This window comes from Taudactylus pleione, unplaced genomic scaffold, assembly GCF_031769625.1.
Source record: "Taudactylus pleione unplaced genomic scaffold, aTauple2 ptg000777l, whole genome shotgun sequence".
Lineage (NCBI taxonomy): Eukaryota > Metazoa > Chordata > Amphibia > Anura > Myobatrachidae > Taudactylus > Taudactylus pleione.
The window spans coordinates 664,444-808,622 of record NW_028285179.1 but is presented as its reverse complement, the minus strand read 5'-3'; the positions used below and the strand labels follow the sequence as shown (position 1 = coordinate 808,622).

The following is a 144,179-nucleotide window of genomic DNA, read 5'->3' as shown; positions in this document are numbered from 1 at the left end:
GGTTCATTTCCTCCTCAATCAGCTCAACATGCAACAGTGGCTAGCACAATTTAATTCCAGCCACTCGCAGCAGCAGCGGGTGTCGTGGCCATCGGGTGCGCGCTCCCAGGTTTGGGGACCGCCGACCCTGTATCACTACTGCGTGGCTCCAAGCATCTTTAGGATGCTTGGAGTGGCTGTACAGCCTGCAGGTTGTGCGGTGGTGGACCCCCTAGACTTTGTGGGCCCCTGGACATTTGCCAGTCTAGCCACCCTGTTGTTATGCCACTGCCCTATGCAAACAGCATTACAAAGGTTGTTTTCATTTTTTTTATAAATGCACCTACTTTTAGTGACATTCCCTATTTTTATGAGGCTGCAAAGTATTTTTCTCCCCCATAAAACTACTTGAATTATTGGTGTCCTTTGCAATGGTGGAGTTAGGCACTTGTAGCGGTTCATAAATTACTGTTTTGTCATTTGCTTATTGTAGAAACCAATGTTAAACAATTGTTGGTAGTGATTCCAGCCTAATGCTATTTTTTTACATAGCTCCCAAGCCATTGTAATTGGGCCAAACAGCACATGGGGCCTATTGCCAAAGAAAAACATGCGTCTGTCGTCTGAAGGTTTCCTGAGATTATACTTGTTTAGGTAGCAATTGAAATTGCCAACAACTGAAGACAAAATAAATTTTAATAATTCTGCCAAATGAGTCAGGTTGATAAAAATGTAATTTGTGTGTTACTGTGTATTGCTCCAGAGCAGATATTGATTTGGGAATATAATTGTGGCATTGGGTTAAAACCAGAGACTGCTTTAAAAGGGAAGACCAACTGTGGTGCCCAGAATTTACCAACTGTGAATTTTCGCCCATGGATAAAATTATGCTAGAAAGTCCTTCTGTTCATTGTACTACTGCTGCTTTGGAATCAGTGACATCATTTTCCATTCATTTGATGTGTGCTAATAACACTTAAATAAATGCTGTAAATGCAGACACTGTGGCTGATTCTGAGTTGGCAGCAAACCAAAAAGTAATTTTGCACCTGGGCACACCATGTTGCAATACAAATATAATGATTGTTTTTTGCATGCAGGGTAAATACTGGCTGCTTTTGTATGCAGACCAGCTGTATTATCACAATGCTCGTCAGCTGTATTATCACACTGCAATTTACATTTGAGTTTGCACACGCACGTCTCAAATCTAAGGGGTTTATTTACTAATAATTGGGTTCTATAACCTGGCACTTCCAATCGTGTATATGCCTGAAATTTGAAAGGGTAATGATTTTACTAGTAAAACATGGCTAGTAAAAGCAGTGCCCTTTTAAATTTTGTCCATAAACACGATCGATAGAGCCAGGATTTAGAACCCAATGCTTAGTAAATAGGGCCTGATTCAGACCCGTGCGCATGCAGCCTGTCAATGTTTCCAATCTGCACATGCATACAAGAACAGTGCGCGTGCACAAACCAGTCACTGTGATCGCACCCAGTACACAGACGCTCCACAAGCATGAGTAACAGGACGTGCCGTTTGTGGGTGGTGATAGGGGGTGGTCGGTGGTAACGGGGGTGTGGTGGTGCGAATGCAGGCGTGTCTGTGCATTGGAACGCCATTTCAGGGGCGTGCATAATTAAGACGCAGCATCAGCATACACGTCACATGGCTGAATAACACACAGGAGCACTCGCAGTGCTTGCAGTAGGGTATGGTCAGCCACAAGTGCTGTGTATGGGTCCGATGTCAGCTGAAGTTACCGATTGTTTCATACACTTCCTGGAGATGACATATGTTACTAAGGAAAAGTGGGCGTCTTGTGTCAGGCTGGTGGGCGTCTAATATCATAATGCGATCGCACGGCAAGACATAGTGGGCGTGCTAATGTCTTGCTAGTGATCGCAGGATTTGTATACTTTGGCTGCTGATGGCTGCGTGCGAATGCAGCCTTCCGACTGGGTCTGAATCAGGCCCATAGACCCCTAGATCTGAACATTTTACATGTGCCCCACCTGCAGTGCAATATGGTTATTGTTTTACTCCCAACTCAGAATGAGCTTCACTACATTGATTTGTTTCATATAACATTGCTTTCTAAAAAGGGATACAACATGACAAAATATGACGTATTACCCAGATTAACGGGACACTCTTTGTTCCACACTGCTTTGCAATATATTGGACAACCGCCCTGTTTTATTTTTACTGCATTCCCTATAACTTGACCTTTGAAATGATCCAGATCCTGAAATACAGCTTCTAGTTCAGACTGTTTACCAGATACCATCAAACGAATGCTAATTTTCTGGGCATGTTTGAACTTATATTTTTTCTGCATATAAGACCTGTCTGGCTTGTAACTACATTAGAGTATAACATAAGCAGGAGACATTTGTGAACTTCCGAGTACAGTTTGGCTTTCTTCCTACCACGGACATTAATTCCTAATATTATTGTAACCCCCTGTTTGCCTGGTGGGTGGTGGTTGTCCATTTCTCCATTAGAATTATCTCTATAGATCCATTGGGTCAGCTGAAGCTCAGTCTCTCTCACAACTGGTTTCTGTGGGTGAACAGCAAACTCTAAAAAGCAAATACATATGGCGCCTCACTTATGATAGGCTGTTATAGTGTAGGCAAAATGTATATGTAATTATTCAGCAGCAAAACAGTAGAATAACATATATTTTGAGTTGCACATACCGTAAGATATGAGCAACTAAAATTACAAATTCATAATTGATGCAGCCACAATAAATATAAGCTTTTTAAAGTGGTAATTAAGAGAGATATTAAATAAAAATGAAAAACTCCCTGTCACCTAATTATGTTGCCAGCACCAGCACTTATAAAATGGGCAAGTTACCGTAAATGCTGGGTGTGAAGTTCTTATGCAAAACCACAACTAGCATTAGTCTACGCTAAGATGGGCTGGTTATACCATACTTCCCAACATTCTTGATTGCAGAATAGGGAACCCTGCGCGATGAAGGCATGTGCTTCCAAAAAGATGGCATGGCCTTGCAGTGAAGGAGCATTGCCTTTGGTCATGTGCCCAGCACTCCCGGAGACGCTGGGCTGCTCACAGGCTCTCCCTGCACAGTGAATAGATGTCGCTTGCTACAATGGGAGTGATGTCCTTCAACACCCCCAACTTTTCCCTCCCATGGGACATTGCTGCTCATGGGTGGGACAGTCCCTGAAAAGCGGGACTGTCTCGCTTAAAGTGAAACATTTGGGAGCATGGTTATATTGTACTGGAAGACCCACAACCTGGATTCATCCAATCATAGTGAGAACCAGACCTGGCCTGGGGATTTGGATCTACATAAAATTGCTTACTTTTACCTATAGAAAACTATATATATACTGCTGCATCAGTGAGTTTTGTGATATGAGTTTCTGAGTGCTGTCCTGTTACCTGGTGTTATTTCAGTGTGTTACTTTGTTGTTTTTTTTTATACCCATTTGCAGTGCTTAATGTGGTCCTCGAGAAGTGGGAGAACTCACTCCCTTCTGCGCTTTTTTTAGATCTGTGTCGAAAAAGGGGCATGGTCTCAAAAGAAAGGGGCGTGGTCACACAATAGTATTCCCAATTCAAATGATGCCACACAGAAGCACAATCTTGATTCACCCCTGATTCACATTACACCACATAATAGTGGGCCTAATTCAGACCCTCTCGCGAGCGCTGAGTGCTTGCAAGGGGGTCGATGTTGGCTAAGTGCGCATGCGCACGACGGAGGCAGCTCCATCGTGCGCATGCACGAGACCCGAATAACGATGGCCAAGCCATCGTTATGGGTCTCGCACCAAAGGGGGCGTGCTGCCGATGGTGAGTAACAGCACGCTCCCTTTGGTGGGTGTGCAGGGGGTGTGGCTGCCCAGACGGAGGCGTTCCCATGGGAACGCCTACCGTCTGGGGCTGGCCCACTGACATCACTAGTGATGTCAGTGGGAGTACTTTTGGCTCTGATAGAGCCAAAAGCACTCCTGGGCTTGTGGCAATGAGACCCTACCGCAAGGGTCTCGTCGCAAGCCCGATGGTCGCGATGGTCTTGACCATCGCGACCATCATTTTGGCCACTCGCTATAGCTGTGGGTGGTCACCCACAGCTATGCGAGCGGCCAGGAGGCCGCTCTTAAATTCAGAGTGACGGCCCTGATTCAAAGCGAGCGCTCTGTCAGAGCGTCCGGCTCTGAATCAGGGCCAGTGTCCCTTATTCATGTATGACACACAGCAGTGCCCCTTTTACATAATGCCCATTTTTGCTCCTTTTGCACAATCCCCACAGTAGTCAGGGGCAAATGCAGGAGTTTTAGAGGGGGGTCTCCAAATGCTTAATTGTACAGTGAGTGTGTCCTGTCCATAAAGAGGGCATAATTAGCACTTTAACAACTATAATATGTGTCATACAAATTGCAGTGCATGTCATAATTTCGACCTATACAGGACCAGCGAGCACAGTAAGCCATTAGATACAGCAGCAGGGCCATCCTGTCTGAGCTGAATGTTCTTATTTCAACTGTGGGCACCATTCCAGAGCATGGGAACAAGTCCAGGAGTTTGGGGGAGTGGCAAATAACCTAGCACTACCCTGGCCATATATGAATGTGTGGATAGTGGCCCTGATTCAGAGCCGGACGCTCTCACAGAGCGCTCTGTATCAGGGCCGGCCCTCTGAATTTTGGAGCGGCCTCCTGGCTGCTCGCATAGCTGTGGGTGACCACCCACAGCTATAGCGAGCGGCCAAAATGATGACCATTGGGCTTGCGACGAGACCCTTGCGGTAGGGCCACCCACAGCTATATCGAGCGGCCAAAATGATGGTCAAGATGGTCAAGACCATCGCGACCATCGGGCTTGCAATGAGACCCTGCGGTAGGGTTTCGCTGCTGCAAGCCCTGTAGTGCTTTTGGCTCTATCAGAGCCAAAAGCACTCCCACTGACATCACTATTGATGTCAGTGGGGCCGGCCCCAGACGGTAGGCGTTCCCATGGGAACGCCTCCGTCTGGGCAGCCACGCCCCCGGCACACCCACCAAAGGGGGCGTGCTGTCAATCAACATTTGGCCATCGTTATTCAGGTCTCGCGCATGCGCACGACGGAGCCGCCTCCGTCGTGCGCATGCGCATTTGGGCAACATCGACCCGCTTGCGAGTGCGTCTGAATCAGGCCCAGAGTACGATGAAGACATACAGCATAGTCAACAAGCCGGTCAAACCAAACGGACTTGACGGTAATAGGGAGCAGACATTTGCAGGTCATGGAGGATAGCCAAGGGTCAAACCGGAATCAAGGGCAGTACCAGGGAACAGACGAAGACGGGTCAGGAACGATCAGTAGAATCACATATAGGAATGCTGGAGTAAGGTTGGAAGCCTATACTCTGGCACCAGAGTGTCCTCAGTAACTTCCTTATATAGGAGGAGACTAGATTTGGCGTCCCAGTGATGTCACTCCCCCAGCGTGCCTAGCCCTTTAAGAGCAATACTGAGCAACCCGCACGGCCCTATGGGAATTGCAGCCGCTCGCTGGTGGAATAGGAACCCTGCTGCCAAGACCGAACACAGCGTGTCCCGGGCGGCTGCAGCACAGAGAAGCTGGCTGGATGTTGACGCAGCAGGTGTCGGGAACCACTCGCCCGCTGTCCTGTAGACCACCAGCACTGCTAGACCCGGTAAGTAGATGCCGGGATCTGGCACGCCGTGACAGTATTGTGCAGTAGTGGATGATGTGCTAGCCCTATTTGAAGAAGTTAGTGGCTATACAACTTTATGTGCCCTTCAGCAAAAACAATTAAAAATGCAATAGAAGAAGCGGACAGCTCAAAAAGTAATGTAATAAATCTGCTTGTGATGTATTACACTGCAAACAGGTATGTGATATGGACAGTCCTGCAAAAATTGTCTATTAGGAGAAAAATAGCTTTTATTGAATATGTTGAGAAACATTTCCTGAAAATGTTAGATGAGAAGGTTTTAAAGTCTTAACCAACACCTCACATAAGAGTGTAGGGAAAGACTGCATCCACTGGCTCATTCCAGAGCATGTTTTGCAGTGATCAATAACCTTTTGTAAAGCTACATAATGTAAAGACATGATTCAGACCCGGACGCTATTTGCGGACTGTCATTCCAAAAAATGGGCTGGCTATTTAAATTGAGCGCTCGCTCTTTGCAGTTTGTTGACGCCTCTATGTCTGAGCGAGCGAACGAAAAATGCGCTCGCTGTTTTGTAAAGACGCCCCTTTGCCGTTCGCATCACACGTCATCTCCGGTATTTATTAGATTAATCGGGTACATCGAAAGGCATCTGAACTGCTCGCAGTGCTTGTGGTAGGTTTTTCTTTCCCCTAATACTGCGAGCAGTTACTAATTATGCACTCCCATTAAACGCCATTTTGACCGTTAGGCACGCCGGCGTTCGGATCTCCACTCCCCCATTTTCAAGCACCTTCCCCTGTTACCACCCACAAACGGTACATTCTGTCAATCAAATTAGCAGCCCCTCGCTGTTTTGCGAGCGCACGATTTCCGACCGCAATGACTGGTTTGTGCATGTGCATTACGACCCATACGCATGCTCAGTTGTGCGAACATCGCTCAGAGCGAACGAGCGGCTGCTTACGAGCGGCTCTGAATCAGGCCCATAGCCCGTTGAGAAACAGGAGAAGATCTAAGCAATGCAAACACATTTTTCCAATCCTAGTCCGAGAACTATTTAATAGAGAAACTAACATAATGTTGTACTTAAAAAAACACAAGAGGGAAATGTCGAAAAATTGGAAACTTATCTCTCTGAGATTTGATATATTTCCCCCTATATCTCAGAATATGCCATAGTCTATGCGTTGACCATAATAATGAGTCGTGTTGATGGATGAAGCTGACAAGACTACCATGCATCAGGAAATGTTTCTCAAGGGTAGAGTATATATAACCCAACCATGTATCCAAAAAGGCAGATATCTCAGGAAAGCAGCATGGTTATAATGAAGTACCTGTGGAAAATTGATAACACCATTGGATTTAGATGGTTGCATTTTCACCAAGGCAAGACGCGGATGCAGGGGCGTTTTAAGAGAGGAGAGGGCCCGTGTGCATTCTCTGTGCAGGGCCCCCTCCTCTCTTCCCGGCGGCCGGCAGATGACTGACGTGGCTGTCCAGCCACCGCAGAAGCAGTAGACTCTGGGCACCAGAGTCTGCTGCACTTGCGCAGAACGCCAGAAAAATGGCAACGGCGGCCATTTTCCGGTGTTCTGTGCAGTGCTGACACCCGACGCTGGACCACGGACAGGTGAGCTTTAAATTATATGGGTGCAGGTTGTGTGGTGCGGGGCCCCCCTGGATCCGGGGACCCGTGTGCCCCGCACACCCTACACCCATTATAGATACGCCCCTGCGCGGATGCTTGCCCTTCCAAATGCATTTCAGAAAAAGGACATTATGATTGAGCAGAAGAGAACATTTTTGCACAGGGCCAGATTAAGGGGCGGGGAGCGACAGGGGTGGTCATACCGGGGCCCCCACACACAGAGGGGCCCCCACATTAGAGCACACAGGGGGTTTTCTGTGTACCTAGAAACCCCCCCTGATGGACCAATTCCCCCCTTCACTGGCCATAATGGGGGCGAAGCCAATACTATATGCCCTGCCCCAATATCATCCGCGAATCATGGCATTACGATGTGATGGGCGGAGCCTAATGATGTGAGGTGCCTGCCCCCATTAGCAACCTGCAGCTGCTGCATACAAATGTAAGTGTGTCTGTGTACTATTTTATTGTGTAAATATGTGTTTGTGTGTATATATATATATGTTATTATTATTATTATTATTATTATCATTTATTTATATGGCGCCATAAGTGTTCCACAGCACCTTACAAAGTACATAAACAAATAGGTTAACCAGTGACTTACAGTACAATACAATACAGCACATGGATAATATACATTGCTACATTCGTGACCATAACACCCAGATAAGCAACAAAGCAAAGCAACCAAGTGTTAGGTGCCCTTGTGGGGAGTAAGAAGTAGATGAAAGTAGAGAACGGAGAAGCACAAGAGGGTAGAGGACCCTGCCAGTAAGAGTTTACATTCTAAAGGGGAGGGGCAGACAAACAGGAGTGACACAGATGGGGTAGGCAGGGAGGAAGAAGTAAGTAGCAGCAAGTAAAGATGAGAGCTGGAAGGCTTTGATGAAATAGTGGGTCTTGAGTTCCCATTTGAAGGACTGTAGAGAGGTGGAGAGTCTGATGGGAAGAGGGAGAGAGTTCCAAAGGTGGGGAGCAGGGCAGGCAAAATCTTGGAGGCAGGAGTGGGAGGAAGTAATCAATTGGCATGAGAGGTGGTGTGCATTTGTTGAAGGAAGAGGGCGGACAGGAGAGTGAAGGGAGATAAGGTCAGAGATGTAAATGGGAGAGGAATGGGTGAGGGCTTTGTAAGTGAGTGTGAGAACCTTAAATTGGTTTCTGAAAGGGAAGGAGAGCCAGTGGAGAGCTTGTAAGAGAGGGGAGACAGATGCAGAGCATTTTGAGAGGAAGATGAGCTGAGCAGCAGCATTGAGGACAGACTGGAGAAGGGAGAGAAGGGAGTTGGGGAGACCACATAGGAGGAGGTTACAGTAGTCCAATCTGGAGATGACCAATGAGTGTATGAGAGTTTTAGTGGCATCCTGAGTGAGAAAGGGTCTAATCTTGGAAATATTTTTAAGATGAAAATGAAAGGACTGTGAGATATTCTGGATACGTGGTTTGAAGGAGATGGAGGAGTCCAGGATAACTCCAAGACAGCGCACTTTGGGGCTAAAGGAGATAGTTGTGCCATCAATTGATAATGAAATGGTGGGAAGTGTGGTTATGTTGGGGGTGGGAAAATGATCAGCTCAGTCTTAGACATATTAAGTTTAAGAAATCACTGGGACATCCAGGAAATTATGGAAGAGAGATAGTTGGAGATATGAGTGAGTAGAGAGGGGGAGAGGCCAGGGGAGGAAAGGTAGATCTGAGTATCATCAGCATAGAGATGATATTGGAGGTGAAAAGAGCTGATGAGTTCACCTAGTGAGGACGTATAAAGTGAGAAAAGGAGAGGTCCAAGAACAGGCCCTTGGGGAACACCTACTGTAAGAGGCTGTGGGGGGAATAGGAGTCATATGAGGAGACAGAGAGGTAGGAGGATAACTAGGAGAGGGCAGTGTCACGTAGACCAAGGGAGTGAAGGATTTGCAGAAGCAGAGGGTGGTCCACAAGTGTCAAAAGCAGCAGAGAGGTCAAGGAGAATGAGTAGAGTGTAGTGGCCCTTGGATTTAGCAGCAAGGAGGTCATTGCTGACTTTTGTGAGGGCAGTTTCAGTGGAGTGGAGAGAATGGAAGCCAGACTGAAAAGGGTCAAGGAGGGAGTGGGAGGAAAGAAAGGTGGTAAGGTGGTTGTAAACAACACGCTTAAGGAGCTTGGAGGCAAAAGGGAGGAGAGAGATGGGGCAGTAGTTGGAAAGAGTGTTAGGATCAAGGGTAGGTTTCTTAAGAATGGGGGAGACAAGCATGTTTGAATGCAGAAGGCACAGTGCCTGATGATAGGGAGAGATTAAGGAGGTGGGCAAGATGGGAGCAGGCAGAAGGAGAGAGGTAGCGGAGGAGACGTGAAGGCATATGGTCAATGGGGGAGGTGGAAGGGGGGAATTACCGGATAAGGGACATGACTTCCTCTCCAGGTACAGGGGAGAAGAATGTTAGAGTTGGTAAAATGGATGGGGAGGGGAGATCCGGGAAAGGAGGAGGTGGAGAGCAGGGGGACTGGTGGGATCTGATGTCCTGACGTATATGGAGTCAATTTTAGATGTAAAATAGGTAGCAAAGAAAAGGGCAGAGAGTGAGGAGGGGAGGCGAGGAGGGGGTGGGCGGAGGAGGGATTTGAAGGTGGTGAAGAGACGCTGGGGATTTGAGGACGAAGAGGAGATAAGGTTCTTGAAATATGACTGTTTAGAGAGGGAAAAGGCATCACTGTAGGATGAGATGTGTACTGTATGTGCTATTGTTACACACATACGCTGTATGTGTTAGTGTGTATATATATTCATATATGTGTTAGTGTGTGTATACTGTCTATGTATATGTGTTAGTGTATTTGTATGTGTTTATGTGTGTGTGTATACTGAATATATGTGTTGGTATGTTATATATAATATATACGTTTGCTACATATATATTATATATATGTGCGTGTTTAACACATGTGGGGGGTAGGCTCTGTGTGATTCGTGGGATGGGGGAGTAGGCTCCTTGTAGCTTGGTGGGAGCCCCCAAAACTTAGTTGCCCCATGGACCCCACAAGCCTTAATCCGGCCCTGCTTTTGCAATAGTTACATAAAGCATGGAAAATATAACTATTTTAATCAAGTTGGTCCTACCAAGATATCATAAAAAAGATGGCCTCAATTCTCTAGCTCTGTCAAGATGTCAGATATAGCTTTAGTTGTTTTAACACATAATATATTTCCAATGGACATTTTGAGAGTTGAATACCCAAATAAGTGATATGAGTCTCCGCCCAGTTCAAGGCTAAATGACTGCTCCATGCAGGCTTATCAATCCCTGGATGCAGATATAGATCTGAGAATTTAGCCATCTTCACCACAAATTCTATTAGACACTGCCCTGGTCTTTGTAATATCAATGATAGAGACTCTTTAGGATTTGCAAATTGTAATAAAACATCAATGCTGAGAGTTTTAATTCAGCAGAGCACACAGGTATGCCCTGAAGCCAAGGACAAGTTTGTAAAAGTCTAAACAGAGGATAAATTAAAGAGAAGGGGGTGACAGTGGGCAAACCTTCCTCATTCCCCATTACATTATGACTGGGTCTTCCCTGACTCCATTTGCCAACAACGTTGTGGAGAGCTGAAAGTAGAAATAGTGAATAAGTATGACAAAAGAAGGGTCAAAATAATCTCTTAAACCTTAAATAAAAGAGACCAATCCATAGTATTGAGGGCTTTATAAGTGTCCAAACTTAATAACATTGTCTTAAAGCTTGAACGTTGAGACGCCGCTACTACTACACCATGGACAAAACACATTTCATGAAACGTCAGTAAAACTGGGAGAATAGCCTGAAGTCTGTTGGCTATTATCTTTGAGAGAATTAAAATCCATTTTAAGGAGAGAGATTGGTTTGTAACGGGTAAATTTACTAAAGTGAGAGTTTTTAGAAGTGAGTTTTAGGAGAGATGTTGCCCATAGCAACCAATTAGATTCTACTTAACATTTAACTAGCACCTTCTAGAAGATAATAGCTAGAATCTGATTGGTTGCTATGGGCAACATCTCTTCTAAAACTCACTTCTAAAAACTCTCACTTTAGTAAATTTACCCCTAAGAATCTACTAGTAAATGGTAAATCTGCTTTTGGAATGAGAGTTGTGAGCACAGCATTAATGGAGAAGTATGTGAGAATGACTTTATGAATTTTTCTATACAATTCTAATAATGTCGGTGTGATCTCACGATGAAACATCTTAAAATATAATCCTGTAAAGCCAAATGCGCTGTTGCGAGATGCACTGTATCAGTAGTGTTGTGGAAAAGTAACGGGTCTTCCTGGATGCTGGAATGTAGAGCGTGCATTCTATGGGAGTGTCACTGCGTGTCAGGAAAAGTGGCTGCATACACAGATGCACACCCGCAGTCCTAGTAGGCCATAGTCAGACAGAGAAACTGCACCTGCCATAGGGCAGGTGCAAGTTTTGAAGGTGCGGAGGTTGGTGACATCTAGAGATGCACTAAATGGTATTACTGTGTGTACAGGTGCTAATAGTAGGCATCTCTGTCCTTGCACATTCGGCGGCACAGATGTACACAAGATACGGTGTTTGTTCAGCATTTACGTAAAGTCGCAGTTTGGCAATAACAAATAGATGCTATTGTGTGTGCTGCTGTATCCACCTCTGAATTAGAACCACTGTGTCATGTAACTTAAGTTGCACTGGGTTGGGGATCATATAGAGGGTTAAGACAGACAGTAGTGTCCAACTGTTTAAATGTAGGACTATTCAATTAGGACAACCAGCAACTTCCACAAAATGTGACCAGTGGCCCCAAGAACAGATGCATCCTTGCTCATCTTGCCTTTATATGGTGTGTGGTGTGAAAACCTAGTTGAATTACAAATGCCTGCAGGTGGTCACAGGGTGGTGTATTCAGTCGCAGCTTCATGTACTGAGATGGCGGTGAGTGCAATACTCTCAGTACATTGAGTGCGTGCAATACTGCTATTCATCCACCAGGTGTCGCTTTTAAAAAAAAACGTTGTTGCTTGAAGTCTCCAAAGTTTTCAAATGATGCTTGCTGTACAAAAACTACTGTTTTTGGATGCTTTTTTATTCCTGTCTCCAATGTATACTACGTACTGTACAATACAGTACTGTATACTGTACAGCATCTTGTATTATTGTGGATATGTTTTTTACATCTGCAAGTCTCAGCATAATAAACACATAATTTTATTAAACACTGCCCATGCGGCAGTGATGTGCGGCACTCACACAGTGATGACATTCCTTACAAATGAACGCTGATGTTAGTGGGGTTGAGGAGCGATCTATGAAATTACCACTCAAATACAAGTCTTAGCATAGAAAAAGGTCTGTTCAGATTAAACACTGCTTGTGCAACTTTTGCATAACTGCAGTTATCCAATTTGCACACACAGAGTAATTGACGCAGAAAAGAAAATGCAAGGTTGGGAAACACACCAAATAAAAAATAAAATATTCACTAAAATCACTGACATTCAATAAAAGGTTCTACCACTTATAGTGTTGTATTTCCCCTGCCTGTTAAACTGCTAATACAGGCAGTGAAGAGCAAGTTATAGACAACAGGTGTAAGGCATCTTGCCAGTAGCCTCCGTAGGTCAGTGGTTAAGTTGAATGCTAAACAGAGCTGTCATCTTGAGTTTGATTCCCATTAAGGCCAGGGGCATTGAGCAATGTGTTTTTGTATTCAATATCCGTATATATTTTGTAAATGTAACCTTTGCTACACACCAATCAATGTCATCAATGGGAGCTGCTCCAGACTATGGGCCTGATTCATTACGAATCACAACTGCGATTATGCATGCAGACGGCCGATTGTTGCGTTCTACGCATGCGTATGCAACGAAGTGCACCTGTGCTAAGGTCTTACTGCGATTACACTCCGGTTGCAGACACTACGCAGACCCATCGCAGAGTGATTGACAGGAAGTGAGCGCTTGGAGGTGGTGACGGGAGGGTGGTCGGCAAAACTCAGGCATATCAGTGCGTTTACTGTTACCGATGGTGTCGGTGTTTTGCTAAGTATTACGGATGTGAGTAAGGGGAAGTGGACATCCTTATGTTAGGCTGCGACGGCATTGCGATTGCAAACATTAGCATATTCTCGCAGTGGGTCTGATTGTGTAATCACCGCTGCGATCGCAGTTGCAATCTGTAATGATTCGGGCCAAATGTGGCTACATTGGGCTAGTGGTATGGTCAGTGCATAACACATCCTCAAAATGGGGTTTACTTCCTGTTAAGGACAGATACTGGAGAAAAATTTTAACATCTGCAAGATTCATCAAAATACTGTAACACCTCATGTTATTAAACACATTATTATTATTATTTTTCTCCAGAATTGACAACCAGGTGGAATTACAAGTCCCAGCATGAAACGCACTAATTGTATGACACACTGAAGGTGCGACTATAGCGGCTTCAACTATAGCTTCAGTGTTCAGTGTGTGCAGCTTGCTCTACAGTACAGTATATCATATGGTGAATATGATTGTAAGGGGACACCTACAGTAGAGTACTGTGACAGGGGGGTAGTAATATATTTTTTTTGCTCCTGAATTGACAACCAGGTGGAACTACAAGTCCCAGCATGAAAAGCCCATTATTGTATGACACACTGAAGGTTTGACATTACAATGCTAAAGGTGCAACATTACAGCACTAAGGTGCATAGCATGAATATACAGTAGCATCATTAGTGTGTGCATGGCTTGCACTATAACATAGAGTATACTGCTTATCTTTTACAATGCCCAAATACGTAGACGCACATTCATGTGCTTAGTCAAATAGACCAGCAACATATTTCTGCAATGCATGCCGCTGGCATATCCGTGGGCCTCGGCTGCCTTATGGTGGGACTTGTATTCTATATACAATAAACACTGACATACAGTACTGTATCCTCTAACAGCTAGTAACTCTATACCATGGGGAATGGGTGCATTTCCCTGTTGTAATCAATATTATATTATCTACAGTATATTTTTTTAAATTTAACCTTTGCTAACATACTGTATCTGCACATTGATATATACACAAAAAGAAATACAAGTGCACGACTCCAAATTAACTGTGTATTTATAAATAAACAAATTTTTGCAGTAAATAGAGGTTTTTGGTATAATCTTGGTCAAGATTATGGGCCTACCCACCACATCCGGGTAACCTCTGTAGGGTAGGTCCCTAACATACTGGGATTCAAATCCAGAGCGCAGAACACCCCAAACTAGCCCAGCTAAGCCACCCCAAGGCACCGCTATAATAAGAAAAGTGAAGTGTAAAGGAAATAGTTAAGAGCAGCCGCAGCTGCATATACAGAATAAAAATAAAAAAGTGAAATACATATATAAAAAACAGACAGAGAAGCGTTAAAATGTGTTGTAAAGGAAAAATGTGTTATAATGCGGTGCCCTGAAGCAGATCAACCAAAGCAATCCAGGGGGACCCCAAAAATGAACCAAAGCTGTACTACACAGTCTAAATATTTGCAGGACTTACCTATATTGTGCCTCTGACTGGTGTGCTTATTACAATGCCAGACTCTATGCTCTAAACCAATGTGGTAGGGGTGCTAGTCTGAGTGGAAAGTGTCTCAAGCTTTCAGGTGTGCAAAGCAATGCACTAACTGGGCTAGTTTGGGGATGTCCTTTGCTCTAGATTTGAACCCTAGTATGTTAGGGACTTACCCTACAGAGGTTACCCGGATGTGGTGGGTAGGCCCATAACCTTGGCCAAGATTATGCCAAAAACCTCTATTTACTGCAAAATGTATTTATTTATATATAAACAGTTAATTTGGAGTTGTGCACTTGTGTTTCTTTTTGTGTATATATCAATGGTCTCCACAGGTAGCACCTCCAATTATATATATATATATATTGTGATAGGATCACTGGTAAAGTGGTCTGTGGCAGGTACATTTGTCCCAGATTCCTGTCTTTTGTGTTTTAAACCCCCAGGAGAAAGTCTGCAGTGTAGCAGGCTTGAGTTTCGGCTTTTTGAAAAGCCGGTTTGGGACCTGGGGGTTGTGGGTGAGAGGAGAGGGAGGGCTCCACCCACGGCCACTTCAGGTTTTGGTTCTCGCAGCCTGGTAACAGGCTTGATTGGGTTCCCACCTGAGGGTGGCCAATATAAGCCTAGTGTGTTGAGGGCTGATTGTCTCACCTGGGAGAGCAGGCAGGGAGTTTGCTCAGAGACACTTGAAAAACCTATCTGTGAGTACTGTGCTGTGCTTTGTTGCTGGCGAGGGCATTAGGCCCTGCCAGGTTCTGGTAGTGAGGGAACTACCTGTGAAGTTAGTGCCCCGACAGGGCTAGGATTTATATTTATGTTTTCTTTATATTTCTGTCATTGTACAATAAAGACTGGCGCCGACCAGCTTGTACTTGCATCCTGACTGGTGTGCTGCTTCCCTGCTGCTGTGTGTGTGTGTAAGGAAGGAGTCCTCTACCCAGGAGAGGGACCCCCCTAACCTAACTGTGTCACAATATGGTGGAGAATTCGGGCACCCACACACACTGAAGTTGCAACAAGAGGAAAACTTTCCATTTAAAAATTAAAGGGACAGACACCCAATTTGTGAGTGTGGAAATAACGCTGTGTCCTTGGAGTCCCATAGAGGAGGCATCAGCCCATGCTCAGAGAGGCAAGGTTCAGCTTCCAACCTACACCCCAGGACAAAATGGAGGACATTATTAAAGCCCTGCTCCAAGCTACAGCAGCTCAGCAGGAATCTAGCAGAGCTCAGCCGGAATCTACCAGGGCTCTGCAGGAATCCACCAGGGTGCAACTGTTGGCCTTGGAGACAGCCCTGGGGCAACAACAGGTTGCCATCAAGGAAACCCGCCGGGCCTTAGCGGAAAACAGCCAGGCCATAAAAGAGGTGGTACAGCACCTGATCGCCCTGCCCAGAGATGTTGGTACTGGTCCTCCCACCACCACTCACTCCGTATGAGCCAGTCACTTCCTCCAGAAGATGACTTCGGGCGATGATGTGGAGGCCTATCTCACCGCATTTGAAAGAACGGCCGAAAGGGAGAGTTGGCCCAAGGAGCAGTGGGCAAGTCTGGTGGCACCTTTTTTGTCTGGGGAGCCACAAAAGGCCTATTTTGACTTATGCCTGGCTGATGCCAAGGACTATAAAAAACTAAAACAGGAGATCCTAACTCGCTTGGGAGTCACCACCTTTGTTCGTGCCCAACAGGTCCACCGCTGGGAGTTCCATATGGACAAGCCTCCACGTTCACAGATGCATGACCTCGTCCATCTGTCCTCAAAATGGCTACAGCCCGAGACGCTGACGGGACCACAGATCGTGGAAAGGGTCGTGATGGACCGGTATCTGCGATCATTACCTGTGACTCTGCGCAAGTGGGTGAGCCATGCAGACCCTAAGTCCGCGGACCAGTTGGTCGAGCTGGTGGAGAGGTACGTGGCGGCTGAGGAGCTGATGAGTATGCCCCACCGAGCCCCGATGGTGCACCGGCGAACTCCCACAGACACTGGTAAGACTGTTCCAGGGGAGAAGGGTGCTGGGCGGTGGAATGTACCTAAGACTGAGGGTGTAGAACCTGGAGACAGGCCTGCCAGGCCAGGAAGGTTCTTGCCCCGTAAACGAATAGACATTAATATGACTCAGTGTTTCCGATGTGGTGGCTTCGGCCATATTGCCGCTAATTGTGCACTTACAACTGAACCTATGCAATGTGATACTGCTCATGTCTACCGCAGGGGGTCTTTCTTTGCACAGATAGCCTGTACGGCTGACCGGCAGGCTGTGACTGATAAGCACATGTGTGTACTCACTGTAGATGGCAACCGAGTAGAGGCACTGTTAGACTCTGGTAGCTTGGTGACACTTATAAAAGCTGAGCTGGTGAACCCCTTGCGGCGTGAGGGGAAAACTGTTGGTGTGACCTGCATACATGGGGATACTCGATATTATGTTACTGCCGAGGTGAACATCGAGACACCATGTGGTTCTGCTATAGTTTCTGTAGGTTTGGTACATGGTCTGATGTACGATGCAATATTGGGGAGAGACTTTGCTCACTTCTGGAAGTTGTGGGAAAGCCGTTTTGTTCCAGAGGTGAACAACCCCAATCCATTTGAGAAGGTTGTCGATGTAGTGGAGGAGGGAGTTTCTTCTGAGTCAGAGTTATTCCCTTTTTCTACTATGATAGGCGAACTAGAGAATGCGGAGCGTGACGGTGGCCCGCCAACTGATGTGCCACCCATTGAGGTGGGAAGTGTTGTTGGGCCAGGTGATCGTCTGCCTGATTTAGAGGTCAGAAGAGAGGTCTTTGCCATGGAGCAGTTGAATGACCCTACTTTGGTAAAAGCCAGGGAGAATGTAAAAGTAGTTGATGGTAAACCCGTAGACCCTAATAGTCCTTTGTCCTATCCCCACATGGCAATGTAGCAGGATTTGTTATATCAGGTGACTAAGAAGGGGGAAGATGTTGTGGAACAACTAATAGTTCCCAAAGCCTACAGAAGAACAGTGTTGGATCTGGCCCATGATCATATAATGACAGGCCATCTAGGGGTAGAGAAAACCACTGAGCAAATAATGCAGAGGTTTTTCTGGCCTGGGCTTCATAAAGAGGTATCTGACTTTTGCGCATCCTGCCCTGAGTGTCAGTATCATGCTCCCAGGCCACATTTTAAGGGTCCACTAGTTCCATTGCCTATCATAGAGGTGCCGTTTGAAAGAATAGCGATGGATTTGGTTGGACCCTTAATGAAGTCTGCCAGGGGACACCAGTATATTATGATCATAATGGATTACGCTACCAGGTACCCGGAAGCGATCCCGTTGCGCAATACATCAACCGAGACCATTGCCAGAGAGCTAGTTCATGTCTTTAGCAGGCTGGGTATACCTAAGGAGATACTAACTGACCAGGGTACACCGTTTATGTCCAAAGTCATGAAAGAGTTATGCCGCCTGTTTAAAATCGAACAGTTAAGAACTTTGGTTTATCACCCCCAAACCGATGGGCTGGTCGAGAGGTTTAACGAGACGTTAAAACACATGCTTAGGAAAGTCGTCGACAAGGATGGTAGGGATTGGGACTACTTATTGCCGTATTTATTGTTGGCCATAAGAGAAGTTCCCCAGTCCTCCACCGGGTTTTCACCCTTCGACTTGTTGTATGGGAGACACCCAAGGGGGTTACTAGACATTGCCAAAGAGACATGGGAGGGGCAGTCTAGTCCTTACAAAATGGTGATTGAGTATGTTTCTCAAATGCAGGAGAGAATTGCTGCGGTAGTGCCGATAGTGAGAGAGCACCTGGAACAGGCTCAACAGGCACAGCAGAGGGTATACAACCGCAATGCTCGGTTACGCAGCTTTGCTCCTGGGGACAGAGTGTTAGTATTGGTTCCCACTGTGGAAAATAAACTTTTGGCTAAATGGCAAGGGCCCTTTGAAATCTTAGAAAGAGTGGGGCAGGTCAATTACAAAGTTTACCAGCCGGGTAAAAGAAAGCTGGAACAGATATACCATATAAATCTGTTAAAGCCCTGGAAAGATAGAACGGTACTGTCGGCCGTCCGAGACCCTCCAGTAAGTCCAGGGCCCTTAGTTCCCAAAGTGACAGTGGCAAAAACCCTGTCGGCAATTCAACAACAAGAGGTCAAGGAGTTTCTGATTAGAAATAGGGTGCTGTTCTCTGACGTACCTGGGAAAACCTTGGTCATTAAACATGACATCATCACTGACCCAGGGGTTAAAGTTAATCTAAAGCCCTATAGGTTACCAGAAGCACAAAGAGAATCGGTGTCGAAAGAAATTAAAAATATGCTAGAGTTAGGGGTTATTGAAGAATCACATAGTGAATGGTCAAGTCCCATTGTGTTGATTCCAAAGCCCGACAGGAGTGTGCGTTTCTGCAATGACTTCCGAAAGTTGAACAGTGTTTCAAAATTCGATGCCTACCCGATGCCAAGAGTGGATGAACTGATTGAGAGACTAGGGATGGCAAGGTATTTAACCACTCTTGACCTAACCAAAGGGTATTGGCAAGTACCGTTAACCGAGAGCGCCAAACAAAAAACAGCTTTTTCAGCACCAGTGGGCTTGTTTCAGTACAAGATGTTGCCCTTCGGGCTACATGGGGAACCTGCTACCTTCCAAAGAATGATGGACAGGATTCTAAGGCCCCATAGACGGAATGCGGCTGCTTATCTGGATGACGTGGTCGTTCATAGTCCTGATTGGCAGTCTCACTTACCCAGGGTACAAGCAGTGTTGGACTCCATCTATAAGGCAGGTTTGACAGCCAACCCAAAAAAGTGTTATCTAGGCATGGAGGAAGTAAAATATCTGGGATACACCATTGGCAGAGGCCTGATAAAGCCTCAGCTCAATAAAGTTGATGCCATACAAAACTGGCCACGGCCTCTGAATAAGAAGCAGGTGAGAGCCTTCTTGGGAATTACGGGGTACTACAGGAGGTTTATACCCAACTTTGCCACCATGGCAGTCCCACTGACTGACCTGACCAAAGGCAAACAAAAAGTCATGGTAGAATGGAGTCCTGAGGCAGAGAAAGCTTTTCAGGAGTTGAAAGTAGCGTTGTGTTCCCAACCAGTCCTGATGACTCCTAATTTTGAAAGGGAATTTATAGTACAAACCGATGCATCAGAAGTAGGTATAGGAGCGGTCCTGTCCCAGAACAAGGAGGGTGAGGAACACCCTATTTTCTATCTTAGCAGAAAGTTGAATGTACATGAGAGAAACTATGCCACAGTGGAGAAGGAGGCGTTGGCCATAAAGTGGGCGTTAGAGGCTCTCAGGTACTACTTGGTCGGAAGAAAGTTCAAATTGATCACTGACCATGCCCCTCTGAAGTGGATGTCTGAAAATAAGGACAGTAATGCGAGAATTAGAAGATGGTTCTTGGCGTTACAAACTTTTAAATTTTCAGTGGAACACAGGCCAGGAAGCCAGCTGGCCAATGCTGACGCGTTGTCACGCGTTCATTGTTTGGGGGCTTCAGTTGTTCCGCCCCACAGGTCGAAACAAAGAGGGGGGATATGTGATAGGATCACTGGTAAAGTGGTCTGTGGCAGTTACATTTGTCCCAGATTCCTGTCTTTTGTGTTTTAAACCCCCAGGAGAAAGTCTGCAGTGTAGCAGGCTTGAGTTTCGTCTTTTTGAAAAGCCGGTTTGGGACCTGGGGGTTGTGGGTGAGAGGAGAGGGAGGGCTCCACCCACGGCCACTCCAGGTTTTGGTTCTCGCAGCCTGGTAACAGGCTTGATTGGGTTCCCACCTGAGGGTGGCCAATATAAGCCTAGTGTGTTGAGGGCTGATTGTCTCACCTGGGAGAGCAGGCAGGGAGTTTGCTCAGAGACACTTGAAAAACCTATCTGTGAGTACTGTGCTGTGCTTTGTTGCTGGCGAGGGCATTAGGCCCTGCCAGGTTCTGGTAGTGAGGGAACTACCTGTGAAGTTAGTGCCCCGACAGGGCTAGGATTTATATTTATGTTTTCTTTATATTTCTGTCATTGTACAATAAAGACTGGCGCTGACCAGCTTGTACTTGCATCCAGACTGGTGTGCTGCTTCCCTGCTGCTGTGTGTGTGTGTAAGGAAGGAGTCCTCTACCCAGGAGAGGGACCCCCCTAACCTAACTGTGTCACAATATATATATATATATATAGACAGGGTGTGCAGTCTGAGGCCCATTTTCTATGTATCTGCACATTGTTTTGCAAGCGCCTAGTGGAAATTTCAGCAATGATGTGCGCCACTCACACAGTAATGACATGCCTTACAAATGTATGGTGGGGTTGAGGGGTGCTCTATGAAATCAGCACTCAACTACAAGTGTCAGCACAGATGAAGGTCTGTTTAGATTACGCACTTGTGAGACTTTTGCAGCAAACTACTGTAGCAGCAATATCTAACTGCAAACACTTATACTCATGCACACAGATTAAGTGATGCAGAAAAGTAAATGTAGGGTTTGAGAAACACAACAAAATAAAAAAAAATCACTACAATTAGTGACATCACTATGTAGTAATAATATTTTTTTTTAATTCTTATTAATTATTGTAGCACAAAAAATTCCAAAATAAAAAAATTATAGTTTATGTAATACGGTGTAATACGCTACTGCTACTAAGCCAATGAGCAGTTCCCCCATAGACTTAAATGGTGGGAACAGCAGGGTTATTAAAGTTAATTTTGTCATCATGTTTTAAAGAATGGTCAGTAGGTCAAGGCCACCTTTATACTATCTACGCAATGTGGGCAGTTTGATTTTTTTTGCTAAAAATTTTTTTTAGACATTGATCAATGAACAGAACAGCAGGAGCAGCAACCAAGCACTAGTGCTGCGACACCAGACATAATTGTGATACCGCTTCAAAGTCATCTACTAAATCTGATGCTCAAGGGCATAGAGGCTTTCAGTCAGGGCATTTAAAATCTAAAGAAACATATTTTACTAGATTGCTGAAGAAAAATAACACCTTTAATGAAAGGAAAATTTCCAGCAGAAATACATAAAATTACCAACATGTCATACACCACACACAGTGGCAAAGAAAGGCTCAGGGCTTGTCCTTTATTACTGAGTTGTGGTTTTGCAACTGCTGTCAGACAGGCATCTTCTTCTGCCTCACATGACGATGCAAGAGCGTATTACTCTGAGTCTAGAAGAAGTGTCAAAAACATGAAGACTGTAATATCAGTGGTGAAAAAAAACACTAAGGCAGTAGAACATCCTGTGTGTTGTTCAGAAATGTCACAAATCACCGAGGAGAGTCTAAGTGTGTCTGGAAGTGCTATATGTAAGCCTGACATTTCTGATACTGTACTCATAAAGAAGCCTCCTTCCACAATTTCTGCACCCTTTGCCAATGTGGGGATGAGCAGCACAAGTCAAGAAGATGCTGACCTAGGAATTGAGGATGCTACAGTGGAAGTGCAACTGGATGAGTAGGATATTTGTGTAGCTGATGCCAGCATTAATGAGGATGTTGATGATGAGGATGTTGTTTGTGTAAGTGAGGCACCAGTGGAAGCAGTTCTTGCCCTTGGTAGGAAAAGGCTACTGTCATGCCTGGGCATAAGACAAAAAAAATACAACTCTTATGTGTGGAATTATTTTTACCCAAATCCGGACAACAATTGTCTTGCCATTTGTAGCATTTGTGAAGGCACAGTAAGTAGAGTTAGGGACTTTAATCATCTAGGAACCTCCTCCCTGTTACTTCATTTTCAACACGTTCATGAAAAGTTTTTGGCAAAATCAGAAACTTCCAGTATGTTAAAAAAGTAACAACAAGCAGTCCAGCATCCGCTAGCTCTCTTCTCACTACTAGATCTAAGCACCTGCAATCTCCACCACTAACACCTTCATCATCAATAATGATCGGAAGTAGTCCTGCTTCCAACAGAAACCTCCCCTATCCAGGATTCCTCAGAAGTATCCTTGAGCATTAGGCCTGCTGCTGCTGCTGCTGGGGGTGGTTCTTCATCCCAGAAGGGGACCAAGGAGACTACTAGTAGTAGTTTTAAAAAAACAATTGACTATTAAACAATCCTTTGCTAGAGGAAAAATGACAGAGGCGTGCATGAGATGCAGTCTGTGGCCCAAAACATTTTGGGACATTTTCGGCATTCAGCAGCTGCATGTAGAAGATTTTATCACCTGCAAGAACAGTTTTCCCTGCCATCAGCTGAAGCAAGAGGAAGTATCAAGGTGGTATTCCACCATTTATATGCTTTAGTGGATGGAGGAACAGCAAAAAGCCATCCAAAGCTACACAATAAGCCATAACATAGGGAGACTCCAGCTGAGTGGAGAATACTTTCCATGTTGTGCAAGTTGCTGAAACCCTTCAAAGTAGTCACCTGTGAAGTGAGTTCAGACACTGCCAGCTGGAGTTCTGTGATTCAGCTTGAGAAATTGAAGGAGATGAAAATAAGCGATTCCGCTAAGACTTGAAAATCAAGTTCTTTATTTACTTCACCAGGATCCAAGGGTTGTCAGCTCAAGTGGCATGTGACATGACAATGTGAAAAAACTCAACTTTCCTTAGAGACTCACTGATGAAGCAGATGAGTCAACACAACATATTGACATCTGGTCGGGTCTAAAAGAATGACCTAATATTAGTGACACCTCTACCGCGACTCCATCTGATATGGTCACCAGCCAAAGAATGGTGGAGGATTATTTTAATGACAGCATCCAAATAGACATGTCAGACAGTCCCTTTAACTACTGGCAGGGAAAAAGGCAAAAACCTGGCTTTGCTTTACTTAAGCTGCCCACCCTCCAGTGTGTACACAGAAAGAGTTTTCAGCACAGCCAGGAATCTTGTCATCAATCGGCATAGGAGGCTTCGGGCCTGATTCAGCAAGGAACGCAGTTGCTTATACACATGCAATCAGTCCATTGTTGCTTACTGCACATGCATATGCATCGCAGTGTGCATTTGCGAACTAGCAATTGCATTCGGAACTGCAATTGCAGTGGCTACGCAGACCCAGAGCAGAGTGATTGACAGGAACTGTCTTTTGTGGGCAGCGACGGGGGTTGGTCGGTGAACGCAGGTGTGCCAGTGCGTTGCAGTGCCGTTGCAGGGGCATGCATAAAGTTATCCACTGCGTGGCCATAAGCAGCCATAGCACTGATAGCGTGCATGGCTGTTAGAAATTTCTGAGTAAGGTCAGGGCTTGTGCAAGTGTGCCTATGGGTCCGATGTTACCGATTGTTTCTCTATGTTACCATAGTGTACGGATGTGAGTAAGGGAAAGTGGGTATCCTTATGTCTACCTGCGATCGCAATGTGAATGCAAACATTTAAATAGCACCACTGATATTAGCAACTGCGGTGCGTGCATATAAGTAGAATTGCGATCCATAGTGAATCAGGCCCAATGTGTCCTCAAAATTTGGAAAAGATGATGTTAATCAAAATGAACTTCAAATTCCACAAGGAAGACCCTTACCAGCAATTACGTGAAAGTGCAGAGACACCTGTAATGGATTCCAGCGGCGATGAATTAATATTGAGTGAAGATGATGTACACACTGATGAGGGGGAGGGTGATAATGGTGATGACATGTTGCCTCTGTAAAGTCAGTCTGTAAGTAGAGATTGCCAGCAATGTCAGCTGCCCATTGGTAGCTTGTTTTGTAGAGGCCCAAACAAACCAATTACTTCAGCTACAAATGTAGTTCTTGTGGCTGAAGTGATTGGTTTGTTAAACTGTGTATGTCCTGTTTAATATACAACATGAGGGTTGGTGGGAGATCAATTCCAGCGTTGTTTGGGGCATTGCTGACTGTCTTTTTGCATAGTCAACAAACATTTTTATAGTTTATTGAACTGCTATCCTGTCTGCCACTGCTATGTGGCAATGTTTCAAAGATGTCCTATATTCTTTTAAACTGCTGTGCATTTGTGCCGCTGCTCTACTGCTCTAAGTTTAGCCAGCCAGCTCGCTGCAGCCTTTGGCCTATATTGGTGAAAAGTGAAAACAATATTGTGAGCTATGAGGTGGTCAAAATTGACTGAGAATGACTGGAAATTAATGTTATTGAGGTTGATAATACTGTAGGAACAGAACCAGGCCCAAATCATGTCATTTTATCAATTAAAAAATAAAATACAGATAGAAAACGAAAACACGCGAGGGCGGTTTTGGCAAAACCAGACAACGAAAAAACCAAAGCACGGGGGTCGGTACATATTTCTACTCTAAGGTGACCTTTTTCTTTGCTGACACTTGTAGTTGACTGGTGATTACATAGAGCACCCCTCAACTCCACCATTTGTAAGGCATATCAGAACTGTGTGAGTGCCTGATATCATTGCTCAAATTGCTGCTAAGCGCTTGCTGAACAATGTGCACGGCACAAGTAATTGCATGGGCAGTCTTTAATAAAATAGCTTGCAGTGCAGTATTACTAAAGTATATTAAAAAAAACTGTTTACAGTGTGCAGTACTGTACAGTACGTGATTGGTCCGTCTGTCAGGGCTTACCGTAGTATTCTGTAGTGCCATATCCATCCACTGCTATTTTATTCAGCACTGTACAGTTTTCATTAGTGGAGAAATCACCACCCAGAGGTGAAGCTGTGTATTTTATGCTGTGGATCCTCTTGCGCCTTAACACACCTTACCACTCCAACCCACACTATTTTCATGCCACAACTAGGACGTCTGTTTGCTGTGGCTACAGCAAGGATGAGCATGGACAGATCTGTACATCCTGACAATGAGCAATCCCATAGAGGTCCCACAATGTTAAAGGGCACTGAGAGTATAGATGAAGGAGCCTGCAGTATATCTGATGGCTTCTACTTCAGTACACAATGACCCCTTCATTAACTGGAACAATGCGGATCCAAACAATGAGTCTATGAGCAGATCAAACATATATGTAGAGAGGTGGGAGTCCATATATGTTTCTAGTAAATGAGGACCAATATTACCAACCTTGAATAACCAGCAAGCACAGGGGACGGTGAGAAGGGAACGTCTGCAGATCTCACAGGTCAGACACTCTTTCACCAAGTGTTGTGGGGAAACACATGAGACTATGGGCCAAATTGCAGCCAAAATCTCTAACCTATTAATTCCCAGTCATCAGCTGCCGAATGAAGATTAAACTAAAAGACATTGATAATGAGCCACATCAATTGGTGGTTCTAGAGATGTAGGGAAAGTGTGGCAGCAATATGATGGACACATGAAAGTGATGCTATTTACAGCACCAATTTATATACAGTGGCAGATGGGGAGTTTAACTGGGGTGGTACATTTGTCAAACTGTAACATCGGTGTCCATAGGCGAGCTCAGGTAAGACAGAAACCTATTACCAATCACAAAGAAATAGTTACAACTGACACCAATATAAAAAATAATTTTACTTCCAAGATAATATTCACCTCAAGAAGACTGTGGCATGCTGTCTCTTTACCTAACAAAAAGATTCTAAGAAATTTCCTCTTCCTGCATCCTCTAATATTCCAATAACATAGAAATAATTAACACTATACAGTAGATGTCACTATTACTCAAAAGGGGAGATTAAATTCTCTACAATTTGCCACTGATATTCGGCTATAGACATCACAATGGAATACATTACCCGAACATTGGACATTTTCTTGCACATCTCTATGAAGTGCAAGTGGAAACTAGCAATGTTACTGCTCACCAAGCACTTCCATCTGACCATTCTGAGGCATTGTGTGTCCTTCACTCAGAATCGAATCTCCCTATAAGTATAAAAAAAATGTGATTATATATAACAGTAAGGGCCAAATTCAATTAACTGTGCTAAGCCGCTTTCGGCGAAAAACAGCTTATCGAGCGCATCTGTGAATTTTCCATAGCCAAAAGCAGCAAAAAGTTTTTCTCTAACCACCAGAGCAGGCGATAAGTTGTGCAAAACCCCTATTTTAAGGTACAAATGTAGGAATGGTGCAGAACCCCTTGGACACCCCCTTAATGTCCAATTAGGGAAAAATGTTTTTAATTAACGTAATTTGGCCAATAATGACACATCATTTTTAGGGTAAAAAAAAATTCTGGAAACTGGGTTTAAAGTAGTGGGTCAGGTATTTTGGGGGGCTGTATAGATGAGACGTGTTTTAAACATTGCTGGTGCTGCACCAGGTATATTTTTAAAAAATTTTAAAGGTGCCCTAAAATGACACAAATATATACTTGCACCCATTCTAATGTACCCCTGATTTAACAGCAGTAATTATTTTGTCCCCTAAAATTGCTTTGTATAATTTTTCCACTGTTATAGCATAATGCATATAACAGCCATTTGATCCAATTTAAGAACCCCAAATAATTTTATTAGGGCCACTAATACACACACTTCTATATTGTTTTCCTATTTAAGTTTGCCTTTTTCCCCATTTTCTGCAGATTTCCCCATTTTCTGCAGATTTCTCCATTTTCCGCTGAACTTTTCGCCGATTACACCACGGTTTTCGGGAAAATGCTGTATCGCGCTTTTGTAATTGGATTGTGGAATTGGAAGTGGGCATAGGCAAAACACGCAAAATTATCGCACAAAAAGTCCCGAAGTGTGCGAAAACTTAGTTTTCACATTATTGTGGCTAATTGAATTCGGCCCTAAGTGGCACTAATGTGGTAGCCTGAATAAATTAATTTGCTGATTTTATGACTTGTTGGATACAGGGTGCAGCTATTGCTTCTGGCCCCCTCTTTTCCCTGCCTTTCACACCACAGCAGGAAGGCAAGGATATTTCCCCCAGATATAGCCACTAAATCAGATCAGACATTCAAGGATTGTGTATACATTACTGAAATTATAAATTGGTACAGGTATTTGTCATGACATATAGCAAAGACCCAAATATCAAATATACACAATTAAGTGGTCTATGGCTAAAAAAATAAACACAATATGAAGTAGAATAGGCACTACTGATTTATATAGACCTATTAAATAGTTATAATATTACCAACAGACCTAATAAATGTACTGAACTAATTACTAATTTCAGACAATACATTGAATTAAATCAAATATAAAAGAAATATCAAACAATACAATGGCAATACGTTCACAGTATCAAATAGTGTAAAAATAAATAAATTCACACAATGCAAAATATAAACTATTAAATGAAAATCAAATTTAAAAAGTCCCATTAAAATCTTCTATGCATTTCACAGTGCCAGTCCACTTCTTCAGACACACAAAGTCTATATAAGTTAAAGTCTTGTGCTTAATATAACTTTTATTATTTTCAATATAACAAATTGTGAATGACTAATTATATCACTCCTGTCTAAAGACTGATGTATCTTAGCTGCAAATTGCGAGCAACGATTTACATAGTTGCTCACATAATATACCAAGTTTAGCAAATGTACAGTAGTCTGTGTAGCAATATGTATTCAAGGACAATGCGGGATCCATTAAAACTTTCTCTAGATGTATGCTGTATGTGGTTGGCAAAAGTTACATGACGCCATCCACCCTGTGTTCAGGAAGTGTCCTGTCGGCCATGTTGGTTATGTGTTCATCAAATAAGGACACATTTCTGCAGTGCTCCGGCATTCTGTCTGGCTTCATGCACAGACAACTTTACACTTTGCACCAATTCATATGGCCAACTTCAATACAGTTCAATTCTGTACACAATATATGTTTGCACAAATTTTGGACATTGTTTAAGATATTAATAAAGAATATTAGATTACTAATAATTATGGAAACATTCAAAAATGGTGTTGACGGGGGTGGTGGTCTAAAAATGCAGGCGTTCCTCACCGTTTTCAGGGCGTTTTAGGGGCGTACATAAATTTCCTGCTACGACCGACATAGAAGGCCGGAAGTAGTAAAACGTCAGTCTGCGAGCAGGTTAGAGGCCTGGTTGATCGTACAGCTTGAGGTTGGGTACGTGCTCTCTCAAGCCCCAGAGTACAATCGATACTATCGAATGTTATTGATGTTAGGAGTGATGTTTCTATTTTGAGACACACAATGCAAGCAGCTAATAATTGTTTGTTGTAGCTAATAACACTGCTAATTGGCATGTAATTGATTCAGCTGCATTTGCACTAGCGAATAATTAGAATAAATATATTTCTTGGGGATGGCTTACTCTATGCGTTTTTTTGTTAATTTTTGGTGTAATTTGCACACAACACAAGCGGCTGCAACCATCAGAAGAAAATTAACATACAGCGACTGACAAGGACTGACAACGATTGACTCGATCGCTAGCTGCTATCACTCGCTAGCTAGAGGAGGTGCATTGTTCACGTATGGGCGTCACTTTGGTTGCGACCGACCGGCCGTGCAATCGCTTCCTTTTTCAGTTTTGCGGTCATTAGGCGTACAACCGAGCGGCCGCATACGACCGACTCTGAATGAGGGCCTGAATCCTCAGCACCTTCTCTTAACCTGTGCTACATCCAAGCTCATGACTATTATATAAATGTAAAATCAAATTGTGTGTTTAAGCATACAAATGCTGCAATAATATGGCTCCCATAAAATGCCACAGGATATTCCAGGTATCAAGAAATAATCTATAATTCTAAAACGTTATTGACAAAATTACAAAATTTAAATTTTGTTCATTGAAGCCACAGAATTTCATCAGTTTTGCCCTCAAGATTTAAAATAGGCAATAATATTAAATGCACAACCATTGCAATTAATATTATTTTAATCCTGGCGCAGAGGTTTGGCTGGAGGCGGGTCCTAGCAACATTCTGTAAATATTAGCTATATAAATGTACATAATTAAACTTTAATCTTCATGATGGTTTCCCATAATGTTATATATGATATAATTATATTGTACAGAATAAATTTCTGTTCTCATTCTCACTTTTAGCATCGGAATGTAAACCATGTTCAGAATTCTCTGCTATCCCTGATTCGCGAAGCGTGACTCCTGATGCAGAGCCAAGCCCACCCTCAATGGCCAATGAGGGAATGTTTTTCATGGCAGAAGAAAAGGTAAAAAAAAGGTTTTTCATTTCAAGCTAAACTAAACTTTATGTAGCATGTGTTCTCAACACCTCCTAGTTTGTAAACTCATTTGAACAGAACTATTATATTTAATAGATATTTTTCGTTATATCTATATTTTTTTGTTTATTTATTTTACTTTAAATTATAGTAAATAGTTTTATTTTAAGCTGGCTCTCCAGTGTCCTTTTCTTCAAAAAAATCACCAACGGAAACTTTACCATGTTGTTTTGATATGAGAGATGTGCGCCAAACCTTTTTTGCTGGTCTTGGTTTTAATTTGTCGTCTGGTTTTGGTTTTGCCAAAATGCCATGACTGATTTTGGTTTGGGATTTTTTCCAAATAATGGCAAAAAAAGCTAATATCAAATAATTTGGGCTTTTTTAGTTTCTACAGTTTTATTAACCTCAGTAACATTAATTTTCAGTAAATTCCACTCAATTTTGACAACTTCACAGCTCACTGTTCACCAATATAGGCCAAAGAGTGGCTGGCTAAACTAAGCAACAGAGCAGTGGCACAAATACACAGCAGTTATTTCTGTTTAAAAATGTTTTGCAAATTAGTAATGTATATGCAATAACCAATCAAACCAACTCACAAGTACTTTCAATAGAAAACAATCCAAGACAGAAATTTACTAAGAATATCATTGCTCTAAAGTAGTAGTAGTTAACAAACAGCAAAGAAAAACATACCATCCCTTCTTGGGGCCCTGGGCAACTGATGACTGGCACTCTATGCCCATGGAAAGCACCAATCAATCAGCCTTTTTGTTGAGTAGTTCCCCAAAATCCACCCAAACATAAAAACAGCGTTCCGTACTGTTGGGGTGACGAGGCTTCCTACCCCTGGATCACGGTATGCAAAACACTACTCCTGTGCTTTATCAATTTTCCTTACAGCTGGCTGGGAAGATAAGGAAACTCAACACAATCTGTGATGAATTGCACTTAGCTCTCACAGGTACATCCCCTTTGAGCTGTCTTTTATAAGTTCAGAAAACTGCTGTCACAAACATTTGCCAAAAATGGTTTGACATAAAAGAATACATATGATTGATTTAACAAGTACATAGTATGTGTCAATGCATCTTCAGTTTGTCTTTTTTTCACAGTGTCCAGGCTTAGTATCCTATTCTGGGATCATTCAGCTGCTGCTGTCTTGTAATATGCTTGCTCAGTATGGATCAATCTCATGATATTTGTGTAAAGGAAAATGGCTTTTTCTGATAAATCATACAGTATGTTTTAAATAAACACTATAAATTATTATAGACTCTCACAATCCCCTCTTTTTATTAAAACATACTATCTTTCCCTTACTGGAGTCATGGCTTTCATAGTAACTATATTACTTCCATAGGCACCCTATGCAAGTAGATGCAAGCATCATTCATCACTAGAATACCAAGAATCCCGGCGCATCTTTCCCTAGAAAGAGGGGTTTCTTCCAACATCAGTACTACAGAAAACACATTTCTTCTCAGGCGTGATCAGTGTAATTCTTTCACACGCTGAACACTTTTCCCACTCGGAGGCACTCTTCTTATGTGTGACAAAGAGAGTCCCTACCGGTGCAGATGCCTTATTTACCATTTTCCTAAAATTGTACGATAGATAGCAATTCCACAAAATGAGCAAAATTAATACAATGTTTGTAACTATTACTGGGTGATGAGACCACTAAACATCCTTTTGACTGAAGGTGAGTTACCTGTGAACACTCCCACCAATGGTGCTGTAAATTATCTTTTAATTGTGTGGCTACTTCCACTAATTTCTCTGCTTCTACAATTGTCTGCATTTGTGCATGATGGGCAGAATAGTTACTTTCTGTAAGTGGTGAGCAAGTTTTTCTGTATTATTAATGGCATTAATGATACTTTGGAGATTAACTGTAAGGTCATGGGGAGGTATCTCAGTCACCTGAAATTCAAACTGTACATCTTCTTTCCCTGAACTTGTATCCATAACAAAGAAGATGTATTAAACATCCTTCTGTATACTTATTCGTTACCTGTCATTAACTGTGTTTGTGCTTTAGCCTTTTGCATATTTTGATGCATGGTTCTGGAAGAACAATCAGTCCAATTAAACAGTTCAGAAACATTTGTTGACAGGTAAAGTGTGTTAAACAATGTGCTATTGAACACCTGTAAATATTCATTATCCCAAGATATACTGGCCTATAATGGGGTAAATACTGTAGGCATCCATATAGCTTGCATTGTAACTAATCTTTTCATATCTTCTCCTGCATTACTCATTTTGCTGGCTAAAGTTTCTATATCTATACTATTAAGTAACCCTATACCTGTACCTGATGCTCCTAACAATGTATCATACCATTCTCTCTTTTGTCTGCTATAGCATTTTGGATCTGGGGGAAAAGAAATATTAAATCTTAATATAGTGGTTTGTCTTTGGGTACCCACATTTACACAAGTGAAGGGAACTTTAACTAGTAAGTCATTCCTTATAGTGGGCTTGCTACTTAGGACGTACATCCTTGTCATTATTACTGAATTGTTTGGTAATTGCGTGGTATTAGTGCAAACTAGCACTACACCTCTTTCTATAGTTGTTGGGCTTCCTATGGGTATACCAGGGTCCATACTATTGACACACTGAATACCCTATGCCCATGTTTTTTTAAATTCTTTATAACCCGTAAACTTATCAGTACAACACTTAATTTTTATTCCACTTATGATAGTAATATTATCATGCTCCCTTGGTGCCCAGTAGAGATGCCTTATATTATATTGTCCCAAACTTTTTACATATATCAAACCTCCTGACCAGGATACATTAAATCTGTGTAACTGGTAAGTCTGGTTACCATAGACTACCCTAGAGTACTCTATTTGTCCTCCTGTTGTCCCCTGGTGTGTACGCAATACCCTTAGACTAAGTATAGCCAACATTATCACACAAAAAGGATTCATGATGGTGGTTCAATCTTGACCATCAACTTCTTGCAATGTGAGGTGTGTATCCACGTGCTCTTTCCTCCAATTTTCACTGAAGTTGATGTAGTCAACAGAACCTGATATGGACCATCAAATCTTGGCTCCAGAGACTTTCTGATGTGTCTCTTAGTGTATACCCAATCGCCCGGTTCCAAAGAATGTACACCAGGTACCGCTTCTTGGTCTGGAAGGGAGGAGAAAACTAAAAGAAATGGATGTTATTCACTTGATTACAAAGAGTAGCTACATAGTCTGTTAAATCTGCATGATTGTGCTGCAACTGTTGGGGGAACTAACACCCTGTCTTAGGAGGTCTTAAGAATAGTATCTCATAAGGTGAGAACTTATATTTCTTACTGGGGGTGGTTCTTACTGAATATTAAGCTATGGACAGACAGTCCACCCATGTCTTGCCTGCCTGTGCCATAATCTTTTGTATCTTTAGTTTGAGGGTACCATTTAGTATCTACATGCCCACTGGCCAGTTAGAGAAAAGGTCTGTACAAATGAGGGCGTACTCATATGTCCCCACCCTAGGCAACTGAATATAGTCTATCTGCAGTCTCTGAAATGGGTATAATGGCTTTGGTGTATGCCTTTGTTGTACATATACTGTCTGTCCTGGATTGTGTTTCCCACACACCTGGCATGATGCTACGTATACTGTAGCTGCTGCATTAAAGCCTGGTGCTATCCAGTGCTGGAGCACCGTGTTTACCTCCTTTGAAATATGCACTGGACCGTGGGCCAGCTGGGTCATCAGGGGATATAAGGCCCTTGGGAGGCACCACCTGGTGGCTTTAGCCCAATGCATATTAACACAAGTGGCTCCCTCTTTCTCCCAGCCTCTCTTTTTGCCTTCTATGGCTTGTTCTTGAAACTGGTGTAAAGCCTGTATGTCCAAGGGGTCTTTCTTTGTGTCTGTTTCTATACCATAGAGAGCTGGGATAGGTAACAGGGCAGTTTACTTAGCCGCAGCATCTGCTTTGGCATTCCCCTTGGCCTCACTTGTTTTCTCCTTGGTGTGTGCTTGCACCTTTAAAATGGCTACTCTTACTTGGAAGCTGTAAGGCTGCAAACAACAATCTAATGAGCTCAGCATGCTTAATGGTTTTACCAGCCGAGCCCATAAAATCCCTACTCTTTCAAATAGGCCCGAAATCATGGACCACACCCCAGGCATACCTGGAGTCAGTGTAAATGTTTGCTGTCTGATTTTCAGCCATTATACATGCCTCAGTGAGTGCCCTCAACTCTGCTTCCTGTGCTGAGCAGGAAGGTGGGAGTGGTTGCTGAATCAATACCTCATCTAAGGTGGTGACTGCATACCCTGTTCTTGGGGATCCTTCATGATAATATATAGAGCCATCTACAAACAATTCCCAGTCTGGATTAGATAAGGGAACATCTGTTACATTTTCTAGTTCCTTCATTTCCATTTTCATAAGTTCAAGACAATCATGGTCAGAAAAATTTTGATTTGTATTTTAATGTGACCGTATTTGCAGTACATTATCCCCCTCATCATCCTCACTGTTGTGTTCCTTATTGCCCTTACCTGGTATGTTATCAACAGGTGTATGTATTGCTCCCTCACTATTCCCCTCTTTTGAATCCTGCGTTGGAAACAACTTAGCAGGATTCAACACTGTGCACCTCTTAATGGTCACATTGGTAGGGCTTAGTAGGGCTACCTCAATACTTAATTAACTGGGCTGCAGAAAGATGCTTAGTTCTGGCCTGGTTAAGTATTTCTGTTACTGAGTGGGGAACCTGTATGATCAATGGGTGGTCCAGCACTAAATCTGCTGCCTTGTCTTTATGCATAGCTGCTACTGCTCTTATACAAGAGGGTGCTCCTTTGATTATACTATCAAGCTGCAATGAATAATGTGCAAGGGGCCGTTGTTTACCCCCATGTTCCTGCACTAATACCCCTTGAGCATGTCCTTGTGTTTCATGACAGAATAGCATAAAAGGCCTGTCATATCTGGGTAATCCTAGTGCTGGTGCTTGGGTAACTGCAGTTTTTATCTGCATAAAAGCTTTCTTCTGTTCTGATGTTAATATTACTGTTTTGTCTTTTGTATCTGTTAATGCATCATAGAGGGGCTGCATTATGAGGGATGCGTTGGCAATCCATTCCATCAATACTCTATTAGAACTAGAAATGCTCTGAGTTGCCTGGTGGTAGTGGGCTCTGGCTCTTTCTGTATAGCTGATATCCTATCTTGTGTCAAATGTCTTGTACCTTGAAAAATACAATGTCCTAAAAAGGTAACTTGTGCTTGAGCTGTTTGCACTTTTTCTTTTGACACTCTGCAATGTTGTTCACACAGAAAAATAAGTAATGATTTGATTTCGATTTAACATTGTCCCTCTATATCTGCACACAGGAGCAACTCATCCACATACTACAACAACTGGGTGGTCTCAAACTGTGGTCTCCACCCTTGCAGTATGATGGACATTGCCTCTGTAAATGCAGATGGAGAGGTTTTCCCTCCTTAGGGTTATCTAGTCCAGCAATACTGTTTGCCCATACTTGTAAAAGCTAAATAAAGCTGACACTCTGATGTAAGAGGTACAGAAAAAAATCAATAAAATTTGTTTACCTCTCTTAGATCATGCACCATCCGGTATTCCTGTTTACCATCTGCCCCCACCTTCCTTTTTACCAGAAATAAAGGGGTGCTCCATGGGGACCAACATTCTCTTATAACCCCTGTTTTCTGATATGCAGCAATCTGCCGCTGTATGGCCTTTCCCTGATCTCTGGTCAATGGCTATTATTTAATCTTTACTGGCACTACACCTGGTTTTAAGGTGAGTGTAACAGGTTGTACATCCAGTAATTCCACATCTGTTTTACCTTTAGACCAGAATTTTTTTAGGGACTTCTGAAAGCCAGTCAGGGATCATCACTTTTATCTGTGTCTGGTGTTGCAGCAAATATATTGCTGCTGCTAGCTGACATTGAAGATCCTGCCCTGTACTTCCTTTCAGTATTACATTACCATCCCTGTACTCAATGGTTGCTTGTAATTTATTAAGGATATCTGCTCCGAACAAATTAACTGGACAGGATGTGGAGGTCAGGAATTCTACAGGGACTTTAATTTTTTTTTTTCTGACCCCACTGCAACTTTTATGGGCTTGCTAACATGTAAGGATACAGTATGTCCTGTTAGTCCTGTTCCAGGAATTGTCTGATTTGTTACATATTTCTTGGGAACATCTTCTGCCCTTAAAATGGTACGGCTTGCGCCAGTGTCTATTATACAGTCAATTTGTTCCCCCCCAGGTAGTGTCAATTGTATTATTCCCTTGGGATATGAGGTATTAATAATGGATTGTGAGGGACCTGACACTGGACAGCCTATTTCCTATGGGCTATGTGCTGTTTGAACCCTTACTCCAAATTGCTCCCTTTTCTCTGCCCATTCCTTATATTTCTGACAATCCTTTTCCATGTGCCCTACTTTATGACAGAAGAAACATAACCCTTTCCTTTTTGCTTCTTCTGGAGATACTTTCCTATTATCTCTGGTCTGTCTAGGGTCTATACTGAATTTGGGTTCTTACTCTTATCATAACTGCTGCATTCTGGGGATTTGGTTCAAACACCTCCTGTGTAGTTACAGGATAAGCCTCTACAGATGTGTTTTGGTATGGGGGTGGACCTGTCCCTTTCTGAAAATACATCTGTTCACCCCCACAGTGTTCACAGCCACAAGGTTCAGCATTATTGCCTGTGGCTTCTTGCACACCTGTGTCCTGTGTCTGTTTTTATTAAACATCCAAGGCATTAAGGTACCTGCCCCCCCTTGTATGAGAATGGGGCTGAAATTTCCTCCTGCATAAGGCAGTGGAGGAGATGGTGTTGTAACTGGTGATAAGTGTGGAGGTGATGGATAATGAGGTGATCTGGTTAAGCCTTGTTGATCACAGGGTTCCCCTGGCCAGGGCACTTTATTCCCACAAAATGGACAATTAGTGTTAGCATTAGGTACACATTTACCACCTCCAGGGCATTTCCTGCCATCCCTTACTGGTGTGGTAAATGGAGCCAAACTTGTGTATTTTGGGCTTAAATCAGGGGCTGTTAGTGATGCCTGTTGATGTACAAAAAGGGTCACTGAGACAGGCATCACAGTATTTGGACCACAATCTTCCATAAACTCAGTGTCTTGTGTTACCTCCAGTTCTTTATGTATTTCTTTGGCTACCTTTAACCAAGCCTGTACTTGCTTGCCTACTTTCTTACACTCTATCCAAGCCTTGTTTTCTTTTGCAAAGGTTTCCCATCTTACAGGATCCAGGGAACCCACACTGGGCATCCCTGCTTTATGTAGTATCTTTTGAATATCTTTATGTGCACTTTTCCCCTCCCTGGATTCAACTAGATCCGCAGGAGCACATGGTAATTTTTTTACCATGCCTGTACTGCCCTGAGCCCCATTATGGGTTACCGCTCCTAGTTATTCCTGAATCCCCTGTGGAATCTTTATTTTATTCAAAAGAACATTCATTTATTCCTGCGTTCCTACTGGGTAACTATACAACAAAACCTGTCTTATCAGGTTCAAATACCTATCAGCTGGCAACCCCCTAATAACTGGACAAGCTACTACTGAACTATCCCTGCACAAATTACTGGGTAGCTAATTTATTAGTCCAGCCCAGTCTTTATCTATCCTGGTAGCCAAATATGTTGACACCCTTTGAGGCAAGTATATACCACAGGGATCCTCTGATTTATTACAGCTATTAGATCAGAACTTATAAATGATCTGGTTTACTCTAATAACACTACACAAGTACACCCCTCATACTTTAGTTATATGTGGTTCATATATCAGACTCTGGAGACCTGTTATCCCTGTCCTTAAAAAGATAATACAGTATTCCCAATGTCACTATAACACTCCCACAGATTATGACCCACTGTTCTAATCCTTCTGGCATGCTACACAGATGAATAACATGTACATCCCTCCAGCCCCAGGTGCCCCTAGGGGTACCAATGAGGAAATGTGAAGGACCCTATCCCGAATCAATGGGCACCTTTCTCTGCATGCCTAAACACTTTTGCCATGTTTAGGTGCTAGGTGTCACTTTTTACAGCTACTATGAGAGCAAGGAGATCAGTGAATGTCTCAACCCAGGTGTCACACCTCTCAAAAGACAGGACAAGCCTCTAATAGCAGATGAGAGGTGCAGTCTTTGGTTGATTATTTAAAGATCTAGTTCCTTTATATACATCTCACAGTTAGCACACATACAATCGCACTCCTTTCACTCACTTCAAGACAAGACAACTTATACTTTAAAAGAGTAGGTTTGGCATACAATATATTCATAGATCCCTGATTAGCCCATCCATACTGGACCTCACAATACTAATTAGGAAGCGCAGAAGAGAGCATTGAAAAGCGCAAATGCGCATTTGTTTTTCAATACTCACCGATCGGAATTTGCTTCTGCAGTTCCAAATTTTTAAGTGGATATTCTTCAGTACAGACAGGTAGTTGGGGATCCCAGATGAGCCCCCAGAAATGTTGGGGTGATGAGGCTTCCTACCCCTGGATCACAGTATGCAAAACACTACTCCTGTGCTTTATCAATTTTCCTTACAGCCGGCTGGGAAGATAAGGAAACTCAACACAATCTGTGATGAATTGCACTTAGCTCTCACAGGTACATCCCCTTTGAGCTGTCTTTTATAAGTTCAGAAAACTGCTGTCACAAACATTTGCCAAAAATGGTTTGACATAAAAGAATACATATGATTGATTTAACAAGTACATAGTATGTGTCAATGCATCTTCAGTTTGTCTTTTTTTCACAGTGTCCAGACTTAGTATCCTATTCTGGGATCATTCAGCTGCTGCTGTCTTGTAACATGCACGCTCAGTATGGAACAATCTCATGATATTTGTGTAAAGGAAAATGGCTTTTTCTGATAAATCATACAGTATGTTTTAAATAAACACTATAAATTATTATAGACTCTCACAGTACCTACGGGTCGGTTGCAGTGCAGGGTTGGATACAGTGCAGGCCGCATACAGTGCGGGTCGGATACAGTGCGAGTTGGATACAGCGTGAGTCGGATACAGTGCGGGTTGGATAGTGCAGGTTGCATACAGTGCGAGATACAGTGTGTGTTGGATACAGTGCAGGTTGAGTACAGTGCGGGTCGGACACAGCGTGGGTCCGATACAGTGCAGGTTGGATACAGAGAGGGATACAGTGCAGGTCAAATACAGTGCAGGTCGTATATAGTACAGGTTGGATACACCAATGGTGCACTTACTATGACAGAGGGTGACGGCTTGTCCTCAGTGCGGAAATGCTGGTGGTGTTGGCAATGCATGGGTGGCAGTGGTGTTGGCAGTGCGGGGGTGACAGCAGTGTCCTCAGAGCGGGAGTGCTGGCGGTGTCAACAGTGCAGGAGAGCTGGTAGTGTTCTCAGTGCGGGGGTACCAACAGTGTCGGCATTGCAGGAGTGCCGTCAGTGTCCTCAGTGTAGAAGTGCCAGCAGTTTCGGCAGTGCAGCGGATTTGCTGTCAGTGTCGGCAGTGTGGGGGTGCTCCATGCTGAGATTCTGGTGGTGTCGGCAGCTTGGTGGTGTTCTCCATGCTGGGGTGGCGGTGGTGTCGGCAGTGTGGGGGTGGCAGTGGTGTCCTCAGTGCGGGGATGCCAGCTGTGTCAGCAGTGCAGGAGTGCCAGCAGTGTCCTCAGTACGAGAGTGTCAGCGGTGTTGGCAGTGCGAGGGTGCCGGCGGTGTCCTCAGTGTGGAGTTGCAGTGCTGGGTTGCTGGCACTGTCGGCACTGCAGGGGGTGCCGGTGGTGCTGGCACTGCAGGTGGCGGCATCCACCGTGCAGTATGGCCCACCATCTTGCATCCGTTTGCCCCATTAAAGTCTATGGGCAAGAGCTGATTGGCTGAGAGCCATGACAGATGGCTCTCTTAGCCAATCAGTGGGACTTTTGAAATTGGCACCCGAGTCAAAACCGCAAGATCCGACAGCGGAATCTCAAGGTTTTGGATCGGCACTGGAGGCAGACAGGGGGATCCAAGCTGCGTTTCGGATCGCCTCATATCCCGGAAGTTCGGATGTGTTTGGATCGCAAAGAATCCGAAACGCTCATCTCTAATTGATATTATCTATAATAGCGCTGTGGGCCTGATTCAGTGGTGGGCGCTAATCCAGTAGTGGCTGCAAGTTTTGTCGTAGCCCCTACCACTAATTATGCTAATACCGCAGCCAATGGGCTGTCTCCTGAGGTCCCCATCGACTGTGACTGTAATCCGCTGCAGTGCACTAATAGTTGCACCATCAAGTGGACATGGTTGCTCAGAATGTTCAATGGTACGTGGCCACCAATGTAAGTGGAACTGCATCTTTTGATGCAGTCTCTGACACCAGCACACCCCCGACATACCTCCCGACACTCCTGCCGACGAAATCCACCACCCAGTCACTGCCCAGGAACACCTATCGGAATTGCATGGATCTCCATGCAATTCCGAGCTTCGTCTCCCAGAGGTAATCATCGGGATGCATGCATAGTGCATCTCGGATGCACAGGCAGATTTAATTGCTACTGTCTTAAATGTAGTCACCTCTGGATCAGGCACTGTGGACCTTATTCAGAGTCGGTCGCGAGCACTGAGCGCTCGCAACCGACTCGATGTTGGTCCACAGGGCATGCACATGATGGAGACTGCTCCACTTGCATCCTTTAGGAGCAGTGATACACTTCAGGGAGACAGTTGATTTTCGGCTCAGCTGTCTCCACGTTGGAGCAATGATGAATTGCTCTGGCACTCACATCGTATTAGAATGTTAATTATCGGACCCTGATAATTAACATCATCAATAGACCCTAGATGTGAACTGTTTTTCTGTGGTTCTTAAGAATACTTTATCCAGGTGATGTCTGAGGCAATGTACTGGTCACCAGCAGATGTCTACACTCTTGTAAATAGTTCATTCAGGTATTAATGTTGGTGCAGTTACAGAATTTAGTGTCTTTAAGAAAACCTGGGTTTTGTAGATTTAAGTAAACATCCAAGAGTTGTATTCTAGTTTCTTATCCTTATCCTAAATAGTTAGATAATATTATTTCTGAATTCCATAGCAGCTCAATTAACACTGCATAATAGCTCTGTATATCTTATTTCATCAATGCTCCTTTCTAGTATCAGGGATGTTAACAACTGATAAGGAAAGTCACATTAATAGTAACATAATATAGATGGCCCTTGGCACATAAAGTATCTTATAAGGTGGATGAAGAAAGAAAGACTAGGATTTATATGTTCAGAAAGATCCTGAAATTGACAGTTCGGTGTGAGCTAGTCTCCTTACCTCATATGCTAGGAAAAAACTATACGTGACTATTGAAATCCAATCAGGAATAAGCATTATTCCTTAACCTTGGTGTATATATTTCTACAACTGTAACTTGTAGCGCAAGTCTATAGATATAGAACCACAGATTATATGGTGCTTTGCTGAAGATGGGTCGGACTTCTTAACAGGGGCAATATAACTATGAATCGTCTCTAAAGTTCCATATGCACTGAATCAGTAAATAAAAAATGTATACTGTATACAATATTATAAATGGGATGCTGGAAAGACCTTCTTTTTTCCTTTAATTTTTGGATGAGGTTTTTGTTCTCATATTGGAGAGCCTTTAAGGGGACTGTTATTGCAAAATTAGTTCTAGGCTGTTTGGATTCTCTCTATCTGTTCTCTGGTATTATTGGGGGTTTATCACCAATCTCTTATTTTCAGCAGATACACAACACGCTCAGGCCCTGATTCAGAGCCGGACGCTCTGACAGAGCGCTCGCTCTGAATCAGGACCGTCCCTCTGAATTTAAGAGCGGCCTCCTGGCCGCTCGCATAGCTGTGGGTTACCACCCACAGCTATAGCTAGCAGCCAAACTGATGGTCACGATGGTCAAGACCATCGCGACCATTGGGCTTGCGACGAGACCGTTGTGGTAGGGTCTCATCTGCCGCAAGCCCTGGAGTGCTTTTAGGTCTATCAGAGCCAAAAGCAATCCCACTGACATCACTAGTGATGTCAGTGGGGCCGGCTCCAGATGGTAGGCGTTCCCATGGGAACGCCTCCGTCTGGGCAGCCACGCCCCCAGCACGCCCCCCAAAGGGGGCGTGCTGTCAATCACCATTGACAGCATGCCCCCTTTGGTGCGAGACCCATAGCGACGGCTTGGCCATCGTTATTCGGGTCACGCGCATGCGCACAACGGAGCCGGCTCCATCGTGCGCATGCGCACTGGGCCAATATCGACCCACTTGCGAGCCCTCAGTCCAATCAGCTTCAGTCTCTCTGTCCTTCTCTTATCAACGCCCTAAAAGGGGAGAGGCATCCGGCTCATTCTCTGCTACAGGTCAGGGAATAGGGTCATACACCACAACGGCGGGGTAACACATTCATAGCATTTAAAGAGAAAAGTGGGATTTGGCAGCACGGAGTGGTTAGCATTATTGTCATGTGTTCAATTCCTGGTCATAGCCCATCAGTGTGGAGTTAGTATGTTCTCCCTGTGTTTGTGTGGGTTTACACTGGGTGCTCTGGTTTCTTCCCACACTCCAAAAACATACTGTTAGGTTAATTGGCTCCTGACAAAAAATTACTATTAGTGTATGTGTGTGTGTGTGTGTGTATTTGATAAGGACCATAAATTGTAAGCTCCACTGGGGCAGGGACTGATATATTCTCTGTAAAGTGCAGCATAATATGTGTGTGCTATTTAAATAACTGTTAATAAATAAAATCCATGTGATAGACTTCCTCATTCTACCAAATGTGGCTTCCTGTTCAGTCTGTGTTCTTAGAAATACTACCCTACAGACAAAATACATTTCTAGTTTTTCATCTGATGTGCACATGCCTTTACAATTCATTTTACAGCACCTAATTTTAAAAAATTATTTAGGGACATTTTCCCATTTTCATTTAGTTCTGCAAAGCGCTTCTCCTTGATTCCATTTTTATGAGATTTTCCAAATAAAGGTATAGATTAGTGGTATGAACCTTTTTAAAAGAAAGTTCAAAGGGATGATCTATAATCCACCTGACTAGGGACAGCGTTCTTGTTATCCATTTTGACCTTATCGGATTTATGGCTACTTATATGTGTATATGGAACCCAATCCTCCTGAACTCCTATTTGCTCCAACAGAGCTTTCATCCCCAAGCCAACCTCCCACTCCAACCCTCAAATCTCAGCTTCCAAACACCCCTTCAAGGGAATAAAACATTTTATGGTGGTTTTCTAGTTTATGTATGGAATTACAGTGTGATATTCCTATCTGCGAAGGAGTTTTCGATGACAAAAGACATGGATGTATCAACGAAGTCCCTGCATTGGTTTTCTTTCAAATATTCAGATATATTTAAGTTGCATGAATAGCAAAATATATACATGGCTTGTAGAATTAAGATGGGTACACACAGATATATTGGCCGATCAACTGATCTGTCGATCTGCAATCGTGTATGGGCAATCAGTCGATCGCCCGCACACATGCAGCGGCAGCCACGGGGAGGGTGGCGGACCCGCCCCCGGCCAGCGGGACCCGCGACTGCCTGGCAGATGATGGTCGTTCAGTGTATATGAACTACCATCATCCACATATATATCTGCATATAAATCTGCAAGGTGTGTACTCACCTTTAGAGATACTAAGGAAGATAACAAAGGTATTGTCAGGATTGGGGTTACAGGAATATTCGGGAGAGACTCAGATACTTGCTGTTTGGTAGCTCCGGAAGCCTGAAGCAGGGAAGGGCATGTATAACACTTTCTCATGGATAGTGAAGCTGATAAGAGTTCTAAGAGAAAGGTGATGGTAACTGAAAGAGCCAATAGATGCATCAATCGAGAGTCAGTACAGGCTGGGTATGGGAAGATGTTGGCAGCAGAACAATACTGTAACAGGACAGGGGCTAGGGACCGGATTGGGACCGAACTGGAGCACAAACTGTGACCGGACTGGAGCACAAACTAGGGCTGGATTGGGACCAACTGGAGCACAAGCAGGAGCCAGATTGGGACCGGCCTGGCACACAAGCTTGAGCCAGATTAGGACCGGACTGTAGCACAAGCTGGAGCCAGATTGGAACTGGACTATAGCACAAGCTGGAACTGGTCTGGGACCAGACTGTAGCACAAACTGGAGCTGGAACGGGACCGGACTTAGCAACAGGAGCAAGCGTGGGACTGGTCTAATCAACTGGAGCTGGAGCGGGACCGGACTTAGCAACTGGAGCCGGTGTGGGACCGGACTGTTGCACAAACTGGAGACCTGGAGATGGTCCAGACTTAGCAACTGGACCCAGAGTAGGACCAGACTTAGCAACTGGAGCAAGAGTGGGAGCAGATTTAGCAACTGGAGCCAGAGTGGGACCGAACTTAGAAACTGGAGCCAGAGTGGGACTGGATTTAGCAACAGGAGCTGGAGTGGGACCGGACTTAGCAGCTGGAGCCAGAGTGGGACTGGATTTAGCAAATGGAGCTGGAGTGGGTCCAGACTTAGCAACTGGAGCCAAAGTGGGACCGGACTTAGCAACTGGAGCCAGAGTGGAATCACCGCTGGGGTAGATAAGTGCACCACAGACAGCAAGCCATGGAGCTCGAGCCTTCGACGTCTAACAACGCCGAAGCTCAGGCACTGAATGCTATCAGTGGAAGATCTTTATACTCTGGGTCTCACAGAGATTGGCTGATGTGGTCAGGTGGTCTTGGAGCAGCGCTCTGAGTGGTGGAAGAGAGTCAGGTGTCTGAGTCCAGCATGGCAGCACCCATACTGAGTTTTGGAGGGAACTCTGGTGTGCAACATGAGTACTAGCATGCTGTGGACGTGTAGGGAGAATAGCAGGCACTGAGAGCAAATGCATCTTCAATCTCTGCAGTTGAAGACCAGCACTACTCTTTGAACTGCACACTCTGTTCTAATTAGGAATCTGCATAGTTCATAGACAGAAGAAAACTCAGGTGAATAATCAGCCTGGAAGGAATAGCACAGTCTAATGCTCACACTGGAGATGTTACAGCCTGCGTGCTGAGCAGACTTCCCAGGCAAATCAAAATATCCTGATCTGCAGGACAAGTGGCAGAGGTCAGTCACAAGACAACCTAATAACAAATGAGAGAAATAGGATCCTGACAGGCATATTCCTAGGGACAATAGAGTGGAGTCTCAGCCTTGCACACATCAGTGTACTAAGAATAATGAGTGTGAAGACCTGGAATGATTTCCAGGGATGCTGCAACAAACCAGGTCAGTAAACTTGAGATATACCTCAAGTTCAGTAATCAGCAACACAACCTGTTTCTCAGGCACCAGACAAAACACAGAGCAGTTGTCCATGCAACAGTCCTGCCAAAAGCCTGATTCTCAAATGAAAAAATCATAATCTGTTTGAGACTCTGAGAGACTGAGGACCTCATTCAGAGTCGGTCGCGAGCACCGATGCGCTCGTAACCGACTCGATGGTTTGGTCTGTGCACGCGCAGCAGCCACACTGCGCGTGCACAAGCCTCGGAGTGACAGAGAGACTCTGTCGCTTCAGAGCTCGTTACCAAAGGGGCGGCTGTCGATGTTGATCGACAGCTGTCCCAGTTTGGCAGGTGGGCTGGGGGGGTGGTTTCCAAAACAGAGGCGTTCCTTTATGAATGCCTACCGTTTTGTGGGCGGCCACACTGACATCATCAGTGATGTCAGTGGAGAGCTTCCTGCTCCATCAGAGCAGAAAGCTCCCTGGGGCTTGCGAGTGCCCAGACCTAACCTTAGGATCTGGTTGTAAGCCCAGATGGTTGCGATGGTGATCACCATCGCGACCATCAACCTGGTTGGTCGTTAAGCTGTGGGTGGTAACCCACAGCTTAACGATCGACAAGTAGGCGGCCGTTCAGGATGCAAGTGGCCACCCTGATTCAGTGTGACCACTTGCAACTATCGACCGCCTCTGAATGAGGTCCTGAGTTATTTTCTTGAGGTTCAGCTTCCCAGAAGACGCATGTCTTATATACCTGGATCTATTGACCCTTTTTTCTACCTTACAATTTGCCTTGCCAGTTACCTGTACTTCCACTAAATTTTCCTCTTTTATTACCTGTACCATTTTGTCTCCTTTGTGATTACTGCTCCCTATTTAGTTACTGTTGTTCATTTGTACTTTTGGTGCTCCAGTGATTAATCTTTTGGTTACATGTGTTCTGTTTATTTATGTGCTTACTTATTACATTTGTTTAAATTCTGGTGGTATCATAATAGTACTGGGAGATGCAGTGATACTAAATGCAATATACCTTTGTCAACTATTTTTAATGAAAAATGGATGTCTTAATGTTTTAAATGTATTTCATTTTCTGTTTGTGGTAATTAAAAAAAAATTTGCAAGTGACCTGAATTACACAGTAAAAACTGCAATTTCATTTGCGAGAAAATAAATGAGGAACTATTTCAAAATTAGGTCTCCCAATTGTCATGTGGAAACTACCCTGATCATATTCTTTCAGTATAATTGTACGTATTAGCATACAGTTTTTCATAGACACATTTCTCTCTATCTCTCTCCTCTGGCGATGAGAAATGTGTAATATAAGGTAAGTAGCATACATGTTTACTATAAAGGATATGAATGCTGAAAGGTACAATCTATAAGAGAACAGAAAACTGAGTATATTATAGCAAAGGATTTAATAACAAGAATCTAAATATTACATTTCTAATTAATATACTGTATGTCAAAAGAAAAGACATGTAGAACCTGTAGTTAACTTAGAATGTAGCAAACTTCTGCATGGAGCTTGAAAGTAAAACATATGCAAGCATGCAGAGTTAACACAGCATTTATGTTTTTTGTTTAAAAATGTAATAAAAAAAAAAAAATATATATATATATATATATATATTTTATATATATATATATATATATATAACTTTATTCAGAAAAAGCAACTATATACAGTATATGGTTGTATTCATGAAAAAGTCAGATAACAAGCAATGAGCATCAGTAAAGCTGGTTCAATAATTCAACTGGGAGGTGGCAGTTAGTAAAGTACAAACTTTGTGCTACTCAATAAATATATACTTTTTATTAGACTGAATGCAATCTCTACGTTTCAAGTAGAGGATATTCAATGCATAGGAAACCATTCACAACCATACTACAGGCAAGTAGGAAAAAAGCACATTGAGAACACATTCTCAGAGAGATGGATGTCACTGTTTAGATCACCAACTAACTGCCGCGATAGTATAGACAAAATTAAATTCATACAGGTTTTATAAAAGCACACTAAAGGTGCGTACACACGGTATGATTAAAATGGATGCTATGAATGATAACGATATTGATCATATCGTTATCATTCATATTGTGCATTTTTCGGTGCCCAACGACCTGTGATGCGCGGGCACGTATGGTCTATATTGGTATCGACCATTGCCCATGCATACAGGCCAACCTGGTCGACATCGACCAGTTTACTATAGGGACCCCCATTGGATGATCAGTATCGATCGTCCAGCACACCCAGGAGATATTGTTATCATTGTCGATCGTCCTGTCTGTACGCACCATAAAACATTTGCAGCCAGATAATTATACTGTAGATGTAGATTGGGTTACTGGGCAATAAAATAATTAAGGCATAAAGGCATCAGGTATATTATACACAAAAAGTCAGTGATTTAACAATAGATTTCACATCCAGAAAAAACACATAAACATCATTAAAAATTAGCCCCATTCAAAGCTCCTCAGCTGCAAAGCCATACCCCTGCATGTCTGGATGATGCTTTTAGTTATAGACCCAAGTATGAGACCAGCAATAGTTGTTTGCAAATATTTTATGCTCTTACTAGAACATAATGAACATTATGGTAATGAGGTAATATACTGAGCACAGATTTATGATTTGTGGCATACCTTCAAGTCAGTTTGTAAAAGTTTGGAGAATCTCATTCAATTCTGTTAAATATGATAAATCAGCAGATTTACTGTTTTATAAAGTTATTAAATATGGGTATGTTATACACTGTTTACTGCAAACTAATAAGGGGGAGAAGTATCAAACCTTGGAGAGAGATAAAGTACCAACCAATCAACTTCTAACTGTCATTTTTCAAACACAGCCTGTAAAATGGCAGTTAGAAGCTGTTTGGTTGGTACTTTATATCTCTCCAAGGTTTGATACATCTACCCCTTCCCTAGTAAGATCTATTGACGTGATTAACATTTGTACTTTCAAAAAATGAAATCTGAAAATATAATAATTGTCATTATGTTTATCTGTCAAATGGGAAAATATCGTTAACAAATGCTGACCTATTTTTTACAGAATCACAGACCATGTGACTACAGTATTATATTTAAGAATATCTTTATTTATACAAATGTATTTATATCAATTATTTATACAAATTTTCTTTATACAAAAGGTGTTAAGGACATGCTATGCGGGTCTGAAATAAGCAATCATGTTGGTAAACATATGGAGATATCAACTATTACAGGTACATTCAGATACTGAGGGGTATATTTACTAAAGTGTGGGTTTACAAAAGTGGAGATGTTGCCCATTGCAACCAATCAGATTCTATTTATCATTTAACTAGAACCTTCTAGAAAATGATAGCTAGAATCTTATTAGTTGCTATGGGCAACATCTCCACGTAAACCCACACTTTAGTAAATATTCCCCTGAATGTCAAGTTTGCTCTTCTAATATTCTAGAGAGTATATTCAGACAGTGTGGATTTTGGTAATCATAATAAAGGTTTATTAATCTGTTTTTATTGCCTATTTTTTATATTATTAAATGCCGCGGCACAGCAGTCTTTATAGCATTCTATGGGAATGTGATCTGCCAATATGCAGCAAGCTCCGCAAAGCAAAACTTTCCGGAGCTTCTGCACAATAGTACTGCCATCTATAGATAGTATTGCCTATAGAAATCTATAGGCTTCTTTCCATAGAATTCCATGGAGAGGGACCCGATTGCGCAGATGGACACGCATGTGCAATAGGACTCCTGGGTTATAAACCCGGAAGGTCTTCTCATCGCAAGGGATAACTGTTATCAGAAGAGCTGTCCCTTCAGGTAAGTATTCCTGCATACCAACAATCACAGGCAAAAGATGGTGGGATGTATTACAATCTTCATCCAAAAATTGATACATCCCGCCCTTTATGTGCACTGTGTACTTGTCAAAGGGCTTGGAATCTTGAAACATGACTTTATAGCTCTACATATGCAGTACAATATAATTATCTGCCTGCAAATATCTCATCAATGTGCACTTTTACAATTGTTTTGTTTGCATGCTTTAATTGTTACTATGTTAGCACAACAGTTTGTGATGTAAATATTGATATTATCAGAAGGCATTAGGCTTTATTGTTGGATTTGTCATTATGTATCAATGTTTTTATCCATATAGTTATGTGTCAGGTTTGTAGGCATCTGTCAAAGTATCACATAGCAGGAACCTCACATTATGGGCCAGAGTTATTACAATCCACATTTTTAATGTAAATGTGAGAAATCATTGTAGCATAAATTAGCAAGGTAAAAATGTTACTTTTGCCCAAATGAAACAATATACTGTACCCTTGCTTTGATAAAAAGCCATCCTGGCAAAGAGCTGGAAGCATAGTGATATACACTTTCACTCAGCTTCCTGCTTTGTGTCCCCAGCAGCTACCTTATTTACTTATTTATAGCAGTTATTTATATGGTGCACACATATTCTGCAGCGCTTCACAGAGAATATGTAACTATTCACATCAGTCTATACCCCCAGTGGAGTGTACAATCTATGGGCCTGAATCCATGGGCCGTGTGAACGCCGCACTGTGCACGTGCAGCAATTGCATTGTAATTATGTTCAAAGTGAGTGACAGATAGTCAGCGTATGGCAGTAGTAACAGGGAGTAGTTAGAAAAATTCAGAGTTCTCTGTGTGTCAGGAGAGCTGCAGTGTTTGCGGCTGGTCAGACTTGACTTACATGCTGCGTGACTACTCGATGTGCATCGATAAAGTACCAATGTTTATGCTGTTGTACGTTGTCAGATGGATATGAGAAGGCAGCAGTGGGCGTCCTTGTGCTCAGCTAAGCTTTGGAAGCATTAGCATATTTTAGCAGCTGCATTCTGAATTACAGCTGCAATTGCACTAGCATCCGCTGCTGAATCAGACCCTATGTTCCTTACCGCATGCACACACACATAGGACCTCATTCAGAGTCGGTCGTTGCGGCCGCACGGTCGTACGCCACCGATGTTCGCTATACTGTGCATGCGTAAAGTTCGCAATGCGCGTGCGCAAACTAGCCGCTACGATCAGAAATTTCTCTCTCCTTGAACACAGCCAGGTCGGTAGTTTGAGTGACAGATGGAGGCGTTTGTGGGTGGTAACAGGGGAAGGTGCTTGAAAACGGGGGAGTGGAGATCCGAACGCAGGCGTGCCTAATTATGCGAACGGCATTTTATGGGAGTGCATACGGATTATGGGAGTGCATAATTAACAAAGTAGCGTCATGGCACATGTGACCTGGGAGATTTTTACACTGACATGATCGTAGAGCTTAAGAGAGGTTATGGTCAACCTTAAAATCTACAACCAGTTCCGATGGTTCCCGATGGTCTTGATTAATCCTTATATGCCCGGAGATGACGTGCAATGTGTACGAGAAGGGGGCATATTTTTCTGTCTGCCGACCGCTTCCTCCCCTTGGTCGGCCAACTACCGATCCAAACTTAGGGACGCAACTTGCGAGGGAATAATTTGCATATCAAGACCATTTTTCCGTACGACCGTGCGGCCGCTTCGACCGACTCTGAATGAGGTCCATACTCCCTGTTAGATTATTTTTGGAGTGTCGGAGGAAACCGGAGTACTTGAAAGAAACCCTTGCAAGCAAGGGGAGAATATACAAACTCCACAGTTAAGGCCATAGTGGGAGTCGAGGCAAATACTCAATGCTGTGAGACAGTATTGCTAACCATTACACCAACTGTGCTGCACGGCCGTCAGCCGGCACATGCATCATTGGGGGCCGAGTAGTGAGATCTGGATGATCTCTCTTCAAATAAATATGCGCTATAATAGGCCATAGGCTACTATAATCTAACATCAGCTAACGCCATATTCAGTTGTTGTTAGTTGCTGGGGCTAAGCTCTGGAATGCATTGCAAACCTATGGCGGCTGCTTTGCAGTCGAAAACGGAGGGACAGTGGCAGATATCCTGGTTATCCTTAACAGGTGTTTTCAGGGGATATCCCACAAATTTCCTTTAATAAATATGCCCCATGTGTAATTTAATGGTGTACAAAGTGCTCATCTATATGTACGTTCTATGTATTTGTCATGTACTTCCTCTTAACTGAGATATCTACTAATGCATTTATTGTCAGAACAAAAGTAAAACTACTGTAAAGAATTTCTGATTTCTGTAAATCAGATGTAGTGATGGAATAAACTGAACTACAGTTATGTCCCCGACACCAGACAGAGAAATAACTTAAAAAATTGCTGATGTTTAGTAAAAATATGAAACATAGAAATGTTCACTATGCACCATCTCTAGTGCTGGGTACACACCAGGACGATGGATCGGTCTGCTGACCGATCTGCTGCCACAGCTGCCGATTGGTAAGCTATACACACTCAATGTGTCTGGGCTGGCATCACAACTGGGCAGGCATTTAAATTTGCCTGCCCAGTTCTGATGCAAGTGTCGGTGGGTTTCTTCAGCTCGTGTACAGGCGGTCGGCGGGTCGCCCGTACACACAGCCAGATGCACAGATACAGTATTTCTTTCAGATATATCAGCATCGACTGTGCTGCAGGGCCAACCTGATATATCTGTGAACAATGTTGTTCACAGACATATCGAGTGTTCACACCCGCCGATGTATTAGTGATATATATCGCTCGTTGATATCGCCAAGTGTATACCTATCATTCTAGTCACTATGAGATGGACTGTGGGGTCTATTTACTAAGCTTTGGATGGAGATAAAGTGAATGATGATAAGGTACCAGCCAATCAGGTCCTAACTGCCATGTCACAGGCTGTGTTTGAAAAATGACAGTTAGGAGCTGGTTGGCTGGTACCTTATCTTCATCCAAGGCTTACTAAATAGAGGATTGACATGCGATTAGTTAGTGATGGCTGCACTTTAGTCCAACTCTGTGACCTACCTCCCATATAGTCTTTCTCTCATAAATATAAAAGTTTAACATTGGAAAATGTGTTATGAAACATCGTCTCAACAAAAACAAGGGGCCTGATTCAGACCCACTCGCGAGCGGCTGTCCGCTCGCAAGTGGGTCGAGGTTGTGCACTGCGCATGCGCACGACGACGGGAGCTCCGTCGTGCGCATGCGCCAGACGCGACCAGCGAAGGACTTTCCTTCGCTCGTTGTGTCTGATCAAAGGGGGCGTGCTGTCGATGTTGATTGACAGCACGCCCCCTTTGGTGGGCGTGCCGGGGGCGTGCCTCCCTGATGGGGGCGTTCCCAAGGGAACGCCTACCGTCAGAAGCCGGGCCCACTGACATCACTAGTGATGTCAGTGGGAGTGATTTTGGCTCTGATAGAGCCAAAATCACTCCGGGCCTTGCGGTTGAAAACCTCAACCGCAGGCTCCGGCTCGCAGTGGCGATGGTCGCGATGGTCAAGACCATCGCGGCCATCAAACTGCACGCTCGTATAGGCTGTGGGTGGTGACCCACAGCTATACGAGCGTCCAGGAGGACGCTCCATAATTATGGAGGGCGGCCCTCATTCAGAGCATGCGCTCTGCTCAGAGCGTACGGCTCTGAATGAGGGCCAAGGTTGTTTCAAGGATCTGCTGAGCTCCTAATCTCTGTGCAACTGCTAGACCCATTGAGCTTAACTGTTATTGCTGTTGTCTTCTCTGTTCAGCTAATGGACTCACTGAGACTGAAAATATGTAACATATGATCCTGATTAACCAGCAATATCACTAGATATAAGTTTGTTTGGGGGCAGTTTACCCAGCTACTCTCACCTAAAAAGTAACAGTTGTATAGGTTGGCAGGGTCGTAACTAGGTTAGTGCGACCAGTGCCATGGCACAGGGCACCGTAGGGCAGGGGGCGCTGTTTGGACCTGTCAGTTTTCCTGTTTATTATCATTCTCACTTGTAGCTTTATCTTCTTTTATCCCCAGCATCTCCTGGCCTCATCTATTCCCTGGCCCTTCCCCATGAGGCCATGGCTCTTTTTCAGGTGCACTATCTTATGTTTCCATTTAAAAAATGGGGGGGGGGTGCCAATGCTCTCTCTGGCACAGGGCACCAAAAAGTCTAGTGACGGCTCTGTTGGTTGGTGCATGCAAATACCAGCAAATTAGAATGCTTTATTTATATGGTAATTTATCATTCATCACAACTGGGGAAGGTAAGCAATTGATGACCAGTGATTAAGCATTCTGCCTGAGGGTCTGATTCAGCTTGGATCGCAGTTGCTAATATGCATACAATCAGCCGATTGTTGAATACTGCGCATGCGTGCGCGAACCACTCACTGCGATCAGGACTGCGATTGCAGTGACCCTGCAAACCCATTGCAGAATGATTGACAGGAAGTGCCATTTGTGGGTGGTGACGGAGGGTGTTCGGCGAAAAGCAGGCGTGCCAGTGCATTTGAATGCCGTTGCAGGGCCGTGCATAAATGAACCACTGCGATGCCCTACGCAGCCTGAGTAAGGTCAGACCTTGTGCAAGCGTGCGTGAGGCTACAAGGGTACTCGATAGTACCAATGGTTTCGCTATTCTGCTAAACATTACGGATGTGTGTAAGGTAAAGTAGGCGTCCCTATGTAGTGCTGCGGCAGCATTGCGATCGCAATGATTTAGCATCCTATAGCAGTTGGACTGTGTGCGCAATTGCTACTGCAATCGGAATAGCGATCCTTACTGAATCAGGCCCTGAGTACGGATTACACTATTGGGTGATAAGTAAACAGAATTCACCATACACCAATACCAACTACAGACGACAAGTAGCAGTATATAGTCAATCTAACATTTTTTTTATTTTTAATATGGAAAACCTGAGATCGGCACTTTTGAGCCCCACATCTCCTCCTGGTAACTAAGACAATCTCCACTACTCTCCAGCACACAGGTATATTCATTACCTTTTCTTCTACCCAATGTTTCCTCAGCATAACTGGCCAGTAAGATTGTCCTGCTTACAGAATATTCAGTACTGTATCTATTCTGTATACAGGACATTACCTTTGTTTAATAGGCATGTTCCGGAATCGGTATGAGATGCCGGCACTCGGGATCCCGGCTGTTAGAATCCCGAAATAGTTAACATACCGACACTTTTTGGTCGGTATGCTAACCCACCTCCTCTCCCTAACCTAACCCCACCTCTTTGGTGCCTAACCCTCCCCCCCCCCCCTCCTAGTGCCTAACCCTAACCTCCCCCTCCACGGTGCCTAAACCTAACCCTCCACCCTTAGTGTCTAACCTTAAACCTCCCTCTAGTGCCTAACCCTAACCCTCCTAAAGCCCCGATACTTACCTTCGGTATCCCGGCAGTCAGGATGCTGCCGCTGGGCTTCTGACCAGCGTCGGGATTTCGGCGCCAGTAATAGGAATGTCGGCATCCAGACTGCTGGGATGCCAAACACATACACATGTTCCCCCCTGTGGAATGGCCACACTCTCTCCATGGGATGGTCATGCCAGCCTGAAATTAAGTGTGGCTTTGTGTGGCTCATGAAAGGTATCATCACTTTCAGAACACACTCACGGGTGGTCAGGGGTGGATTGGGATGGAGAACCAGCCCGGGAAGTGTATGGACGCAGCCCTAATGGGGGCGGGGGTCTGTTGAGGAGATGTGGTCTTTCGAGGGGGGCAGGATCCCTGGTCATAGAGCCTGATTTGCTGCAGTTGTGTCTGTGACTTTAGGCTAATGACGCTACAATGCCCTCCCCTGGTGTACAGCCGTGCCTCCGAATATGCAAGTACTGAGGCGCCTACTGTCAGTGTCTAACGCCGGGTACACACTAAGCGACTGGCAGATCAGAGCGACATATCTGGCATATCTTTCAGTGTGTACCCACTATGTCACTAACAACGCGCGCTCACGCACGTTGACAACGACATCGCCCATCGGACCTGCATGCAGGTCCGATGTGCGACATCGTAAGCGAGGGTCATGCTGCCGAACACAGCATTTCCCCACTCTCGCGCCGTTGCTCCCAGCATTGGTAAGTGTGTATGCACTTGCCGATGCCAGCACCCCACAGGGTCCCGTCGCTAACGAGGTCGGTACACACTAGACATCGTCTAGTGTGTACCGGCCTTAAGTCTTTAGACGCCAGCATCGGTCGCACCATTTGAACTTTCAACAGCCCTATGCCAGGTGCAGATCATCCATCTAAGTATGGCCACCAATGTAAGCAATTCTGCGTCTCTATAGCCAAACCCCTGTAACCACCTAGGAACACCCAACACATTTCTAATACACTTTTTGGTACAAGCATCTGAATCTGCACTGCAACTCACACACATTCGCAGGTGAAAAACAATGCACAAGAAAAAAATAAAACACTTTGTTTTTTTCCTGTGCGGCAATGTGTTTTATTGTTTATGATTTCTGTAGGAGCCAATGTGTTTGTTTTTCCTTTGAGACCAATGTGTTTTATTTTTTTTCTGTGCGGGTTATGTTTTTTTTTTTTCTCTTGTGGGGACCAATGTGTTTGTATTTTTTCCTGTGGGGGCCAATGTGTTTTTTGTTTTTTGCCCTGTCAGGTGTGAATGTGTGTATTTTTTTCTTGTGTGGGCCAATGTGTTTTATTTTTTCCTGTGGGGAATAATGTTTTTTTGTTTTTCCTGTCGGGGTTCAATATGTTTGTTTTTTTCTGTGGGGCCCAAACACATTTGCATCCGACAGGAAAAACAAAAAAACATTATTCCCCACAGGAAAAAATAAAACACATTGGCCCATACAAAAAAATAAATAAAACACATTCACCCCCACAAGAAAAAAATACACACATTGACATCTGACAGGGCAAAAAACAAAAAACACATTGGCCCCCACAGGAAAAAATACAAACACATTGGTCCCCACAAGCGAAAAAAAAAAAACATAACCCACACAGAAAAAAAATAAAACACATTGGTTCTCAAAGGAAAAACAAACACATTGGCTCCTACAGAAATCAATAAAACACATTGACCCATGGGGAAAAAAAACACATTGACCCCTGACAGGTAAAAAACAAAAATATTGTCCCCCTCACAGGAAAAAAAAAACACATTTGGCCCCTGCAGGATAAAACTAAAAACACATTATCCTCCACAAGAAAAAAAATAGGGTGAGCAGTGTATGTCCCTGGCGCCAGGATGGAAAGGGGGGGGTTGTTTGGTGAGTAGTGTATGTCCCTTGCTGGGGTTACTGTATGTCTAGGGGGGGCCAGGTGGTAGGGTATGATCCGGAGGCCGGGGGATAGGGCAGTTACAGGTATGTTCCAGAGGCGGGGATGGTAGTTAAGGTGGGTGTTGTACTGTGAGGCCAGAGGGTAGGGCTGGTGAGCAAATCGCCCCCTCTGGAACTAGCACCTGGGCGCACGAGCTTCATAAACTAGGCCGCTGCAGGGGTCAGAATGGGAGTAGTAATAGAAGTGGGATGCAGAGGGCAGGATGGGAGTAGTAGTGGGAAGTGGGGACAGGTTGGGAGTAGTAATAGTAGTGGGATACAGAGGGCAGAATGGGAGTAGTAGTGGGAAGTGGGGACAGGTTGGGAGTAGTAATAGCAGTGGGATGCCGGTGGCAGGTTGGGAGTAGTAGTGGGAAGTGGGGACAGGTTGGGAGTAGTAATAGTAGTGGGATGCAGAGGGCAGGATGGAGTAGTAGTGGGAAGTGGGGACAGGATGGGAAAAGTAGTAGTGGGAAGCAGGTGGTTGAATGGGAGTAGTATTAGTGCTGATCAGTGAGTAGGATGGGAGTAGTAGTGGGGACAGGATGGGAGTAGTAGTAATAGCAAAGCAGGGAGAGGCTTAGAGTAGTAGTAGTGTGGGGCAGGCTGGGAGTAGTAGTAGTAGTTCAGAACAGGGGGTAGGATGGGGGTAATAGTGGAAAGCAGTGGCAGGCTGGGAGTAGTACTGTTAAGCAGGGGCCAGGGTGGTTGTAATGCTGGGACTAAGCAGGCAGGATAGGAGTGGAAGAGACTCACCATGAAGAAGCTGCACAATAATCACCTCCACTCCAGGGTCATCGCAGCTCATGGGTCCCGGCTGCCGTCCTTCAGTGCTGACAGCAGCCTGACATAGCCAGAGTGAGTGTGCCTCTGCCATTCGTGTCCTGCTCCTCCGGCTCCTACTCCTAGTCCATCCCAGGCACAGCTGCAAGCACCCCGCCCCCTACGTGGTTCATCTCATCCCTGGCAGCTCCAGGTGACGGTAAGGCCCGGACCGGCTCCGACCTTCCTACAGAGAGGGGGCTGATGGGCGGCGGCAGCAGCGGAGGGAGTGGGGGTCTAGGACACCGCGGCGCACATTGATAATAGAGCCAGAAGCCTCTGGTTTGCGCTCTACAGCGGAACATAAATCTCAGAAGCGCCACCGGCAGCATGCAGGCAGCCGAAGTGTCTGCCCAGCCTGGCTAGCAATATCTGCCCACCCAGCAAAGGGGTTCATGGGGCCGGCCCAGCGGGAACATTCCCGCTTTCCCGGTGGCCCAATCCGCCCCTGCGGGTGGTTATTGCTTTGAGCAATAAATTGTTGGGGAAGAGAGCAGTATACATTGGTAGCAAGAATGCAGGGCAGGTAAAAACTCAGGAATACATTGGTGTATAAATAGCAGTCATATTATTATTATTATTATCATTTATTTATATAGCGCCACAAATGTTCCGCAGCGCCTTACAAAATACATAAACAAGTTGTAGACAAGCGACTTACAGAACAATTCAATACAGGACCAGGACATGGATAATATATATTTTTACATTAGTGACCATAACACCCAGATAAGCAACAGAGCATAAGCAGCCAAGTGTTAGGTGCCCTAGTGGTGAGTAAGTAGATGAAACTAAAGTAGGAAGAAGTACAAGAGGTTAGAGGGCTCTGCTCATAAGAGCTTACATTCTAAAAGGTGGGGGAAGACAAACAGGGGTGACACAGATGGGGAGGAAGGTGTATATTTCAGGGAGTTAGAATGACAGCTGGAAGGCTTTGATGAAATAATGAGTCTTGAGAGCCCGTTTGAAGGATTGCAAAGAGGTGGAGAGTCTGATGGGGAGTGGGAGAGAGTTCCAGAGGTGGGGAGCAGTGCGGGAAAAATCTTGGAGGCGGGAGTGGGAGGAAGTAATCAGCTAGCATGAAAGGCGGCGTGCATTAGTTGAACGAAGAGAGCGGAGAGGAGAGTGAAGGGAGATGAGATCAGAGATGTATCTGGGGGAAGATTGGGTGAGGGCTTTGTAAGTGAGCGTGAGAACCTTAAATTGGGTTCTAAAAAGGGAAGGGCAGCATATATGTGTGTTATTTATTATGCAGTGTGTGCTTATTTCTGTGTTGGTGTGCTCTGTGTATTTCTGTTTAGTGACTGTACCAGAGAGGAAGCACTTTCTTACATATAGGAAGAAGCATGTAGTACTCTCTGTCTGAGACAGTCTTCCCCTGATGCTAATGTAATACAGTTATGGATTGCTTCTAGTGTAGTTCCCTTCTGTAACATTAAGCAGTGTCTCACTTACTTCATTGCAGCTATATAATAGATATGGATATAATAAAGTGGCTGTCTCTCTGAGAGCAAAGGAGTTTGACGTAATAGTCCTTCTCAGAGAGGGGTACATTTTTTTTACACATTTCCCTTGGATTATATAAGACCATCATAAAACTTGTCAGAACATTTAGATCTCTGGTGATTGTAAAAGTCCATCCCCCTCACACCTTCATTTTTGTTTACTTAAGTTAATCTTAACCACAGCAACACTGAAACAAGTATAGAGAGATGTCGTTGGCAGTGAAGTAGGGAGAGATATTGCAGAATACACATAACAAGTACAGAATTATTGGAATTTGGCACCTTCCAGGGAAACAAACGCACACTTAAGAAAAGCTTTATAAATAACTATAGCACAGAGGTCACTACAATGAAGATAAATTATATTAACAACCTTAGTCTAAATATAATGTTTAACATAAAATAAAAATGTGACAGTGGGATAATGGGCTGGTGGTTCCTTGTTCTATAAACAGAGTTGCATTTATTTGGTATGGGCTCTTGTGAGCTAATGTGCCTGCTTGTGGATACTGTGTTATGACATGGTCCTAGATTTTCATTCAGTTTTGCACAAGTGTAAAAACTGCCCATACTGTAGTTCCTTATTGATTAACCACTTACCTGGAGTGGCCGCATCGGTTGCAACCATACCAGGCAGTGTGTTAACTGACATTGTCGCAAACAATGCAACCAGTCAGAAACCCACAATGGGCGGCTGCCAGAAGATAATCTTCACAGCAGTGCCAATAGCAGAGGAACAGCCACTGTGGAACATCTATGCTTCAATATATCAATAACCAATATAATAAAAATCGATGGTATTGTTATGCGTTTCAAATTTTATTTTATTTTTTTTTAAATCGTGTTGTATAAGCTTTAAATAGATGTTCTTGGCCCAATTCAATCATAAAAAACATGACAATTACTGAGCGTTTTTTTTGGGAAAAAATTAGCCAGTTAAGTGGTTAAAGAACTCCAAATGTTCTATATACCATGCTGTACATTATACGTGCAGTTACAGAGTCTGCCATGTTTATGAAACAAAGCCATTGGTGCTACCTCTGTAATTAGCTTGGTATTAAAGCTTTTACATATTTCTTCATCCCTGGATCTTGAACATTAGTCGACATCAGAACATGAAATATATAACAGCTCATTTTAACTTATCTTACTGTTAAGTGATATTTTTATATTGCCTACTATAGCTAATTATAGAACCTTTACTATATGTATAGTATAAACAGTATATTGTTTACCTTAAATATTTAAGGGGGTTAGTAATAGTGTTCATATTTGTAGAGATTAAGGAGTTATTTACAAAGGGCAATGCTTTATTAGCCATGTCTTGCAAGTAAAAGCATTGCCCTTTTCAATATTGGACATAAAAGCAATCAGACACTTTTTAAAAAAAAAACCCTAAGCCTGTTTTTGGAATCTGAGCTGAAGCTTTTCTGTCCATAGGACGACCAGTTAATGGACCTGGAGAATTGCTGCAGTGATATGATGAGCAGCAGTGAAGACTTGCCATCTCTGGACTCATCACTTCAAGGAACCGAATACTATAAGGATCTAGAACAGTTGGAAGTTAAGAGCACTGACCAAGAAACCTCCAAACCTACAACCGCTGCTTTCTGTGTTGCCAGTGGACCTAATATTAGCTTTGATAATGGTGAGGTAGTAATTACCTATTCCAAGCCTTTTCTATGCCCTATGCTATTTGAAGCTGAAACCAATTCAGCATCTGCAAGAGAAAAGAATGAGGGATTACAAGAAGATTTGACAAGGGTCAAGGAAACCATTCCTATCTTAGTGAGGTCACTTTCAACTTCCAGGAGACACAGCTGGGATGATGCAGTGTCACCAACAGATACTGTACGCCGGTAAGAGAGCTCAGACTTATTTTAAAGAACCTACAGTAAAGCTTCATTTTGAATGTTTTGTTTACTTTCACTGAAAATTAATTTCAACATTTAAATCTGTTTTATAATGCTCATGAAAGGTAATTCTATGTATTAGCTATTTACTTTACAATTTAACATTAAGCGGCTGATGCCGAGTTGAACCCAAGTCTGTTACAGAGCACATTGTGTGTGTTTTTGCTCTGCCTATGCTCCAGAACTAAGTTTACACAACTACTAGCAATGCAGAGTCATACATAAACAAAAAGCATCACCACTTGCATCTACAGGGCCATTAATGGGTAACAGAACTGCAGGCTATGCAGAGTTGTACATATTTGTAAACCACACTTGCAGACTTTCCCGCAATGGCCAGGTGGGTGGCGCTTCTGGGCCCCCTGCAGGAGAGGGCAATTCTCCCGATCCTGCATACATACATATGTACATGTAGTTTGCATGCATGCAATGCAGGAGCAAGTATGACCGACTTGCATTCAACTCAGCTCAAATTCTATAATATAAATGAGCATTTAAGCATGAGCATTAGGCTTTTAGATTTTGAAATGTTGTATTTAAGGAATACCAAATGGTGTTATTATGCTTTCTTCTTAGTTTATTTTATCCCATTGTGTGTCCTTGTTGTTCCATATATGTACAGTATGTAACTAATAATCATTTTACCTAAGTTTCTGGAACTGGCAGCAACAAGATACACTGGGAGTATGATGCAAGTCAGTACAAAATAATTTGTCACTTAAGTCATGAATAAATGTCTATTGCATAGAAATATAAATTATATAGCTTTTCAGGGTTGTTGGTTTTTTATTATAAAAAAGGCAAGACAACAAAATAATGAAAATGATAAGTACTAGTGCAAGTACGTAATCTTTGTTCTAGCCTTCTACTCTTCAATCCATGTATAATGCAATACAATTTTATAGTACAAACAATTTATTTCCATGTGCGGATATCATCCAGGCCTAGATGTAGTTAAGGAATGAAGCCCAGTTGTTAGATTTCTATCAGTGCATAGTTTGATGCAACTTTATATCGATCTGGGCTATTTTTATCAATTGCCTCCTTTTATGGTGTGCTCCTGTTCTCTAGAGGCAGCCTTGTCATATACAGGCCCCTGATCTACAGTTTATTCTGAGTAACAGGGGCTTGAGAGAACAAAAAGAGAAATAAGCCAGGCCTCAACAAGGGGGATGTTTGGGTGAAAGAAAGCAAGAAGAAATTAAATGTCTTAGGGAAATCCCTGGTAGACATTAGAAGTAAGACCCAGCAGGGACCAGTTTATGGTGTTAGCAACTCAGGAACGAATGTGTTAATAATGTACAATGTTTACAATAAGAGAACCATAGATATATTAAACAGTAGAAGCGCGTATTCCCTGAACAAACAACTGCTTGCAAAAGATCCTCGTCACAGAGAAAATCTTTTTTAATATGTTTTCTAATTCAGATATAATATATGAATTAACAATATAAGCCTATCCCTACTGTTCATAGGCTAAAACACACATAACAGCAGTCTCTATGAAAGTACAGTTGCTAGAAAGACTTAACCCCACATCTAAGTATACAAATATTTAGAGCCATCAGCAACAAAGCAGAGGTGGGGGTCCTCTCCTTATACTCAGAGCGATATTCAATTGTTATAGCGCGCCCGATCTCCCATCTAGTGACTGAAGATTGCGGGGCGCTATTTAATTGTTGCAGATTTTCACACTGATCACTCTCATAGAGGTCGGGTTTAGCCGCGTAAAACAGCTACCCCTGACCAAAGTGCTGAGCACGATCATGAAAAGTGCTGTTTGGGCGCCCAAGCAGCTCACTTTTCACCCATTTCAGCTCACACCCCCCTGGGGCTGCGAACTGAAATGGTGCAATGGCAGCTGATCACGCCCGACAAAAGAAACAATTGAATAACTCCTGTCGGGTGAGTAGGGGGGCGATGCAATTGAATACCGCCCACAGATTCCAAAATAGCTCAATTTGTTGTAATCATTGGGGTTGAGTATGAAATCCCGGCTGTCGGGATGCCGTTTGTCAGAATACCTAAAGCAGAATTCCAACACCCTTAGGAAGTCACGGTAAGTATTTTCTAACCCCTACCTTAACCCACCCTCCCCGGTGCCTAACCTTAACCTCCCCCCTAGTGCCTAAACCTAACACCCCCTCCCCGGTGCCTAAACCTAACCTACCCCTAGTGCCTACACCTAACCACCCCCTCCCCACACCCTAATCCTAACACTCCCTACCTGGTGCCTAACCCTACCCCTAATTAGAGATGTTCGCCAACCCCCATGTTTTGGTTTTGGATCTGGATCTCCCCTGGTTTTGGATCTGGATCTGGTTTTGGATTTTTTTTCCTTGGTGTCTTGTTTTTCGGTTTTGGTTTTGGATCTGTATTTTTTCCAAAAAATTATATAAACCGCTAAAACCACATAATTTGGGGCTATTTTTGTTCCTACAGTATTATTAACCTTTATAACAATCATTTTCAGGCATTTCCATGCATTTTTAACCATCTCACAGCTCACAATATAGATTTCACTATTATTTACCAATATAGACCAAAGGCTGCAGCGAGCTGGGTGGCTAAAGTAAGCAACAGAGCAGTGGCACAAACGCACGGCAGTTTAAAAAAATATAGGACATCTATGAAACATTGCCACACAGCAGTGGCAGACAGGATGGCAGTTTAATAAACTATAATAATGTCCCAAATTGTGCAAAATGATTCAGAAAGAGAGGTGCAAGATGGAATTGTCCCGCCCACCCACACTTATGTGGGATATTAAAAAGGACATGCACAGTTTAACAAGCCAAGCACTTTAGCGACTAGGACTGACACTTTCGTGGCTGAACTCCTTGGTTTGTTTGAGCCCCCACAAAACATTTTTTGGAAGGACTACCTTCAATTAGAGGTGGAGATTGCATGAGCTGGTCCAATGTGCTGGTAGCTGATACTGGACTGCTTGTTATTAATTTACAAATTATTATAATTTTGTTAAACAAATTGCATGAACTCACTGCAAATGACGTAACAGGGAGGAGGTGCTAGATAGTTAACGTCCCTTCCTCTGCTAAATTTGGCTTTACAAATGGAACAGATGCCTTCACAACTGTTGTCAGAATTAAGATGAAAATAATTCCACACCCAAGACGTGGCTTTTCTGCCTTTCTTGTTATCATGAGCAAGAACTGCTGCCACTGGTGGCTGATTTCAGCAAACCACATCCTCATCATCAACATCCACATTAGCGTCATATAGGACACAAATTTCCCCCTCATCCTCCTTTTGCTCTTCCTCCACACTATCATCTTCATTTTTTATTATTTCACCATCTAATACTAGCACAGCCATCATGGCATCAGTCATCCGCAGTGAAACTGGGTGACAGCTGTTATACTTAATCTATCAAACGGCTGTTTAATAGTCAATTGTTTTTTTAAATTACTAGTAGTAGTCTTCTTGGTCCCTTTCTGCGATGAAGATTCATCCCCAGCAGCAGTAACAGACGTAGCACTCAAGGATCCTTCTGAGGAATCACGGATAGGAAAGGAGTCAGTCATGCTTATGAAATTGAATGCATGACTACTTCCGATCATGAATGAGGATGTTGATGATGATGCAGGTGTTGGTGGTGGAGATTGCAGACACTTGGATCCAGATATAAGGGAGCAGCTATGTGACACTGGACTGATTGTTGTTCGTTTTTTTGTCCCCAAAGTTGTAGAATTTGAAATACCCTTTCCAATTTGATGAATGCGCTGCATGTAATGTAACAGGGAGGAGGTTCCAAGATGGTTAAGGTCCTTACTTCTTATCACTGTTACTTGGCAATGGTTACAAATGGCTTGGCAAGGTTGTCCGGATTTGGGTGGATATAATTCCACACAATGGAAGTAGATTTTTTGGTCCTTTGCCCAGGCATGGCAACAATGGGATTTTTCCCACCAAGGGCAACAACAACTGTTGCCTGATTTACAGTTTTTACACAAACATACTCACCATCATCAACATCCTCATCATCCTTGTTGTTATCGCCAACTACATAAATATCCTCCTCATCCTCCTTCTGCAATTCCACAGAAGCATCCTCGATTTCTACGTCAGAAGAAGGCACACAAATGGTGGAAGGAGAATCCTCTTTAAGTACAGTATTACTAGAAAGGTCAGGCTCACACATGGCAACAGCGGACAAACTTGGACTCTCCTCAGGGTTATTTGATTTTTCGGAGCAGACAGTTGGTTCCGGTGTATTACTCATCTTAACAATTAAAAAAAATTTTGTACCTCTCCTACAAGCAGAGGGGGTTAAATTATCATCACTAGAACCACCAGTCATAAATAATAAAGGCCAAGGCCTTAAGCATTCCTTGCCACTTCGTGTAGTGAATGACATATTGCCAATTTTTTGTTTCTCAAAAGCTGATTTTTTTTTTGCTTTAACAGGGTAAAAGTTGATTTTTTTTTTAGCCTGACTTTTTGGCCTGACTTAAGCCCTTGAACATCGGTCTTCATAGATGATGTTGATGGCCTTGCATCATCATCATGACTGCTGCCAGTAGCTACAAGACTGGTATGTGGTTCTTGCTCTCAGGTCATGACTGTCCTCCACCTCCATACTCACTATGCACACAACCACACTCAAAAAAAATAATATTATATATTTTTTTTGGGCAGCAGCCCTTGACAGACAGCAGTACAGCACCCCTGCACACCTACGCCGATGACAGTGACAGGTGTGGCTAGCACGCACACAAACAAAATTTTTGTGTTTTTTTTTTTTTTTTTGAGCAGCAGTCCCAGCACAGCACCCTGTGCTCCTATGCCGATGACAGTGATCGGTGTGGCTAGCACGCACACACAAAAAAAATAATATTTTTTTTTCACACTGGGGGTGGTTAAAGACGATCACCCCTGAAGGACAAAGCACCCCTGGACAACACAGCACAACAGCCAGCCCCTATATGGACAACAGTAGCCAGCCAGCCTCTATATTGACAACAGTAGCTAGCCAGCCCCTATATTGACAACATTAGCCAGCCAGCCCCTATATTATTGACAACAGTAGCCAGCCCCTATGTGGACAACAGTAGCCAGCCAGCCCCCATGGTCAGCATCAGCAATAGATCCCAGCTCCCTTCCTGAGCACGTTCCATAGCCGGAATGAGAAATGGCGGCGATCGCGGGACCTTTTATAGAATGCAAAACCGGCGAGAATCCGACAAGGGATGATGATGTTTGCCTCGTTTTCAGATGTGAGTCAGGTGGGAAAACCCGAGCCGACTCGGAACTGCCTCGGATCACCAAAGTTCGGTTGAGTTCAGTTCTCAGGGAACCAAACCCGCTCATCCCTACCCCTAACCCCGCAACCTAACCCTAACCTCCCCCTAATACCCTGATACTTACCTTTGGGATGCCGGTGGTCGGGATACGGGTGCTGGCATCCCATCCTGTCAGGATTTTGGTGCCGGTATTCAGACCGTCGGCATCCCGCACGCCGGGGTGCCGACTACATTCCAATCATTGTGATAATGAATATTAAAATGTATGATGAGGTCTACCAGTTTTCTTTTTAAAGGCCCAGTTAATGATGGAAATACAAGGTATTCATTTAAGAGAGTCTATATATTATACTATATACTACTTATATATTAATATTTTAGACCCATCATTCACTGGCTCACTAACTATTGTGGCCGCCCTTGCAGGGATTTTTTCTCTCTCCAATCTCCCCCTATTTCCCCCTATTCCATTTCTTTCTATTTCTCTCTCTCTCTTTGCTCCCTTTTCCACCTATTCCTATAATCTCTCTCTCTGCCAACATGTCTCCTTCTATTCCTCCCAACTGTCTCAGCTACTGTCTCTGGGCCTGATTCAGAGCCGCTCGTAAGCGGACCGCTCGTTCACTCCGAGCGATGTTCGCACAACTGCGCATGCGTATGGGTTGTAATACGCATACGCGAACCAGTCATTGCGGTCGGAAATTGTGTGCTCGCAAAACAGCGAATGCCTGCTAATTTGAGTGACAGAATGAGGCGTTTGTGGGTGGTAACAGGGAAAGGTGCTTGAAAACGGGGAGTGGAGATCCGAACGCAGGCGTGCCAAACGGTCAAAACGGGCGTTTTAAGGGTGTGCATAATTAACAAAGCAGCGTCATCGACCACGTCACTTGGTTGTCTTTTAGCCTGCACTGCTCACATGATTGTGGTAGGAAAATCCAACCACAAGCACTGCGAGCAGTTCAGACGCCTTTCGATGTACTCGATTAATCTAATAAATAGCGGAGATGACGTAGGATGCGAGCGGCCAGGGGGCGTTTTTAAAAAAATAGCGAGCGCATGTTTCATTCGCTCGTTCAGACATAGAGGCGTCAACAGACCGCAAAGCGCAAGCGCTCTATTTAAATATCCGGCCCCTTTTTCTGAACGAGCGAGCGCAAATAGCGTCCGGCTCTGAATCAGGCCCCCTGTCTGTTCATCCCAACTCTCTTTCCCTTCCCCTTCTCTCCATTCCTTCCCCCACTCCCCCTATTTCTCCCATCTCTCTTTGGCTCTGCCCCCTGTTTCCCGCTATTCTTCCCATCTCTCTTTGTCTCTGCCCGTCTCCTCTTATTCATCCTATCTCTCTGTCTCTGCCCCCTGTCTCCCCCTATTTCTCCCATCTCTTTTTGTCTCTGCTACCTTATCTCCATCTATTCCTCCTATCTCTCTCTGTCTCTGCCCCTGTCTCCCCCCTATTTTTCCTATCTCTCTCTGTATCTGCCCTCTGTCTCCCCCCTATTTCTCCCATCTCTTTCTGTCTCTGCCCTCTGTCTCCCCCCTATTTCTCCCATCTCTTTCTGTCTCTGCTACAAAGTCTCCCTCTATTCCTCCTATCTCTCTTTGTCTCTGCTCCCCTGCTCCCCTGTTTTGGCACCCCCCAAAAAAATACAACATAGAGGACGAAAAGGGTATGTGACACAGTAATGCCCTTTATAATTATAACACATTATGCCACACATTAATGACCCTTATAACACATTATGCCACAGTAATGCTGCTTACAACACATTATGCAACACAGTAATGCACCTTACAACACATTCTGCAACAGTAATGCCCCTTATACTTTAAGCCATAGTAATGCCCCTTATTCATTAAGCCACAGTAATGCCCCTTATACATTTATGCCACAGTAAGGTCCCCTTTACATTAAGCCACAGTAAGGTTCCTTACACATTATGCCACAGTAAGGCCTCTTTTACATTGAGCCACAGTAAGGCCCCATTCCCCCTTCTCTTATCTGCCAGGGCCATGCGGTGGGAGAGCTTGTGGTGGCATGGGACGGGGCTGCCACACACTGGGGAACTGTCAGTACTGCCGTCATTGTAATGTGGTGCCGTTCACAAACCAGTTGGAGCTGCTGGACAGGCAGCCTCTACTGGTTGGCTACCGGTGCGCGAACACTGATTGGCTTACGACCGGCACCACATTAGACTGACGGTGTCTCTGTGTCTCTCAAGGCTGGGATGCATCTCCAAACCCACAAGAGCAGCAACCTATACTCCAGGCAGCCTCTCCCCGGCACTACCTCAAGCCTGGCACCTGGGTAACGTGCTCCCTTAGCACTCCCCCCTATTTGTAGCCCTGTTGTATCCCATTTTCTCTCTCTTGCAGCAGGGAATGTAAACAGCTTCTTGTCTTATGCCAGTAAGGGGTGTGGGGAAGGGTGTGTGTCTATCTTCATATTACAATGCTCACATCTGATAGAGCATGCATGTTATGTGACCAAAATGTAGCCATCATTGTGGGGGTCAGGCAGGTACTTGGTTGTACTCTGGGGCAATCTAGGGTATGTGAGGCTGTGTGGAAAAGAATAGCAAAGCATGATGCAGGTCTGTGGTCTGATCTCACTGCCTGGGCATCAGGAGACATACATTCTCAGCAGTCAGCAGCTGTAGTGGGAGCACCCAATTTGGTACTGTGACTAGATATCCTCACTTTGTCTGGTGATCATAGATTTTTTATAGGTAGAAGGCGGTTATTCTTCCTTGAGCTGCCTGAGTGGGCTTACTGCACTGCTCCTATTGTCTAGGGATTCCTTTTTACCGTTAGTAACCACCTATTACTGATAGGGGTGAGCGGGTTCGGATTTCTGAAATCCGAACCCCCCCCCGAGCCCCCCCGATCCGAGGCAGATCCGAGTCAGGCTCAACTTTTCCCGCCTGACTCGGATCTGTAATCGAGGCAAAACGTCATCATCCCGCCTTCCGAGTCTCGCGGGTTTTGGAACCTATATAAGGTACCCGCGTCGGCGCCATTTTCTCACTCGGCTGTGGACAGTGAAGAGGGAGGGTGGGAGTTAGGGCTGGCTGGGCTGTGTAGTGTAGTGTAGTGTAGTGCAGAGCAGTGTTGTGCTGTGCTGTGCTGTGCTGCGCTGTGCTGCTGTTGTCCACTACTTCAAAGTCCATAGGGGCTGGCTGTGTTGTGCTGTGCTGCTGTTGTTAATAGGGGCTGTGTCCACTACTTCAAAGTCCATAGGGGCTGGCTGGACTGTGTTGTGCAGTCAGTTCTCCATAGGGGCTGTGTCCACTCCAAAGTCCTGTGCAGTGTCCCAGTCCTAAAGGGGTGCTGTAGTGTTGTCCAGGGGGTGCTCTGTTGATGCACGTGCGGCTACTGCGCACACAATTCACAAACACACAAAAAATATTATTTTTTTAGCACTTGGGGGGAGCACACCTGATGGACAGAGCACCCCCTGGACAACACTACAGCACCCCTTTAGGACTGGGACACTGCACAGGACTTTGGAGTGGACACAGCCCCTATGGAGAACTGACTGCACAACACAGTCCAGCCAGCCCCTATGGACTTTGAAGTAGTGGACACAGCCCCTATTAACAACAACAATAATTTTTATCGGAGAAAGTTTGGTCCTCCATTTATGTTATATTGATATATACGTGCGGCTAAAGCGTACACAAACACCGAAAATATTTTTAAATTTTTGCTGGAGAGTAGTGCACTTTGTGGGTTACACCACCCTTTAAGAAATGAGCCAGCCGTGTCTTTAGTTATGGGACACAGGCGCACGCTTGGCGCTGCTCCTTTGTTGATGCACGTGCAGCCACAGTGTACACAAGTCACAAACACAGAAAATATATATTTTCTGTGTTTGTGAATTGTGTGAGCAGTAGCCACACATGCATCAACAAAGTAGTGCCAAGCGTGCGCCTGTGTCATAAGTAAAGGGCCGGCTGGCTTGACCGTTAAAGGGTGCTGTAACCCCCAAAGTACACTCCAGTCCAAACCAAAAAAATATATATTTTCTGTGTTTGTGAATTGTGCGCGCAGTAGCCGCACGTGCATCAACAAAGTAGTGCCAAGCTTGTGCCTGTGTCATAAGTAAAGGGCCGGCTGGCTTGACCGTTAAAGGGTGCTGTAACCCCCAAAGTACACTCCAGTCCAAACCAAAAAAATATATATTTTCTGTGTTTGTGACTTGTGTACACTGTGGCTGCACGTGTATCAACAAAGGAGCAGCGCCAAGCGTGTGCCTGTGTCCCATAACTAAAGAGATGGCTGGCTCATTTCTTAAAGGGTGGTGTAACCCACAAAGTACACTCCAGTACAAACCAAAAAAATATATATTTTCTGTGTTTGTGAATTGTGTGCGCAGTAGCCGCACGTGCATCAACAAAGTAGTGCCAAGCGTGCGCCTGTGTCATAAGTAAAGGGCCGGCTGGCTTGACCGTTAAAGGGTGCTGTAACCCCCAAAGTACACTCCAGTCCAAACCAAAAAAATATATATTTTCTGTGTTTGTGACTTGTGTACACTGTGGCTGCACGTGCATCAACAAAGGAGCAGTGCCAAGCGTGCGCCTGTGTCCCATAACTAAAGACACGGCTGGCTCATTTCTTAAAGGGTGGTGTAACCCACAAAGTGCACTACTCTCCAGCAAAAATTAAAAAATATTTTCTGTGTTTGTGTGCGCTTTAGCCGCACGTATATATCAATATAACATAAATGGAGGACCAAACTTTCTCCGATAAAAATAAAATAGGGAAAGATCAAGAAACACTTCCTCCTAGTGCTGTTGCTGCTGCTGGGAGTTGTTCATCATCCCAGAGAGGAAGTAGGAACATCACTACTTTTACTAAACAATTGACCCTCCAACAGTCCCTAGCGATGAGGATGAAGTACGACAGCAGTCATCCTGAAGCAAAACGTATAACTGAGGCCTTGACTGCTATGTTGGTGTTAGACGTGCATCTGGTATCCGCCATTAGTGCAGTGGGATTTAGACAATTGATGGAGCTAGTGTGTCCTCGGTTCCAAATTCTGTCTAGATTCCACCTGCATCCTCAAAGCAGCAGCGACAAGCATGCGTCTGTCTGTTAAAGGGTGGTGACACCCTCAAAGTGTGCTACACAAACAATTAAAATATTGATCTTTTTTTTTCTGTCTTTGTGAAATGTGTGGGCTGTAGCCGCACCTGCATCCTTAAAGCAGCAGCGACAAGCGTGCGTCTGTCTGTTAAAGGGTGGTGACACCCTCAAAGTGTGCTACACAAACAATTAAAATATTGTTCTTTTTTTTCTGTCTTTGTGAATTGTGTGGGCTGTAGCCGCACCTGCATCCTTAAAGCAGCAGCGACAAGCGTGCGTCTGTCTGTTAAAGGGTGGTGACACCCTCAAAGTGTGCTACACAAACAATAAAAATATTCTTCCTCTTTTTTCTGTCTTTGTGAATTGTGTGGGCTGTAGCCGCACCTGCATCCTTAAAGCAGCAATGACAAGCGTGCGTCTGTCTGTTAAAGGGTGGTGACACCCTCAAAGTGTGCTACACAAACAATAAAAATATTCTTCTTCTTTTTTCTGTCTTTGTGAATTGTGTGGGCTGTAGCCGCACTTGCATCCTCAAAGCAGCAGCGACAAGCGTGCGTCTGTCTGTTAAAGGGTGTTGTAACTCTCAATGTGCTCCAAAAAATAAAAAACTATTTTTTTAATGTGTTTGTGACTTGTGTGCGATGTAGCCGCACTTGCATCCTCAAAGCAGCAGCGACAAGCGTGCGTCTGTCTGTTAAAGGGTGGTGACACCCTCAAAGTGTGCTACACAAACAATAAAAATATTCTTCTTTTCTGTCTTTGTGAATTGTGTGGGCTGTAGCCGCACTTGCATCCTCAAAGCAGCAGCGACAAGCGTGCGTCTGTCTGTTAAAGGGTGGTGTAACCCTCAAAGTGCTCCAAAAAATAAAAAACTATTGTTTTAATGTGTTTGTGACTTGTGTGCGATGTAGCCGCACGTGCATCAACATAGTAGCAGCATCAAGCGTGCGCCTGTGTCATAAGTCATGGGCTGGTTTGGACATCTGGTCAGGACTGAAGGACGTGCCAACAATTTCTGACAAGTCTACTGTCACTGCATATGATACTGTCCTCAAAGCAGCAGCGACAAGCGTGCGTCTGTCTGTTAAAGGGTGGTACACCCTCAAAGTGTTCCAAAAAATAAAAAACTATTTTTTTAATGTGTTTGAGACTTGTGTGCGATGTAGCCGCACTTGCATCCTCAAAGCAGCAGCGACAAGCGTGCATCTGTCTGTTAAAGGATGGTGACACCCTCAAAGTGTGCTACACAAACAATAAAAATATTCTTCTTCTTTTTTCTGTCTTTGTGATTTGTGTGGGCTGTAGCCGCACTTGCATCATCAAAGCAGCAGCGACAAGCGAGCGTCTGTCTGTTAAAGGGTGGTGACACCCTCAAAGTGTGCTACACAAACAATAAAAATATTCTTCTTTTTTTTTCTGTCTTTGTGAATTGTGTGGGCTGTAGCTGCACTTGCATCCTCAAAGCAGCAGCGACAAGCGTGCGTCTGTCTGTTAAAGGGTGGTGACACCCTCAAAGTGTGCTACACAAACAATAAAAATATTCTTCTTTTTTCTGTCTTTGTGAATTGTGTGGGCTGTAGCCGCACTTGCATCCTCAAAGCAGCAGCGACAAGCGTGCATCTGTCTGTTAAAGGGTGGTGTAACCCTCAAAGTGCGCTCCACAAACAATAAAAATATTCTTCTTTTTTTTTCTGTCTTTGTGAATTGTGTGGGCTGTAGCCGCACTTGCATCCTCAAAGCAGCAGCGACAAGCGTGCGTCTGTCTGTTAAAGGATTACATCGGTGACAGCATCCAAGTAAGCATGTCAGACAGTCCGTACCTGTACTGGCAGGAAAAAGAAGCAATTTGGAGGTCCCTGTACAAACTGGCTCTATTTTACCTGAGTTGCCCCCCCTCCAGTGTGTACTCCAAAAGAGTGTTTAGTGCAGCCGGGAACCTTGTCAGCGAAAGGCGTAGGAGGTTGCTTCCACAAAATGTGGAGAAGATGATGTTTATAAAATGAATTATCAACTCTTCCAGGGAGACCAGCCTCCAGAACGTACAGAGGGACCTGTGGTTGTGGATTCCAGCGGGGACGAATTAATACTCTGTGAGGATGAGGATGTACACACTGAAGAGGGTGAGGAATCGGTGGATGAGGAGGATGAGGATGCCCACTTGTGTCGCTTAGCATAGTCATCCAGCTACCTCGGTGCAACCTTTTGGACATAAAAACACTATTGTGAGGTGTGAGGTGTTCAGAATAGACTGGAAATGAGTGGAAATTAAGGATATTGAGGTTAATAATAGCATAGGAGCAGAAAAACCTACAAATTCTGTGATTTTAGCTGTTTTTATGCTTTTTTTAAAAAAAATACAGATCCAAAACACAAAACCCAGAACCCAAAACACGGAAGGATGGTTTTAGCAAAACCAATCCAGATCCAAAACACGAAGAAAGATCCAGATCCAAAACCAAAACACAAAACACGAAAAGTGGCCGGTGCACACCCCTAATTACTGATTACTTTCACTGCAACATGGTCTTTTGACTCACTGCCACAACCAGGCTCCTACACCACCACCTGGATCCACTTGTTCCACCCTATCTAAAATGATCGGCACCTGGAACCTCTTCTGGCTGTGTGTAGTCAAGCTGGCACAACACCTCCTGGTTGGTTTTGGCTAATCCCATTGGTCCTCAGTATGGACTTGTCAGCTGACAAAGGGTTTGAGCTTGGAGACACTGGGCTCAAACCTAAAACAACCTGAGAATAGAATAACTTTGTGCACTATTCTGGTGGTCACAGTATACAAGCAGGCATTTTCTTGAAAGAAGTAAGTTGTGTATTGCTCTAAGGCTATGTCTTTTCAAAAACAGTAAAGGTGCCTACACACATAGAGATATTTTACCCGATTTGGCTGATTTCAATGAATCGTGATGACAAATCGTGTAAAATATGCCCATATGGCATTGTGTCCACTCGATGCCAATGCGTGTCCCCGCTCGTCGTATATCACAACTTCAGATCTGCCATGCTGTGGGGCAGATATGTCAATCCGGGACACGATGTGGTGCCGATTGTGAGTAATTTTTACACACAATGTATCATGATTCATCGTACATCGTGGAATTTGATGGACAGGACCCTGTACACGCCCATTCACCATCTTGTGCAGCATCGTGGATAGAAGGAGAAGGATGCATGATTGAGCCTGCACACCTGAAGTCTGGATTTCTGCACTTTGGCGAGTATTGGTACTTTATTGATGCAACCCCACTGCCCACCAATGTGTGCTACCCACCTATCCACCAATGTGTGCCACTCACCTATAAATGCATGACCCAGCCACCGCCCGTCAAAATGAGGTGGACAGTGGCTGGGTCATGCATTAACCTCCCATGTCCACCAATGTGCGCCACCCACCTTCCCACTCACTGCCCACCAATGTCCCAGGCCACCTAATACCTAGAAAATATGAAAGCATTCCAAATATATAAAAATGTCATAAATAAATATATTACAACAAGATAAACAAATACATTGCAACAACATAAACAATTATATTACAACAACATAAAATACATTTTAACAGCATAAACAAATTACCTTTGTTTATGTTGCTGTAATATATTTATGATGTTGTAATATTACACCATAAACAAATGTATTGCAACAATATAAACAAATCTATTACATCAGCATAAACAAATATATAAAAAACCTGTAAAAAAATATTCAAATACAATTAAAAACATATTAAAATCCTGTAAAAAAACATTACAATACAATTAAAAACACATTACATTCCTGTACACACAAAAACATATTAAAATACAATTAAAAACACATTAACATCCTGTAAAAAAGCATATTACAATACAATTAAAAACACATTAAAATCCTGTAAAAAAACATATTAAAACATCCTTAAAACTGTACAAATAAACATTAAAAATCACAAAACTAGTTACAATTATACTTAAAAATGTATATGTCCTTATTTTTTATTCTTCCTAGGAATGGCTATGGATAGTGAGCTTGAGTTTGTGACTGGATTCCTTGAGATCCTACAGTCCAAAGAATGTCTATGGCAGATAAGCTGTAGACAATACCATAATAAGTCTCAGAAATTGTCAGCTTTAGAGGTGTTGTTGGAGTACACAAAAAAGTGAATTGCGGATGCTGACCTGAAAACAGTCCACCAGAGAATCCAGAACCTGCGTACAGTCTACTTCAAGGAGAAGAAAAAAGTGGACGATTCAAAAAGCTCCGGAGCAGGCACCGACGATGTGTATTATCTAATGCTGTGGTACTATCACTTGATAAGTTTCATCAACGATCAGGAGCCACAACACCAGTCTGTTGTCCTGATGGCCGAACGAGAGGGAGAAGAGGCGGCAGTAGTGAGTGGACCGTCAGAGGAATCTTTGGTAAGTAGAGACACAGTTCATAAACCAAAACATTTTAGATCAATCCCAGTTGTCCACTATAGTCAGTTATCTCACAGACAGTCCTCCTCCCATGGCACCGCACCTGGTCCTTTGAAAAAGGCCATACACTCCTCCCTCACTTCTTTGGCACGTGCGGTTTATGTTGTTGAAATTGGAGGTGCAAACACTGATGTAAAGTGGGCAATCTCCTCTGGATGTCCTGCATCTTCTGGTCTAGCTGTGACTGGTCCTCGTTGTGTAGTTTTTCATCGCAGAAAGTTATGCAGTACACAGCATGCCATCATGACCCAGTCTATTTTGTTCACACGTAGGTTTATGGTGGTGTGGAAAATGCGGAACTGGTTGCTGAGTATTCCAAATGCATTTTCCACAATGCGCCATGCACGGGATAGACGATAGTTGCAGATCCTCTACTGTCTGGTCAGGCCCTTTTGTGCAAATGGCTTCATCACATGTTCATGTAAAGCAAAAGCCTTGTCTGCAACGAAAACATAACTTAGGCCATGCTGTGTCTCGTCCAGTGATGGGTTGAGGTTTTTTTTGGTGAGTCTCTTGTAGAATGCCATCTGTTTGAAGGACCCACCATCCGAAGCATGGCCATTCTTGCCAACATCCACAAACAAAACTTTGTAGTTGGCATTTACCACTGCCATGAGAACGATGCTGAAGAAGCCTTCATAGTTGTAGTAATATGATCCGGTGTTGGCAGGTGGGTTGATGCAGATGTGTTTTCCATCAATGGCTCCTCTGCAGTTAGGGAAATTCCAACGCTATTCAAACTCTTCAGCAATGCTCTTCCACTCCTCCACGCTGTTTGTAAACTACAAAAATAGTAAAAAATAGGTTAAAACATGACTATAATATTGTTTCTCCATTTTTTTCCTATATGTCCTCCACGCCGGACCTAAGTTTGATCGGGGACAGCGAGGTGGATACTTCTTCCCCAGTGCCAACAACCATTCAACCCCCCCCATCATGATCTGCACCTCCCCAACGAAAAAGAAAAAGCAGGGGAAAAAGCAGCAGCAGTACACAGAGCAGGAGGACATATTTCTGCAACAAGCGGAACGCATTCTGCAAAAACAGCCGGATGACATTGATGATTTCACAGCGCATATCAACAGTAGAATGCGTAAAATGGATGACTCAACAAAGATAAATTTCCAAAGGCTCGTGTATGAGCTATTAATAAGGTCAATAAATAGTAATTTACACGAGTCAACTTACATTGCAGACCCACTTCTGTATTCACCTGCCCCAACCACCTATGTGAGACCCCTCCCAGCCCAGTTGGAGGTTACTCCCCCACCCAGTACCCCACCCACAAGCCAGACTATTTATACTGATCTGCTGGAGGTAGCGGATGATTTGCCCCGTTATTCGTAAATGTTAGGTTTTTTTTTTTATTATTGTTGCCTGTACTATACTATCACCAAATTGTATCACTCTCAATAGGTGCTGTATGGTACATGGTGGTAATGAGGCTGATTGGACAAGGTCACTACACACATGGCGCAAGTACAGACTGATGGAAGCCTCGGCCACAATCTGTACTTGTGCCATGTGTGTATTGGCCTGTTCAAACTGGTGTCTGACCCACCATATAACATACAGCAGCCTACCTATAGGGATTGATAAAATTTGGTGATAATGCTGTTTTCTACATTTTATATACATAATGTCAAATAGATATATTAAAAAAAAACCTCAGTCTTGTTAATGCAGCCTTATTGGCTGTCAATACAGGTATATAAATAGTTTTTAAAAAAAAATTTCTTTCACAAGAAACAAATGTGTAGTGTGTTTTTCTCTTACCTTGCAATACTGGTACTGCAGCACTTTAAAAATAGCCTTGCAGGTCTCTGGAATGATGACACCCAAGGACTGAGGGGAGATAAGAGTCCCAAACTTCAGGTCTTCCAGTGACCTTCCTGTTGCCAGGTACCTCAGGGTAGCCACCAGTCTCTCTTCAGCAGGGATTTCCCTCTGTCACTTTGTGTCCTGCCTCCGGATGTGGGGGGTCAAAATACTCAGCAACTCCTGGAAAGTGGCGTCATCCATGCGCAGGTAGTTGCGGTAGTCGTCCGGGTTGTTCTCCTTGATTTAGCAGGGACATGTGAGAGCGATTATCCCTTTGCAGCAGCCACTACTTGGTCCAGCATGCTCTCCTCCTCCTTCGCTGGGTCCTCTCCTGATCACCTTGACCCCAGCTTGGGCGACCAACACAGAATTCAGGAACAGGATAGAATGCGGGTAGCACACACTTGCAGGTAGAACACACTTTGTAAAAGGCAAGCCAAATACAAAGCAGAGCACAGTAGCAAAGCACAGGGTTCAGCAGGTATACACCTAGCCTCACTAGTAGCAGAGCAGAATGTGCACAGGGTTAAAATAGTGCCTGCTTTTTATACCCCCTAGCTAGCCCCATGGAGAGGGGGCAAGATTAAGCAGCACAGGTGGGGGGGGGCAACGTGTTGCAGATGGGTGTAAAACAGTAGTGCGGAAAGGCAACAAAATGGTACACTAGAGTGTGTGGAGGAGGAGACAGTACACAAGAGGTGTTTTGGGAGTGCAGAGGGAGAGACGGCTGCGGGGGCAGGCTGCAGGTGTGTGGGACAGTGACAGTACCAGGGATGCAGAGCAGTGACAGCAGCAGGGCAGTGCACAGGGGCATCAGTGGGTGATAGATGGGCTCACTGGCGCTTGGCATGCATCTGAGATCCATCCATGCATCTGTGTTAAAAATTTAATATATGAAGAATAAAAAAAAATAAAAAATTACATGCCCCCCTCCTCCCAAAGTACTACCAGTCCCGGGAATTTCACTGCCAGTCCTGGTTGTGAAAATACAGGGTGAAAAAAAGCATAGCGGTCCCCTGTACTTAGCACAACCAGCACTGGGCTTCTCAGAGTCAGTCCTGATTGTCAAAATACAGGGGACAAAATACGTAGGCGTCCCCTGTATTTAGCACAACCAGCACTGGGCTTAGCCAAGCCATTCCTTGCTTTGGATATACAGAGGACAAAAAGAGCAGGGGTCCCCTCTGTATTATCCATAACCAGCACTGAGCTCTTCTAGCAGTGGGAGTAATGCTGCATGCAGCAAAACTCTTTCACCGGGTCCCCAAAGCATTACCCCTGACCACTAGTCAGCCCAGACCGGGGATCCCTGGTGACCCCCCAATAAAGGGGTCCACCTCTGCAGGACACCCCTGGCCTAGGCTGATAGCCCGTGGCAATCCCCGGCACCCCTGGGAGGTGGGTGCCGGGATGATTGTGTAGGTCAAATAAAGAGTTAAAATATTGTCTTTGCAGGTTAACTACAGGTCCCAGCAAGCCTCCCCCACATGCTGGTACTTTGAGAACTACAAGTACCAGCAAGCGGGGCATCAAGGGCCCGCTGGTACTTATATTACACCTGTAAAAGAAATATTAAAATAAAAACATTACACTGAATGTTTTAATAATTTATTTTGCTGCTCCTTCACCTGGGGTGGCCGCCTTTAAGCTATTTTACATTGCTGCCGCCTCCCCCAGGACTTCCACAGTGTTTTCACCTGGAGGGCGATGGTCTTTCAGCTATTTTGTATGGCCGCCGCCCATCCAGGACTTCCTTGGCATCTTCCATCTTCAGGAGCTCTTCATTGCTCCTCCTCTGCCATTGGAGTGACACCCACTATGTAAGCCAGTATAAATTAGTGGCACCGCGATTCCATTTTTGAAATGGGAAGCCAGCAGTGCCCAATCTCGCTACCGAACTCTGCAAGGTAATAGCTATGTCCCGTTGCTGCCCGCCGCATCCCGCAAACCACCATCCCCGCCATTCCTGCCATGTCCCACAGCAGTGGTGGACAGTGCAGGATCCCACAGCCGCCACACTGATAATGGGAGGGTGGCCGGGTTCCCGCCGGCGCTAATGCCCGCTTCCTCCTCCAGGTCCCGCCACCGCTAATGCCCGTACAGGACAGCCATCTTAGTGCACCAAGGGTGAAGCCACTGTACACCCCCTGCAGGAGGAACCTACTGAGCATGTGCAGCAAGTTGAAGCTCCCTATCTGTATAATGGGGCATTTGTGGGCTAATAGTTAAAAAACTATAATTTTCTCAATTACCTAACCCCAAAAGCACCTACTGTACACTGGAACAAGAGCTACCTAATAAACAAACCCCAAGTCCTAATTCGTCCTCTGCCCTGAGTTATGCCTTCCCAAAAATCCCCCATAGACTAAAGTAGAAAAGTGGCCTTAACTGAAAGTGGCAGAAAAACTGACAGTTTAAAATTTAGATTGTTCCCAAATAATCATTTTTTATTTTTTTGCCCGGAAACTTGGCATGCAGCACTGAATGATAGTTCTACCTGTCCGTGTCAAATTTCAGCTCAGTACTTTCAATAGCTTTTGAGGTGTAGCCCCTTAATCACCATTCCCCCTCTCTCCGGAATTCTCTATTTGCAAATTCTGTTTATTCGATTCAGCCTTAATTTAAGGGCACAATATATTGGCAAGATCAGGGTAAGGGTGCCATCTTTTATGGTAAATCATTGCAATAATCATGCAGCAACCAAGTAGTAGTACACCAGTCCAGGGCATTGGTACAAGCAACCACAGTTAGTTTTAATAGTAGCACAAAAATAAACAAGAAAATCCTGACTTCTCCAGCTCTATCTAAACAAAATGATTGTTTGTTGAAGGACCTAATTTCCCTCTCTCAAAACAGTAGTCTTTAGCACAGAACTTACATTTAGTAATCACAGTGTCTCTCAACAGGCCTCTGACCTGTTCCTTAGGCAGTTAGAGAATGACTATAGAGTCTGACATACCCTTTATCAGCCTCTCACAGGTGGGCTGGCAATGAACGCTGCTATTCAGCTTCTGTCTACCAGACAGAAGCTAAAAACCGGGGTATATATACTGTATATCGCCCTTTGATAACTTTTACAGTGTTTTTGTCGCACCTGTAGCCCCTAAGCAAAAAATACGAGACAAATCATCTGCATTGGCCTGTTGGCTTCCCGGTCTATGCTTTACTGAAAACTTTAAATTTTGCAATAACAAGAACCATCTTGTTTTTCTGCCATTAGTTTCTTTATTCTGAGCCATCTACTTCAATGGATCATGATCTGTAATCAATCTAAATTTTCACCTTGTAATCAATCTAAATTAATCTAATGCCCACTTAATTGGCAATACTTCTTTATCAACAGCAGCATAAGTTCTCTCATGTATATTCAATTTCCTATTAAAATAATTAAGAGGATGCTCTTCAGCATATTTTCTTTGAGACAACACAGTAGCTCTCCCTACATTTGATGCATCTGTGTGCACAACACATTCACTTTTAAAGTCAGGTGTCACCAAAACTGTTTAGGTGCACAACACTACCTTCAACACCTGAAGAGCCTTTTCTGCCTCAGGATTCCACTTAACCATAAAATACTGTTTATCTTTGGTAAGGTCAGTCAAAGGGACAGCAATGGTGGCCATAATTGGGTATAAATTGTCTATAAAACCATGTGATTCCTAAGAAGCTCTCATCTGCTTCTTATTTAGGGTTTGTGGCCAGTTTTAAATTGCTTCAATTTTATTAAGTTGGGGCTTTATCAATCCTCTATCTATGGTATGTCCAAAATACTTCACCTCTCCGATCCTTAAGCAACACTTTTCAGGGCTGGCTCCAGGCATGCTCCATGCTTGCAGCCGCACAAGGGCGCCGGGGTCTGGCTTTAAAAGATCCCCGCCCTCCACCCACCTGCTGCCGTAATTATTTTCTTTTAAGTTCAGGGGGAGGGCGCAGTGAGGGAAGGGGTGGAGGGGGGAGCACGGGACACCTAGAACCGACCCTGACACTTTTTTTACTTTGGCTTGGAAGGTTCATACCCAATTTTAACAATTTTGCTGTCCTATTGATTGACTTTACCAAGGGCAAACAATTAATTATAGTTAAATGGAATCTTGAGGCAGAAAAGGCTTTTCAGGCATTGAAGCAGCATTGTGCACTCAACCAGTCTTCATAACAACTGACTTTAAATGTGAATTTGTGATGCAAACAGATGGATTGGATGTAGGGATAGGCCTAGGTGTGATTCTTTCTCAGAACAAAGAGAATGAAGATTACCGATCATGCTCCCTTGAAATGGATGTTTGAAAATAAAGAGAGAAATTGGAGAATAACAAGATGATTATTTGCATTGTAAAATTGTAAACTCTTTGTCTCTCCAAATCCAGACACTTTGTCCCAATTTTTGGGGGGAAACACAGGTGTTTTACCTCACAGGCTGAAACAGGAAAAGGTTTATATGATAAAAGCACAGGTAAAGTTGTAAATGGTAACTATGTGTGCCCTAAATTACCACCTTCTGCCTGGTAGACAGAAGCTAATTCGCAACATTTTTTGACAGAGTACCTGTGAGAGGCTGATATAAGGTTTGTGTTGCTAGTCTCAGTCTCACTACCTGAGGAACAGGCAGCAGAGATACTATGATTACTGGCTTTAAGTACTGTGTTAATACTGTTGTTTTGTAAGAGGGCCATTAGGTTCCTCCACACTGAAAAACACAATCATTTGTTTAGTTAGAGCCGGACAGGCTAGGCTTTTCTTTTATATTTTCTTTCATATTTTATTTATCTTTGTACTGCAAAGTAAAACTAGCTGTGGTTACTTGAACCAAAAGCTCTGGACTAGTGTGTTACTAATTGCCTGCTGTGTGAAAGTGCACCTGTCTACCACAGGCGATGGTATCCTTACCTTGATCTTGCCACAATATATATTGTAACAGGGTCGGGGAACTGGTACCATCTCCTGGGGTAGATGGCAGTGCGTAGAAGCTGAGAAATCACACAAAAGTCCTTTGGTCTGGTACAACTGGCCACAGCCAGTTTTATTATACAGCAAAACAAAATAAACAGAAATAAATGCCTTGCCTTCTGGCACTAACTAAACACCTAAGTGATCCTAGCTCACTAATAAAACAAAGTACAAGGAGTTTTTATCAAGCTTAGTTTACCTGGTGTCAGCAACATGTTTCTCTCACAGAGACATGAAAGACTCTCCTTTCCTCAGGCAGTGTCTCCCTGTAATGATCAGCCTCACAGCCATAAAAATAGCTGAAAGCCCTAATTAGCCTCCTGTGAAGCTAATAGCCCAAAAAGCTCCTTACACAGGTTTCAAAAGACATAGGTCAGGAATCTAGGGCAAATATACCTGCCCTCCACTATGATGCCAGTGACTTTGTCACATATCCCCCTCCCCTGTTTTGACCAAGGGGGCGGAACACTTGCAGCCCCCAAACAAAAGATACGGGACAACGCATCTGCATTAGCCAGTTGGGACCCAGGCAGGCCTATGTTCCACAGTGAATGTAAATTCCTGCAAGGCCAAAAACCATCTTGTTACCCTGGCATTTTAGCCTTGCTTTACTGACATCCATTTTAATGGGGCATGATCCGTTATGAGCTTAAACCGTCTGCCGAAGAGGTAATACCTCAAAGTGTCCAACGCCCACTTAATGGCCAACATCTCTTTTTCAACAATAGCGTTCCTTTTTTCATGGTCATTGAGTTTTCTGCTCAGGTAAACAATGGGATGCTCTTCCCCATCCCTAATTTGGGACAACACTGCTCCTACACCTACCTCTGAGGCATCCATCTGAACCACAAACTCTTGAGAAAAGTCCAGTGTTATCAACACCGGTTGTGAACACAAAGCCACTTTCAATTCCTGAAACGCTTCTTCAGCCTCAGGGCCCTATTTCACCAAGTTAGACTGTTTCCATTTTGTAAGGTCTGTTAGTTGCACCGCTGTAGTGGCAATATTTGGGATAAACCATCTGTAGTACCCAGTGACCCCTAAAAAAGCTTTAACTTGTTTTTTTTTATGGGACGGGGCCAGTTTTGTATGGCTTCAATTTAGTTTGACTGGCGCTTAATCAAGCCTCTCTCTATGGTATACCCCAAGTATTAAACCTCTTCCATTGCAAGGCAACATTTCTTAGGGCTGGCTGTTAAGCCAGCCTTCCTAATTGAGTCCAGTACCACCTGTACTCTGACTAAGTGAGATTCCCAGTCTAGACTGTGGATTACCACATCGTCCAGATAGGCCGCTGCATACTGTCTGTGGGGTTTCAAAATTCTATCCATTGTTCGTTGAAAGGTTGCTGGGGCCCCATGCAACCCAAAAGGCAACATCCTATACTGGAATAGCCCTTCTGGAACAGAAAAGGCTGTTTTTTTTCTTTCATCCTATCAGTTAATGGTGTTTGCCAATAACCCTTTGTCAGGTCCAGTGTGGTGAGATATCTGGCTGTTCCTAGCCTCTCTATCAACTCATCCACATGTGGCATGGGATACGCATCAAATTTGGAAACTACATTTAACTTACGAAAATCGTTACAGAAGCGTAGGCTGCCATCAGGCTTTGGAATCAGAACTATGGGACTGGACCACTCACTATTAGACTCCTCGATGACACCAAGTTCTAGCATATTCTTAACCTCTTTAGAGACAGCCTCACGCTGTGCTTCAGGAATTCTATATGACTTTTGATTGCACTTAACCCCCCTGGCTCTGTAATGATATCATGCTTTATTATGGCAGTGCAGTGCTGAAAACAATCTCTGTTCCTAATAAACAACTCCTTAGCTTCATTCTTTTGAGCGGCTGACAGGGTTTCGGACACTTTTACTTCTGGAACCAAAGGGACTGACGCTACTGGTGGGCTTGGTTCAGCTAACAGAGCTAACCTATCTTTCCACGGTTTGATAAGGTTAACATAGTAAATTTGTTCAGGCTTCCTCTTGCCTAGTTGGTATACTTTATAGTTAACCTCACCATCTTTCTCCCTGATTTCATATGGACCTTGCCATTTAGCCAAAAACTTCGTTTCCACTGTGGGTATCAAAACAAGCACCCTGTCCCCAGGGAAAAATGTACGTACCCAGGCATTCCAGTTATACACTCTCTGTTGGGCTTGTTGGGCCTGCTCCATATGTTCTTTGACAATGGGTACCACGGCCACAATCTTACATCTGAGACACATGTTCACTTTTATAAAACCCACACTTTTATAGGGTGTGGGTTGTCCTTCCCATGTCTCCTTAGCAACATCTAGCACCCCTCTGGGATGTCTTCCATACAATAGATCAAAAGGAGAGAATCCTGTGGAAGACTGTGGTACCTCTCTAATAGACATCATCAAATACGGCAACAAATAATCCCAGTTTTTCCCATCCTTGTCAACAACCTTTTTAGCATAGTTTTTTTAAATTTTGTTGAATCTCTCTACCAAGCCATCTGTTTGAGGATGGTAAACTGAGGTTCTCAAGTGAGTAACTTTAAACAATTTGCAAAACTCCTTCATAATTCTAGACATAATGGGGGTACCTTGGTCAGTTAAAATTTCTTTTGGTATTCCCACCCTGCTGAAAACATGAACCAGCTCTCTAGCTATACCCTTGGTTGACATATTACGCAAAGGGATTGCCTCAGGATATCGAGTAGCATAATCCACTATTACAAGGATATACTACTGTCCCCAAGTAGACTTTAACAAGGGCCCAACCAAATCCATGGCTATCCATTCAAACGGGACCTCTATAACAGGCATGGACACTAGAGGACTCTTGAAATGGGATCTAGGAGCATGATACTGGCACTCAGGTCAGGAAGAACAGAATTCAGACACATCTTTATATACACCAGGTCAAAAGAACCGCTGCAAAACCCTTTCAATGGTCTTTTCAGCCCCTAGGTTTCCTGCGGTGATATGACCATGAACAAGGTCCAAAACAGTTCTCCTATACATCTGGGGAACAACAAGCTGTTCTACCACATCTTCACCCCTTTTTGTCACTTGACACAAGAGCTCATTGTTATGGGCCATGTGTGGAAACGTAAGCCTGCTATATGGGTCTAATGGGTTCCCATTAACAACTTTCACATTTTCTCTGGTTCTTATCAAGGTAGAGTCCTTTAACTGTTCAGATACAAACAAATCCTTTCTCACTTCAAGGGGAGGTATGCTTTCCGCCCTGTCTATCACCTCTGTCTCCTCTGGAGGAAGTACCTCACTTTGTTCCTCATCATCTACCACTTCCCCAGCCATACTAGCAACAGGGTAAGGGTCTGAGGGTTCCGGGGTCACATCTGCGGCCATCATATCACCAGAATGGTCTACTGGCACTATACTGTTCACCTCTGTGACCACACGGGACTTCCACAATTTCCAAAAATGGGGAAAGTCTATCCCTATTATAACATCATGTACTAAGGAAGGGACCATTCCCACATTAACCACAGCTGAACCACAAGAGGTCTCAATATTAACTTCAGCAGTATTATTATAACGAGTGTCACCATGTATGCAAGTTACACCAAAAGTTGTTCGCTGGCCCTTTAAAGCATTTACCAACCCATCTTTCACAAGGGTGATTACACATCCTGAGTACAACAAGGCCTTTACCCGGTAACCTCTCATTACAACTTCACACATTTGTTTTTCTGACTCAGTTGAAGGTGTAACAGTACAGGCTAACCAGGCAAAGAAATACATTCTGCGACATTCAAAGACAGCATCACATTGCATAGGTTCTTGAACAAATGGGCAATTAGCAACAACATGTCTTGGCATACCACACATGAAACATTTAATCACATAACTGTCAAGTTTTTTAGGCATATGAGACCTTTCTGGCCCCACTGACCCATCTTTGAACCGAGCACTCACAGTCTCTTCAGTTTTAAATTCTCTTAACCGCCCAGGACCCTTTTCCCATGGAACAGTCTTACCAGGTTTCATCAAAGTGCATTGTCGTGGATCTAGGGGCCACTGAGGTATAGCCAGCAGTTCCTCTGCCACCAGATACCTTTCCAGCATATCCACTATCTGGTCAGCTGTCTTAGGATCCCCATGGCTCACCCACTTGCGTAAAGCCATGGGCAGGGACCTCAAGTAACGGTCCATGACAACTCTTTCAACCATCTGAGGTCCAGTTAATGTCTCTGGTTGTAACCATTTTTTGGTCAGGTGAATTAGGTCAAGCATTTGTGAGTGGCGAGGTTTGTCCATGTAGTACACCCAGCGATGCACATGTTGCTTTTTGCTTTTCATAGTCCAAAGCATCTGCCATGCTTAAGTCAAAGTATGCTTATTGAGGCTTACTGGAGAGAAAGGGGACCAGCAATCCAGCCCACTGATACTTAGGCCAACTCTCCCATGCAGCAGTCCTCTCAAAGGTAATCAAGTATGCCTCCACATCATCCATCTCTGTACATTTTTGAAGCAAATGGCTTGCCCTTATGGAGCGGTTTCGACCATTTGGAGAAGCATTTCCAGGCCATGCTGCAAGAGTCTGCACCACCTCATTTTCGATCTGAGGGTCCTCGTGCTGTTGCCGCTGTATCTCCTCAACCTCTAGTTGATGTTGCTGGGTAGCTTCTTGCTGTACCCTAGAGGCTTCTTGATGTACTCTAGAGCCTTCTTGCTCTACTACTGTTGCTTGTAGCAAGGCCTTGGCAATATCCTCCATATTGTTGGGTACCATCGGTACTATCGAGTACCATTGCAGCCTCACGCACACTTGCATAAGCTCTGATCTTACTCAGGAATTGCTAACTTTATCGCACGCTATGAGTCTTCAGGCTGCGTACGGCATCACAGTGGATAATTTATGCACACCCCTGCAACGGCGTTCAAACGCACTGGCACGCCTATGTTTCCCCGACCATCCCTCCATCACCATCCACAAACAGCACTTCCTGTCAATCACTCTGCAATGGGCCTGCGTAGTCACTGCAATTGCAGTCACGATCGCAGTGGCCGGTTCATGCACACGCACTGCGATGCATATGCATGCGCAGAACACAACACTTGGCCGATTGCATGTGTAATCGCAGTTGCGATCGGTAGTGAATCAGGCCCTTAGTCCACAGATTCAGTTGATCTGGGGGATGGGATCATGCAATTCTTGTCTTTAATAAATAATGGTAGGTTCCACATATGGTGCTACCAGTGGCGTAACTAGGTTATTTGGGGTCCAGCGCAAAATGAAAAATGTAGCTCCCCCTATATGCCGAAAAAGTGGGCCTGGCCACATGTCACAAAGGCACATGGCCACTGAAAAATGGGACGTGTCAATATGACACACCACCTTAATGCCCTCAGTAGTAGTTCCCCTTATACAATGCCTCTAGTAGTAATGCCCCTCAAGCAATGCACGCCGTAGTAGTACCCCTTATGCAATGTCTCTAATAGCAATGCCCCTTATGCAATGCCCCCTGTAGTACCCCTTATATACTGCCCCCTATGCAGTGCCCAATATACAGTGCCCCCAGTAGTACTCCTTATGTAGTGCCCCCCGTAGTGTCCCTTATATAGTGCCCTCAGTAGTTCCCCTTTTACAGTGCCCCCAGTAGTGCCCCTTATATAGTTCCCAATATACAGTGCCCCCAGTAGTACCCAATATATAGTGCCCCTTATATAGTGTCCCCTATGCAATGCCCAATATACTGTGCCCCCAGTAGTGCCCCTTATACAGCACCCCCAGTAGCAGTACCTTTGACATAAAACATGTAGACACAAACACACACACACAATATTATACTTACCGGAATCCCTGCTCCTGCACCCGCCACTGGCCCTGATTCAGAGCCGGACGCTCTGACAGAGCGCTCGCTCTGAATCAGGGCCGTCCCTCTTACTTTTTGGAGCGGCCTCCCACAGCTATAGCGAGCGGCCGGGAAGATGGTCGCGATGGTCAAGACCATCGCAACCATCAGGCTTGCGACGAGACCCTTATGGTAGGGTCTCATTACCGCAGGCCCTGGAGTGCTTTTGGCTCTATCAGAGCCAAAAGCAATCCCACTTACATCACTTGTCATGTCAGTGGGGCCAGTCCCAGACGGTAGGCGTTCTCATGGGAATGCCTCCGTCTGGACAGCCACGCCCCCGGCATGCCCACCAAAGGGGGCGTGCTGTCACTCACCATCGACAGCTCACCCCCTTTGGTGCGAGACCCATAGCGACGGCTTGACCATCGTTATTCGGGTCTCGCACATGCACACGACGGAGCCACCTCCATCGTGCACATGCGCACTTGGCCAACATCGACCCACTTGCAAGCGCTCAGCGCTCAAAAGCGGGTCTGAATTAGGCCCTCTGTCCGCTGCTTCCATCCTGCTTAGCACTATGGGAGAGACCTCATGATGTCTCTCCCTTCACCCAGTGTGGGTGCTGGAAGCCGGAGCTCATAAGTGAGCTCCAGCCCGGCTCCGACCCTGGGTTCAGCAGCCAATATGAGTCTGACTCTTATTGGCTGCAGTGCTAAAACAAACACACTGCCACCACTGCTGGCATGTTTGTTTTAATGAGTAGTGCTGCAGAGCGTTCCAGGCACCCTGCAGCCAGAATCTCTGCAGCAGTGCTGCCTGGAGCATCCATAGAACGCTTCAGGCATGCACACAGCTGCCCTTACAGTTCCCCCCCCCCGGAGCATTCATGGCTCTTCCCCCTCCGATGTCAAATGGAGGAGTGGCCTGCACCAGGCGCCAGGACCACTGGTTACGGCTCTGCACTGAACCATTATTGGAGAATGGGATGTACAAAGTTGGAGGAAAGGATTTGGCAAAAGTAAGAATATTCCATACCAATGCACAACAAATCTTCTGTGTGTTTATTCTATGACGCATTTCCTTGCAAAAAGTGCTGATGCTTCCATTATGAGAAACATAAGCCTAGTGTAGCAATAGTTAGGGGCAGTGGCGGATTTTACCTTGGGGCTGCAAGGCTGCAGCCATCGCAGTAAAATCCACTACCTCTCCCAAGGAGCCTTGGTCCCCCCATGTGGGTACTAGCACCTACGAGGAGGAGTGGACTAGGAATGATAGTAGGTGGCTTGCCATTGGAAGCTCTCTCTAGTAATCTCACGCCGGGCTGGGAGTCCCAGTGCGATTAGCACTTAGAGCTTCCAGTGGGAAGCCCACAAGGTGTTAAATCGTCAGCCTTACATTGCTTCTAGGAGCTGCAGACTATGCAGTCCCTAGAAGCTATTTTAGAGAAGATGCGCATGCGCAAATAGTGATTGGCAAGTGCATGCATAATGCATAGGGCGTTGTGTTTCAATTTTCTATTTTTGAATTGTTGGGAGGGGTGTCGGGCTGATTAGCACAACGGAGAAAGATCTACATTAACTACAACACTTTACTCAAATTACAATGGCTTCAGATGTATTTAATCAAGATAAATATTACATCAAGTACATACCAGCACCTACTTTACATAAATAAACAAATATTTTACTGTAATGAAAGATTAGAATTTTTTAAGCAAATAAGTCTTATATCTGTTACAGCTTGCATGGTACTTATTACAATATGGTTCATTTACAAAATCTACGAAGTCACGGAGCATGCCCACCTCCTTGTAAGTGCCACTAGACAATCAAAATGTCCCTAGTTTTTCAGTTTGCATGAAAAGCTGAAATGACCATGATGGGTATGATGAAAAGAGTAATGTAACATCTTAGTCCTACCTACTACCACTTTAGGATGATCACCTTCATTCATTTCAACTTTTGGTATTTTCCTTAAACATTTATCACTTTATCTTAATTTATATTTTAACAGGACTATGTTCATTAGATGGCAGATTAAATGTTCAGTATATAGTTATGTATTAAATGTTAGTTATGTGTCTTGGAAGGTTTAGCCTTGATACTTCTGAGATGGACAGTGATGGAGAGAGGGAAATGGAAGCCACCACCAGTATCACTACTCAAGAGATCCTCCCATTATCGCGAACATGGTCAACAAAAGCAAACCTGAGGATAGAAGCAGACATTGGGAATCTTACTCTCGACCCAACGAATACTGATACAGAGAATAAGGTACAGACATACAGTATTAGGTTACATAACAAAAATCTTGGAGTTTAAGAACAGATTGCACTTTGGTGAAGTACACTTACTGGTACAGTACTACTGCATTATTATATTTTTAAAAAATCTTCATATCTAATGGCACACACAAAATGGGTTTCATGAATATTCATATATAAGGAACAACGCAACCTTCTTATAAATGTCCAGAGTTCCAGAACTATGCAGTATTCTTCTTAATGGAAAAATATTTTCAAACTGTTATTCAATCAGGTTTGTGAGTGAAGATTCAAGTGCCACGATGTGTGATATCTCTTTGGTTGAATATACTTTCATTCAGAACTATATAACTCAAAAAGAAAACAACATAGTGCAACACCAGAGTGGCAAAAATATTTTAAAATGTAATACTCCATTCAACTCACATTTAGAAAATAATTAAAATGCATGTAAATATACATAGACAGGATACCCCGACAGGATACAGAACATCGTATACAGCATACAGTAAAGGGCCAATCCCAAACAAGTTCCGGAACCTGTGGTCTTAGTCCAGCCGAAGATCTTTGTCAATGTCAGCCTCCAGTCATATTCAAGGTCCCCGATATCCACGCTGGATATGACTGGAGGCTGACATTGACACAGTTCTTCTGATGATGTTCTGTATCCTGTATCTGTATCCATTTTGGTATTTTGATATTTACCTTATATTTTCTTGTAAATGTTTCTAAAATATATAGTTTACTTGTTAAGTTAATGAAGATGAAAAAAAAATCCAACATTATTTGATGCAGTAAAACTTGCCCACAAATGCTTATGTTTGTTGTGCCTTTCACAATACATGAGCTGCAGCATAAATACAAGAAAATGTCTGTGATTTTGCATACAATGTGTTTTTAACATGGCATTAAAATTGTTAGATTTATATAAATGTTTGTGCAAAATAGATTCACAGTAATCCCAATGCTGAATCAGCCCCTAAATACATATGTGCTGTTTACTACCTGTGAAGACATAGGGGGGAACTCAATTAGTCAAGGTAATTTACCACGGGCTAATTTATCCTCCGGGGCTATTCAATATGCACTGAAGTGCAGCACTTATCTTCACCACTGCACAGGCAGTGAAAAAAAACCCAATAACCACATGGTTAACAGGTGCCGGGACCCTGAATCTGTGAACTTTTCACGGATCAGTGTGTTAACACGTCATTTTAACGGGCATTAACAAAGGTATCAGGTGAAAAAGAGAGGTTAATTACATTTCCTTGGGTGATAAAGCCCGAGGCTACCTTCCTTTTTTACCAGTGATAACTTTCATGGATAACTCAATTCCTCCCTTAGTTGTTTAATTAAACGTGATAAAGACCATTTGCCTGAAAACATGAACGTGTCCTGTCCTCCACTACTATTTAAAGAAGATAACATAAACCCTTTTTTAAATTCGAGAATTGATATTTAAAAGTGGTGACATAATTTCTTATTGACAGTGTGCCTTTCTATATAATGTAATTATTGTCCTTCAGTTACTGTATGCCCAACATTTTTATCTTTGTGGCATTTTCTATAAAAAGGTAATGTGCATCTGCAATCAACACATAGAACATTCAACTTACAGTAGACACATTTATTGTGCAGACTTTAAAGGTGCCCACAGATATAGCGATGTGCTCACGATCAGCCGATGTGTACGATTTACCTTGAAACTCTCCACGGCAGCTCTGCACACGATCTCCACACGATATGCACACAATTTGGTGTCCAATCCTCATACGATCTCTTCTGCATCCAGACTTTTTACAGTGCATCGCGTCCTAGATTGTCAGATCTGCCCTACTGCACGGCAGATCTGACGATGCGTTGTGCGACCAGCGGGGACGTGCATCGCAGAATCGGCCAGATCGGGTAAAATATCGCTATGTGTGTGGGCAGCTTTAGTGCCCATTTATAACCCCCACATAATCACCTCTAACATCAAAGAGTTGCTTGCTTAGCCAGGATAGTCATTCACTTCTAATACTACTGCTGGAAGGCTGTGCTACTGTATGAATCTAACATTTTTTGACTCCAATACTGGCAGGATGAGGACAGCTCTGGTAAGAGATTGCGCTCAAAGTCAATGCCTTCCACACTGGATAAGATTTCAACCCCACAGATATCACGAAGTTTGGAGTCTTCCTGTCCAGTAATTGAAGGTGAGCTAGGCCTTTATCACTATATTTGTATGCCTGAACCCAAAAATGTTTTCAAATATAAGTATGCTGGATATATAATGGAAACTGTTTTAAACATACAATAGTGATGCTAAAATGGCACACTATTCAAATGTTTGTTTCTAGCTATTTCTTGCATTAATAGTCATAATAGCATAATGTGTGAACTACATTACGATACTCTAATGCATATTCTAAAATCATATTCCCATGTACAAAACTCCTGCTGTGTCATACTTGTTGCTCACAGAGTACAGGCCTGAAACCAAGGAAGTGATTAAGGTGTAGATGTACTAAGCCTTGGAGACAGATAAAGTACCAACTGGTCAGCTTCTGTCATTTACTATTTTTACTATTATCTGTTTGAAAAATGACAGGAGCTGATTGGTTGGTACTTATCCACAAAAGTTTGTCTGCACATTTTCTAACGTGTTACAGTGAACCTTTAATCACACTTGTGAGATTTGCATACTAAAAAGATAATGCTTTGGAATTATAATTTAATTGAAAAATCTGTTACTCTTTCTTCCAATTTGGGGAACATTGTTACTTTGGGTATTGAGGTTGATCCAGAAGTTAGTCACTTCATTTAAATTTGGCACAAATTCAATGGATCCTCCCACTTTCTAGACCTTTCTTACCTCTCTCAGGACCTCATTCAGAGTCGGTTGCTGCGGCCGCACGGTCGTAAGATAAAAGGGGCCGGATATGCAAATGAAGCGCTCACAAGTTGCGTCGTTAAGATGTGATCGTTAGCTGGACGAGCGAGGGGAGGATGCGGCCATAAGACTAAAAATACGCACCCCTTCTTGTTCGCATTATACGTCATCTCCGGGCATATAAGGATTAATTGAGACCATCGGAGCTGGTCGTAGAGCTTAAGGTTGACCATACCCTCTTTTAAGCACTACAATCAAGTCAGTGTAAAAACCTCCCATGTCACATGTGCCATGACACTATTTAGTTAATTATGCACTCCCATAAAAGGCCGTTTGCATAGTCAGGCACGCCTGCGTTCGGATCTCCACTCCCCCGTTCACAAGCACCTTCCCCTGTTACCACTCACAAACGCCTCATCCTGTCACTCAAACTAACCACCTGGCCAAGTTGAAGGAGAGAGCAATTTCTGATCATAATAGCTAGTTTGCGCACGCGCATTGCGAATTTTATGCATGCGCAGTTTAGCGAACATTGGTGGCGTACGACCGTGCGGCCGCAACGACCGACTCTGAATGAGGTCCTCAGTGTAAACAAGGTGTCATTAGACTATTGTGATTTTGCACAGTGCTGCTGAGAGCAGTATGACAACATAATGCTTATTACTTATTTGTATATATATATATATTTATTCTGTCACAGCAACAGCATGTAGTATGATACGGCCATATGAGAATTGTAGTGACCCAAGAGGAATCCTAGTCGTTATAGTTGGAGGTTGTGTAGCAAAAGCCATGAGACTCTTCATTATATTACTATAGCACACTCTGGGATATGCAGATATGTAGAATGCCTTCTGTATACCTTCCCGTCACTGGGAGAATGAGCCTGCATGCTGATAGTCCAGGCAACCAAGTCTTGCACAGAGAGCAGTGCAAAACTTCTGATGAAGGCAGGTCAGATTTAGGCATCTACGGCAGGTGTCTGTACTAGCGACAGACAGGCACAGGAGGAATCTATGCTGCTGACAGTGGCTATGAACTAGACTGGGAATATCGATCTCCGATCTTTAATAAATATCATACTTGCCAACTCTCCCGGATGGTCAGGGAGAGTTCTGATCTTCAGGACTTAGGGGCCCATTTATCATTGTATATTTGAAATATAATTCCCGAAAACACCCGTTCTTGGGTGTTAACCACAATTATTTAGTATCCCCCGGATGTATGAAGGAGGGACTGCAGCAGGTATCTCTGATACCTGCTGTGATCCCTCCATTCCCGCAGGCAGCCAGATTCCCCATAGGTTTCTATGGGGGATGCGATGCTGCCAAATTTACCAACATCCGGAATTTGATGCATTCTGGATATTGGGCCCCGCAGCTAACGCCATTTGAAGATGGCATTAGCCGCTGTAGCCTATGGTCTTCACTGCGCAAAATTAGCTGGCTGAGGGTCCTCTCCCCGGCAATGGCGGCTGTGCATGTGCAGTCAGCATTACTGCGCATGCACAGTAGCCAGGGCACTGGCTGGCAGCTCTCTAGGCACATCGCAGGAGCCTGTGTCCCTGCATGTCCCGGATGATAAATATGGGTGATATGATCGCATTTCCAATTCAATCATGGGCGGTAATGTCATGCCTGGATCGCATTGCAATAGCGGTCATTAATAAATGGGTGCCTTAGTCTCTTGCTGAGTTGGCTAATCTCTCGGTGCGGCCCACTCCCCAATTGAGATTGGATTATGTGATTCCCAGTGTGCCGGGGGTAGTGGTCTCGGTACAACTGGGGGATGTGGCTGAGATGGTGGAGCCACCCTCAATGAAGACTCTGGCCCAAAACATTACAGAGCTTACATTGCTTGCTGCACAGCCTAAGTAAGGTTCCTCCACCAGCTTCCTCAGCCACTAACTCAAGGAATAATTCACTCCTTCAAGAGATTAGAAATCCACAGGGCCTATTAATTGGCATTAAAATAGCCATATTGGTCTCAAAGTCTTGCAAAATTTGTTCATGGCCTGATATGGTTTTGTCCCTCATTCGAGAGATTGCAAGACTTATCATCCATAACAGCAATCACCGAATTTTAGTTTAACTCTTAGGAGGAAAAAGAGCTACTGGAGTATTCAGACTTTGAGTATCCCTCAGAGTTTCATGAGGCTCTACATAGAAGACACATACAAATATTAACATATGAGCTGCTACAAGAATGACAATGTGTTGGCCACACAGTATCCAGTGTTATAACAGTGATTGATTAATTAGTGTTACTTTGCAGAGCTCAAATGAGTACTCATTTATTGTCCAGAGCAGGAGAAAAAAAAAGTGTGTATATATATATATATATATATATATATATACTGTGTTGCTTCATAAGTGTATATATAAATGTTCTGGTTGCTTCATAAGTTTCTCTGCATGTTCACACTCCTCATGGGATTGGCGTAGGAAGTTCTTTAATGCTACGCCATCACGATCAAAGTAATATGACATGGATAGGTACACACAGGATGCATACAGCTCCAGGTTGACCTGGCGATTGATTGCAGCCTCACAATCCTGGTGGTAGTTCTGGCGGATCTGGGAGCTCATGGTGTCTCGGTTGGTATATAGATATATATATATAGCTGGTTATACAGTATGGCATTTGGAAATATATATAATCCTTGTCCTCTATCAAATTATATCTCTTTATAGGTGCTGTTCCACTTGAAATAAATGTTGCAGTTTTCTGGAGTGAAGTTAGATGTATTTGGTAGCAGTGAAAGTTAGCACTACCGAGTCAGATTCGGCAGTGCTAGTGCAATCTGGGATGGCACCCTTCAGCCATGATCACTGCAGCGGTGGCACCACCAGGGCATCCTTTAGACGCTACAGACAGGCACCCTGCCGTATGTGCAGCTGATCTGGAGCATCGGGAGGCTCCAAGTTAGCACCGCTCTTACCGGTGCTGCTGGTCCCGCCCCCTCCACTCAATGTAATGAAGTCATGCACCCGACATCTTCACATTGTTATGGTTTCTACCTTTGCTAATGTTTCTTTATTATTATGATTCACAAAAAAATAGACCCCAGAACAATCAAGTTGCAATAAAAGGCACTTGAGTATTTGGTGCACATTTGTTTAGCAGAATGCAGCATAATATTATTTTGAATACTCTTGATGGATCAAAAGAACTTTACAATAAATCCATTTTCACATGATAACTGAATTGTATGTAAGGTGAGGAAAAAAAATATATCTTTTATAAACTATCATGTGTGGATTCGCTTCTATAACACATCATTTATTTATGGAACGGTCTGGACGATTTAGCTACTATAAAATGAAACATGCATTTACTGGAAATCTGTACCTCGGAATGTTGTCTTTGCTAAATTCAGTTTCATTCGCAGCTAACATATTCATATAACAGTTTTGCAGTTTTAAAAGTGGATATTGCATATAATGTTTTACTATAAATATTTAATTTCATACCTTTTGTGCTTTTGTGTCCTTATTGGAGATTGTTTCATTATATCATCACAAAATTCCAAATCATATATCCTTGCATGCATCTTTGGACACAGCTGCTGTGCAAAAATATGCTGATGGCTGAAGGAGGCGCCTGAAGGAAAAAGATCCCTCCTGCCAGCATCTCAGACCTGATGTCTGCTTCTGAAGATGCAGGATCAGGTCAACATCGCGACCATTGGTCGCAATGTCTGTAGCATGCTCAGCTTACTCAGAATGGCCACCTCCTGCCCGCTTGCGAGGCCAGTAAATGTGCATCAGAAGACACAGACACGGCCTCAGCATTCCCAAAAGACTGACCCGACACCCGTCACCACCTACCCATTTTCTTGAAATGTAGCCAGTGCTGTCCCGCCCCCACCTCCAAATAGCTTTCAGGCACTTCATGGACTTATTCTCAAAGGACTTATTCTACACAAGAGCAGTATGGGTCCTGCACATATGCAGTCCACTGAATCAGGCCCAGTAATTGTTCTACATGCACTGCACATCAGCGCTGATTCTGAGTTTGAAGAAAAGCAAAAAAGAACTTTGCACATTGGTAAAACCATGCTGCACTGCAGGTGCGGCAGATATAAAATGTGCAGAGAGAGTTAGATTTGGTAGTAGTGTGACCAAACTGACACCTATATTGTAGTTTAAGAATAAAGCTGCCCAGCATTGGTTGGCTACATGCAATAGCAGCCAGTAATTACCCTCGATGCAAAAGAAACAAATGTACACTGAAGTGCCAAAAGTCATTGGATAGCAGTATGACAAGGTAATAGTCGGTAGCTTCACCGTACTGTGTCATCTTGGAAATTCCCAGACCCGCATCAATTGTAATCTGACATTTTGTGAGTCAGTTTGAACACCAGCTAGGCTGCTTATGGCGAGGCAACGTGAATTATTGGAGTTGATAGTGGGTACCCAACGGATGGGACATTCCATTTCCGAAGTTGTGCGGACATTCAACATTCCTCCATCTACAGTGTCGCGTGTGTACCGGGGAATACATCATGGAAGGCATTACCACCCACCAGGTACAGTGCAAAGGCTGTCCACGTGTGCTTAATGATCAAGACCAGCGGCATCTGGCCAGAATTGTCCGTGGAGCAGACAAGTGACACTGGCTGAAATCACATCCACATTCAATGCAGGAGGCAGTAGAAGCATATCCAGCAGGCCAGTGCAGAGTTCTTTAGTTTTACTTGGGATATGAGATCAGAAGACCCATCAAAGTGCCGCTATTAACACTATGACACTGGACACAGTACCTCACCAGGGCTTGTGATGTTGCTAAATGGACTTGTTTTGGGCTTATAGTAGGGTTCGAGTGTGGCACCGAGCCCAGTTGTCAACAAGGCACTGTGCTGGCTGGTGGCAGTTCCATAATGGTGTGGGGTGCTTATGTGTTATGAGTTGGGTCCGCTGGTCCCCCTGCACATGTCATTGACCGGTAACCGCTACGTTGCATTACTTGATAACCATTTGCAGCCCTTTCTGGACTTCATGTACTCCCCATATTGATGGAATATTCCAGCAGGATAAGGCACCATGTCATTGGTCCCAAGTTGTCCAGAATTGGTTTGAGGAGTATTCTGGAGAGTTCCAACGAATTGTGTGGCCACCACGTTCAACTGACATGAACCCAATTAGATGTTGCCCATAGAAACTAATCAGATTCAAGCTATTATCTTTTAGAAGGTGCTACTCAAATGTTAAGTAGAATCTGATTGGTTGCTATGGGCAACATCTCTTCTAAAACTCACTTCTATAAACTCTCACTTTAGTAAAATTACCCCTAGGCATCTATCCCATGACTTTTGGCACTTCAGTGTATTTGCACCCCTTGCATTGCAACATTTTTTTTTCCAGATGCAAGTTATTTGTTTTCTTTGATTTGCCCCAACTTAGAATCAGCCCCAAATTTATCATCAGTCGTGTTCAAACTTCATGTGAAACCCAACGTCGATGTCAGTTGGATTTGTAAATGCCGTCGGTTTTAAACTTTCTGCTTAAAAATGAATGTCAAACATGACGGCAAACCCATCCAAAAAATATGTACTCACTCTGATCTGTGCAGGCTTCTTAGGGCAGTGTTTCCCAACCTCGCTTCTCAAGGCACACTAATAGTCTAGGTTTTAGGGATATGCATGCTTGAGCACAGAAGGTTAAATCAAAATAACTGAGGTACTAATTAAGACATCTGTGCTCAAGTATAGTTATCCTTAAAACATGGACTGTTAGTGTGCCATGAGAAAAGTGGTTGGGAAACCCTGTTTTAGGGTCTAAAACAATGAAATAGTTAAAAAATGTAAGAATAAAAGTGCTTGGGATCCCTTCCTAAATCCATAACCAGTCCTGGACCTTCAGTCTGTTCTGGTCATGGAAAATCAGGGCAAAAACCAGCGTGGTGTTCCCCAATTTTCCACTAACTAGGACTAGGCCGAAACAACCAGGGTAGTAATGCCATAATAGGGGGACACACAGCGTGGGGTTTCCCTGCCATCACATTAACCAGCTCCAAACATGCCGGCACTTGGAGAACCACAAGTGCCAGCATGTCGGACATTAAGGGCTTACTGGCACCTTCACTCCCACTGTAAAGAAATATTACTAAAATGGAAGCACAAGTTTGGGGATGTGGCAGCCTGGGAGTCCAAGGTCAAACACTAGACGATATCGCTCACGGAGGCGTATAGTCTAGTGTGTATGAGCCTTAAGAGTCGGACACTCTCAGCCAATTAGCGGACGGCATTGGGGTCAATCCTATCAGCTGTGAGACGGCTTGTGGCATATGTGCGACTGTATGCTGCAATTACGATATCTCTGGACTCGTTGATTTTGTTTTCAGTCCCATAGGGATGTGTACAGAAATCTGCGAGTCCAGGACAAGATCGGTCTAGGAAGGAATGGGGTGTGGAATTCACCCCCCTTGCAACTAATAGGATTAAAGTCTAAAATTGTTAACAATATTTTGTAATAAAAACAATTATAATATAATTATTGCTCTAAGCCTATTGTTAGTCTGACTGTTTAAACTTTAGTCAAAACCAGGGCTGGACTGGTCATCTGGCACTTCTGGTAAAGGTCTGGTGGACAGTCCACCCCCAACACAGTTTCTCCGTAATTGGCACATTTCTTTTCTGCCATCAGGAGAGTCCATTGTTGGCATCCCTTGGAGGCAGTTTAGATGAGATATATGCAACTTATCAGTAAGTTTTAATTTATATACCCTTGTTTTTAAAACACACATCACTCAGCATGCCAAGGGGACTTGTACTTACAACTTTATATACCATAGTCAGACATTTAACACATGAGTTATTTGCTTCTGTGTAGCAAACCTTCTAATTCTAACTATATGATAGTTGTAATCCTTAGCTTAGACCACTACAGCTGCCGGCTAGTAGGAGATAGTGAGTCAGTCCCTACTGCCCCTAAAAAGTGTCTGAATCACTTGCTTAGAGTGTTGCATATTTCAATACAGGTGGGTTAAGTAAGTGGAGGTAATCATTACCGTGGTGCAAACAAATACTACATAATTACAGATAGCTAACTTGTTAAATGTCCGACTAGTACACTTGTGCTTTGAAGTTTGAGGTGTCCCCCCCCCCCCCCAGGGTGAGCTGTGATGTGTTTTTATTAGGGATGAGCGGGTTCGAATCTCTGAAATCCGAACGGTTCGGGTTTTCCCGCCTGACTCTGATCTGAAATCGAGGCAAAACGTCATCATCCCGCTGTGGGATCTCGCGGGTTTTTGACTCTATAAAAGGTCCCCGCGTCGGCGCCATTTTTCACTCCGGCTGTGGACAGTGAAGAGGGAAGGTGGGAGTTAGGGCTGGCTGGGCAGTGTTGTGCTGCTGTTGTCCATAGGGGCTGTGTCAACTCAGTCCATAGCGGCTGGCTGGGCTGTGTCGTGCTGCTGTTGTCCATAGGGGCTGGCAGGGCTGTGTTGTGCTGCTGTTGTCCATAGCGGCTGGCTGGGCTGTGTTGTGCAGTCAGTTGTCCATAGGGGCTGTGTCCACTCCAAAGTCTATAGGGGCTGGCTGGGCTGTGTTGTACAGTGTCCCATAAAGGCTGTAGTCCTAAAGGGGTGCTGTAGTGTTGTCCAGGGAGTGATCTGTCCATCAGGGGTGCTCCCAAGTGCAAAAAAAAAAACAATTATTTTTTTCTGTGTTTGTGAATTGTGTGCGCAGTAGCCGCACGTGAATCAACAAAGTAGCGCCAAGCATGCGTCTGTGTCATAAATCAAGGGCCGGCTGGCTCATCTGTTAATGGGTGCTGTAACCCCCAAAGTGCGCTCCAAAAAAAAAAAAACTCTTCTTTTCTGTGTTTGTGTATTGTGTGCGCAGTAGCCGAACGTGCATCAACAAAGTAGCGCCTAGCGTGCGCCTGTGTCATAAATCAAGAGCCAGCTGGCTCGTCCATTAAAGGGTGCTGTAACCACTAAAGTGCACTCCAAAAAAAAAAAAAAAAATCTTTTTTTCTGTGTTTGTGAATTGTGTGCGCTGAAGCCGCACGTGCATCAACGAAGTAGCGCCAAGCATGCGTCTGTGTCATAAATCAAGGGCCGTCTGGCTCGTCTGTTGAAGGGTGGTGTAACCCCCAAAGTGCACTCCAAAAACAATAAAACATTCTTTTTTTCTGTGTTTGTCAATTGTGGGCCTGATTCAGATCCGGACGCTATTTGCAGCTGCTCGCTGGCTAAAAAGGGCTGGCTATTTAAATCATGTGCTCACACTGCGTCACGTAAAGCCGCCCACTAATAGCGAGCGGCCGCACTATTTGCTCGCACCTGTATAAAGACGCCCCTTTGCCACTCGCAAAACACGTCATCTCCGGCAGTTGTAGGATTATTCGGGAACATCAAGAGCCATCCCACCACAACTTTGCAAGCAGTTCAGTCTAAAATACAACCCAGTCACTTGTGTAATGATGCTACTTTGCTAATTATGTACACCCATTAAACGCAGTTCTGATGGTCGGGCAAGCCTGCGTTCGCACATCCACACCCGCATTTACAAACAGCTTCCCCTGTTACCACCCACAAACAGCACTGTCACTCAAAATAGCGGCCCGACTGCGGGCTACAGACGAGCACTTTCCCATCGCAATGACTGGTTCGTGCACGTGCATTGCGACTCATATACATGCACAGATTGCGTAAAATCCCTCAATGCGAGAGAGCACAGCATAGCGTCCGGGTCTGAATCAGGCCCTGTGTGCGCAGTAGCCGCATGTACATCAACAAAGTAGCAGCGCCAAGCATGCGCCTGTATCAAAAATCAAGGGCCGGCTGGCTTGTCCATTAAAGGGTGCTGTAACCCACAAGGTGCACTCCAAAAAAAGTAAAAACTAATTTTTTCTGTGTTTGTGAATTGTGTGCGCTGTAGCCGCACGTGCATCAACAAAGTAGCGCCAAGCATGCGCCTGTGTCATAAATCAAGGGCAGGCTGGCTCGTCTGTTAAAGTGTGGTGTAACCCCCAAAGTGAGCTCCAAAAAAATAAAAAATTCTTCTTTTCTGTGTTTCTGAATTGTGTGCGCAGTAGCCGCACGTGCATCAACAAAGTAGCAGTGCCAAGTGTGCGCCTGTGTCATAAGTTAAGGGCCGGCTGGCTCTTCTGTTAAAGGGTGGTGTAACCCCCAAAGTGCACTCCAAATATAAAAACAAAATCTTCTTTTCTGTGTTTGTGAATTGTGTGCGCAGTAGCCACACATGCATCAACAAAGTAGCAGCGCCAAGCGTGCGTTTCTATCATAAATTAAGGGCCGGCTGACTCATCTGTTAAAGGGTGGTGTAAACCCCAAAGTGGGCTCCAAAAAAAAGAAAAAAATATTCTTTTCTGCGTTTGTGAATTGTGTGCGCAGTAGCCGCAGGTGCATCAACAAAGTAGCGCCAAGTGTGCGCCTGTGTCATAAGTAAAGGACCGGCTGGCTCATCCGTTAAAGGGTGCTGTAACCCCCAAAGTGTACGCCAAAAAAAATTAATAAATCTTTTTCTGTGTATGTGTGCGCCTTAGCCGCACGTGCATCAATATCACATAAATGGAGGACAAAAATTTGTCCGATAAAAATAAAATAGGGAAAGATCAAGAACCACTTCCTCTTAGTGCTGAAGCTGCTGCCACTAGTCATGACATAGACGATGAAATGCCATCAACATTGTCTGCCAAGGCCGATGCCCAATGTCATAGTAGAGGGCATATAAAATCCCAAATGGCAAAGTTCAGGAAAATGACCTTAAAAAATAAATTTAAATCATCTGAGGAGAAACGTAAACTTGCCAATATGCCATTTACAACATGGAGTGGAAAGGGACGACTAAGGTCCTCCCCTATGTTCATGACTAGTGGTTCAGCTTCACATGATGATGGAAGCCCTCCTCCAGCTACAAAAATCAAATGAGTTAAGCTGGCAAAAGCACAGAACTGTGCTTTCTAATTCTAAGAAGATATCGCAAATCCCCATGGAAAGTCCAAGTGTGGCGACGGTTGCGATGCCTGCCCTTCCCAACACTGGATGGGAAGAGGTGGCTCCTTCCACCATTTGCACGCCCTCTGCAAGTGCTGGAAGGAGCACTCACAGTCCACTTGCTGATATTCAAATTGAGATGTCACTATTGAAGTACAACAGGATGAGGATATTGGTGTAACTGGCGCTAAGGAGGAAGTTGACGAGGAGGATTCTGATGGTGAGGTGGTTTGTTTAAATCAGGCTCCGGGGGAGACAGTTGTTGTCCGTGGGATGAAAAAGCCCATCACGTTCATGCCTGGGCAGAAGACCAAACATTCCACCTCTTTAGCCTGGCAATATTTCTATCCAAATCCGGACAACAACTGTCTTGCCATATGTACTATATGTAAAGGTGGAATAAGTAGGGGTAGGGACGTTAACCACCTAGGAACATCCTCCGTTATACGTCACCTGCTGCGTGTTCTTAAAAAAGGTACTGTCAAGTTCAGAAACTGTGGCTAAGACCATAAGCAGTCCAGGGACACCTAAATCCCTTTTTCCTGTTGTATCCAAGCGCCTGCAAACCACACCGACAACTCCCTCCTCATCAATTTCCTCCGCAGTCAGGATCGGAAGTAGTCCTCCAGGCCATGCCACTGGCATGACTGACTCTCCTTCCGGTATTCCTCGGGAGGATCCTGCATTGCTACGCCAACTGCTGCCACTGCTACTGTTGCTGCTGGGAGTCGTTCATCATCCCAGAGAGAAAGTGGGAACATGACTACTTCTTTTACTAAGCAATTGACCCTCCAACAGTCCTTAGCGAGGAGGATGAAGTACGACAGCAGTCATCTGGAAACAAAGGGGATAACTGAGGCCTTGACAGCTATGTTGGTGTTAGACGTGCGTCCAGTATCCGCCATTAGTGCAGTGGGATTTAGACAATTGATGGAGGTAGTGTGCCCCCGGTACCAAATCCCATCTGGATTCCACTTCACTAGGCAGGCGATACTGAGAATGTACAGAGACGTCAGAAAGTGTCCTCAGTGTCCTAAAAAATGCGGTTGTACCCAATGTCCACTTAACCACGGACATATGGACATGTGGAACAGGGCAGACTAAGGACTATATGACTGTGACAGCCCACTGGGTAGATGTATCGCCTTATGCAGCAACAACAGCAGCGTCACCAATAGCAGCATCTCAGAAATGCCAGCTTGTTCTAAGGAAGGCTATGCTGTGTATCATTGGTTTCAGAAAGAGGCACACCGCCGACACACCTCTTAGAGAAACTGAGGGAAATCATTGCCCAATGGCTTGCCCCACTTAGACTCTCCTGGGGATTTGTGATATCTGACAACGCCACCAATATTGTGCGGGCATTACATCTGGGCAAATTCCAGCACGTCACATTTTTTGCTCACACAATAAATTTGGTGGTGCAGAATTTTCTGAAAAATGACAGGGGCGTGCAGGAGATGCTTTGGGTGGCCCAAAAAATTTCTGCCCACTTTCACCATTCAGCGACTGCATGCCGAAGACTGGAGCGTCAGCAAACACTCTTGAACCTGCCCCGCCAACACCTCAAGCAAGAGGTTATGACGCGGTGGAATTCAACCCTCTATATGCTTCAGAGGATGGAGGAGCAGCAAAAGGCCATTCAAGTCTATACATCCACCTATGACATAGGCAAAGGAGGGGGTATGTACCTGACTCAAGCGCAGTGGAGAATGATTTCCATGTTGTGCAAGGTTCTCCAGCCCTTCGAACTTGCCACACGTGAAGTCCGTTCAGACACTGCCAGCTTGAGTCAGGTCATTCCCCTCATCAGGTTTTTGCAGAAGCAGCTGGAGAAAGTGAATGAGGAAGACGGAGCGATTCCTCTCGGCATGTGGGACTTGTGGATGAAGCCCTTCATTCGCTTTGCCAGGATTCGAGGGTGGTCAATCTGTTGAAATCAGACCACTACATTTTGGCCACCGTGTTCGATCCTCGGTTTCAAGCCTACGTGATGTCTCTCTTTCCAGCTGACACAAGCCTGCAGAGGTGCAAAGACCTGCTGGTGAAAACACTGTTAGCTGAAGCGGAATGTGACACGTCAACAGCTCCTTCTTCATTTTCTCCCGCAACTGGGGCTGCCAGGAAACAATTTAGGTATCGTAAGCAACCCGCTGGTGGTGATGCAGGGCAGACAGGACCAAGTTTGGACATCTGGTCCGGACTGAAGGACCTGGCAACAATTTCTGACATGTCTACTGTCACTGCATATGATACTGTCACCATTGATAGAATGGTGGAGGATTACTTCTGTGACAGCATCCAAGTAGACATGTCAGACAGTCCATACATGTACTGGCAGGAAAGAGAGGCAATTTGGAGGCCCCTGTACAAACTGGCTCTATTTTACCTAAGTTGGCCCCCCTCCAGTATGTACTCCGAAAGAGTGTTTAGTGCAGCCGGGAATCTTGTCAGCGAAAGGCGTAGGAGGTCGCTTCCACAAAATGTGGAGAAGATGATGTTCATCAAAATGAATTATCAATTCTTCCAGTGAGACCAGCCTCCAGAAATTACAGAGGGACCTGTGGTGGTGGATTCCAGCGGGTACGAATTAATACTCTGTGAGGATGAGGATGTACACAACACTGAATAGGGAGAGGAATCGGTGGATGAGGACGACATCTTGCCTCCATAGAGCCAGTTTGTGCAGAGATAGATTAATTGCCAGCTTGTTGTGTGGGGGCCCAAACGAACCAATCATTTCAGCCACAGTCGTGTGGCAGACCCTGGCGCTGAAATGATTGGTTTGTTAAAGTGTGCATGTCCTGTTTATACAATATAAGGTTGGATAGGAGGGCCCAAGGACAATTCCATCTTGCACCTCATTTTTTTCTTTGCATTATATACTGTTTGGGGCCTAGTTTTTCAAACTGCCATCCTTTCTGCCACTGCAGTGTCACTCCTAGATGGGCCACGTGTTTGTGCCGCCCACTTGTGTCGCTTAGCATAGTCATCCAGCTACCTTGGTGCAACCTTTTGGCCTAAAAACAATATTGTGAGGTGTGAGGTGTTCAGAATAGTGGAAATTAATGTTATTGAGGTTAATAATAGCATAGGAACAGAAAAACCCACAAATTTTGTGATTTATTTATGCTTTTTTCCAAAAAAATACAGATCCAAAACACAAAACCCAGAACCCAAAACACAGAAGGGTGGTTTTGGCAAAACCAATCCAGATCCAAAACACGAAGAAAGATCCAGATCCAAAACCAAAATACAAAACACCCCTAGTTTTTATGTTCTAATTTTAATTATATTTGCATAGTAAGAATATAAACTAAGAAGGAAAAGGAGTCAGGTATAGAAAGGGGATGATTCTATATTGTTAAACACCCCTTCAAAAAGAAAAGTCTAGATCTTCCTTTAGTCTTCAGTCAGGGGCCTGACTGAGCAGCTCCCCCACCCGGTGCTCTACTCGACAGAATGGATATAAGGCACAATGTGATGTCATGGCATACTGGGGGAAATTTGAAGCCATTCATGGAGCCAAAAGTAGGATACAAGGAGTCCTATGCTGTGGCCGAGGCCTTTGTATTTTATGCCAGGGATGATTTTTAGCCCCTGTCCTACCCTGCTCAAAACTCTACTCATAATAATGGCTTAATGCTTATCCAAAACACAAATTCAGGGCCAGATTAACAATGGGGTGGATGGAGCTACAGCTCCAGGCCTCCACATAAATATAGGCCCATCACCCGTATTAAGATTATCAACTGCCTAGCTAGTCACACAGTCAGCTATAAATTATAAATAGTTATTCTTTCTTGCAAAATAATGCATTTTTTTTTCTGTTTTTATGTATTTAGGCGTAAGGGATGTACACACGCACTATGCTCTTCTCACACCCACACAGCACTGGTCACAGCTCCTCCCCTTCTCAGTATAGGCCCTTGAACATTGTGAGCCCCAGGCCCATGAGACCCTTAATCCGGCCCTGCTCAAATGTATCCCACACTGTAACAATAGTCTTTGTTGATATCATAATAAATGTGGCCAGGTCAGCATTCTGTACCTTTCTCCCAGCCTGCAGCCACAGAGCTGGATTAATTGGGAGAAGCACAAGGGACACATCCTTCCGGGCCCCCCCCCTCTCTCAGGGCCCCCCCCATACTTTAACCACAGATGCAGTGCAGAGCAGGAAATGCACTGTGAGCTGGAGAAGAGGGAGGCGGAGTCCGTGATCCTTGCTTTACGTCATGTTTTTTTACCAATAAATCTAAAGGTTTAATTTTTAGATCATTTAGATTTTTTTTCCCCCTCTCTCTCTCCGGGCCTGGAACTGGAGTCTCGGCAGCCCCCCCTGATGGCGGCCTAGGGCCTACAATGCTGTTAAGATGGCCCTGGTTGATAAGTGTGTGCTATTTGGCGATGGTAAGCAGAGATAATAGCAACACTAGCGGAATTGCAGACACACCAAACAGTCCAGGTATGCAGTTATACACTGGTTGATCTGAATGGAGCGGAGCATATACATCACTAACTGCTGATGTATGTAGGTGGTAGAGCATGTATATGCAGAGCGCACTGCACAAATAGGCCAGTATGCAGGATATTCTAGCAGGGCCTTTGGAGCTAAATGTCCCAATGTGGTGCTCATACACAGTGACAAGATGGAGCCGCACATGCAGAAGGCTAAATGGCGACCAGAAGATACTTCAGTTAAGAAGCATTCATGGAGGCAGCATAGTAGCGCGCTTCAAATTTCAACAGCCCATTAGTTTGATAATGTTTTTGCTAATGTAATGTTACCTGTGTGAAATGTTGGTTTATTGTACTGTTGGAGTCAGTTGCAAGTTACCCCTAATGCTGCTTTTGGAAAGCAAAAAAGAAAAAAGTTGGGCTCTCACTATAGATGCTTTGATCATTTATAGAATGTTTCTGGTTTTTTAGCTGATCTGATTTCATTTGAGTTCAACTACTTAGGCCAAATGAGCTAAACGTTTGCAGTTACAATGTAGCCATATTTTATACATGGGTAATATTTATGGAAGTGTATGTGGACATATCTGTATGTTTGGTGTATACTTCCAGGTATATGTGGATAAACTCTTGTATTTAGATGTTATTTATTCAGAAAGGATTGTCACTGTAATATAGGTAGGATATATATATATATATATATATATATATATATATATCGAATATATAAGAATATATAACTGCATAAGATAAAATCTATGTAATGGAGTGCCTTATATGTATTGTGTATATTAACATTGTAAGCATATTGGGTTCTCGAGGTAGAGCCAGTAGCAGTGGCATGAGACTACCTAGGAAAGTGCTAGAAATGGCATGAGCAGCTAGGTAGTGAAAAAGAGAGAAGCTGTGTAACCTCTCTGTTCCTTGAGTTCAAGCAAGTTGTCAGTCTTCAGATACACTTAAGCATGCATGCATAGCTGTCGGCCGGAGAGAGATAGGAAACAACAAGCTTTTGTGTTGCCAAAATCACTCTAACTTTATTCTGAGTAAAGTCACTACTTTTATCGGACTCTGATTTAAATACAGACAAAGAAATCCAGCCTGCACATGTGCAACAAATTTTCTTATCTACCTAATTAAAATATATATGAATATATTTAGCATATTCCATGCATTACCTACATCGTCAGTAGATGGCAGTATTGCCTAACTTATCAATAAATTAATATTAGCACTGTTATCTATAGCTATAAATGTATATGACGTCTCTCAAGAGATTTATTAGCTATGTCTAGTCTTAGCGAACATAAATCCTTGATAGTAAACAGTGTCTGACATTTTACACCACTGTTCTGAATAGAACCATAGAATCTCTTATCTTTCCTGTCATATAAATCAGAATTGAATACAAAGGATGAATACACTCTACTATAGTCTTATTTGGCTAACATAAGTTATTCTATATGAATACATTCCTAAGAGCTAGACTAGATAGATAAGGAATGAGGCCCATCTCAGGCTCAATGTCCCACACAGAATATAATTTCTTCTTAGCATTTGAACGCAAAATTGAGTCATTCTTCTACATGATTCTTTACTTTAACAGTAGTCTATTAGTAATGCAGGGACAGGAGAGAAGGGATTGTGCTGCTGGCTGTTAGGTCGCACGGCTGTAGAGTGGGGATATATAGGCACTGGGGTGACAGTTAAGTCAGTCTGCAGTTCCCCCTTGAGCGCTTAGGTCAGATAGTCTCTCTGGTACCGCTTGGCTATTAGCGACGGTTGGTGGCACGGAGAGCCTACGGCACTGAAGCCAGTGAGGGCTCTTACCATGAGCTGGGAGAAGTCACCGCAGGACCTGCTGGGCTCCGGCGGGCCACGGACTTTGTATCTGCGGAAGTGCGACAGTGAAAAGGGGCAGCGACCATTCCGTAAGATCCGGATGCTGGTCGTAAGCAGGCTGCCGTATCAGAAGGGTGAAGAAGCGGAGAGTCGCCTGACAGGCAGTTAGAGGCGGAGAGCCACAACAGGCAGCTACAGAGGCAGTGTGCGTGGCCTCCATTCGGTCTCCCTGTACATCAGCTAAACAGTGTAACAGAGTTACAGTTACAGGCAACTGTAGCCCTAGCCCACCCTTCATGATCAGCTGAGTCACAGCGCAGGATGGAGCAAGTGAGTAGATAAAGAAAAGTACACTGCCCTGCAAGCAGCATTAAGTAGCCACAGTAGTCCACTAACCTCTGAACTCAGAGAGAAATATATATAGTATAGAAGCTGACACCCATACTGCGGACACTGAGTTTCAGACTAACAGGGAAAGGAAAGCATAAGACTATAAGACTAATGCAGTCGTTCTATGGAGACAGAAGCTAATTATTGCTCTTACATTATCATTTATAAAGGATTCGGGGGAGGAATAAATAGTTTGAGGAAGAATCACTTCAGGAATGTTTTTGGCTCTCAGCCAGCTTATTTAAGAAAGAAAGACAGTATAATTTAGCTGTATATATAGCACTGGCTTACCACTACTGACTTATATGTAATTCTTCTAAATTTGTTAGTGTATATGGATATACATTTGCAACAATATTACTAAGGAAGACTGTGTTGAACTTTAATGGACTTTGAACTTCCTTTTGTGCTGCCAGGTGATACTAGGATTTATGCTCAGGTGGTTCTGGACATATTAAAGACCTTTATCTGCTACATTAATGAACTTCATAGGCAGATACTAAAATACTGAGCCACATGTTATGTGTAAAGGTATTAAACTTTATAATAGTTTATATTATTGTAAAAGGTATTCCATTTGCATATGGAAGTAAAATTGGTGTTATATATGTAGTGAATCTTGTAGCAATATGTTTTTCCTCTGAATTTATGACATATGTAAATACAAAGTGTTAACCTACTATAAGCAGTGTGCAATACTTACCTCTAGGAATTGGAAGAGCGTCATCGAGGGAAGCCTGTGGAGAAAAGTAACAGGTGGTCAATTCATTATAGTAAAGTGTTAATGCACCAGTATTGTATGAATTACATGTTACATTAAATTCATCATATTACACCATATAACTCAAACAGGGCATTCCTAGGCTAGCCCTATAACCCCAGCCTAGTTGGAGGCACATATATTGTAAAGTATAGTATCTGGTAACCTAGGGTCTCTTTATAAGGTACGGGAGAGAGGGTTACAACAACAAAAGTGTAAATGGACAACTTTTTATAATTTTTGTTTTAATTCTGCTGTTCACATGGAAAACATAAAAAAAATCTACACAATAGACCTGATTCAAAGACGCACGCTTATATAATCGCAGCTGCGATATCGTACGCAGCTGCAAAAATATGCTAATGGTGGCAAAGCTTACCAGAGCATAAGGACGCCCACTTCTGCCTTCTCATATGCGTACGATGTCACTTACCTGCGTAAATATCAGTAACATAGATGTACATCGAGCACCCATCTTGCGGCAGGTCTGACCTGCCGAAACCTTGGGGGTTCTTCTGACATGCAGAGCTGCGTATGAGGTCTGAACTCGGGTCTTTAGGTTCTCTTTTAGACCATCCATAAGTACAGTGATGATCATTCTCCTGTGATGAGTGCTATCTTTAATATCTTCTAACCCAGTGTACTGGGTGATAGCCTGCAGAGCTCGGTTACAGTAATCCTCTGCAGATTCACTCTCTGTTTGTTTTATGAAAATTTTGCTCCAGTTAACTACTACTGGAAGATATACACCCAATTGAGTTATTATGCAGGTAATGTTACCCTGGTTAATTTTGTCTGTTAAGGGAACATCTCCATTCAATACGCAATCCGTAATAAACTTTTTCACATCGGTATTGCGTGGAAGACAAGCCTTTAACACCACTCGCCAATCTTTATTGGTTGGCTCGTGAGCACTACCCAAATTCTTTAAAAATCTTTGGAATTTGGCTAAATCCTTTTTATGGTCAGGGAATCATTCATTATGGAATTTAGCTCCGCTCTTGTCCAAGGACAATGCATTGCTACTACCCTTGTGGGCACTACACCGTTCGCATCTGCATTCCCATTCGGAACAGTTATTGTCCTAATGGGATGCAGAACGGCCGTACTGCTACTTTTGACCTTGTTACCTGGCTGGGGATTGAGTCTATTACTGCTACGTATATGGTTAACAACTTCCTGTACGGGTGCAGTGGATGTTAACACTTCCTGTACTATCACTGATGAAGATGGCGGCACCACTTGTGCTTGTTGTGATGGAGCATCTAACATGTGTACAGCATGGGAAATTGCAGACATAACAATAGGCTCTTCATCCACATTATAAACATTTTCTATGTGATTACTTAAGAGAGGGTATAAGTTAATTGTTAAATTTTTATGGGTTTTTACTACAACTGTACCTGCACCCCCATCCGCATAGGGTGGAGGTGGTGCGCGTGAACCACTGGCAATACCTTCCGCAATGCTACCTTTCATGCACATGCGCGTCATTTCGCGGCGCGCACGCACTGCAGTTTAGCGCTGCGGGAGCACTCTCCTGTAATGTGCCCGTGACGCTAGTTTGCATCGCTTGCACACCTTTAAGCCACGCATCCCCCTCATGCTGCCATAACTTTAAACACTCATTATATTTTACCTTTTTCATTCGAGAACGCACCATACAGATACTATCTCGGACATTGTTCAATACCTCCTTATCAAAGCTGACAATTCTGGGGAAAGGTCTAACACTCCTCATCGTCATTTTAAACCATACTGTTCATCACAGTACCTAGTTGCATAAGCACCGTACCTAGATTGCATAATATGTCGTGCCGATCCAAGCGGCGCTTCCAACAGCAGCACATCATCTAACACCTCTACCGTTTGCTTGGCTCCCATTCTGGGAGAACCCAAAGCTTTTCAATAAAGATTTAAACTGGTGAAAGACAGTTAAGATACTTTCACTTACCTACGGACAATATTAACAGGATGCGCCCACACATCTATGGAAGAATAACCAGTCTGCTTCCAAGCACTTAACCCCTTTTTGACTACCTTTCAACTGCTAGCATGTAGGTATTCCAATAACACCTACCCTTTTCAGTGATTTCGTCCACCCTCTGCTCAGTTCACAATCACAATTTAGCCAAAACTGTGCGGTTCAATTACAATGCTCAAATAACCCTAACTGATCACTGAATACTGTAATCACACTGAGAGCCGAACCTACAACAAAGACAACAACTACACCTGCTTATGTGTATAGAACGGTATCTACTACCGAGCCACTAGGTCGACATCAGGCGCCTAGCACTTAAGGGTCCTACGATACCCTTAACTAGGGAACAAGTTACCCCTACCAACAAATACTCACTGTTACACACCCTTTTCCTGCGCAGAAAAAAAAATACACGTTTTCCCAGACTATGGCAACACTGATCAAGATACAACAATGCTATCTATCAATGCACTCTCACCGACTTTGTTCAAAACATGTGGCAGCACTACCGGAAGTATGTATACGCTATTGTGCGACTAGTCACATACACAATAATGCGACCACTACACAAAACGTATTATGACTTTTACGCTATAGTGCGACTGGTCGCATACACAATAATGCGACTTCCCCTTTTTAACACACAAAAAACTATCGATGAAGGAAAACAAACTTTTTCCTCCCTCGTCCCTGGATTCTTAATCAGCGCTCCTAAAGCCACAATAACAGGTAGCGTACTCTCAGCAACAAAGTGGTAGCAGATTTTGAAGGCACAATGCGTTCTCCTGCTATGGCTCCTCCACCCTTTTGCTGAGAGATGCTGAGAGATCGCTACCGAGTGTTACCTAGTGACCGGTAGCGTGATTTCACACTGCGAGCCCCCAACTATTGATTCCTGCCTGTCTATACCTTCTAACAATCGATTCCTGCCTATACCTTCTAAACAATATTGTCGCAATTCAGCATTATGAGTCACACAAGAAGTCAATGCTTTCAGACTTTGAGTGTGGTTCCAAAGCACAAAAAGATATTATTCAATATAAAAACAGATGGTTACAAGCTGTGATCTAAATACAATTAGTGTAAGTAAATCATACAGACCCAAGGTACAGTTGTTACATACGCACGCGCTCTGGACCCAGATACCGCCATCATTAATAGAAACCTCCGTCAACAGCACAGCAAGAAGACTGAGGTCTGAGTTCAGAGAGCCCACATATATACTCTTTACAGGGATAGGCAAAACAATAGACAAGTTTGGCATGATTCCATTGGTTCTTCTTAACGGTGCTTCTGTTACACGATAGTTCATAGGTCAATTCAAATGGACACAAGTCAGCCTCCAACAGCCCTTGGTGTCCTTTTTCCCTCTGCATGCTAATCTAAGCTGATTACGTTACAGAGTACCTTTTAATGTTTTAACTCTCTATAGTCCATAGTTTGCAGACGCATTTTGCGATCTTCTCACTGATGATACCAGAAATCTGTTGAGACACAGTGGATCAGTACAACACCAAACACGGTCTGCTTACCATGTACTAAACCTTAGATATCAAATAACCTTTATTTCACAACATTAATAATTACTGAATAAACCTTGAATATTACATTTTAATGCTAGTGTGCAGTGTGTAAGTATTGGGGAATTGAGAAAAGATGCTAGTTAGCGCTGTGCGACTATGTGTTTTGTGGAGTACACCATGGTACGTGCTTTGCAGGGTTAATCATTGTATATGTTTTAATGACTGTCTGTATTTACATGGTGAGGACTTTTAACTTCTTTCTATTGCGTGGGAATCGCACGACGCTAAATAATAGCATCGCCGTATGTACTTATAATGGGCGAGATTTACTAAAATGGCGCTGGGTGCCAGTCGCAAAATGGTGTCTCATTGCCATTCGCAAAATGGCCTCGCGCAGATTTAATTTCAAACCGATCCTGTCTCAGCCAATTATCCGGCTTCAATACTGCTGTACTCCAATCAAGAGACAATTGTCAGTTAAATAATTGTGTCTGATTTTAAAAAAAAAATTATAATAATTTATGTTTTTTTTTCAGTAATCCAACCACCTCAGACGGAAGCTATGGAGAAGGACCACGTGGAACCAACCCATGTGTATGACAATACAATAGAATTTTTTTTTCGTATTGCAGTTCTCTTAGAATAAAATTTTTTTAATAAGCCTGAAACATTTGAACAAAAAAATGTCAAAAGATCACACAAAAGGTTGCACAGTATGTTTGGTTTTGTGCAGATGTGCCTATTTCACTGTCTAGTACCTAGTTCCCATCATTCCTGTTTTGGGAACTGCCGCTGCAAATTGTGGCTCTCCATTTATTGCAGATGCACTTTAACAAAAATGCATGGTAGAAATAATAAAATATTTTATTTTAATTTTCTGGGGCCACATCACTGCCCTCTTTTGTATTTGTTACTTTTGTGTTTTGGAATGTTTTTATTGCATGTGTCATTTATTGCATGAATGTTACAATGGGCATATGTTTAGTAGAAGGCTTATCCAATTGAAAGAAGAGACTTACTCCCAATTACTAGTACCTCATGTAAATACTTGTCAAAAAAAGGAAATATGGAAAAAAATACAAGGAAATATGAAAAAAATACAAGCTATGCACTAACCAGGGATGCTCCCAAAAATGCATCCTTTCCACTTATATACTGTAAGTGAGTCCTGCACTGAAATCACAATGGATACCGTATTAATAATACAGCTGTTCCCATCAATATTGCACCACGAGAGCACTGAATCATTCCACACAACTGTCCCAATTAGTGGGCTTTGATAGGGATGGACCAAAGACGTGGTCTGCTGTGCTCTACTCTTCGCAGCTATTAATTACCACATCCCCAATAATTCATTCACCTCTCTCATCTGCTTCTTACCTTGTATGCAAGTAGCCAGTCAAAAGAGGATGCTAGAAGGCCGCCCAATGTGGGCTCTAAACTGTATCAGGTTGCCTATCACTGCTCTAAACCAAGTTTCACAATCACCTTTACTCTCTGATAACAGTCATTATTGCTGCAATCAAAATGTTTTACTTGCTATGTAAAACATTCTAACATCTATCGATGACAAACTTATCTATATTGTAATCTTGCAAGCAGGGCCTAGTTATCTCTTTGTCTGTTTGTCAGTCCTTAGTCCTGTTTTACTACTGTGTTTGTTCCTGATGATAAAGTATTGCTGAATATCCTGCCACATTATTAAATTACTTCCACCATATGCAAAAAATATAAAAAAAAATTTGGATAAAAGTAATCATGGCATATTAAACTCCATTTCTACTAGTAGGACCATTTAAGGAGCAGATGATGCCTTCTGTCCATACATATTTTCTGTTTTTAATTGTGTCCTTACAGGAGATATAAAAAGCAGTGACTAAAGCAAGGTTTTAGAGAAAAAGAAATTAAGACCAGTTGATCTTTCACAATGTAAAATTACCAAAAATATATCGGTACAAGTTATAGCAAAAAAAACAAAAACAAAAAAGTTGTTTTTCTTTGCAGATTAATTGTATAACATGTGCTCCAAAAATTAAAGCAATATCATGGGTAGGTGCACGTTACTTACTCCTTAATATTAGAGATGAGCGCAGGCCCCCATGTTTTGGTTCTAAATCATCATCATGTTTTGGTTTTGGCAAAGCCACCCTCAAGTGTTTTGGTTCGGTTTCAATTTTGGATTTCTTTGAAAATTTATAAAAACAGGTAAAAATCATGTAACTTAGACCTGTTTTTATTCCCATAATATCATTAACATCAATAACAATCATTTTCAGTCATTTGCAGTCAATTGTGACCACCTGACAGAACCTAAAATTACAATGAAGGGATGTAATCCAAAATACGCAAGATCCGGTTTTTAGATCCCAGTTCCGAACTTGGCGAGGAGACCCGAGTCAGGATCCGGTTCTACTCAGAACCCCAAAATGATCCGAGCCAGGACTCAGTTCGACTCAGAACCCCAAAGTTCAGGCGTGTTCGGTTCTAAGCGAAACCAAACTGCTCATCTCTACTTGATATGGTGGTAATTGTGCTGGAAAGATGCATTCTAATAGTAATAGTAAAAGTGTCTCAGACAATGTGCCAGTAGCACTTCAGTATAAAGTATTTTTATTATGAGAGTCCTTTAGGACATTTCATTCTTGATTTTACTTCATTAGGACCAAAAATAAGCAGGGGAGCTGTGAGCCGAAGCAAAGTCTAACCTGGTTCGAGTTCCTGGCAAACGAGTGGGTAATTTCACAAACTTTGTAAACTGGAACTACAGATTAATCCTATGTGTATCTTTTTTATGTTATTTACCCTACATTCTGTATCTCATTCTCCTTTTTGAGTATATGTTAACAAAGCAAAACAGTTGGTATCTGATTGCACTATATTAAGTTAAGGAACAGTACAGAAAGTTTAGAAAGTAATTAAAAGTCAAAAAGCTATATTTACAATTTATATTTGTATGGTACCATCTCCTGGTTTACACATTTTATCGTTATTTTCCCATGTAAAGGCCAGAAGGCACAGGGAAACCTGAGAAAGTGGAAAGGGGGACAAAAGTGAAAAGAAGACTTAGCTCACTGAAGAATAGAGTTACTGGATCCTGGCAAAAAGATAAGGTACTGGAATGAATGAGTTACTATTCCATGTCACTGAATCTCTAGCAGTCTGTATTGTAATACAAATTACCATGGTTTATCTATAAACCTCCACTAAGAGTTAACAGTCATGGGCTGAATGAGACATAACAGTGGAGAGTCAGCGTGACTCAGTGAAACCATTACACAAATGTTTGTCAAGTCGTTCTTTAACTGTCTGTGCCAACTCTTATAGCACTATTAGCATGAAAAGAAGTAACCTAGTTGTTGTAAGGTGTGTGAGTTACCATGATAATTGAAAATAATTTGTATGTGAGTTGATCTGTAGATTTTCTTACTATTTTGCTAATTGTAAAAATATATATTTCTATAGTGAAATACTAAGGAAGCTTGGTAAAATAAAATGTTTGAACGCATAACAATCAATATAATTACTTCTGGAGCATACAGTGAGTGATGTACATGGTAAAAGTTGCATGGATAGTTTTGTGGAAATACTAATACAGTCTTAGGGGGGGGTTAGGGTACTTACCTGCAGGCGGTAGGATTCTGGCTGTCGGGATGCCGCTGTCTGTATTCTGATCGCTGGCATCCCAACCGTCGGGATCCCGTACCCAACCCCTTCCTAGAAGTGATAACTGCTAGAAAAATCTGATATATTCAAACTATTTGTTGGGCGATTAGAACATGACAATACAATCATATTTAGTGTTTGTACTGCATTTAGGAGTACATGCCTTTTCTTATTATCAAAAAAGGCTGCAAAGTATCTGGAAAGTTGGTAAATCTTGGTTTAAATGCTGAATTAGAGAAAAACAACACTGCTTACAAAACTGGATAAATAGAAGACCATGTCTAAACATCTATGAAAACCCAGATAATCGTGTATACGGAGAAACAAAATACAGAAGTATGGGATAGTGCTGTCCGTCGATCACAGTTGGTGTGCTTATATGCAGTAAGACAGGATAAAAGTAGTCGCCAACTGTATAGCAATTAGCAATATGTCCTGCTGAATGGCAAAAGTCTATTGTGTGTACTAATGCAATCACGGCAATGCAGTGTAGTTGGATGTGGGCAAAGTCAATTAGGTAGCCTGTCAGAGATTGCGGTATTCCAATAGTTAGGAGCAGAGTGTCATCTAAAGGCAGGATGCAACAGGATCTAAAAGATTGATATAATCCACTGACACAGGGAGAACTGCCACTCGCCTGGATACACTGAACCTTAATGCCACTGTACTTAAGACTGTTAGCCTACACACTAAAAGTCATCAGAGTCAGATCATTAAGAAGGTGCCAAACAGTTTCTTGTTAGGTGGATAATTAGATCTCTTCCTTGGCTGAGCCAGTAGTTGGATATGTACTAATATTAGCAGCATGGTGGCACAGTGCTTAGCATTACTTAGTCAAAATTTTTGGAACAAACACAGACAAGAGAAGATAACCATAATACCTGCTCGTGTGTCTTTGGCATGGGAGAATATGTTACCCATGCAGGAGACAAAGATGATGGCTCAATGGCATTTGAAGTTCTACATACGAGTAGGAGAAGTACTGTATACTATGAAATTATTTTGCAGCCTGGCACCTAAAGGTGAAAACAAATACCTCATGTAAACTTTTTAACTTTTGGAAGAATCATGGAGCCTTGTTAGGGTTGGCATTAACTGTCCCCTCAAATTACTGTAGCGCCTAGACAGACCCCAGGGTCCTTATGATCTGATTATAAGCCCTAAGCAGGAGGAGTATTTAGAAGCTTTCATTGAGGATATTTGTTATGTTCTCAGGGGTTGCCGTTTGCCCTATAGACTTCCAGAAGTGATGCCTACACTATTCCACAGGTGGGGCAGCTTCTCAACCATCTTAGGTCTTCCAAGTATATTTTCATATTGGATCTCACAAAGGAGGAATAGGAGATCAATATTACCAAAAGGACAACTCATAAATCCCCCTTTGCCATCCCCATGGGTCCATAGAATTCCTATCTTATTAATATAAAAGTACAGTATTTTCTATCTATGAGTTGGTTCTGTGATCGCTTTGCAGGAATAATTCTTGATGTAAGACCACCACCTATTTCTGATGTCTAACAGTTGGATAAGCACCAATACTTTAAATGAAATGTACACACTAGGGGTGTGCACCGGCCACTTTTCGTGTTTTGTGTTTTGGTTTTGGATCTGGATCTTTCTTCGTGTTTTGGATCTGGATTGGTTTTGCCAAAACCACCCTTCCGTGTTTTGGGTTCTGGGTTTTGTGTTTTGGATCTGTATTTTTTTTTAAAAAAGCATAAAAACAGCTAAAATCACAGAATTTGTTGGTTTCTCTGCTCCTATGCTATTATTAACCTCAATAACCTTAATTTCCACTCATTTCCAGTCTATTCTGAACACCTCACAATAGTGTTTTCATGTCCAAAAGGTTGCACCGAGGTAGCTGGATGACTATGCTAAGCGACACGAGTGGGCGGCACAAACACGTGACCCATCTAGGAGTGACACTGCAGTGGCAGACAGGATGGCAGTTAGAAAAACTAGGCCCCAAACTGTACATAATGCAAAGAAAAAAAAGAAGTGCAAGATGGAATTGTCCTTGGGCCCTCCCACCCACCCTTATGTTGTATAAATAGGACATGCACACTTTAACAAATCAATCATTTCAGCGCCAGGGTCTGCCACACAACTGTGGCTGAAATGATTGGTTCGTTTGGGCCCCCACAAAACAAGCTGGCAATTAATGTGTCCCTGCACAAACTGGCTCTACGGAGGCAAGATGTCATCCTCATCCTCCTCATCCACCGATTCCTCACCCTCTTCAGTGTGTACATCCTCATCCTCACAAAGTATTAACTCGTCCCCACTTGAATCCACCACCACAGGTCCCTCTGTACCTTCTGGAGGCTGGTCTCCCTGGAAGAGCTGATAATTCATTTTGATGAACATCATCTTCTCCACATTCTGTGGAAGCAACCTCCTACGCCTTTCGCTGACAAGGTTCCCGGCTGCACTAAACACTCTTTCGGAGTACACACTGGAGGGGGGGCAACTCAGGTAAAATAGAGCCAGCTTGTACAGGGGCCTCCAAATTGCCTCTTTTTCCTGCCAGTACAGGTATGGACTGTCTGACATGCCTACTTGGATGCTGTCACCGATGTAATCCTCCACCATTCTGTCAATGGTGACAGTATCATATGCAGTGACAGTAGACATGTCAGAAATTGTTGCCAGGTCCTTCAGTCCGGACCAGATGTCCAAACTTGGTCCTGCCTGCCCTGCATCACCGCCAGCGGGTTGCTTAGGATACCTAAGTTTTTTCCTGGCAGCCCCAGTTGCGGGAGAAAATGAAGAAGGAGCCGTTGACGTGTCACGTTCCGCTTCAGCTGACAGTGTGTTCACCAGCAGGTCTTTGCACCTCTGCAGGCTTGTGTCGGCCGGAAAGAGAGACACCACATAGGCTTTAAACCTAGGATCAAGCACGGTGGCCAAAATGTAGTGGTCTGATTTCAACAGATTGACCACCCTGGAATCCTGGCAAAGCGAATGAAGGGCTTCATCCACAAGTCCCACATGCCGAGCGGAATCGCTCCGTCTTAGCTCCTCCTTCACTTTCTCCAGCTGCTTCTGCAAAAGCCTGATGAGGGGAATGACCTGACTCAAGCTGGCTGTGTCTGAACTGACTTCACGTGTGGCAAGTTCGAAGGGCTGGAGAACCTTGCACAACACGGAAATCATTCTCCACTGCGCTTGAGTCAGGTGCATACCCCCTCCTTTGCCTATGTCATAGGTGGATGTATAGGCTTGTATGGCCTTTTGCTGCTCCTCCATCCTCTGAAGCATATAGAGGGTTGAGTTCCACCGCGTCACAACCTCTTGCTTCAGGTGATGGCGGGGCAGGTTCAAGAGTGTTTGCTGGCGCTCCAGTCTTCGGCACGCAGTCGCTGAATGGCGAAAGTGGCCAGAAATTTTTCGGGCCACCCAAAGCGTCTCCTGCACGCCCCTGTCGCTTTTCAGAAAATTCTGCACCACCAAGTTTATTGTGTGAGCAAAACATGGGACGTGCTGGAATTTGTCCAGATGTAATGCCCGCACAATATTGGTGGCGTTGTCAGATATCACAAATCCCCAGGAGAGTCTAAGTGGGGTAAGCCACTGGGCGATGATTTCCCTCAGTTTCTCTAAGAGGTTGTCGGCGGTGTGCCTCTTACTGAAACCGGTGATACACAGCGTAGCCTGCCTTGTAACAAGCTGGCGTTTCTGAGATGCTGCTACTGGTGACGCTGCTGCTGTTGCTGCGTAAGGTGATACATCTACCCAGTGGGCTGTCACAGTCATATAGTCCTTAGTCTGCCCTGTTCCACTTGTCCACATGTCCGTGGTTAAGTGGACATTGTGTACAACGGCATTTTTCAGGACACTGAGGACACTTTTTCTGACGTTTCTGTACAGTCTCGGTATCGCCTGCCTAGTGAAGTGGAATCTAGACGGGATTTGGAACCGGGGACATACTACCTCCATCAATTGTCTAAATCCCACTGCACTAATGGCGGATACCGGACGCACGTCTAACACCAACATAGCAGTCAAGGCCTCAGTTATACGTTTTGCTTCAGGATGACTGCTGTCGTACTTCATCCTCCTCGCTAAGGACTGTTGGAGGGTCAATTGTTTAGTAAAAGTAGTGGTGTTCCTACTTCCTCTCTGGGATGATGAACGACTCCCAGCAGCAGCAACAGCAGCAGCAGTAGGCGTAGCAATGCAGGATCCTCCAGAGGAATCCCGGATAGGAGAGTCAGTCATGCCAGTGACATGGCCTGCAGGACTACTTCCGATCCTGACTAAGGAGGAAATTGACGAGGAGGGAGTTGACGGTGTGGTTTGCAGGCGCTTGGATACAACAGGACAACGGGATTTAGGTGTCCCTGGACTGCTTACGGTCTTAGCCAAAGTTTCTGAACTTGACAGTAACTTTTTATGAACGCGCTGCAGGTGCCGTATAAGGGAGGATGTTCCTAGGTGGTTGACGTCCCTACCCCTACTTATTTCACCTTTACATATGGTACATATGGCAAGACAGTTGTTGTCCGGATTTGGATAGAAATATTGCCAGACCAAAGAGGTGGAATGTTTGGTCTTCTGCCCAGGCATGACCGTGATGGGCTTTTTCATCCCACGGACAACAACTGTCTCCCCCGGAGCCTGATTTAAACAAACCACATCACCATCAGAATCCTCCTCGCCAACTTCCTCCTCAGCGCCAGCTACACCAGTATCCTCATCCTGTTGTACTTCAACAGTGACATCTTCAATTTGCATATCAGCAAGTGGACTGTGGGTGCTCCTTTCAGCACTTGCAGGGGGCGTGCAAATGGTGGAAAGAGCCACCTCTTCCCGTCCAGTGCTGGGAAGGTCAGGCATCGCAACCACCACCACACTTGGACTCTCCTTGGGGATTTGTGATATCTTCTTAGAAAGCACAGTTCTTCGCTGTGCTTTTGCCAGCTTAACTCTTTTGATTTTTTTAGAGGGAGGAGGGCTTCCATCGTCATGTGAAGCTGAACCACTAGTCATGAACATACTAGGGATCGACCTTAGCCGTTCCTTGCCACTCCGTGTCGTAAATGGCATATTGGCAAGTTTACGTTTCTCTTCAGCTGATTTAAATGTCTTTTTCAAGGTCATTTTCCTGAACTTTGCCATTTGGGATTGTATGTGCCCTCTACTATGACATTGGGCATCGGCCTTGGCAGACGACGTTGATGGCATGTTATCGTCTATGTCATGACTAGTGGCAGCAGCTTCAGCACTAGGAGGAAGTGGTTCTTGATCTTTCTCTATTTTATTTTTATCGGAGAAAGTTTGGTCCTCCATTTATGTTATATCGATTTGATATATACGTGCGGCTAAACACAGAAAATAATTTTTTTTTTGGTTTGGACTGGAGTGTTCTTTGGGGGTTACAGCACCCTTTAACGGTCAAGCCAGCTGGCCCTTTACTTATGACACAGGCGCACTCTTGGCACTACTTTGTTGATGCACGTGCGGCTACTGCGCACACAATTCACAAACACAGAAAATAATTTTTTTTTTGGTTTGGACTGGAGTGTACTTTGGGGGTTACAGCACCCTTTAACGGTCAAGCCAGCCGGCCCTTCACTTATGACACAGGCACACGCTTGGCACTACTTTGTTGATGCACGTGCGGCTACTGCGCACACAATTCACAAACACAGAAAATAATTTTTTTTTGGTTTGGACTGGAGTGTACTTTCGGGGGTTACAGCACCCTTTAACGGTCAAGCCAGCCGGCCCTTTACTTATGACACAGGCGCACGCTTGGCACTACTTTGTTGATGCACGTGCGGCTACTGCGCACACAATTCACAAACACAGAAAATAATTTTTTTTTTGGTTTGGACTGGAGTGTACTTTGGGGGTTACAGCACCCTTTAACGGTCAAGCCAGCTGGCCCTTTACTTATGACACAGGCGCACGCTTGGCACTACTTTGTTGATGCACGTGCGGCTACTGCGCACACAATTCACAAACACAGAAAATAATTTTTTTTTGGTTTGGACTGGAGTGTACTTTCGGGGGTTACAGCACCCTTTAACGGTCAAGCCAGCCGGCCCTTTACTTATGACACAGGCGCACGCTTGGCACTACTTTGTTGATGCACGTGCGGCTACTGCGCACACAATTCACAAACACAGAAAATAAGTTTTTTTTTGGTTTGGACTGGAGTGTACTTTGGGGGTTACAGCACCCTTTAACGGTCAAGCCAGCCGGCCCTTTACTTATGACACAGGCGCACGCTTGGCACTACTTTGTTGATGCACGTGCGGCTACTGTGCACACAATTCACAAACACAGAAAATATTTTTTTTTTTGGTTTGGACTGGAGTGTACTTTCGGGGGTTACAGCACCCTTAACGGTCAAGCCAGCCGGCCCTTTACTTATGACACAGGCGCACGCTTGGCACTACTTTGTTGATGCACGTGCGGCTACTGCGCACACAATTCACAAACACAGAAAATAATTTTTTTTTTGGTTTGGACTGGAGTGTACTTTCGGGGGTTACAGCACCCTTAACGGTCAAGCCAGCCGGCCCTTTACTTATGACACAGGCGCACGCTTGGCACTACTTTGTTGATGCACGTGCGGCTACTGCGCACACAATTCACAAACACAGAAAATAATTTTTTTTTTGGTTTGGACTGGAGTGTACTTTCGGGGGTTACAGCACCCTTAACGGTCAAGCCAGCCGGCCCTTTACTTATGACACAGGCGCACGCTTGGCACTACTTTGTTGATGCACGTGCGGCTACTGCGCACACAATTCACAAACACAGAAAATAATTTTTTTTTTGGTTTGGACTGGAGTGTACTTTGGGGGTTACAGCACCCTTTAACGGTCAAGCCAGCCGGCCCTTTACTTATGACACAGGCGCACGCTTGGCACTACTTTGTTGATGCACGTGCGGCTACTGCGCACACAATTCACAAACACAGAAAATATTTTTTTTTTTGGTTTGGACTGGAGTGTACTTTCGGGGGTTACAGCACCCTTAACGGTCAAGCCAGCCGGCCCTTTACTTATGACACAGGCGCACGCTTGGCACTACTTTGTTGATGCACGTGCGGCTACTGCGCACACAATTCACAAACACAGAAAATAATTTTTTTTTTGGTTTGGACTGGAGTGTACTTTCGGGGGTTACAGCACCCTTAACGGTCAAGCCAGCCGGCCCTTTACTTATGACACAGGCGCACGCTTGGCACTACTTTGTTGATACACGTGCGGCTACTGCGCACACAATTCACAAACACAGAAAATAATTTTTTTTTTGGTTTGGACTGGAGTGTACTTTCGGGGGTTACAGCACCCTTAACGGTCAAGCCAGCCGGCCCTTTACTTATGACACAGGCGCACGCTTGGCACTACTTTGTTGATGCACGTGCGGCTACTGCGCACACAATTCACAAACACAGAAAATAATTTTTTTTTGGTTTGGACTGGAGTGTACTTTGGGGGTTACAGCACCCTTTAACGGTCAAGCCAGCCGGCCCTTTACTTATGACACAGGCGCACGCTTGGCACTACTTTGTTGATGCACGTGCGGCTACTGCGCACACAATTCACAAACACAGAAAATAATTTTTTTTTGGTTTGGACTGGAGTGTACTTTCGGGGGTTACAGCACCCTTTAACGGTCAAGCCAGCCGGCCCTTTACTTATGACACAGGCGCACGCTTGGCACTACTTTGTTGATGCACGTGCAGCTACTGCGCACACAATTCACAAACACAGAAAATAAGGTTTTTTTTGGTTTGGACTGGAGTGTACTTTGGGGGTTACAGCACCCTTTAACGGTCAAGCCAGCCGGCCCTTTACTTATGACACAGGCGCACGCTTGGCACTACTTTGTTGATGCACGTGTGGCTACTGCGCACACAATTCACAAACACAGAAAATAATTTTTTTTTAGTTTGGACTGGAGTGTACTTTCGGGGGTTACAGCACCCTTAATGGTCAAGCCAGCCGGCCCTTTACTTATGACACAGGCGCACGCTTGGCACTACTTTGTTGATGCACGTGCGGCTACTGCGCACACAATTCACAAACACAGAAAATAATTTTTTTTTTGGTTTGGACTGGAGTGTACTTTCGGGGGTTACAGCACCCTTAACGGTCAAGCCAGCCGGCCCTTTACTTATGACACAGGCGCACACTTGGCACTACTTTGTTGATGCACGTGCGGCTACTGCGCACACAATTCACAAACACAGAAAATAATTTTTTTTTTGGTTTGGACTGGAGTGTACTTTCGGGGGTTACAGCACCCTTAACGGTCAAGCCAGCCGGCCCTTTACTTATGACACAGGCGCACGCTTGGCACTACTTTGTTGATGCACGTGCGGCTACTGCGCACACAATTCACAAACACAGAAAATAATTTTTTTTTTGGTTTGGACTGGAGTGTACTTTGGGGGTTACAGCACCCTTTAACGGTCAAGCCAGCCGGCCCTTTACTTATGACACAGGCGCACGCTTGGCACTACTTTGTTGATGCATGTGCGGCTACTGCGCACACAATTCACAAACACAGAAAATATTTTTTTTTTTGGTTTGGACTGGAGTGTACTTTCGGGGGTTACAGCACCCTTAACGGTCAAGCCAGCCGGCCCTTTACTTATGACACAGGCGCACGCTTGGCACTACTTTGTTGATGCACGTGCGGCTACTGCGCACACAATTCACAAACACAGAAAATATTTTTTTTTTTGGTTTGGACTGGAGTGTACTTTCGGGGGTTACAGCACCCTTAACGGTCAAGCCAGCCGGCCCTTTACTTATGACACAGGCGCACGCTTGGCACTACTTTGTTGATGCACGTGCGGCTACTGCGCACACAATTCACAAACAGAAAATAATTTTTTTTTTGGTTTGGACTGGAGTGTACTTTCGGGGGTTACAGCACCCTTAACGGTCAAGCCAGCCGGCCCTTTACTTATGACACAGGCGCACGCTTGGCACTACTTTGTTGATGCACGTGCGGCTACTGCGCACACAATTCACAAACACAGAAAATAATTTTTTTTTGGTTTGGACTGGAGTGTACTTTCGGGGGTTACAGCACCCTTTAACGGTCAAGCCAGCCGGCCCTTTACTTATGACACAGGCGCACGCTTGGCACTACTTTGTTGATGCACGTGCGGCTACTGCGCACACAATTCACAAACACAGAAAATATATTATTTTTTTAGCACTTGGGGGGAGCACCCCTGATGGACAGAGCACTCCCTGGACAACACTACAGCACTCCTTTAGGACTGGGACACTGCACAGGACTTTGGAGTGGACACAGCCCCTATGGAGAACTGACTGCACAACACAGTCCAGCCAGCCCCTATGGACTTTGAAGTAGTGGACACAGCCCCTATTAACAACAGCAGCACAGCACAACACAGCCAGCCCCTATGGACTTTGAAGTAGTGGACAACAGCAGCACTACACTACACTACACTACACAGCCCTAACTCCCACCCTCCCTCTTCACTGTCCACAGCCGAGTGAGAAAATGGCGCCGACGCGGGTACCTTATATAGGATCCAAAACCCGCGAGACTCGGAAGGCGGGATGATGACGTTTTGCCTCGATTTCAGATCCGAGTCAGGCGGGAAAAGTCGAGCCTGACTCGGATCAGACTCGGATCGGGGGGGCTCGGGGGGGTTCGGATTTCAGAAATCCGAACCCGCTCACCCCTAGTACACACATTCACTTACAATTACATTTATCGGTGACATTCACTCTAAACAAACTATTGAACTCTCTCATTTTTCTAGTTAATTTAGCAGGTGGAACTTTTTCTTTGTTGTGCAATCTAGGATATGCAACAGAAGTGGACTCATTATTGAAGCTGTGCAAAACATCTATCAAGTGATATTAAGTTGTTGCCTTACAGGATTTTCATTTCGACAGCTAACAGATCTGATGAAAAACTCATTCTAGTGTTTCAGGAGCTGTTTTGGTGTTGGGATTCATTTTCTTTTTGTCACCAAAGCTGCCCCCACTAAGGTGGTTGCACTCCATGACGGATGCCAGTCTTAGTTTGATCAGGTGATATTTAAGGTCTGGAATGCTGTAACCTCAATGCATTCTCTTCTTGGCCTGGACAGGGTTGAAGCGACTTTGGACACCTTCTAATGTTGGTGGTAAATGGCATGGTGGGAGTTGATCACATGTGAGGAAATGGTTAATTTCTTTAGAAACTTGGGTTAGCTCAAGCAGGGCCGTAACTAGGGTTGTGCGACCGGTGACTGGTGCTGCCAGAGTGCAAGACTTTATGGGCAGCACTGTCGCTGCCCCATGGCCCTTACTTCTGGATAGCAGAGCGCCTGGAATGGCACCCTGCAGCCACTAATGCTGTGGCACTGCTGCCCATAGAGCCCTTTGGACACCACAGGCTGGCATCCTGTCATGTGTACAGCTGCCCAGAGCATCTTGAAGACTCTCCGGGCACTGCTGCACTTCTGGTTGCTGGCAGCCCAGCCACCTTTGAACAATGTCATGACATCATGCTCAAAGCACAGAGCCATGTTACGACCCTTTCCTTACACTGGCCTATGATACATCCTTCTCAAGGCCCAGTATGAGATAGACTTCTAAGAGGAATGCATTTAATATATTAGTTATTCTCTGCAGGTGTAAAGAAAAGGTGTATGTAGCCCTTTTACTCTCATCATTAACCTTCTCAACACCCTTTTGCTCTATGCTAATGGGGCTAATAAAGCTACTATTGATCTTTATGTCAGTCTAATACTGGGTAAACATGGCGGATCGGATTACATATATCGGGCACATCGGCCAGTGTGTATCCGCTATGTCGCTGACAATATCGCCAGTGACATCGCCCTTTGGACCTGCATGCAGCATGGCACCCGCTGTTGTTCCATCGCTGCCGGTATGGCCCCCAGCATTGTTCTGTTGCTGCCTGCATCGGCAAGTGTGTATGTACCCCCGCCTGGTCCCGCCGCTCGGTATACATCGTTTAGAACTCCAAATCTCAGCTTAAGTCTAAGAAGATACCACACATTATTTAGTTTGTCTACTTTGTATTCTCAGAAATAGACATGATATTGATACTTAAGCTTTTTAGAAATTTTATAGCAATGTATGTAAAATTTTCAAGCTTAATGAAGTAAAATACATACATTTTCAGCTGAAAATCTTGACAAAATATAATGTAGATATTATTTAGATGCACAAGAAAAGTGTACTTCTGACTACTTATGTCTTATTGTAAAGTAGGTTTTATTACATATTTACAATCCTGCCATTAAACAGTGGAAGAAGCTGACTACATTTCTACAGATGCACCAATGACATGAAAATGACTGTACAGTATCTAACATATACATAACCCTCCCAAAATAAATATTAAATTCCAGTCTCCTTCCCAAATAAATTCTGGTTGCTAGTTTGCTGCTTATATGGTGCCACATGATACAAGGATGAGCTGTGCGGCCTCATGCCTACCACTGCAATCCAGCGTATGTTTTCTTTTCACAGACATGAGGTGTCTACCAATTTCCTCACAAAGCGCATACACAAATCCTTGGAATGACAGGTAGGAGGAGTTCATTCGCAAGTGACTCCTCTGTTTCAAATGCGGTTTCAGTATAAATAACACTGGGGACCAGGATCTGATCATGAATTTGACATTCTTATTTGTCAATTGCCTCTAGTTTTTCAGATATGCATGTTTCTTTAATATTTATGAAAAATTAAATTAAACAATGTTAAAAATAGTTAAAAATATATTTATTTTTTCTGATTAAAATTGATTCTTAAAATGTTATAAAAAGACACAGGATTATTACATACATAAGTGTTAGGAAACTATGAGAACCGTTTTTTGTAGGATTTTCTTTTGTAACCTTGTTGCGGGCAGTCCCTCTGCAGACTCCAACAGTTATCGATCCCACCTTCCTTGATATCTTTCTTTCATTACCTGAATATCCTGGTGGAACCATTCACCCTGTTCTTCACTTAAATCTCCTATATTGGATGGGAAGTGATCTAAATGGCTGTACACAAAATGTACTTTAATACTCATGTTGGCACCTACTTTCTCGAAACAGTTTAGCATATTGTCGACTAATTCATGATAGTTGTCTGCCTTGTGATTGCTTAAAAATTTTTGAATGACAGACACATAACTTAGCCATGCTTCAGATTAAGTTTCAGTCATAGATGTGGTCAAATTTGGATCCTTCACCAGTTTCTGTATTTGTGGGCCGTCAAAAATTCCTCCCTTAAATTTTTCAATACTAAGAAATGGAAATGTTCGATAAATATACGTGAAACTATCGCCTGCCTTGTCCAATGCTTTTACAAATTGTTTCATTAAACCCAGTTTGATATGGAGAGGCGGTAGTATGATTTTTTTTCCTGTCAATTAAGGGCTCATGAATGATGTTTCACAAGAATACTAGCTCTCCTACAGTTATAACTTCTCTTGGAGGGTTTGCTGCCAGTGCTTTTGTTTTGCACGACTATCCCATAAGCATATGTGACTAGGATACTTAGTATATCCACTTTGCTGCCCAAGAAGAAAGTTTACCATTTTTAAATCGACACAAACAGACCACTAATGCTGAGAATAAGCAATTTTTTCTAAGACTAACTTGATATTTTTATACTTTAAGTTTTATTGAATGACTTATAGGAATCGACTCAAATTTATTCCTATTGTGCAGTAATACGCATTTTAAGCTCCTTTTAGAACTATCCAAAAAGAGCCGCCAGTCTTCTGCTCGATATTCTGGTAATCCCATCATCTGGAGAAGTTCTGGAATATTGTTGCAATACACAAGATTGTTATCTTGACTAAAGAACGGCAGTATGGCTTGCTCTCTATTTCGATACAATGTTATAGTAACATTCGGCTCAAGACAGTGCTTTTCTTGAAGTCTGAATGCTAAAAGCTCAGCTCTTTTTTTAGATAAATTCAAGTCATAAATTAAATCGTTTAGTTCCTTTTGAGAAAATTTGTTTGGAGTAGAGGAACTTTCTTCAAACTCACTTTCATCTGTGCTGTCACTTCCACTGGATGAAATTAACATTTCCACATCATCACATTCAACTTTGCACAAGGAACTGAATGGTGGTACAGGTTAATCTTCGCTATGTGGTATCGGTTGTTTTGCAGAATTCATACTTGGGTATTCCCATTTGCGTTTCTTAAATCGATTCATACCCTTCACATTTACAGCACAAAAATAGCAGTCACTATAGTGATCTTTTGGCTCACACCACATCATAGGTATGCCGAAATTATGTTGATCACCTTTAGTCCAATTGTGGAGTGGGTCCACGCAGGTTTTACAAACTTTGTTAGGCACCCAAATCTTGTCTTGCTGGCTTATGTGATGTCCAAAATAAGCCTGATATGCTGGTTTACGGATACAGTTATATTTTATCTTTCTTTTGCAACACTATATTCGCCACAAATATAACAAAAAACATCAGGGTTGTTAGTACACCATCTCCGAGAAGAACTAATTTTCATGGCAAAAACGTTTTGTTTCACACATTCAGTGCTAACTCACAATAAAAGCTGAGGACGTAGTGAAAAAAACAAGCCCAACTGGCAGGAAATTGGTTGTGGTTGGACAGAAAGAGGGCCGAACAAAAGAACAGGAGGTGTGCTAACTGCGTCACTCGGTCCTCTCCATTGCTCCTCTCTGTATGCTGGGAGGAGGCGAGGCTGTGGTCTGAGGGTGTCCCAGCAGGCTCAGCAGTGCACTACCACGCCTACTCTCAGCGTTAGGAGATTTGAATGCGTTATGCGTCTCAAACGTGACTACCAGCTACATTATCACAAATAAAACAAATTCTTGTTACTATTGAAAGAGGGTAGTTGTTAAAAAAAAAGCAAAACTAAGTCGATTCTATTAAGTAAAACAGGCCTAGACTACTAAGGTACTTCAAATGGAGAAAATAATAGAATTTTATCATTTTTCACTAATTTGAAAACTGGAGCCAATTCAGCTATAGCGAAGATCTAATGCGAGAATAGGACCTACGAGTACTCTCAAACCGATCTTAACTCCTTGGCAAGAAAAAAAAAATAGGTTTTTTTTGTTCCCCAGTGAATAAGTACACAAAATTTCAACGGGGTTCTGTAACTTCAAAGAGAGAGACCAATGATCAGAATAAATATCCCTTGCCCAGTAAACATTTCTACCATCCTATTAATAGTCTTTCATTTCATCAAGTTTTCAGCACTTACAGCCTCAGGTCTTCTAAGTAAAGCTGGCGATTATTGGGATTGGTTTCTCCAGCTAGTTTGATCATTTTAGTACACACATTTCTGACACAGTTATATTTGTTAGATCTGATTAAGGAGGGCAGTCAGTCTGTTTGCAGATGACCTCACACAAATGCCAATGTGTATACTTTATGTTGCGTTACCAATCTCTACCCCATTTCACAAGAATACAAGTTACAGCCAAGAAAATAGGGCATAATATAAGGAAACATGTGTTGTCCTGAATAGTTTACAATATAAATTGGAAAATCAGAATCACTGAATTATAAGTATTATTTTGCAGAAATGCATGTAGGTGATACATAAGTCCTGCTGGCCTTGTAGAAAAATGTCTGTGTGGAGATCATTTGCTGACCACATCGTCAGTTCAGACTAAATATAAAATAATGACTAAGCTTTGACTGATTCAAAGAGTGGTAAAAAAATATACTGTAAGTTGCATTTTGTGTTTATGTCCATCAGTTCCTTTGCTGATGTGCACTGCATATAAATGAAGTTACAAAATATAATTTCACATAAGTTTAGAAGCATGGCTCAGACATAGCCTGAAATCGACCTTGAAATAGGATGTGACGGGTGAAAAAGAACAAGGCAAAAATCCTGACTTGTGTAACAGTCTTGGATTGTTGTCAATTTGCAAGAATTCTAAAAGATGGAAAAATGTCCATGTACCACTGATTTTACTGAGTACTGCAAGAACAGAGTATAACAAATGTCACTACAATTAGGCAATTTAAATAAGTACAATAAGTTCTGGTACAACCATGTTTAAGTGTGTTTTCTGATTATCTCCCCCTTGTCTCCTAGGGTAAGATGAAAGAGCAGCTGAAAGAGAAGGGCAAAGAGCCAAAGGACAAGTTGATTTATTCCAGTGGGCATGAGCTGGTGCCAGGCTGCTTCTCAAGTCACGCCAAATGCACTTTATGCACCAGGGCACTTGCAAACAGGCGTGGACTGCAATGCATGCGTGAGTAGGCACCGCTTGTTTGCAGGAGGGGTGGGTACACCACCGCCACATTACATTATTTTCTTAAACCTCTCTGCTTTATACACAAAAAAGCAATACAAAAATAACAATTACGAATATGATTAGTAATGTTTATTTAATAGCACTAGTATACTCCACAGTGCTTTACAATTTGCAGTACCTTGCCCCAGGCAACTAATGGAACAGAGCTGTTTAGGCAAAGTAATGTTTACAAAGCATGGGCTTTCACCTGTCTAAGCAATAGCACATGTTCTTCTAGCATCAATGTTCTGTACTGCTTTGGAGGAAATGCTAGCTTTTAGAGGAAATTTCAATCTCCCAACATCCACCTGTTTGTCTATATTTTACCACACTGCCCAGTGCACAATCAGGTCCTGAACAGTGGAAGGCTGTACTGAAAGAAGAGATACAGATTATACTTGCAGGAATGTTCTATGTCCCAGGCCTATCATACTAATCTAGCCACCATTTCACAAAGAACCAGTGTCTCATTAATATACTAGGGCACATGAATTAGTGAGGCAGATCATGAGAGAGGTCACTAGTATTTAACCAACTGTCAACAAAATCAGAGGTTTAAAAATAATGCAAAATACTTCAAGAAAAAAACAATCGTTGCTTTATTTTTCTTCCTTTATGACATAAAAAATTTGTAAGATGGACAGTTAGGTGCCTCATGTTTGGTTATGAAAACTAATCCTGTGTACAGTGTATTATATCATGATATGTTATTATTATTCAGTTTTGTATAGTGCAAACATTTTAATGGGGCAATTCACATAGAAAGTTTAATCGTTCATATCAGTCAGTGTGGGGAGGTTTTGAAACCCCTCAATTGTATGCAATTGTACACAAGCAATGTCAAGCCCTCCTCCATCCGTGAGATTAGAAGCCACTCCTGATTGACTAACCATATAAGTAAGCAGTCACCCATAGATTAATTAATTTTGCATCAGATGCTACAGTATGTATGAGTGGTCTGTGTCACTTCTATGGCTCTTTTTATTTCAACCAAAGAATTCTATTGGATCAAGGAAAGAAGAGTGTAGGTAAGTTCTTACTGATGCCACTACACTATGGTCAAATTTAACGGTAGATAGGTGGAAGATACAAAAAATGGGGCAATATTATTTACGTTATTATAATCAGTATGGGCATGGGCATAACTACCATAGGTGCAAGAGGTGAAGCTGCTATGGGGCCCAGAGTATACTTGCCTACCTTGTCATTTCTCTTCCCGGGAGAAGCCCAGGTAAGAGAATCAGGAGAGTGGGGACGGGGGCGGGGCCTGATGATTCGCATAATTAAGCCCCGCCCCTCGCGGAAAAATCGCTGCGATTGGCTAGAATTTACATAGCGGCGGGGCCAAATGACGTGATTCATGTAGCATCACGTTATTAAGCCCTGCCCCCTACACGGAGACACGCGACTGGCCCGGACATTCTCCTCATTCTGTCCACTTTACTAGGAAGTAGGCAGAATGCGGGAGAAATGCCTACCCTTCCAGGGGTGCGGGGGGTTACCCAAATTATCAGGAGCCTCCCGCGAAAACCGGGAGGGTAGGCAAGTATGGCCTAGAGCTGAGGTGGGCCCATATTCCTTGTCAAAGTTACACCTGTTATATACATTTTTCCCAATTGGGTGGTACAAAGGGGCCCTTACAAACCTTTGCTAGGCGGCCTTCAAATACCTAGTTATGCCCCTGAATATGGGGACACATTCATTTAATCAATAAGGTAGCACTATACTGTAGTTTAACACAATGAATAAGTGGGCAAATTAATACAAGCAATAAGGGTGTACATGGTTATTTAATACAATCAGTATGGGGGTAATTCAATAACGTAAAGAGGCATTAATATTGATTCATTTAAATACAGGTACAATTATGTATCAAAAGTATAAGTGGGCACAATTATTTAAACCAAAAATGGTGTACTAGATGATCAAGGCTGAAGCAAAGTAGCATGTCAGTGAAGGAGAAGTTTTTTTTTTAAATTTTATTATTACTATTATTATTATTTTTATCATTATTAATATACAGACTGACACTACCGCCTCCTCAGCTGGCTTTTCCTGTGAAACTGCAGATCGATATAGCTGTTTATATATATGTATATTAGGGGTGAGCGGGTTCGGATTTCTGAAATCCGAACCCCCTCGAGCCCCCCCAATCCGAGGCCGATCCGAGTCAGGCTTGACTTTTCCCGCCTGACTCGGATCTGAAATCGAGGCAAAACGTCATCATCCCGCCTTCCGGGTCTTGCGGGTTTTGGATCCTATATAAGGTACCCGCGTCGGCGCCATTTTCTCACTCGGCTCTGGACAGTGAAGAGGGAGGGTGGGAGTTAGGGCTGGCTGGGCTGTGTAGTGTAGTTTAGTGTAGTGTTGTGCTGTGCTGCGCTGCGCTGTTGTCCATAGGGGCTGTGTCCACTCCTTCAAAGTCCATAGGGGCTGGCTGGACTGTGTTGTGCAGTCAGTTGTCCATAGGGGCTGTGTCCACTCCAAAGTCCTGTGCAGTGTCCCAGTCCTAAAGGGCTGCTGTAGTGTTGTCCAGGGGGTGCTCTGTCCATCAGGGGTGCTCCCCCCAAGTGCAAAAATAAAATATATTTTTTCTGTGTTTGTGAATTGTGTGCACTGTGGCTGCACGTGCATCAACAAAGGAGCAGCGCCAAGCATGCGTCTGTGTCCCATTAGTAAAGGGCCGGCAAGCTTGTCCGTTAAAGGGTGCTGTAACCCCCAAAGTACACTCCAAACAAAATAAAAAAATATTTTCTGTGTTTGTGAATTGTGTGTGCAGTAGCCGCACGTGCATCAACAAAGTAGTGCCAAGCGTGCGCCTGTGTCATAAGTAAAGGACCGGCTGGCTTGACCGTTAAAGGGTGCTGTAACCCCCAAAGTACACTCCAAACAAAATAAAAAAATATTTTCTGTGTTTGTGAATTGTGTGCGCAGTAGCCGCACGTGCATCAACAAAGTAGTGCCTAGCGTGCGCCTGTGTCCCATAAATAAAGGGCCGGCTGGCTTGTCCATTAAAGGGTGCTGTAACCCCCAAAGGGCACTCCAAACAAAATAAAAAATTTTGTTCTGTGTTTGTGAATTGTGTGCACTGTGGCTGCACGTGCATCAACAAAGGAGCAGCACCAAGCGTGCGCCTGTGCCCCATAAGTAAAGGGCCGGCTGGCTCATTTCTTAAAGGGTGGTGTAATCCACAAAGTGCACTAGTCTCCAACAAAAATAAAAAAATATTTTCTGTGTTTGTGTGCGCCTTAGCTGCACGTATATATCAGTATAACATAAATGGAGGACCAAACTTTCTCCGATAAAAATAAAATAGGGAAAGATCAAGAACCACTTCCTCCTAGTGCTGTTGCTGCTGCTGGGAGTTATTCATCATCCCAGAGAGGAAGTAGGAACACCACTACTTTTACTAAACAATTGACCCTCCAACAGTCCCTAGCGAGGAGGATGAAGTACGACAGCAGTCATCCTGAAACAAAACGTATAACTGAGGCCTTGACTGCTATGTTGGTGTTAGACGTGCGTCCAGTATCCGCCATTAGTGCAGTGGGATTTAGACAATTGATGGAGGTAGTGTGTCCCCGGTTCCAAATCCCGATTCCACCTGCATCCTTAAAGCAGCAGCGACAAGCGTGCGTCTGTCTGTTAAAGGGTGGTGTAACCCTCAAAGTGTGCTCCACAAACAATAAAAAAATTCTTCTTTTTTTTTCTGTCTTTGTGAAATGTGTGGGCTATAGCCGCACCTGCATCTTTAAAGCAGCAGCGACAAGCGTGCGTCTGTCTGTTAAAGGGTGGTGTAACCCTCAAAGTGCGCTCCACAAACAATAAAAAAATTCTTTTTTTTTTCTGCCTTTGTGAATTGTGTGGGCTGTAGCCGCACATGCATCCTCAAAGCAGCAGCAACAAGCGTGCGTCTGTCTGTTAAAGGGTGGTGTAACCCTCAAAGTGCGCTTCAACCAAAATAAAATAATCTTCTTTTTTTCTGTGTTTGTGTGTGAAATGTATGCGCAGTAGCCGCACCTGCATCCTCAAAGCAGCAGCGACAAGCGTGCGTCTGTCTGTTAAAGGGTGGTGTAACCCTCAAAGTGCGCTCCACAAACAATAAAAAAATTATTCTTTTTTTTTCTGTCTTTGTGAAATGTGTGGGCTGTAGCTGCACCTGTATCCTTAAAGCAGCAGTGACAAGCGTGCGTCTGTCTGTTAAAGGGTGGTGTAACCCTCAAAGTGCGCTCCACAAACAATAAAAAAATTCCTTTTTTTTCTGTCTTTGTGAATTGTGTGGGCTGTAGCCACACCTGCATCCTCAAAGCAGCAGCGAGAAGCGTGCATCTGTCTGTTAAAGGGTGGTGTAACCCTCAAAGTGCGGTCCACAAACAATAAAAAAAATTCTTCTTTTTTTTTCTGCCTTTGTGAATTGTGTGGGCTGTAGCCGCACATGCATCCTCAAAGCAGCAGCGACAAGCGTGCGTCTGTCTGTTAAAGGGTGGTGTAATCCTCTAAGTGCGCTCCATAAAAAAAAAAAATTTTTTTTTTTCCCTGTCTTTGTGAATTGTGTGGGCTGTAGCCTCACCTGCATCCTCAAAGCAGCAGCAACAAGCGTGCATCTGTCTGTTAAAGGATTACATCGGTGACACATCCAAGTAGGCATGTCAGACAGTCCGTACATGTACTGGCAGGAAAAAGAGGCAATTTGGAGGCCCCTGTACAAACTGGCTCTATTTTACCTGAGTTGCCCCCCTTCCAGTGTGCACTCCGAAAGAGTGTTTAGTGCAGCCAGGAACCTTGTCAGCAAGGCGTAGGAGGTTGCTTCCACAAAATGTGGAGAAGATGATGTTCATAAAAATGAATTATCAATTCGTCCAGGGAGACCAGCCTCCAGAACGTACAGAGGGACCTGTGGTGGTGGATTCCAGTGGGGACAAATTAATACTCTGTGAGGATGAGGATGTACACAACACTGAAGAGGTTGAGGAATCGGTGAATGAGGAGGATGAGGACGACATCTTGCCTCCGTAGAGCCAGTTTGTGCAGGGCCAGATTAATTGCCAGCTTGTTTTGTGGGGGCCCAAACGAACCAATCATTTCAGCCACAGTCGTGTGGCAGACCCTGGCATTGAAATGATTGGTTTGTTAAAGTGTGCATGTCCTGTTTATACAACATAAGGGTGGGTGGGAGGGCCCAAGGACAATTCCATCTTGCACCTCTTTTTTTTCTTTGCATTATGTACTGTTTGGGGCCTAGTTTTTCAAACTGCCATCCTGTCTGCCACTGCAGTGTCACTCCTAGATGGGCCACGTGTTTGTGCTGCCCACTCGTGTCGCTTAGCATAGTCATCCATCTACCTCGGTGCAACCTTTTGGACATAAAAACACTATTGTGAGGTGTTCAGAATAGACTGGAAATGAGTGGAAATTAAGGTTTTTGAGGTTAATAATAGCACAGGAGCAGAAAAATCAACACATTCTGTGATTATAGCTGTTTTTATGCTTTTTAAAAAAAAAATACAGATCCAAAACACAAAACCCAGAACACCGAAGGGTGGTTTTGGCAAAACCAATCCAGATCCAAAACACGAAGAAAGATCCAGATCCAAAATCAAAACACAAAAAGTGGCCGGTGCACACCCCTAATGTGTATATATATATATATATATATATATATATATATATAGTCAAGTGAAGGCGCCACTCAGGAGACTTGTATATATATATAGTTCATACCAGATAGTTGTTAGTGCTTCTCTCCACTCGCATTCAGGGTCTCGCGCAGGACGCTCGCAAGCTGGTCGATGGTACCCAAATGCGCATGCGCGAGACCCGGATAGCGACAGCCAAGCTGTCACTCCGGGTCTCGCACCAAAGGGGGCGTGCTATCGATGGTGAATGACAGCACGCCCCCTTTGGTGGGCGTGCCGGGGGCATGGCTGCCAGACGGAGGCGTTCCCATGGGAACGCCTACCGTCTGGGTCCAGCCCCACTGACATCACTAGTGATGTCAGTGGGAGTGATTTTGGCTCTGATAGAGCCAAAATCACTCCAGGGCTTGTGGCAGTGAGACCCTACCGCAGGGTCTCGTCACAAGCCCGATGGTTGCGATGGTCTTGACCATCGCGAACATCAACATGGACGCTCGCATAAGCTGTGGGTGGTAACCACAGCTATGCGAGCGTCCAAAAGGCCGCTCCAAATTTAACTAGGATGGCCCTGATTCAGAGCGAGCGCTCTGGTCAGAGCGTCCAGCTCTGAATCAGGGCCTCAGTACCTACACCCCAGTCCCAGCGGCACTCACACAAACTCCCTATAACCCACATTCACCACCAAAACCCAGCAGCACCCAGTCACACACTCTCCTTCCCCTGTATTCATTTCCACTACCTTAGCAGAACCCAGACACACACTCCCCCCCCACACTACTAATACTTTAGTACAAGTGAGGGGCGGTGGAGGTGGGAGGGTCTGGAGCCCAGATGATGTGGGCAAGTCTACACGTTATCATAGCCCCACCCTCCGCTTTGCAATGCGGAGATTACTGGCATTGCTGAGCGCAGGTGGAGCCACAATGCCACGATTCAAGGCAAATTGCGTCATCGCCTGGCCTGTGCCGCCCACCTCACCGGGGAATTGGGTGGCTGCGGCTGGGTGTTCCTAGGAGACTTGTCCACGTTTCCACATGATTTTCAGAAACCTCCCAGCCAGTATGCCTTTGCAGCACCCAGACACACACTCTCCCCCCCACGCATTCACTTCCAACACTCTAGCAGCACCCAGACACACTCTCCTCCCTCTGCATTCACTGCCAACACTACAGCAGCAGTCAGACACCCCCACTGCATTCACTACTAACACCCCAGCAGCACCCAGACACAAACTTTCCTCCCCTGCATTCGCTGCCAACACTACAGCAGCACTCAGACACACACTCCCCCTCCTGCATTCACTACAAACACTTTAACAATACCCAGACACACCCTCAGACCCAGACTATTAATGCAGGTAAAACTTGTATTAGAAAATGTAAACGTTTCAGAGCATCTGCCCTGTCGTCGCGACCATACAAGAAATTAAAAAGAAAAATAACATACTTACCCACATAATTGCACCACCAGCATGTAGCACACCATGTCCCAGACAATCCTCTAGTACCCAGGTTCTGGAAAAGCCCCTGTGGGTGTATATACAGTTCCCTTTGCGGCTGTAAACCAGTGGACTTCCAGCCTGCGTTCCACCTGGCCAGCGCACTGCGTTTCAGACCTCCCCTCAGTACTACCACATAAGCGGATCCATGAAGACATAAAAGAACATGTATAAAACACCAGTATATACAAACATCACAATAAATGTATAAAATCCCGCTGTGTAATACACATAATATAATAATAAGTGTCAGAAAATTGCCCCACTGAATAATAGACTATAAAAGTAAATACCATACACCAGTGGTTCCCAAACATTTTTGAATCACGGCACCCTAGAGCAGTGGTGTCAAACTTGCAGCCCTCCAGCTGCAGTGGAACTACATATCTCAGCATGCACTGCCAAAAGTTTTGCTATTAGGGCATGCTAAAACTGTGGCAGGGCATGCTGGGATATGTAGTCCCATAGCACCTTGTTGGCACCCCTAAGTCAAAGGTTTGTTGTTGAAAAATTCTGAAAAAATGTAGTAAAGTGAAGTAAATTGTGCTTACCTGTCATCCTTAGGTTCAGTTATGTGGTGTATGTGGTTGTGGACAGGTTTGTACTCCAGTTTGTCCATATATTTACATTACATTGACCATAAATAAATTGATTTGGTGCTGGACCACCAACCTGAGGCACCCCTGCAAGTGTCCTGAGGCACCCCAGGGTGCCACGGCGCACAGTTTGGGAACCACTGTCATACACAAATAATACATCTAATTTTGACCAAACAAGATATAAATTGTCAATGGTACATATACATAATAACAATAAAAAGTATTCCAGTTAATTTTATCGTTTAACCCTTTAGGTGTAATAGTCCCCAATCTCATAATCCATCTGGCTTCTTAGCTCTATGTCCACCTAGGCCCACATAGGGTCCCCTATTTGGAGCATATAAGGGTTGAATCAGGGAGATTTGCAACAGTTTTGCTTCAATAAATCTGACGGTTTGTACTTTGCTCAAAAATACGCTGAAAAGCAGAGGTTTTACAAACTCAACTCAAATTTAGCCCCAAAAATACGCTGAAAAGCAAAGGTTTTACAAACTCAACTCAAATTTAGCCCCAGAAATACGCTGAAAAGCAAAGGTTTTATAAACTCAACTCAAATGTAGCCCCAGTTGTGTGCAAGTTAGATTTTAGGGGACTTTACTGAACCTCAGGTAGTAAGACGTTGGGTGGGTAGATCTAATGATCTTCCACCAAAATCTTAATTTCTAGTTTTAGTTGGAATTAGTGCAATCAGTATTTAACTTACCACAACACAGAAGAATGGAGACTGATAATTAAATTCAGCAAACAGAAAGAAAACAGGTGCTGAGCAAATTTTTATTTTAGTTACACAAATAATTTTGCTATTGAAGTTTGGATATGGATATGGATTCTGTCATTCAGCACCTGAGGCACTGTGCCAAGAATAATGGAATTACAGGTTGAGTCTCCCATATCCAAATACACAGCATTTTTTTTAGCATGACTAACATAATGAAACCATTGTTTTTTGATGGTTCAATGTACACAAACTTTGCTTAAGGCACAAAATTATTACAAATATTGTATAAAATAACCTTCATGCTGTGTGTATAACGTGTATATGAAACATAAATTAATTTCATGTATTATTAAAAAATATTGTATAAAATGACCTGCAGGCTAGGTGTACATACATGCATTCTGTGTTTATATTTGGGTCCCATTCCCAAGATTTTATAGTATGCGTACATTCCAAAATACGGTATATTCTGATATCCAAAATGCGCCTGGTCCCAAGCATTTTGGATATGCCAGTATAAGTATATTGTTATTGTAAATTACTTTATTGTATATGGATACTGCTTTCAAATAACCACTAGGTGGCAATGCACTGTAATATGTTTTTCATTAAACCAAATAAAAGTACAAAGAAATTATCAGTTAATATTCATTTTAGGTTAGAGATGTTTTTTATTTTTTTCATTTTTTAAACTTTTAGATACCCATCAGTCAGTTCATTGCCAGAAATTGTCTCTTGGAAGAAATGTTACTTTTTTAAATACAGTGCGTGGCCAGCATACTGTATACTGATACTCCTTCAATGTATTTAGTTTTATAATTGCATCTATGGATGCCTTACTATAAGTATTTATGTAAATGTGGGCGTGATTCAGAGATGTACGCTAATGCATTCGCAGCAGCGATCCTACACGCATCTGTTGTGCGATAATATGCTAATACCGTAGCCAGCTGGAAATGTATTGAGACACAGACCATTCGATAGTTAATCAGCCATCTAAGTAGCCCTATGGTGACGCAGAATAGTCATCTGAAATGAGCCATCAGAGCCACTTTATCTGCATACTAGATCGCAGATGCAGGCTACGACATACCCAAAAAGTCAAAGGGGTCTATTTACTAAGCAGTGTTAGGAGACAGAGTGAAAAGTGATAAGAAAGTGATAAGGTGCCAGCCAATCAGCTCCCAACTGTCATCTCACAGGCTGTGTTTGAAAAATTACAGTTGGGAGCTGACTGGCTGGCACCTTGTTACTTTCTTATCACTTTTCACTCTGTCTCCTAACACTGCTTAGTAAATAGACCCCTAAGACATGCCTGCATTTTTTCTGCCATCCCCTGTTACCGCTTTCAAACGGTCCATGACTATCAGTCACTTTGTGAAGAAATACACCATGGCGTGAAGGTACCATGGCGTGAGCGTAGTGCGACTAATAATCACTAGACTGCGTAAAATATCGGAATGGCGCACATCTCTGAATCAGGGTAAGGATACACGCGTTGGGATCCTAACCCTGTCGGGATGCCAGCGTCTGAATTTTTAACCCTACCCCTAAACTTAACCCTCGCTGCCCGCTGCCTAAACCTAACCCTCTCAAGCACCACCCTCCTCCCTGCAGCCTATATCTAACCCTCCCCCTAGTGCCTAACCCTAACTCTCCCCCTAGTGCCTAACCCTAACTCTCCCACTAGTGCCTAACCCTAACCCACCCCCTAACCCCAATACTTACTGTCGGGATGTCAACGGTCGGGATGCTGGTGCCCGGATTCTGACTAGTGTCATTCTGAGCGCTGGCATCCTGATCATAACTATACCTCGTCTCTATATGCTGACCGCTATTTCTGAGAGTATTTCGCAGTTTCATCTGTGAATTAATTTGTTCTTTTAAATGTCATTATGTATTTTTGTCAGTGGTGTTTATGCAAAGCACTATAGCCATTGGTTGTACAATGTATTTGTATTTCAAATGAATTCAGAGATCAGCCTAAAGGCACACATCCACTTAAAGACATGAAAACGACTGCATGATTACGACATTGTAATCGTGCAGTCGTTTGCAGGTCTGTGATGTGCGTACACTGAACGAGCAGTCGGTCTGTGTAGGCACAATCAATCATTTGCAAACATGCTCAACCTGACGTTATCGTCAGGTTGTATAACATATTTGCCCAATGATAGAAGTCTAAACGACCATCGGGAGCGCGCATCGCTGGTCGTTTTAGACAGTTTTTTAAACAATGTGCAAACGATGATTGAACGATAACAATATTGTTATCGTTCAATCGCTCAATTTAATAGTCTAGTGGATGTGTGCCATTACACTAGAAAATTAGTACAGATTTGACTTGAAAATTTAAAATTTTCAATAGATTTAGTATACCAGCTGTTGTGATTAGCAACATCCACCTGTGGCTTGGAAGGGGTTAACGACGTTTGTTTAGGTGGCTGGCTGCCGCTAGACCCTGACCTGCAGAGATGCTAATAACTCTGCTGTGTACAGTTATATATAGTATTGTTTAACTAAATGAGCAACAGTTTGGTACCCAGCTGGAGGTTTACCGCTTCATCTCTACTTTCAGACTTTCCCTTTGTTAAATGTCCTTTGGTACAGTATCTTAAGTGATAGCGCTTTGGAGTATACCTGGTTAAAATGTTTGAAAATGTGCTGTCACTGAAATGCGATCTGCTAGTGTTGAACACTTTGGGTGGAATAAAATTACAAGCAATATGCTGGTTTGAAATGGCCCCTCCTGTCTACCAGCATCGC

At 43.7% G+C, this 144,179-nt stretch overlaps 1 protein-coding gene across 1 annotated transcript; it reads left to right on the top strand.

Annotated features, from left to right (window-relative positions):
* The first annotated feature begins 40,163 nt into the window (after positions 1 to 40,163).
* Positions 40,164 to 132,928, top strand: LOC148475118 (rho guanine nucleotide exchange factor 18-like). Its single transcript, XM_088457708.1, has 8 exons — positions 40,164 to 40,202; positions 60,111 to 60,529; positions 90,060 to 90,243; positions 92,314 to 92,428; positions 114,565 to 114,622; positions 116,689 to 116,757; positions 117,033 to 117,138; positions 132,761 to 132,928. The coding sequence occupies exons 1-8, from the start codon at positions 40,164 to 40,166 to the stop codon at positions 132,926 to 132,928; spliced, it is 1,158 nt and encodes a 385-aa protein (XP_088313834.1).
* Positions 132,929 to 144,179: the final 11,251 nt, after the last annotated feature.

Bases quoted from the DNA above. Each gene is read 5' to 3' on its own strand.
- LOC148475118 (XM_088457708.1), top strand. From the start codon at position 40,164: ATGGTTGCTCAGAATGTTCAATGGTACGTGGCCACCAAT. The intron at 40,203-60,110 runs GTAAGTGGAACT...TTCTGTCCATAG, and splicing joins AATGGTACGTGGCCACCAAT to GACGACCAGTTAATGGACCT. The intron at 90,244-92,313 runs GTACAGACATAC...CAATACTGGCAG, and splicing joins ATACTGATACAGAGAATAAG to GATGAGGACAGCTCTGGTAA.